This window comes from Perissodus microlepis, chromosome 12, assembly GCF_051167445.1.
Source record: "Perissodus microlepis isolate ML-2025 ecotype Zambia chromosome 12, ASM5116744v1, whole genome shotgun sequence".
Lineage (NCBI taxonomy): Eukaryota > Metazoa > Chordata > Actinopteri > Cichliformes > Cichlidae > Perissodus > Perissodus microlepis.
The window spans coordinates 31,043,485-31,187,663 of record NC_140472.1 but is presented as its reverse complement, the minus strand read 5'-3'; the positions used below and the strand labels follow the sequence as shown (position 1 = coordinate 31,187,663).

At 39.3% G+C, this 144,179-nt stretch overlaps 3 protein-coding genes across 5 annotated transcripts; 1 reads left to right on the top strand and 2 right to left on the bottom strand.

The window, feature by feature from the left end:
* Positions 1-42,772: 42,772 nt before the first annotated feature.
* LOC146376636 (transcriptional regulator protein Pur-beta) lies at positions 42,773-46,061 on the bottom strand. Its single transcript, XM_084946254.1, has one exon. It carries the CDS (start codon positions 46,002-46,004, stop codon positions 45,087-45,089), a length of 918 nt encoding a protein of 305 aa, XP_084802380.1. The 5' UTR covers positions 46,005-46,061; the 3' UTR covers positions 42,773-45,086.
* Positions 46,062-46,489: 428 nt separating this feature from the next.
* On the top strand, positions 46,490-49,427 carry h2az2a (H2A.Z variant histone 2a). Of its 3 annotated transcripts, none has more exons than XM_084946257.1 (5): positions 46,490-46,753; positions 47,710-47,787; positions 47,911-48,024; positions 48,155-48,284; positions 48,405-49,427. In XM_084946257.1, the coding sequence occupies exons 1-5, from the start codon at positions 46,646-46,648 to the stop codon at positions 48,464-48,466; spliced, it is 492 nt and encodes a 163-aa protein (XP_084802383.1). In that variant the 5' UTR covers positions 46,490-46,645; the 3' UTR covers positions 48,467-49,427. The 3 variants fall into 3 exon arrangements, with proteins under 3 accessions (XP_084802383.1, XP_084802382.1, XP_084802381.1); XM_084946256.1 differs by having other exon boundaries at positions 46,638-46,749; XM_084946255.1 differs by lacking the exon at positions 46,490-46,753 and having other exon boundaries at positions 47,704-47,787.
* A 3,310-nt stretch (positions 49,428-52,737) lies between these two features.
* hs3st1l2 (heparan sulfate (glucosamine) 3-O-sulfotransferase 1-like 2) lies at positions 52,738-89,113 on the bottom strand. The gene is made up of 3 exons (XM_084946407.1): positions 88,597-89,113; positions 60,125-60,510; positions 52,738-58,958 (listed from the first exon to the last, which is right to left on the bottom strand). Exons 2-3 carry the CDS (start codon positions 60,377-60,379, stop codon positions 58,293-58,295), a joined length of 921 nt encoding a protein of 306 aa, XP_084802533.1. The 5' UTR covers positions 60,380-60,510; positions 88,597-89,113; the 3' UTR covers positions 52,738-58,292.
* Between the last annotated feature and the right edge of the window lie 55,066 nt (positions 89,114-144,179).

Here is a 144,179-nt window from a genome sequence, read left to right as displayed (position 1 = left end):
TTCTGACGAAGTTGTATTCTTGTATTTTCCTACTCAGTTGTATATAGTATTTGTATTTCTATTTTATTCTATTGTATATATTATTCTATTCTATTTTATTCTATTGTATATAGTATTTTATTTTATTCTATTGTATTTTATTGCATTCCAGTGTTTTCTAATTTCTGCTACATAACTTTGCACTTTTGCTGTAACAAAACAAATTTCCCACCTGTGGGACTAATAAAGGTCATCTTATCTTATCTTATCTTATCTTATCTTATCTTATCTTATCTTATCTTATCTTATCTTATCTTATCTTAAATGTTATGAACCAAGTTGAGACTGTGGACCTGCTCCTCAGTTGGTCTAAGCCTGCAGGCAGTCAGGATATTACAAAAAATGCCAAAAATGAGTGCATCTGGATATCTGGGACTGGTGTGCACATGTTTTAAAACAGTCGAACTGAGATAAAACATTGAGTGAATTAATTATAGGAATTTGAATTTTTAGGTTCTAGGTATCTATCAACGTTTACATTGCTGTATTTAAGATTATTGAGGATTTTGACAGTTTTACTGTTGATCAAAATGTTATTCATGCATAGTATTTTCCATTCGTGTTGCTATATAAACATATTTTAAAGAAATTAGAAAAAAACAGAAATAAAGTACAAAACCACCAATCAATTATACAAAGCCAATAATAATTGATCAAGCTTTGCATGACGCAGGGCTATATAGTATGTCCAGAACAGGATCGTCATTATGCTGTTAGATCACATGTATCGGTGTCTTTTGTCACCGCAGTTTTAGATAAAGTGGCTATTCAGGATTATATTTTTTCTCACCTGCTTCACAGTTACTGTAAAGGGAGAAGCTTCTTGAAAGACTAATATGAATTATGAAATTATGATCAGTATTCAAGTACATTTGGCATGCCACCCAACACTAATAGGCTAGAAGATTAAAGGATTAAAGATTAAATGTAGAAAACATAGTTTTAGTGTGAGAAGAAGTGAGAGAATCATCTTCTGCTCTCAGGGTAGATCGTGACACAAGTTGCCCTTTTTTGAAAGTCTTAATTTGGGTGTCCAAGTACAACATTTTTGGGCCATATACGCAGACGCAGAGGGCAAGTTTGACATCCAACATGAAATCACAAAGTATTCGGTGCCAGAAATCAGCGTGAGACCCATCTGGAAGCTTTCCGGGCATGTCAGATCGTCAATGGCCCAGGCCCAGGCTCTTCCAGCAGCCACTAGGCCAAGGCTCTTCCAGCAGCCACTGGGCCCAAGACCCTCCTGCTCCACCAGGCCCAGGATCCTCCTGCTCCACCAGGCCCAGGATCCTCCAGCAGCCACCAGGCCCAGGCTCTTCCAGCAGCCACTAGGCCCAGAATCAGAATCAGAATCAGAATCAGAAAGGGTTTTATTGCCAAATGTTGAGCAGGTTTACAACATTAGGAAATTGCTGCGGTGCTTCAGTGCAAACATACTGTCATAAATAACGCTTAAATAGACATGAAAATAAAAATAAGAATAAGAATTAAAAGTGCTAAGTAGATAGATATATACATGAGTGCAGGTGGTGATCAGTGCCAAACATGGAATGATGCAGTGAACACAGCGTAGGGTCATGTGTTAGTGGTGGGAACAGTCATACGGTTATTGTTCACGTGTCCAACAGCAGAGGGGAAGAAACTGTTCTTATGGCGAGAGGTTCTGGTGCGAATGGACCGGAGCCTCCTGCCTGAGGGGAGCAGGTCAAACAGACTGTGTCCAGGGTGAGAAGGGTCAGCTGAGATCCGAGCTGCACGCCCCAGTGTCCTGGAGGTGTACAGGTCCTGCAGAGATGGGAGTCTGCAGCCAATCACCTTCTCAGCAGAGCGCACAACACGCTGCAGTCTCTGTTTGTTCCTGATAGTGGCTCCAGCGTACCAAACGGTGATGGAGGAGGTGAGGATGGACTCGATGATTGCAGTGTAGAATTGCATCATCGTCCGTGTTGGCAGGTTGAATTTCTTCAGCTGCCTCAGGAAGTACATCCTCTGCTGGGCTTTCTTAATGACGGAGGTGATGGTGGGCTCCCACTTCAGGTCCTGGGTGATGGTGGTACCCAGGAAGCGGAATGAGTCCACAGAGGTGATGGGGGTGTCAGTCAGGATGATGGGGGGGAGTGGAGCTGTGTGCTTCCTGAAGTCCACAATAATCTCCACTGTCTTCTGGGCATTCAGCACCAGGTTGTTGTGGCTGCACCAGGAAACCAGACGTTCAACCTCCCTCCTGTAGGCAGACTCATCCCCGTCCGAGATGAGTCCAATAACGGTGGTGCCATCTGCAAACTTGATTAGCTTGACAGACTGGTGGGTGGAGGTGCAGCAGTTGGTATACAGGGAGAAGAGCAGAGGAGAAAGAACACAGCCCTGAGGGGAACCGGTGCTGATGGTCCGGGAGTCCGAGACATTCTTTCCCAGCCTCACGTGCTGCTTCCTGTCCATCAGGAAGTCAGTGATCCACCGGCAGATGGGATCAGGCACATTCATCTGGGAAAGCTTGCCTTGGAGATGGTCTGGAAGGATGGTGTTGAAGGCAGAGCTGAAGTCCACAAACAGGATCCTGGCGTAGGTTCCTGGGGAGTCCAGATGCTGCAGGATGAAGTGTAGAGCCATGTTGATGGCGTCATCTACAGACCTGTTGGCTCTGTATGCAAACTGCAGGGGGTCCAGGAGGGGGGCCATGAGGGTCTTGAGATAGGAGAGAACTAGGCGCTCAAATGACTTCATGACCACAGATGTCAGAGCCACAGGTCTGTAGTCATTTAGTCCAGTGATCCTTGGTTTCTTGGGGACAGGGATTATGGTAGAGGACTTGAAGCAGGCAGGCACATGACATGCCTGCAATGAGGAGTTGAAAATGCCAGAAAACACTGGGGCCAGCTCGTTTGCACAGTGTCTGAGGGTGGCAGGAGACACACCGTCTGGGCCGGGAGCTTTTCGAGCATTCAGACTCTTAAACTGCTTCCTCACACCTGCTTCATGAATATGAAGAGTTGTGGTGGGAGGAGGTGGTGTGAAATCCTCTTTTGTGTGGGGTGAGGAGGGGGGTGTTGTAGGTGAAGTGTTTGAAGGTGGTGATGGCTCTATGGAGGGGGGAGAGGTGGGGGAATGAGTGTCCAAAGTGTCTCTATTGTTGGGGCCGTTGGAGGTGTGAAGGCTGCCTGATGGCTCGTCAAAACGGCAGTAAAAGTCGTTAAGGGTGTTGGCCAAGAGCAAGTCATCAGTGGAGTGGGGGGTTTTAGGCTTGTAGTTCGTGATATTCCTAAAACCTTTCCACACAGAGGCCGAGTCATTCTCTGAGATCTGCTGCTGCATCTTCTCAGAGTGCTGGTGTTTAGCAATGTCCACTTCTTTAGTGAACCTGTACTTGGCCTCTCTGTAGCAGTCCCTGTCTCCGCTTCTGAACGCCTTTCTCTTTTCCAGCCACAGCTTTTTGAGTTTAGGAGTAAACCAGGGTTTGTCATTGTTATAACTCACCCTGGTGCGTGATGGCACAATGCTGTCCTCACAGAAGTGGATATAGGAGGTGACAGTGTCCGTAAACTCGTCCAAGCTGTTAGAAGCAGCCTTCATTGTGTCCCAGTCTGTAGACTCCAAACACGTGCGAAGCTCCTCCACAGCCTCGTTGCTCCACAGTTTTTTGGTCCTCACGACAGGTTTGGAGAGCTTCAGCCTCTGTCTGTACGCGGGGATTAGGTGGATCATGACGTGGTCAGAAAGTCCGAGTGAAGCGCGGGGCACCGCACGATAGGCCCCGCTAATCGTGCTGTAACAGTGGTCTAATGTCCTCTCCTCTCTGGTCGGGCATTTAATATACTGCTTGTATTTGGGAAGCTCATGGCTCAGATTGGCTTTGTTAAAGTCCCCAAGAGCAATGATGAGAGAGTCCGGGAATGTCCGCTCCATGTGCAGTATCTGCTCCGTGAGTGCGCACTGAGCTGCCTGCGCATCCGCATCTGGCGGGATGTAAACAGCGGCCAGGATGAATGAAGCAAACTCCCGCGGAGAATAAAACGGTTTGCAGTGAATCCTCCAGCAGCCACTAGGCCCAGGCTCTTCCAGCAGCCACTAGGCCCAGGATCCTCCTGCTCCACCAGGCCCAGGATCCTCCAGCAGCCACTAGGCCCAGGCTCCTGCAGCAGCCACTAGGCCCAGGCTCTTCCAGCCTGGCCCAGGCTCCTGCAGCAGCCACTAGGCCCAGGCTCTTCCAGCAGCCACTAGGCCCAGGATCCTCCTGCTCCACCAGGCCCAGGATCCTCCAGCAGCCACTGGCCCAGGCTCCTCTAGCAAGGCACCAACAAGTAAATCGACAGTGACTTCAACGGGCCATCACAAGGAAATACCAATCTCATCATTTTCAAAATGCCGCCTAAAAAAGCAAACCCAGGAGTTGAAGAGGAGTTGGAGGAGATTAGGAAATCGCTTAATTTCATGTCTGATGAACTGAGCAAAGTGGCTAAACAACAAGGTATGCTACATGACCTAATGGATGAAATAAAACAACTAAAAAACCTCATAAAGGACAAGGACAAGAAAATAGATGACTTGGAACGGCGAATCGAGGACCTTGAACAATACACAAGAATGGATGATTTAGTCATAAGTGGACTGGAGACGCAACACCGAACCTACGCCAGAGTAACAGCTGGCGGAGGTAAAGACGGTGAAGATGCCCCGGTAGAGGAGCTGCAAATGCTTGAACAGCAAGTGATAAAATTCCTTCAAACGAAGAATGTAAGTATTCAGAGCCATCATATTGCAGCATGCCACACGCTCCCCAGAAAAGACAGTAAAACAAAGCCATCAATTATTCTTCGGTTTGTGAGTCGCAAAACAAAGATTGAGTTACTGAAACAGGGTAAGAAGCTAAAAGGGACTGGTGTGTATTTAAATGAACATTTAACGAAAAAGACTGCTGAAATTGCAAGACAGGCACGCAGCCTGAGAAAACAAAATAAGATACAAGCGACATGGACGAGGAACTGCAAATGATAAGACTAAATGGCAATCCCGAAGAAGCGAAAGTTGTGATGATAAGAGAACTCAAAGACTTAGAGCAATATAAATAATCAGGAATCTGCTATGGAATCTATTGGAAAAGTGACGACTGGATAATGAACAATGGGTATGGAAAGTGTTTCTGGCCTTACGGCTCAAAAACAATGGAAACAACAACAACAAAAACAAAAAACACATAAATGACAAGTTTGGACACAGATTATAGGTTTCCATTCAGAGATATTGAAGAGGAAGAATTTGATTATGAAAAGGACTGTCAAGGTGGTTATTTTGCCACACACACACTGAGAAAACGAACTTCAAAATGTTTAACTATGCAGAGCACAACATGCATGACCCTGAAAGTAACATTGACCCAGATACCCACTTCTACAATAACACCAATAATACTTGTGAGTACTATACAGATGACCAATTCAATATGAATATTAAAATGGCAAATGCATTGTCGGTCATACATTTCAATAGTAGAAGCCTGTATAAAATTTTTTCTAAAATTACAGAATGTTTAAGTAAGTTAAAAAAGTTTAATATAATTGCAATATCAGAAACATGGCTCGATAATGAGAAAGTTGGTGAAATGGGACTGGAAGGATACGAATTATTTACAATGAACAGGGTGAATAAAAAAGGAGGCGGTGTTGCTTTATATGTAGATAAAGTTTTGAAATGTAGTCTGATTGAATGTATGTCAAGCACCATAGATAACGTATTGGAATGTGTCACTATTGAAATCCATGTTGAAAAAGCTAACAATATAATTATAAGTTGCATCTATAGGACACCAGGTTCATGCCTTGAGACATTCAATGAAAAACTTGCTGCTATGTTTAGCAACCTAAATGATAAAAAAGTGCAAATAATTTGTGGTGATTTTAATATAGATTTGCTAAACCCAAATGGACATCAGAAAACAACAGATTTCATAAATACAATGTATAGTAACTCCCTTTTCCCTCTAATTATAAAACCAAGTAGAATAACAATTGATACAGCTACATTGATAGATAATATATTCACAAATAAAATTGACCATGAAATAGTAGGTGGACTTCTTATAACTGATATAAGCGATCATCTTCCTGTTTTTGCAATTTTTCAAAATTATTTTGGGATTAAAACTAAACAAAAGAATCAAATATTTGATATGATACGACATAGAACAACAAGAGCCATTGCTGCCCTCCAGGTGGACTTAAAGGAACACAATTGGAATGAGGTTTTTGCAAATGAAGATTCAAATAGTGCATATGATGCATTCTTATCAACTGTAATTTCACTATATGAAAAACATTGTCCTTTAATGAAAATCACTAGAAAGCATCACAGATCAAATAAGCCATGGATCACAAAGGGAATAGAAGAGGCATGTAAAAAGAAAAATAATCTATATAAGAGATTCATAAAACAGAGGACAAAAGATGCTGAAATAAAGTACAAGTTATATAAAAATAGATTAGTAAATATTATAAGAACAAGTAAGAAAGAATATTACCACAAATTATTGGAGCAAAGTAGAAGTAACACACAAGAAACATGGAGGATATTAAATAGTATAATCAAAAAGGGCTCAAAAAATAAGAATTATCCAGATTATTTTAAAAAAGATAAAGATATTGTGCTTGATAAAACTAAAGACATTGCAAATGAATTTAATGATTTCTTTGTAAATGTTGGCTTTAATTTAGCAAAAGAAATTCCAGAGTCACGAAATAATAACGACCTAAATAAACATATTACTCAGAATGTGTCCTCCATGTTTATTGGTGCTGTAACTCATAGAGAAATAATTAACATTGTGAAGACATTTAAAAATAAAAAGTCCACTGACTGTTTTGGTATTGACATGATATTAGTCAAAAGTATTATAGAATATATAGTGCAACCTTTCGCATACATTTGTAATCTGTCCTTTCAAACTGGTGTATTTCCCTCACAAATGAAAATAGCAAAAGTTATTCCAATCCATAAAAACGGAGAGAGATGTCAGTTTACCAATTATAGGCCAATATCACTACTCCCACAGTTCTCAAAAATTTTAGAAAAGTTATTTGTTAATAGACTTGATAAATATATTGAGAAGCATAATCTCCTAAGTGATAACCAATATGGCTTTAGAGTGAAAAGGTCCACTTCGATGGCAGTGATGGAACTTGTAGAAGGGATATCTAATGCTATAGATAATAAGGAATATACTGTTGGTGTTTTTATAGACTTAAAAAAGGCGTTTGATACAATTGATCATTCTATATTAATGAATAAACTAGAGAGATATGGCATAAGAAGGTTAGCATACAAGTGGATGAAAAGTTACCTGGATGACAGATATCAATATGTCAAATTCAATAATGTAAAATCTAAGCAGTTGAAGGTAACTTGTGGTGTTCCTCAGGGCTCTGTGCTGGGCCCTAAATTATTTATATTATATATAAATGACATATGTAGCATTTCCAAACTGTTAAAATGTGTATTGTTTGCTGATGATACCACTCTGTATTGCTCAGGTAAAAACCTAGAACAGTTTCTGACTACAGCGGAAAAGGAGTTAAATATATTAAAAAACTGGTTTGATGTAAATAAGTTATCATTAAATATAAAGAAAACAAAATTTATTATTTTTGGCACTAGACAAATGAAAAATGTATCTAAAATAAGGGTTAATGGAATTGAAATTGAAAGAGTGTACGAAAATAAATTTCTTGGAGTGATAATTGATGATAAGCTGAGTTGGAAGTTTCATATAAACCATGTGAAAACAAAAATGTCAAAAACCATTGCTATTCTCTATAAAACAAAGCATGTCCTGAACAAAATATCATTATACACACTTTATTGTACTCTGTTGCTTCCATATATGACTTACTGTCTGGAGATATGGGGTAATGCATATAAAACGAACACTCTTCCTATTTTCAAGTTACAAAAAAGAGCTATAAGAATTATAAACCAATCAAACTATATAGAACCAACTAACATTTTGTTTATTAATCTGAATACCCTGAAATTTTATGATTTAGTTGAATATAAAATGGCACAGATAATGTATAAAGCACAAAATAACTTCCTTTGCCCCTGTACTCAGAAGCTGTTCAAAGTCAGAGAGAGTCAATATGACTCAAGGGGAACAGATTTCTTTAAACAAAACAAGATAAGGACAAATATAAAGCAGAGATGTGTTTCTGTTAGAGGAGTTAACCTGTGGAATAGTTATGACAGTGATTTAAAAAGGTGTAGTTCATTTTCCTTGTTTAAAAATATGTTTAAAAATAGAGTATTAGAAAAATATATATATCAAGAATGAAAAGAGCAAAAAAAAAAAAAAAAAGCAAAAAAAAAACCCCCCAAAAAACTCTTGATTCTTTTGCTTTGATGTAGTTACTTATCTAAGGTGGAAAGTTTTTTTTTTCTTGTTTGTTTGTTTGTTTTGTTTTTGCTTTGTTTTATTATTTGCTTCGAGCCCTGTGTACAGGAGTTGCATGCAAAAAGATCTTTTGTTAAAAGGGTTGGCGTAATAAGCAAATGCTTCAGCCAATACCTTTTGATTAGCCTTGTCTCATGCTTTCTTGCTTTGTGGTAGATCTTTGTTCTGTCTTCACTGAGATATTTGAATGCTAATCAATAAAAATCAAATCAAATCAAATCAAATCAAACGTACTCCCTTACAAAACGATAAAACCAGTTTTCAGAATTGCCAATGTCACGAATCCAGATCCTTCAGTAGTTCCTCTGCATTCCTTCCATTCGTTGGTTTAGTTAAACAAATGTTGGTTTTTGCTGGTTTATTCCTGCTTTGTGAGGTTTGGCATCCAACTACTTGATCTGATTAGACAGAGTCATTCAATTTTTTAAATTCCTAATCTTACTAAAAGAAAGGCTTGGTGCTGTCTTTTTCTCTTTCCATGCAATCTTTCAGACAGAGCACATGTTGATGTGCGACTGATCTTTTGCTCACTGTTTTCTGAATGTATCGCGTGATCACAACCAACACAAAACTGAGTTATCTAGCTGGTCGATAACATTGTTATTGTTGCTTTATCCCTTTGCAAAGACAAATACAACTCATAAAGTCAATCTATGTGTGTGCACCTCGATTTATTTCTGATTTTCACAAGAATTTGTTGTTGGAAGTTTTGGGATCCCATGGCTGACTGTGGGGGAAGTCACGGACCATCTGGGAAAAATGCGCTTCCAACCACTACCTCTTGCATAGTTGAGAGGAAGAGGGCTTACCTTTAGGACCACAGACCATCTCCCCTATATAATCAAGAAGATCGGAAATATATTGCTATATTTTTTGGGTTTATAAAAAGGTTAAATAAATAAAGACAGAAATATTATTGTTCATATTCACAAAATCATGTTCACATCTGGTCTAGCAGTTAGTCCTTACAGGGCTAAGTAAACATAGTGGTCTAGGAAAACTGGAGTATTTTTCCCAGGAAGAAATTAAATTAAGTGCCAGGTCGTAAACATTTATTTCAACTGTAGTAAAAGACTATCTGGATTTGCAGTGACAATATTAGTTAGTGCTAGACATTTTTGAGTATTGGAAACAAATCTGGTAAATTAATCACAAAAGTAAGTCAGACTTTTGAAATATCTAACCTGAAAAGGCATGATTGGATCTGGGTTATGAGATAGGCAGTAACTGATTATCTCGTAACCCTGATCACATCAACCTTAAAGACTTGAGGGCCTTTTCACATATGGTCTATAGATTAGCCATTAGAAGGCCAAATAAACACAGTATTCCAGGAAGATTGCTCCAGGTTTTTCTAAAGAGGAAGTTGATTGGGTCTTCGTAAACATTTGCCAGACAGTTGTGAAAGACTGCAGTGATCTACCATGATACAATAGATGAGTTCACACATGACTGTGTTGCCAAGATAAGTCCAACACCAATATCAAGTTTGCGGAAGATAACATCATAGGCCTCATGACAAACAACTATGAGACGGTCTATAGAGAGGAGGTGAGAGCGCTGTATAATCCACATATAATCCGCTGCCCATCCATCTCAACGGTATAAAGGTCAAAAGGGTCAGCAACTTTAAATTCCTTGGAGTCAAGCTCACTGAGATTCTCTCCTGGACCCTTCACACAGACACTGCTATCAGGAAAGCACGCCAGCGACTCTACTTCCTGAGGAAGTTTGGCATGAATGCCAGCATCATGTCAAAGTTCTACAGGAGTGCGATCGAGAGCTTGCTGACAGGCTGCATTACAGTCTGGTATGGGAGCTGCTCTAAAGGCCACTACAGAGAGTGGCGAAGGCTGCAGAGCGCATAACAGGCATGAGGCTTCAGGACATTCAGGACATTTATTTCCAGCAGTGCCTCTGTAAAGCCCAAAGCATCATTAAGGACCACAGCCCCCCAGCACGCCAGCTGTTCTCCTTGTTACCGTCTGGCTGACGTTACAGGAGTCTGTCTGCTCGGACTACAAGACGACAGTTTTTACCACCAAGCCATTCGTCACCTCAACTACAACGCTTAAACACACACCACACTTCACAGGATGCACACAGAAGCTGTCCTACAGTTGCTCAAGTACATTCTACACTCTGCACTGTTCACTCACTTTATCAGTGTTAAAATAAAAAATAAAAACTTATACTCAATACTGCACTAATTGCCACTTTTTAGTCTTGTACTGCTCATATTTACTGCAGCTCACTCCTGACACGTATGTGCAATTACTTTGCACATATCTATCTATCTATCTATCTATCTATCTATCTATCTATCTATCTATCTATCTATCTAGATAGATAGATAGATAGATAGATAGATAGATAGATAGATAGATAGATATGGAGTGAGAGAGAGAGTCTGTTATACTGTTATACTGCTGAGAGACTTGTGTTCTGTTCATCAAAGACATTTCATTGCAATGTTGACCCTTTGCTAACTTGCATATGACACATAAGGCGGAAGCTGATAAAGCTGAAACTGAGATGTCTCTATAAATATTCTATGTTTACAATTCGCCCTCATCAGAAAACATGCAAACATTGACTTTACTGTTATTTGACTCATTTGCAAAGTGTGAGATTATTCTGCTATCATATGTTATCTTATATTTGTAGTTAAAGTAGTTGAATTAGGATACTGCTGTAGGTCATATAATATCCTTTAGTCTAGATTGTGTGCTGTGTATGTAGCTTAGTTTCCATCATACTTTTGGGTTAAAAGAACATAATCATTTTTGTAGTTCATTAGATAAGTGTGCATCACTCTGTATCCTTGATCTGCTGTGAATGTGTTACAGTGTTTTCTTGACATGCTTTATTGTTGAATCATAAAAAGAAGGTTGTAGGCAGGAGACTTGGTGTCTAGGGCAGAAGAGATAAACCACATTCCATACCCCCACCTTACAGAGAGCTGAGAAACAACTGCCGAGGTCATAACTTAGGCGCCGTAACAGAGAAAGAATGTGAATGTTTAGGCTTTTACGACTAGGTGGGGGCCGCTAGGAGCTATAAGAGGCTGTGTAACCCGTCACCATTTTGAGACTCGCTGTGACCCTCTGCAGGCAGGTCTCCCCATCATGATGGTTCTAATGCTCATAAGTGTTGAATTGTATGGAAATAAATGATTGTTGATTGAGCATTTATACACCGAGTATTGTCCTTCCTTCAGCCCAAAGATTAAAAGAACTGGGAGATTTCAACAACTTGGTGCCGTGCCCCGGATCTTTGGTGTGCTGAGGAGGTGCAGATTTGGCCTGTGGTGAGATCGTGGGGCAAGGCGAACAGAGGACGGTCCAAATATAAAAAGGTAAGCACAGCCTGTTGTATTATAAATACCAAATGTGCATATTGGGCTTTCCAAATTAATCTGTTCGCTGAGTTACACGTATTTTCACGTTAAATTTGTCGGTGTCTGGTTTTTGGCGCAAGATACTAACAACATAAGTTGAGGCTGAATTCCAGTGTGTTAGATAAACTGCTTCTACCGAGAAACTAATAATACACTACGTTGAGCTAGTTGCAGTTAAACTGCTTCTACCGAGAAACTACCGAGAGCTAGTTGCAGCCCACTTTACCTTCCACATTTAACTTTGTCTAAGACTGGCTTCTGTAGCAATAATACATTAGAATCTCTTGGAGACGCGGCTATAAGTCCAGTACACTGAATAGAGGTTTTGAAGTTGGTTTATGGTGTCGGTTAAGTCCTCGTTGATGCGGCTATAAAATTGAATATAGAAGTAAGGAAAGCAGATGCTGGCTTACGGTGCGGTTAAACACTGGCAACGCCAAAAGCGCAACACGTCCGTAGGTTTTGGTTTATGATACGGCAGTGTTCCGGTGGTGCGGCCGTAAGTGCAGTAGTGATTGGTGCTGATTTCAGTACATTGAATAGAGGTTTGACGGTGGTTTATGGTATCAGTTGAGCCTCGAGGGCTGCGGTCATAAAATATAAGTAAAATTTTACTTGCCATGAAATAAAGGTAAAGCAGAACCTGGTTTATGGTGTCGGTTTTGAGCTTCGGGGACACATGCATCACTTTTTACGATGCGATTTTGCCCCGTGGTGGCGGTCATAAGCGCAGAGAAAGGGGTATCTGTTCTATGGTGCAGTTGTGCTTTAAGGGGTTCTAACAGTTGAGCTCAGAGGTTTCTGTGTAAAGTTCCGCTGATGAGAAGTGTTGTGTGTGTGAGGCGCGCTCTGGGGGTTGTGTGTGTAAGGTGCGCTCTGGGTGTGTGGTCTGTGTGTGAAGCGTGAAACACAGTGACAGTGACGGTTGATGTGTTTGAATAGGAGGACATTAGTGCGAAGAAAATGCTTTAAGATCAAAGGTTGACGCCTAGTGTACCTGTGGAAACCAATTTTGTTCAAGGTGTGGCGACCCTCCTGTTCGTGGACGTGTGGGCAGGCCCAGCGGCGTCTGGATGCCGAGGTGGTGACTTGGGAACTGAGGACTCCCGCATAGCTACAGAATAACACTGGAACGGCCGTGTAATCACGGGTTCACATTTATTCTGGAATAGAACAAGAAAATGCTTTCACATCTAAGGTTGAGTTCTATCATAGGTGAAATATAAAAAGGTTGAATTCCTCGTTTAAGTGGTTGAAATTCTTGTGTGCCTGTCCCCTGACGAGTGTGAAATTAAATAAAGAGGGAATTTGGAGCCACAGAGATAGACGGGCATAATTGGGTGTATTACTCTGTGGTGTAATTAAAAAAAAATAATAATAAAAAAAGAGAGATAGTAAGAGGTGTGTAGTGGAGAATTATGGAGGAGTAGAGAGAGGAATGTGTTGGGAGACTGGCGTGCAGTTTACGCTGTCGAGGTAGACGTGTTGCCTGCTTATCTGTTTAACAGTGATGAAAATGAAATTAAATAAATCTCTTAGTGTGTTAACACAGGTGGCTACGGACCTGGACCAACTGCCCCCACAAGCACAGCGGCCGAAGCAAAATTATAAGTAATGGGAACCATACCCAGCACGAATCAGCAGCTGCGAAACAGACAGCAGCGAGGAGAGAATTAGAGGAGAAATGAAGGTTTTAAGAGCACAGGAAATTGGGTTGAATTTTGGGGCCAACGGACTTGTGGAGGTTGGGAAGGCGTCCGGAGCATCACAACAAAAGGTGAAACAAAAACATACACAAGCAGAGAAATGTGAGAGAAAGGCTCCTTTTAAGGTAACGCCTAGTTTGAGAAAAAATTAAAATTAACCTGCCTGCCTACAAATGCACACACATGCAATGAAAAAACAGCTTACACTCATGAACATGTGAAGATTTTCCAGCAAGGTTAAAGCAAAAAAAAAAAAAATTAACATACTTCTGTTGTTAAATGATGAAGTTTATCCATTACTGACAAAGAAACCCTCTGGGTTGCAGGACAACAATTTAACTTAAAAAAAAAAAAAAGACACTGGTCTGACCAACCAGTGAAGACACGACAAATTTAGTGGTTAAAAGATTCAAACTGTGACATGTTTTCTGCTGATTGATTGATGCAAGTGATTACTGAATGAAAGAAAATTCCTTTTTGGGCTTTTAAACATGATCTTAAGAATTTTAACATGTACCTGTGTTGTCCTGTCAGCTTGGTGGGTTATGAGTTGATTATAAGGTGAGAAAAAACAAAAAAAAGGGGGAGAGAAGGCTGACACACGGCCTGGCCCCGTTGTTTCTCCCCTCTCTGAATAACAGCCAACACAACATCATTTTCCTGTTCGTTTGTTTTTGTTTTGTTTTGTTTTTGTTTTTTCTCTTTATGCTTAATTACAGGCTGCTTTGCCGGCCCTGAAAGCCGAGGCTGACTTGGACTCCTGCTCTCCCCTCTACGTGACCCTGACCAAATGCTGCAACAGCTGGACCCACAACAAGTGCTGCAGGAATGCGATTTCATGCAGCAGAGACAGAGAGCGTTAAAACCAAGGCTCGTTTCACTACACGGGGGAAAATTCTCAGACAGCTTCAGCTGACAGAGCGGTGACGAGACGCCCGCCAAGCCCGAGTGAAAAGTAAGGCCGAGCAAAAGAATGCTGACCTTGATAACTCTGCATTCACACTGTGCAGGACAGTAATGGACCAACACGGCAGCGAAAAGGGCGTGACCGAGACAGGAGGAGTAACTGAGGTCAGAAGGCACCTCAGAATGGACAAAAAACACAGAAGAAGATGCAGGTTTCACCTGCGGTGAGCATGGACACTGGAGAAAGGACTGCCCCAATTGGGGTCAGAACCAGGATGGACAGAACTTTGGGCAGCAGCAGCAGCAATGGTCGCAAACAGACTGAAAAGGAGGAGGGCAGGACCCCAGGGCATGCCTCAGGCCGTGGTTTACCCAGAACACCAGAACAGGAAGGTGATGAACACACACACACACACACACACACACACACATTGGAATGCTGATTCACTGAGAAGTGATCCACATACATATACGTGCACACGCTTGTGCAATGAAGAGTGATGCGCACACACACACACGCTGATGCAATGAAGAATGCTTTGCTTATGCTGATATGCAAAATGCTGCACACAAACATCCCAATACATAATTTTTATGAGGAGCCATTGATTACCATTGATTACTTAGAATGTGTTATATGTCACTCAGAGAGCATTTATGTAGAGTTAAGGAATAAGGTCTAAAACGGTTTGGTTATGAAAACAATGTCTGTGCGTGATGTCTGTTTATGGGTCAAGGCCTTGACTGAATTCTTTGCTGTGCTTCACACAGCCCTGATGAGGAACAGTGGCACAGAGTGAAAATGATGAATTAATAGGGTAAGTTTTAGGCATTTTCTGTGATTGAGATTTAATCCAAGGAGGAACAAAAGGTGTTACGGCACCTGAGGTTCTCATTCCCACACAATATTGTCCCAGGAGAAGCAAAAATTTCCTGTGAATTTCTGGTTGATTTTTGGGTTTTGCTTAGCGCTAGCTTGATTTTATCAGTGAGCTTTGGGTTGTGTTCTTTCTCTAAGAGAGAGAGATGGTTTTTATGCTTGGACATGTCTGCAACGGGCCCTAGTTTGTGTTAATTTTAGTAGTATTTTGTTGGTTACGTCTGTTTTCGTTTTTGTTACAGTGCACTGAAGGAAAAAACAAACAAACATCTGAGAGGTGTGATACACCGGTGGTGATATTTTGTGAGTTCATGATTTAACAATCAGCTCTTTAAACCAGGCCTGAAAGATTGAGATTTAAAGCGCTATAAAATATTATTACTGTAAACAGTTGCAAAGTGTACTTCTCCATGATTGTAATTGGCTTGAGAGAAATTCACTTATAGGGGACACTGATCACATGAGAAGTCCTGAGTCTAAAAGGATTGCAGCGAGCCAATCCGGTCCAAAAAACCCCAAAAAAACAAGGAATTGTTTTCCTTTTAAAATGATGATGTCATCTTGCTGGTGATGGATGCTCGAATAGGTTGCGCGTGAGACTCCATTATCAGCAACATCTGGTATGAATGTGTGTGGATGAATGCATGTGACTGGACTGTGATGGACTGACGACTAAAAGTTTTAACTGACTTGAGACTGAGACAAAGACTGCACCAACTTTAGGATTAGTAAATGCCGACAAACAATTCACCCAGCCGGCAAGAGAAGGGTGGATGCTTCGCTTTGTTTTGTTTTTGCAGGAGCAGGAGGATAAGAGAGACTGGAGGAGGAGACTGTAGCTTCACATGAGTAATGGCAAGGCTGGAGCAACGGTACTCGAGAGAAGAATTTCTGACACTTTCTGAGATATGATGTCACTAACCTTCTCTTTTAATTTTCTAGCTCCGATGAATTGACACATGGGAGTGTGTCAAAAAGGGGGAAGTTGAGTCTGAACATCAAACAATGGTTTTATGAACATTTTATGACTTTATTTGTGTGTTTAATAATTTAGGTATGGCAAAACTTAAGCTTATAATGTGTTAGACTTAGAAATGGTTCATTAATTTTTGATTTCTTTCACACACACATAGATTATGATTAGAATAGGTCCTGAACATAATATTTTGAACCAAATTTGAATCATTAGAAGAATAATGGATAACAATATTAGATTATCAAGGCTAGGGAGAGAGGTGTTTTGGTTTTCTGCTTTGCAGAGAAAGGAACAGACACCAGACGAGGTCACGGAGAGATGAGGATCCTTCACAGCAGAGACAGATGTAGGGACTGCCGAGACAGCAACTGGGGTCAAGTGTCATGACGTCTGGGCTCCTTGAGAAGATGGATCCCATAAACACAGCAATAACCATGAAGGGGTTGGCGAAAACCAGGAACACCGGATCAACGAGGTTCGAGAGGCTCTTGGGCAAAAGAGGGACACGTTCCTGTTCCTTTTTCTGGGGAATACACGGGATACACAGGACCCGAGAATACACAGATCGTTGTTTGACATCGGGGCAGAATAATCCCCTGATCTGTGCAACGATTAAAGGGTGGTCTAACCTCGGAGGTCGAAGAAAGAAGCTGAGAATCACCCAACTCGAAGATACTGGTAGCTGCAGCAATAAAAATAAAGGTTAAAAGCTCCTTAGACAGAGGTTCTAGTCTAAGTACATTTGAAAGGTATAAGGGGGCATCAAAATGGGGGTGGGAAACTGGAGCACCAAAATAAAGCTGTGGGAGAACTGGGGAGTGATGGAAGTGTCATCTGTACTTTGTTGTTGTAATCATAGTTTTTCTTGAATCTGAACTGCACAAACACAGAGGTCATCCCACATATGGTCCACCCGTTAAAGGGGGACGGAGGGCCTGAGGACCAAGGAGACGTGGACATTGCAACACTAGAGTGTATGTTGTAAGTGATCTCTTTGAGAAAAGAGATCAAAGGGGGAATTGTGAGATTATTCTGCTATCATATGTTATCTTATATTTGTAGTTAAAGTAGTTGAATTAGGATACTGCTGTAGGTCATATAATATCCTTTAGTCTAGATTGTGTGCTGTGTATGTAGCTTAGTTTCCATCATACTTTTGGGTTAAAAGAACATAATCATTTTTGTAGTTCATTAGATAAGTGTGCATCACTCTGTATCCTTGATCTGCTGTGAATGTGTTACAGTGTTTTCTTGACATGCTTTATTGTTGAATCATAAAAAGAAGGTTGTAGGCAGGAGACTTGGTGTCTAGGGCAGAAGAGATAAACCACATTCCATACCCCCACCTTACAGAGAGCTGAGAAACAACTGCCGAGGTCATAACTTAGGCGCCGTAACAGAGAAAGAATGTGAATGTTTAGGCTTTTACGACTAGGTGGGCTGTGTAACCCATCACCATTTTGAGACTCGCTGTGACCCTCTGCAGGCAGGTCTCCCCATCATGATGGTTCTAATGCTCATAAGTGTTGAATTGTATGGAAATAAATGATTGTTGATTGAGCATTTATACACCGAGTATTGTCCTTCCTTCAGCCCAAAGATTAAAAGAACTGGGAGATTTCAACAAAAGGCAAATAAAACTCATAAAAAAACAACCTGCATTTGTGTACACTTTCAGTTATTTCATCCATCTATTTGGTTGGGTTTAGGCAAAGACGGTCAATTGGACTGAAACAGAGCCATGTCACTGTCAACTGAAAAAAAAAAATCCCCAACATCTTAAAGATACTTTACCACCAAGGAGTACTGAACAAGCATATGTGATGAGTGAAGAGTGAAACCAGTCTCACTTTGCGGTGCCAAATGTTTTGTGCCATATATTCCAAGGTTCCCTACTTATTTGTAGGGAATGAAGACTGGCTTAAACAAAATTCTGAATTAGCATTATCTCCTGGAATGTTCTTCAACTCTTATGTAAGCTATCAAGAAAGGCATTACTTTATAAATTATTACCCATCTGAAAACCCACTTTTATTCCTTGGCTTTTAAATCAGAATGAGTTTGTGCTACTTTTATTTGTCTTATTTCTTACTCAAATCTTCTCATTTTATGCTTCTTTTTCTTAAATTCTATCATGTCTTCCTCTGTTTTTATCTCTTCTGATTGACTTAAATGTACACCAGCTTGGTCAACAGTTGTTGTTTAAAATGTGCTAAAATGCATTTTCTATAGTGGTCTTTTCTAAATATTTTTCCCAGGTAGATGGACTTGATGCCAGAAACCACAATCAGATCACTTAAACTGGTAGATGCAATCCAACAAAAACACATTTCTCCAAACAGATCTAAGACTATCGATACATGTAGGGAGTTTTGGTTCGAATGGCTAAAGTTTGGATTATATTCAGGACATTAAATTTTCTTTCATTTCCTTGCCATAAAATGCCATAATTCTTTGCCTGAACAAGACAAAGAAACAGAATCAAGCTTTTATCAAGCACTATCTGGTCTTCTTGAAAATGTTACAAATGAGTTATGCAGACTGGATGGCTACTGGCAGCAACCTGAAATTCCCCAAAAATACAGCTAATGGAGAATTGCCAAAAAATAGCAGTTCCCAGAAAAGAGTCAATGCAGTCAGTTTTCCATTTGTAAAGCTGATCACAAACCAATGGAATGTGAAATTTAGAAAAACGAACTCATTCATCTGGATTCTGTTACAGAAACAGTGAACAAAACCCATTTATTACACCGGCTCATTCCCATAATGATTTGGAGAAAAGTTTGAAATTGTTACAGCTCATCTTTATGGGGGAATTTAGGTCCACTTTAAATTATATTTTAAAGACAAATAGCAGTCTTGGTCAGTTTGATTTCTTTTAAATTGTACAGTGTTGGTCTGCAGGGCCCACAGAACCCCTACACAGGAAGTCTATTTCAGCTCGCATTAAAAAGTCCTAAGCTCAGATCCTATGGATCTTACCCAGTAGACAGAGTTCTTCTGGAGCCGATGTGGGTGAGGGGACTCGCTCAGGCTGACTGCCTCGATGTCCAGGTGTCTTTCCTGCTTGCTCTGATACTAGAAAGTAACATTGCAGGTCAAATTGTATCAGTCACACCTTGTGGCGGAGGTGTGATCTTTGGCTCTGCTGCAGGGGAGGAGTGGTGCAGCAGGCTCGAGGGGCAGTGCCAGGGAGGCTGATGGGACACCTGTAGCTCATTTGTGGTAATCAGGTCTCCTTTTTAGTGACGCCGGATGCTGGTGTTGGGAGAGTGCACTTAGCTGGAAAGCTGAACAGTTAAACAGAACATTGGTGGCAAACCAAAAACATTGTGCAAGCGCAATAAAAAAACCCACAACAATAACACTGTGTGGTCACTGTTTAGATTAATACCTTTTTATTGTTTCAGTGGTTAAAAAGTGAATGTCCACAGTTTAGAATTTGTTATCAAAGCAGTTTAGCAGGAGCAAAGCAACAGGAAAATCAAATAGTAGAAATCACAAAACAACAAATATATGTATCTAACCTACTCTGAGCTGATTTTGTTCTTATCTTTGGTGAAGAGATGTTGGAGAAAGGACGAGCACAGCTGGATCCAAAGATGCACTCACCCCCGTATTCCGAGTTGATGATAATCAACCAACAGGAAAGCAGCTGGGCATTCAGTGGAAATATGACGTACATCAATATCCTTCTGAATGAACCATCCAACACGGCAAAAATGAGAAGACGAAAAGCCAAAAATGACTAAATCACTTCACAGGTTGGCAGGTTGGGCTGCGCTTTCCCCTCTCACATCCCTGCTGGAAACTTCAAGGGTGAACCTCTTGGATCCAATCTTCTGAACTGCTCAGCTCACAGGAGACAAAAGCAAAGAGCCCTGAATCTCTTTTATACCTGCTCATGCTTTCTCCACCTTCTCGAACTGGCCGTCACATCTTTACATTTTGGTGATCCAACTGAATCTACTCATCCAGTGTCCACCTTATCTGTCTATGTGACTTAGAAGATTTAACACATAGTTCAAACTTTTAAACTTTAAAATCCCTTTTTTTTTTAACATGGAGAATTCACATTCAGTCACATATGGATAAAATTCACTTCATGTTTCATTTTATGTAATTCTACTTCAATTAGAATTGTCTTTAGCACATTTTCACATTAACATTCATTGTTTTCAATTAGAGGAATACTTTCTTTTACTTTTTAAAACTCTGTGTTTGTCAATCACTTATTTATTTTTAGCCACTCTCTTTATTAAATCATACATTTTGTAAGGCAGACATTCACTAAGATTAGTCGCTCTAGTGTGTCGTTTTCACCCCCACATACTAGTTAACTTAAACATATCTATTTTAATTTATTTTATTTATATTCAATATGCCAGTATTGAGCAATTGAGCATAATTGACCCTCACTAAAACCACATATGAGTTATGTAACTGGTACATATTTATGTTTATTATGTTGGGGTATATAGTGATCATTGTTCAAATCAAGTCAAGTGACTTTTTATTGTCGTTTCAACCATGTACTGTGGTACAGTACATGGTTGAAACGAGACAACGTTCCTCTGAGACCCTGGTGCTACATATGACATATAACAGACAATCAAAAAAGGACTACGTGAAGTGCAATGTGCAAAAATTGCAAAAAAGAACAAAAAACAAGACAAGACAGTGCAATGGAAATGTGAAAAATACTGAGCGTTGTGCAAAAAGTAACTTGGTGTCTGAAGGTGTATGTGTGTGTGTGTGTGTGTGTGTGTGTGTGTGAGAGAGAGAGAGAGAGAGAGAGAGATTCTGCAGATAAGTGCTTGGTAGGGACATGTATGAAGGTGTGTGTGTGTGTCATTCCAGTCACTGAGTGTTCAGGAATCTGACAGCTTGGGGGAAGAAACTGTTCCGCAGTCTGGCAGTGAGGGCCCGAATGCTCCAGTACCTCTTTCCAGAAGGCAGCAGGGTGGAGAATGTGTGCGGGGAGTGTGTGGGGTCCTCCACAATGCTGGTGGCTTTGCGGATGGAGCAGGTGCTATAAGTGTATGTAATGGAGGGAAGAAGGGCTCCAATGATCTTATGAGCTGCTCTCACTATCCATTGTAGGGTATTGCAATCCAATATGGTGCAGTTACCATACCAGACAGCGCTGAGCAACAAACTGGGTTAACCAGCAATAAATAAATAAGTCATGGTTCCATTAACCATTAAAGCACTTAAAGTAATTTGTCTGATTCAGGACTACGTGTACAATGATTTGGTGACATAGTTCTTACCTTCCTGCATGCCTGGAGACACTCACAAAGCCCTCAAATAAAAAAAAACAAAAACAAAAAACCCTGCTGAGACCGAAACCAAATGAGCTCAAGGAGCAAGGAGATAACTAAATGGGGAGACAGACATAGAAATGTACTTTTTACAGGATAACTGAGAAGAATTTCTCTTCAAATAATCACTGAAGAGAAACCTGTGCACTAACAACATGTTCCTGATAAGATACAATCAACCTATGAATAGATAAACATGTACACTGGTCACAGCTGCCTTAACTTACCGACACAGAGGTGCAATGAGTCACTGACTTTATGTGGCAAGTCCCTTTGTCATTAACCAGTGGAGGAGAAGAAAGAAATGACAAGTGAATTTTTTCTACAAATTATTTTTGCCATGGTGACACTCCGAAAACAAAGCCAATAATATTCTAATTATTGCTTAATCGGAAAACTCAATTTGATTCTTTCTAGATTTAACAGGTTCTGTGTTTACGTGTATTTGACTTTCTTAAAACCACAGGAATTTGGGCTTTTTGAAATAGAAAAAAATTTCCCAGACTTAGGGTCTTTACACATCAAATCCTTTTCAGACACATATTCTTAGTGCAGCCATTCACATGGTTTTGCTGGAGGATTTTGCAGCATTTATTTTTAAATCAACCAAGCTCGATATTTCAACTGACCAATCAGACCAATGCATTTGGCAACAAGTATGCTTGTAACTTTATTGAATATAAAAGTAGTTTTTACCTCAGCGCACAGAGAGATGCTGCTCTCTGAAACCATGTTTCTGCCTCCCTGTGTTCCCAACTCTGCCAACAAGAGCTTAAACTGCCTCACTGACACCCTGAAGTATGTATGAAGGCGGCTGTGACATAGCTTCAGTCCCTGAATCAAACAGTAAAATGTGAGAATTGTATCAACCCAGAATCTCAATTTCTTCCTTTTCTTGTTCAGAAACATCAGAACCCGCTCGTCATGGCTCAATGTCGACTTTATTATTTTTTTCACAGTGCGTATTTTTGGAGACAATTTTTTTCCTCCAAAAACACAGTGTTCAGTGTGTATATATTTAACGCGACAAGTTCGGATCATGAAAATTCAAATTTTTATTTGTAACGAGTACAGATGCTAATGCTAATACTAGGTTGGCCCCTCGTTTGCCTTCAGCATGAATAGAAATTACTAGAAACTACGTAAAGTACATGACAAGAAAGTGCCTTACAGCAACTACAGAATATAAACAGAGATTCACAAGGGATAAACAAATAGCTAAATACAAGTGAAACCTGTCTTGGAAACTGTCCGTGTGAATCATATGTAGGTGTCGGGTGTGGACATGACATAAAATGGCTTTTTAAGAAGCTTTTCAGTCAGCCTGAAGGTATTTTCTGACAAACATTTCGACTGATGCTTCTTAAACGGATTTTATGTCAAGCCCACACCCAATTCCTGTGTATGACTCACACTCTTTATCAACTATCCAGAAATTTGTTTTGTTTTCATTTGCACACAAAAAGCAAAAGAACAAAATAGAATTCGACTTCCTTGTGCACTTGTCTATGACCTGTTTTACTTCTTAACTTTAAATGTTACTGTAAAAAATAGACTTTTAAATTGTTCTCTCATTTACCTGACAGAACAATTCTGCAACAATGCTCCCGTATACAAATGGATTACATTTATACCTCACTTTTCTGATCTCAACCTCACACAGCGCGTTACGCTACAAGGCGCATTTACTCCTTTGCACACATTCATACAACCCAACATTCATCCCTCAATTTCCCTAACCCTTTTATCTAATTCAAAATCAAATTCAAAATCAAATTATTTAGCGTGACTATAATTTTTTTAATCAGCAAAAAGATAAAAATTTTCCAAAATTTTACTTGTGGGTTATATTAATATGTTGTAACTAGTGCTGTCAATGTTAATCTCATTAAAATGATGTTAACGCCATAACTGCATTAAGCTCCATTAGCAAGTTAGCACGGATGGCCCAGTGCGTGGGGCTGCACGGTACTAATCTGTTAACGAGCTAACTGCGCTAACGCCTTGACGCTGTGCAGTCCCACGCACGGGGCGATCCGTGCTAACTCGCTAACGGAGATTTGCTGCGTTAATACGGTTATGACGTCAATGTCATTTTAACGAGATTAACGCTGACAGCAACAAACATGCAACTTCTGCTTTCTTGCTGCTAGGTAAACTCTAAGGTCAGTGTAGAAGTCAAAAGGCCAACTTTACATAAATCATGAAGTCCAATTTCATGAAAACCAGGTGAAACAGTTTAGGAAGAGAGGCCATAGCAAAGAAACTGAAACACATATCACCATTGGATCACTTTTGCCAAAGTTCAAAAGATATTTGAATTATTTCTGGATTTAGTTAAGAGGGTTAAGTCTTAGATCTTGCCTAGCAATATACAGCAATAACCCATTCATCCATTTTCTTCCTCTTGTTCTTATCAGAGTCATGGGGTGCTGGAACTTCTACCATAGGTCGAGAGGCAGGGTACACCCTGGACAGGTGGCCAGTCTGTCGCAGGTCTAGCACAAAGAGAAAGACGACCATTCACACTCACATTCATACCTGTGGGCAATTTAGAATCACCAGTCCAGTTGGCCAAACTAACTGCATGTCTTTGGACTGTGGGAGGAAGCCGGGGTACCTGGAGAGAAAACATGCAGACACCACACAGAAAGGCCGTGGCCACATGAAGGATTTGAACCCAGGACCTTCTTGCTGAGAGACAAAACTGCTGTACCCTGTTTGTCGCTGCTTAGCAACGAACATAAATAACATAATAAAAAATGCACATGGTACATGAGTACCTATGTTCTTCTATCCAGAAGCACTATTTTTGTGCACAATTTTCTTTTCAAATCCTTTAAATTGGTCAGTGTGTTTGTGTTGCTATTGACTACATGTAAATTCATCACACTTTCTTTAACTGACTGGCATAGAGGCACAGTGAGTCACTTTGCACTGTCAACGTCATTGACTGAAAGTGAATTTTGTCTACATGGTGTTTTGTTAATGGGCGTGTTTCCACAGCACGAAAACAATAATAACTTTATCTGTGTTATTTAACGTCACTCTGGTCATATGTATGAATACACTTTTGTAATTTTAATAGTTTCGGCAATGGTTTCGGTGAAACGACGTACGTGACTTGAGGCGTACATTTCAGTAAAGGAAGAAATGAATGGAATGCAATCCAATATTTTTCCTTCTGTAAATAGCGGTGTGACAGGAACAAAACTGGAAAATGAGATGATGTAGGATTTTCAAATTGATAGCATAGGCAAATCTACTAAAAATCTCAGAAAAGTTCAAATATAGTTTTCTGAAAATCTTGTGAGCACAATAGCTTGAGAAAGATGTCACCTAGGTTTAAATATTAGTGACCTTGAAGAATTCTCCTTAGATGTTCAAACTCACACCATACATCCATCTAGTCGGTGGGAAGCACTGCTAGCGTTTTTTTTTTTTTTATTAACTTATTGAATAGGTGTAACTAATGAAGTATTTGGTGATTGTATATGTGAGGAGGAAAACCAAACTTTAAACATCTCTATGCTAATCTGGTGGATATTAAGAGGTTTATTAATATGAAAAACATCATGTCAAATACAGAATAAGAAAAATGTAATCAAGCAAGGATATTTTCACCTATTTTCAACTGATGGCATATAAAAATGTGCACACACAGTTAAGCCTATAATGCCATTCGTATCATGTTTGCTACATGAGTTTCTAAGACCTCTATCTCATCAACATGATCAATACTTGCCATAATTTAAAAATGTTATGGACAAAACTCTATTTTGGTCTAAAATTAACATTGTTGTTAACAAAAGTTGCCAAAATTGTATCAAATGTGATACAAAAAATATACAATAAATTTATGATAAAACTACATCATAAACAACATGATATAGCAAAAACAAAATGTGTGGATTTTGTTGTAAGGGTTAGAACTAATTTACTGATCATCCAGCAACACGAACAGATATAGAGAAAGTGTTGAGAAGTGTGATGTTCCCTAGCTCTTTGAGTATAAGGTTACAGGTATGTGCTGCTTGATGAGAAAAGGCTGAGTAACATTTAATTTGGTTTATTTTATTTAAACTGAAGGGAGTTCACACCATGAAAAAACAGGTTTTAACAACTTACAAAATAAGTTTTTATTAAAAAGATGTTTTTCATCTTACACAGTTTCTGTTAAATGTCCCACTTTTCTTTTTACATCCACCAAAGTCTTCAAGGTCAACATAATTATTTATTTGTCAAAAGTTGATATAAAACTTTATAATTGCAAAACTTTGATTCTTAAAAGTGCGGGATGTATTGTCAACATATAGAAAGTACTATAACGGGATTTAAAATATCATGTTACATCTGACCAAAGTGCAAAGTACATTTAAAAAGAACAATTAATAAAAAATGAATGAAGACAAAATAAACTAGAAAAATTTGCATTTCCTGCGAAAATGCAGTGTGGATGCTTTAAAGCTGAAGCTGTATGCAAAACTAGCTGAAAAAGCTGAAAAGTTGCAGAAATTGTAAAAACTTTGCAGAAGCAAAGGAACTTTGCTAAAATGGAATAACTTAGCAGAACTGCAATATCTTAGAGGAAACATAATACTTGGCAGAAATGCAATAGCATAGCAGAACTTAGCAGAAATATTGTAACTTACCAGAAACATGATAACTTCTCAAAAATACAAGAATTTAGGAGAAATAGTATAAGATAACAGAAAGAATATATTTAGCCAAGAATACTTAAGCATTACAGAAACACTATGATTTAGAAAAATAGTACAACAGAGCAGAAATACTGTGATTTACCAGAGACACTGTGATGAACTATGAATATTGTAATTTTAAATCAATACTATGTTTTAGCACAAATACTATAATTTGACAGAAATACTATCATTTGGCAGAAATACTATGTTTCAGCACAAATACTCTGGTTTAGCACAAATATTATAACATAGCAGAAATACAATTATATAGCAGGAATGCTATATTTAGAAAGAAAAATATAATATAGTAGAAATAGTATGATTTAGCAGAAATACTACAATATAGCATAATAACAATGATTTAGAACAAATACTATGATTGAGCAGAATAGTAATAACTTAAGTGAAAATACTGGAAAAGTAAGATGACAAGCTGAAAAAAAAACGGAACATGGTTAAGTTCCCTCAAAACTAATTGTTGTTCACCTGTGAAAAAAAAATAAAGAAATAAAAATAAATTTAAAAAACAAGAAGGAACAGCAAAGAGATACACACGAAATCAAATATGTATACACAAATGCACAGAGAGAGAGACACACGGAGGGTCTATGCCAGTCAACCAGTCTGAATATATTATAATTTTTTCCAACAATGAGATGCTGCCCTAAAGAGGGTCTCTCTCTCTCTCTCTCTCTCATGCACACACACACACACACACACACACACACACACACACACACACACACACACACACAGGGAGAGAGAAGCAAGTTTTCAGTCAAGCAGCCTGGGAGCTGCTGAATTTGAATCCACCAATCAGAGAGTCTGTGCACTTTTTCCCGCCAAAACAGGTGCACGCAGCACAGAGAGACACAGGATTTTTGCAGTCTATTTCTCATAGTGACGACTCCCCTCAAACAAATGACCATAATTTCCTAACCGTAGGGGCTAGAACGGTCATTCTTACACTGTTTTGTTCAGAAGAGATGGAAGTAGTTAAGTGCCAAAAAAGTGTACGGAAGTCCCAAGAGGAACTCAATAGTGTGGATGCCTTAAAGCATCCACACAACAAGAAGCACTCCAGGAGGTCAATCCACCACCGAGCCAGCTCACTGTCCGCTGTACTTTTAAGGGACTCGTATTTGTGTGGATGCTTTAAGCTTAAGTTCCTCTTGGGACTTCCGTACACTTTTTGGCACTTAACTACTTCCACAATTTTCAGCCGATTTTCACCGTTCAAATTTTAAACTATTCTGCTATTTCTGCTAATGTGTGCTATGTCTTTTGGTATTTTTCACTATTATACTTTTTAAAATATTAAGCTTAATTTGTCCCATTGAAATGAATGGGAAACTTCTGCAATTCTGCTAAAATTTGCTTGTTTTTGAAACTTAACTACTTCCTCATATTTTCACGTAGAACAATCATTCAAACTTTAAAATGTTCTCAAATTATTGGGCTATTCAGGTATAAATCAGCTTTTTCAAATCTTTTACCGTTTTACTTTTATGCCTCTTAAAGTTTTCAGTTGCAAAATTGTGATTTTTCACAAAATACATGCGTTGTTATGGTTGCTATGCACTTGGCTTCCAGTGTGCCACTGAAGGTTTTGCAGTCTTCTCTTCATGTCTGAACAACTTCTTGCTACTTGCTCAATTTTCACTCAACTTCCACAAATTATACATCAAAACGTAGGTATTTTTGCTGGCTTTCCGAAAATGTCACTATCATTGTTGTGGGATTTATAGAATTTTGGCAAATCTCCTCAGACCAACACAAAGTCGCAAAACTCTCCATAGAAAGTCAATGGAGAGCTTGTTTAAAATCACCGCTTGATTTCTGTAATGAGAGGCATATTCGAATCGTCATATCTCCTTAACGAAGCAAAGTTAAGACATAAGGCTTGTCCCAGTATATCTTCAGACACTCCTGATGCTCACAATTCAAGAATTATTTTCTCACCTATTACCGTTCTGAGATGAGTTAGACTTGTTTGAGGGTAGGAAATTCGTCCTTCGCTCAGATTTCTTCAGATTTCAAACTCTGGAAATGAACCACTTTTTTCTCTCGTCATATCTTTTTTTTGGATTTCCACAGAGACCTGAAAATTTCCATGACTGTTCACCAAAGCCTGCTGTCTCTTACGGTGAAAGAATGATATCGATACTCCAAATAGATTTAGAGTTAGAAAGCGTTGTTTGAGGGCAGGTCAAGGCAGTTTTTGCTTCGCCTCTACTCAGTTATGGTGCATTACAAGTCAAATATCTTTAATAATTCATATTTTAATGATAAATTGTCAACACTTTAAGATTCCCCCATCTCTTCTGAACAAAACGGTGTAAGAATGACCGTTCTAGCCCCTACGGTTAGGAAATTATGGTCATTTGTTTGAGGGGAGTCGTCATTATGAGAAATAGACTGCAAAAATCCTGTCTCTCTGTGCTGCGTGCACCTGTTTTGGCGGGAAAAAGTGCACAGGCTCTCTGATTGGTGGATTCAAATTCAGCAGCTCCCAGGCTGCTTGACTGAGCTAGAAACTTACTTCTCTCTCCCTGTGTGTGTGTGTGTGTGTGTGTGTGACAGAGAGCGAGAGAGAGAGAGAGAGAGAGAGCCTTTTTATGGGATGATCTCATTGTAAGATTCAAATTCAATATATTTAGACTGGTTGACTGAATTGGATCTTGTGTGTGTCTCTCTGTGCATGTGTGTTTCCATATGTGTCCATTTTTTTGATGGACACATATGTTCAGCATTTTTTCAGCTGTCCATTTTGCTTTTCCAATTTTTCTGTTTAAGTTATTACTATTGTGCTAAATCATAGCATTTCTGCTGTTTTATAAGATTTGTGCTAAATATAGTATTTCTGATTAATTATAGTTTTTCTACCAAATCATAGTACAGTATTTTTGCTTTTTATAGGATTTTTATAGGATATTTATATTGCTTAATATAGTATTTCTGCTTTTTATAGGATTTGTGCTTAATATAGTATTTCTGCTAAATGTAGTATTTATGCTTAATCATAGTATTTCTATATATTTCTGCCAGGTCCCCAGGCAGCCAATCCTCTGTGAGGACTGAGGCATTCAAATTTACATATCAGGGCCTGCACGGCTTCCCAGCCAGCCAATCATATCTTAGGGATGAGACATTCAAATTTACAAATCAGGGCCTGGACGGCTTCCCAGCCAGCCAATCAAATATGTGGGCTGAGGCATTCAAATTTGCATATTGGGGCCTTCGTGGCTTCTAAGCCAACAAGTCATCGATGTCATATATCTCTAAAAATTCATATTTTAATGATAAATTGTCAACACTTGACGATTCCCCATCTCTTCTGAACAAAACGGTGTAAGAATGACCGTTCTAGCCCCTACGGTTAGGAAATTATGGTCATTTGTTTGAGGGGAATCCTCACTATGAGAAATAGACTACAAAAATCCTGTGTCTCTCTGTGCTGTGTGCACCTGTTTTGGCGGGAAAAAGTACACAGCCTCTGTGGATTCAAATTTAGCAGCTCCCAGGCTGCTTGACTGAAAACATGCTTCTCTCTCCCTGTGTGTGTGTGTGTGTGTGTGTGTGCATGAGAGAGAGAGAGAGAGAGAGAGAGAGAGAGAGAGAGAGACCCTCTTTAGGGCAGCATCTCATTGTTGGAAAAAAATATAATATATTCAGACTGGTTGACTGGCATAGACCCTCCGTGTGTCTCTCTCTCTGTGCATTTGTGTATACATATTTGATTTTGTGTGTATCTGTTGGCTGTTCCTTCTTGTTTTTTAAATTTATTTTTATTTCTTTATTTTTTTTTCACAGGTGAACAACAATTAGTTTTGAGGGAACTTAACCATGTTCCGTTTTTTTTTCAGCTTGTCATCTTACTTTTCCAGTATTTTCACTTAAGTTATTACTATTCTGCTCAATCATAGTATTTGTTCTAAATCATTGTTATTATGCTATATTGTAGTATTTCTGCTAAATCATACTATTTCTACTATATTATATTTTTCTTTCTAAATACAGCATTTCTGCTATATAATTGTATTTCTGCTATGTTATAATATTTGTGCTAAACCAGAGTATTTGTGCTGAAACATAGTATTTCTGCCAAATGATAGTATTTCTGTCAAATTATAGTATTTGTGCTAAAACATAGTATTAATTTAAAATGACAACATTCATAGTTCATCACAGTGTCTCTGGTAAATCACAGTATTTCTGCTCTGTTGTACTATTTTTCTAAATCATAGTGTTTCTGTAATGCTTAAGTATTTTTGGCTAAATATATTATTTCTGTTATCTTATACTATTTCTCCTAAATTCTTGTATTTTTGAGAAGTTATCATGTTTCTGGTAAGTTACAATATTTCTGCTAAGTTCTGCTATGCTATTGCATTTCTGCCAAGTATTATGTTTCCTCTAAGATATTGCAGTTCTGCTAAGTTATTCCATTTTAGCAAAGTTCCTTTGATTCTGCAAAGTTTTTACAATTTCTGCAACTTTTCAGCTTTTTCAGCTAGTTTTTGCATACAGCTTCAGCTTTAAAGCATCCACACTGCATTTTCGCACGAAATGCAAATTTTTCTAGTTTATATTGTGTTGCATCTGGAAACTGAGTTTTGAGGACTCAAGTTTTTTAATGCTCCTTCACAACTGATACATTTAACTAATAAATCCATTCATCCAGGCTAGGCCGGACGGCTCCCCGGTCAAAGTCGGGCGATGGCGGTATGTGGCGGAGTGTGGTTTGTGGCTCAGCTGCAGGGGAGGGGTGGAGCAGTGGTTTCAGGGTGTGTTGTCAGAGAGGCTGACTCACCTGAACTCCATCAGATCTTGTCTCCCCTACAAAAACCCCACATGTAATAACTTGCGAACTGTGTGTGCAGGTCCTCATTCATGTCACAATAATATTTTTTAAAAAAAAGAATGGGTCACTCTCAGGAGCTCAGTGAATTCCAGAAAAACACTATGATAGGATGCCACCTGTACAACAAGTCCAGTTGTGAAAATATTGCTCTACTATATATTCTGCAAGTAACTGTTAGTGGTACTACAACTCAGTGGAAGTGACTGAGAATGACAGAAACTCGGCCATGTAAAATCAAAGGGTCAGTGGATGCTGAGGAGCATAGTGCCCAGAACTGGCAAATTTTCGCCAGTCAATGCTGGAAACCAATGCTGGAAAAAGTGGTAAATATTTCCATAAACACGCTCCTAAACCTTATGAAAAGCCTTCCTAGAAGACGTCATGTCATTGCCAAATGGAAAAGGGTATCATATTACTATGTATTAAGATGTCACTCAAGTTCATGCGTGTGAAGACAGATGAGCAAATACTTTAAACAATACAGTGTACGTAAGAACACATTCTAGGAATTCTCCAACGACTTCTGTAAAAATTGTTGTTGTTGTTTTACCGGTCTGCAACAAGGTAGAAGCACTATTTGCATATGCCACAAATGTGCAGCTTACACTGAAAGTTCTGCTTTTGTAAAAACCAGCCTGCAGTCTTGCATATACAGCTTTATGCAGAGAAAAAGTTGTTTTCTCTGAGCAAAACTATTCTATCATCAAAATTATGTCAACATTAATATTATGGTAAATGGTAAATGGTCTGTATTTGTATAGCACTTTACTTGGTCCTAAGGACCCCAAAGCGCTTTACACTATACACAATCATCCAATTATTCACACACACATTCACACACTGGTGATGGCAAGCTACATTATTAATATAAAAGAGATTATATTATATTAATATAATATAATCTCACCCTATCCCCAATGTCCTCCTCTGTCATACGTCAGCCATCTGCCCTTGTGCCTGGCAGCTCAATCTTGAACATCCTTTGTCCAGATGTTAAATATGGAGCCTAGACATTTTGTGGTGTTATAACGGTGCTCCCTTTTACTGCTGATATCTGTCTTTGTTTGATGGAAATTGTCTCTAGAAAAACACACATGTGTAACCTCTGTTACCAGTTTATTTGTGAAGACCTGTTTGGAAGCTTCACTTCAGAATTTTTGCCATGTTTGTTTATTGAAGCCAGAAGTTTCCACATTTACACATTTATTGTTTGGATAAGCTTTAATCATAAATTGTATGTATATCATATATTATCTAATAAAAAATAGCATATAATATTTTGTCTGTCCCAATTATGTAACAATTTAAAAATCAGAAAAAGAACTATATAGAGAAGAGTTATGAAAAATGTTATTAGAAAGCGCAACAGGATTATTCCACTTCAGTTAAAGAAAATACAAATTTTACTGCATTTATTTATAGCCTAACCCACCAGGTGAAGATATTGATGTCTGGGTGGAATGTTGTGACAAGAAATATGTATTTTTTCAGTTACTCAGTATATTGTGACATAAATATGACAAAAAATGTTTAACAATTTTGGACTCAAATAGATGAGGTGCAAAGGTTATATGCATTTCACTGGTGCATCTTAACACCAAATTGTAAAAGAATATGTTGATATACTTAAAAAATGTAACTTTACAGCTTTGCAGATTTCATGATACTAGATCGGGATAGAAGTTTGACATTTGCATGTCATACTTGATAAAGTTTCAGTTCATACCAGTCCATGTTTATCAATATTGCGTGAGTAGTTTAGGAAACATGACCATTCAATTTGGACATGTTTGCAAAAAATTCAGGGGTTAAAAGAAGAGCGATACTGTAGTGTTGTGTTGTGGCACTGTCGCCTATAAGTTCTCTGTCGTACGTTTGAATCATTTTGTGCGCAGTTTCCATGTTCTCCCTGTATCTGCATGGGGTTTCTCCAGGTACTCCAGCTTCCTTCTGCAGAGCAAAGACATGTGTGGTTATGTGTTAAACCTGCAGCAGACTGGCAACTTGTCCAAGGTGTACTGTGCCTCTCACATCATGAAGTGAAGAAGTGAAAGAGGATGGACAGTTTGCAGCTCGAAGTCAATTTTGCTCAATAAACTGTTGAGGATCTTTTGTGGTTAAAATAGCCAAACACAGCCCTGTCTGCATAGCTGTTGCTGAACCACTGCATTTTACCAGTTTCAATTTTTAATCTCAGTTGACATATGATGTTGTAAAAACAATAATAATAATAAAAAAAAAGTCCTCACCTTAGTTCATCACTGCAGGGGAAATAATGCAGGCTGCAGGTTAGCAGCAGTTTGTTGATCTCTGCTGCTGTCATGTGGCGTTTTAGAGGTATTGCCATTACCTGTTACAGATAACTAAAATATTCCAGTATTATGGAGAAAGCATTATGTCCTGTCAGTCAGCACTGACAATATAAACAAGTCCTGATATTGAGATGGCATTTAATTAACCTGCAACTGATGTTCCTTTAAATAAAAAAAAAGCCTAGCATGACTACAGCAATCATAGAGCCATAATTTTGAAGGGTACTTTCCAGTCTTGATAGCCCCAGTCAAATTTGCAACACTGGCATCTTTTATTCCTGAACTTACATGTCAGTGAAGCATGCAAATAACGGCAGGAAGATGGAAAAGAGGAACTGCTTTATCTTCAGCTTGTTGTGCCAGTAAAACAACAGGAACAACAGAAAGGTTCAGACACAGGACGGATAAGAATAGACACAGAGGCACATAATAAATAATAAATAAACAATACTGATAATGAAGAGATATGTGTGTGCGCGCGCATCTCTCTGCAGTTTAGTTCAGTGGATTGGAGCTCATCGTCTCTACCATTTATGCATGGGATTAGGATGACGCTCTATCGTGTGCACAAAAAATGTACAGTTTGCCTGAGCGTGCAGCAGAGAGCATTCCTCACACATGGCAACATGGGCTAAAAATAGCCCCTCACTCACTATTATAGGATATTTGCTCAGCAGCTCAGGTCCACATTTGTTATATACATGCTCTCTTAAGTTGCAGTCATCCTTCATCACAGTCTTCTCACCATCAACTAAACCTGCTGCTGATGGATTTTATCAGACAGCAGGAGTGGAAACACTTGTATCATCAGAAACGCTACAAACACACAAACATTGCACACTCCATTGAATATATAAGCTGAATTATTTTGTGCATCTCAAAAAGGGTTATTTGAAATAAATTTTAAAATCACTGCTTACTTTTAATTTAGTTGATATAAAAGTTAATAATGCACATCTGGTTTTTAGCATATATAGTTAATATTAGTGAGTGATAAGGTCACAAATGTACCTTAAATGAATTCAGCTTAGCCTGGTCACACCGAGTAATGGCCATGATCAATCTGATTTAATGTTTTAATATATATATGGGAAAGAATTAGGGATTATTATAGCGCTATATATTCATTAAAATTGTTTAAAATAGTTTGAACAACCTTTTTCTCACTGGAGGAATAAATCATTTACTGGGTTGCAGGCACAGGACACAAATCAGTGTATTAAATAATTCTAAAAATAAATATATAAATAAATATATTTACATATTTCTAGTTACAGTAAATCTACAAGGTGCGTCCAACTCATAAGGCTGACAGAAACATGAAGAGACTTAATGAATAAATTAAGACAACATCTGTCTTTAGGGCTTAGTCTTACTATGTGCTAAAAGCGTAGCATTAATTCAGATAAGCCCTGAAGTTAAACACAGCTGATCACTCCCAACCTCCATCAGCTTGACCCGTAACATTCTACGTATCTACCAGCAATTTTGTTAAATATACTTGTTCAGCTGCTTGTTAATGCAAACCGCTAATCAGCCAAGTATTTCAGAAACTGCTTATCGACTGGGACTTTCCAGCACGATGGTCCCTGTGATTTACAGATGAACGGCACGACTGCTTCAAGCTGATTAGAAGGGAAAAGTAACTAAAATAACCACGTTACAATGAAGACATGCAGAAGAGCATACTTGAAGATGTTCGAAGACATCTAAGAAGACCCTTAAAATGCCAGAGCAGCAGAAGACCATACTGGGTGCCACTATTGTCAGCTAAGAACATGAAACTGAGGCTATTTTTCAAATTGACTCACTAAAATTGGAGAATAGAAGTCTTGTTTTCTGTTGTAGGATCAAAATTTGCTTCCATCCCTTCATGACCACAGTGAACCAATCTTCTGATCATAGTAAGGTAACATACTATGTCACAAAGCTGAAACTGTTTTCTCAAATATGACAATATTTGTATCAACCAATGTACTCAAATGGTTTTCACAGTCACCAGATCTCAGTCTGTTAAAGCACCTTTGGTGTGTGATGAGATTCAAATCTTTCACGCTAAGCTAACAAATCTGCAGCAACTGTGCAATGCCACTATGTCAATATGGACCAAAATCTCTGAGGTTTCCAGCAGCTTATTCTTTGTGCCATAAAGAATTAATGCTGTCCTGAAAGAAAAACGCTGGCCTAGCGAGGTGTGGCTAATAATGTACCCAGTGAGTGTAATTGTTGAATCTGGAATGTGCTATTCAAGCTGCTTTAGCCTGCTCACAGTTGATGCGCATCTGCTTTGTAACTCACATCCACTTGAGTTCCTCCTTTAACGCCATATCAGACTTAATTAGCATATCAGTTTCCATAGTTATCTGACAAGAAACAATTCAGGCTGCTTGCACGCACTGTAGGCGCTAACTTCAGTTGAAACCACTGTTGTTTTTAAAAAAGATTGTCATTTTTAAGCTTCATTGATTATGAGTTTGTAAGGCAAATGTCTAATTTATGATTTGAAACGATATAAATAAAGTTTATTTGAGTAAAAATATGGAAGTGGTATGCTGTACAGCTTCTCTTAATTCTAGCAAAAGCCATTTTAACTATGTTTATTCAATCTGTTGAACTATAGTTAAAACAGAAAAAGTCATTTAATGATACCTCATTAAGCAATTAATTAATCACTTTGTTACTTTTTTTTGTCACAGTTGGGAGTCAAGTCAATTTTATTTTATTTACATAATGCCAAATCACAACAACAGTTGCTTCAAGACGCTTTATAGTGTAAGGTAAGACCCTACAAAACTTCCTAGGTAGGGAAATAAACCTGTGTGTTGTTGGAGTCAAAATATGTAACATCTTGTTAGGGCTCTAAAGCCCATATTCAGGGTTGCTTCAACTGATTGTAATCACTAACTGTGGCTCATGGCTCTTTCCAAACAACCGCTATAGAACATCTGCTGGGACAGGGGTTTCTTCTGGGTGGAACACTCAGCAGCTGAGTCATGTCTGCAACATAATGCAACACACCCATTTTGAAATATACATGTGAAATGTCACACTTTTAGCTTCATTGTGATTCATGATGTTTAGTTGCAATATAGACCAAGAAGGCGAAAAATTGAAAAATTGTGTTTTATAAGGTTTCCAGAAAATCTGAGCTGAAAATGCTTTCAAAACTTAAATATATGTTACATCATATACTACAAAAAATATCATTTTTTCACCAACAAAGAGATTCCAAAAGTGCTCAGTTCAGCTGAAATTTTTTGCATATCACTGTATGTTATGCAATGTGTCCTTTAAAAATACGAGGATACTGAACATGTGAAGGACAGAAGACATGTCACGCCAAAAGAAAAATCTACAACAGATGCACAGTATTTTATCGTCATGTGCCAAAGAAATAAGAACATAACTCAGCAAAATCATAGCACAATAGCTGAGAAATGCATCCGGTGTTTCATTTGATCAATCTACTATTCACCCACAAATGATGAGTCAGGTCTTATGGAACGATGACTCCAAATTTGAGTTCAGAGGTCAGGAAAGATTTACACAATACAATGATTGTCTACAGTCATGTTTAAGACACGTAGAGGCTCTATCATAGTTTGGGGCTTTGTTTTCAATTAGTGGTATTTGGCATTTTGTCTAAACAAACTGCCAATGCAGTAAAAGACCTGCATAGAAAAACACAATGGAACGCTATCAGTCATGGATTGGCCTCCCCATAGCCAAACCTCGACATTACTGAAGCAGTGTGTAATCATTTTGTCAGAGAAAAGAACAAAAGACCAACATCCAAAGAAGAGCTTTGAATGTTCTTCCAGAAGCTTGAAGAACCATTCTTGAAGGCTATTTACAGGAATTATGAAAAAGTTTGCCTAAGAGGGTTCCGGTCGCGTTGAAGAAAAAAGATGGCCACACCAAATATTGACTTCCAAGCTCATTAGAACAAATTCTGTTTGCTTTACATGCTATATTTTGTGTATTTCCCCTTTTCTTGGCAAAATATAAAGAAATTGGGGTGGCTCAAGACTTTTGCACAGTATTGTAGATACAGATTTGTTCACATTTTGCATATACGAAATGTTAACATACTTGCATATATACATATCTAAGAACTGACTTAATTATACACATGTGCTGAATTTCTGTTACAACCTGATTTAGAAGTTTGATAAATGATTCATACTGATAATCATCTAAGTAACTTAAGTTGCGTGTAAATGGGAGAGTCTGAAAAGATTCCACTCTTTGAAATGTGAGGGTGTGGTTGTATTATATTTAACTATCTACTCATATAGCAGACACATTTGGGGCTAAACATGACAACTCAGAGCACTTTTGGCTCAGTTACAACACTGGTAAACGTCACATGTGGCCCAAAGCTGGACATTATGTCACATGCAGATGTGTGTGGTACAATCTAGGCAGATACACTTACCCTGAATAATTTGTGTCAGCCAAGGTCAAATTAGGATATAAGAGACCTGCACATGTAGGACATAGTTGGACTATTATTACTGCCTGGGTACTAACAGTATGAAGGTTTATTAATATATTCATCATGATTTAGGTTTAATAGTAATTTAATTCCATTGTTAAGAATTTGCAAATAGAGCAATAGTATTTTGAGCATTTTAGACAAGGACTCGTGACAAGTTAGAGCTGGTCATTGTAACTGTGAAGCTCAGTGGGTGATCTTTAGTCAATCCATTTTGATCTAGAATGAAACATTTCAGCAATGGTTCAATGAACATGTGACCAATAAATCATCTATCAATATAAAAGTGTTTTATATTTCTTTTTCTGACAGAAAGTACTTAAATCATGCTGTCCTTCACACTGTTTCCTGCACTGATACGAAACATTTTCTGGTTTCTGGACATCTCTGACTCTGCTATAGACAATGAGTTCAGACTGATTCTTGAAGTTTGCTTTAATCATCAGCTGAAATGCTGCTTACACAGCAGAGCTGTTAAAATAGTGATGCTGACGTTGTGTTAATGTGTGTAGACAAAATGCTCTATGACAGAGCTTCGTGTCACTCAGTGGTCAAAATACTGTAAGTCTGAACTGGTTTCATCAGGAATTGTCATGACCTTGTAGGAACCTTGTCTGTCTCTCTGTGCTTGGTATGCAACAGTCTCATGGCCAGGGTGTATCCTGCCTCTTAGTCTACAACAGCTGGGATAGACTCCAGCACTCCTGTTACCGTGAACTGGATATCAGAAGACGATGGACATACTTGACATACAGCCTCCTTCTGAAAATATCACTTCCTTTTCTCATCTACTCACATGCATCACCTGCAAGGTGGACTCCATACATGCATGGATACATTTCGCTGAGTGTGTCACGAGAGGCAGAGGTTTGGTGATGTCTTTAACCCCCACCACCTCAGAGATCCAATCCACTGTCTTCTTCATCACCTCTCACGCTTGTCTGCTTTGAATGATGGATGGGCAGCTTAGTGTGGCTTGTATTTCTGGAGCAGGCCATCAGGACACCAGCACCATGTGAAATAATCCCTTCTTCCACTGACACCCAGCTCAGCATGGTATTACATGCCCTTGAGCTGTACTCTCTCTCTCATTCTCTCCCATTACTGCTCCGTCCCTCTTCGTTTAGCCTCTCTGCACACTCTTCATCACTCTGACCTCAGGGAGATCATATAAACTGGCTAACCCATGGAGGAGGGGGTGGTGCTGTTTGTGTGAACTTAAATGTGTATGTGTGGATGTAAGGCCCATGATGTTCGGATGAACTGCAAGGTTAGAGACAGTGAAGTACAAAGCAGGATTTAGCATCACTGCTGTGAATCAGAGTGAACTGTGCTGCTGCTAAGCATCAAAGAGGCGTACCTCCTGAACAACTGCAACGATATTTGGGAAACAAAATGTGGTAGCAGACAGCCTGGAGATACAATGCATCATTACTACAAAGCTGGCACATTAAATCCGAGTCGTTCATGTTGTTCATGAATCACTGAGGCCATATTGAGGGCTTACTGAAAGTATGAGGTGCCTTTTTCAGGAAAACATGCAGTGTTTCTGATCATTTTATTTAGAAATTGTGAAACTGGAAACGTAATCACATCTCTAGTTTGATCCCACAGAGCTCTGGCTCTGCTCTGGCTCTTATCATTTCCTCAGCGGCAGTCCTGACAAATCCTGATGAAACCAGTCCAGACGAAGCAAAGCAGTGCATCGCATAGAAACGTCACTCTGAGCTCAATCAATTCGCTGACACGCCGCTGAACTGTTAGAAACCTCATGATTTCACCCGGCTCGGCTCCGTAAACACGACCTCAGCTGATGATTAATATAAACGTCATGAACTGAGTTTTTTGAACAGAGTAAGGTTTCCATTACCCAGAAACCACAAAAAAGCCAAGCAGCTTCCCATATACATGTTCACCACACTGCACTGTGCTTTAGAGTAATATAAAAAGGCTCACTTATATACTTGCATACGATATTAACACTAAATAACACAATACTGTGCAAAAGTCTTGAGCCATACCTTATTTCTTTTTATTTTGCTAGGAAAATGTGAACGGTAGTCTTCATGAACTGTTATCCAGGCTTCTCGAAGGAATTCAGAGCTTTTATTTGTATATTGAACTTTTATTCCTTCCTTCTATTTGCTCTCAAGATGATCCCATGCTGCTCAGTAACGTTGAGTCAGGTCTCTCACTGATAGGGTTCCATTGTGCATGTGTTTTCCCCCATATGCTTTTGCTGTATTGGCTGTGGGTTTGGGATCATTGTCATGCTAAAAAAAATGAAGCTGTTGCCAATCAGATGCGTTCCAGATGGTAGTGCATGGTGGATCATAATCTTTAGTTTTCTGCATACACTACTGGCTGAAAGGCATTCCTAAACCATGACAGAGTGTCCACCATGTTTTAAAATGGCTGTACTCACTAGTGAACCTGTCTCCGGACCTCCTCTGGACATACTGATGATAATTTCTCCATAACATATGTTTCCTTTGATTTTCTGACGGTGTAAGTGACTGGAAACGCAGAAGTCTGTTCCAGTTAACAGACGCTTTACTTTCTGAACCATGCTGGTGTGAAAGTGTGCTGTAAGGAGATTAGCTGGAAAACTAAATGAGCCCGAATATACCTCATATAGAGGGATAATACCTTGGTCGTATGACTTATTATTGGAGATTATGTATCAGAATTTCAGGAGCGGGACCACGCCTCCAAACACACTCTTTCCGGTTGTCATCTATATAGGTTCCCCCAGTTCTGCAAACTGTTCATTCTTGTTTACGTTCCCCACCCTCCCTCCCTCCTTGTTTTCAATTCTTTAACTTCTTCACTTCTATTTAGTACATGGGGATCTGCCAGTCCCCTTCAAGGCCCTCCCCAAACCAGAGCTCAATTCATTTAGTAGGTAAAGCATTCACCTTTACCTATTAAAATGCTGTCAAGCCTAAAATGAGAATGTGGGCCCAGCTAGTGAAATGCTTTTTCAACTCACTGGTTAGCGCAGTTTATCCCCCCCCCAAAAAACAAGAAAAAGATTTAAGTCAAATTGGGTATTGTAGGTGAAAAAGAGTAAACTAATTAAAAAAATTCATTTTATTTCAGAAGTCATTAGGCCTGTATGGATATCTATTTTTAGGAATGTTTTTTTTTTATAAGATAATAATAAACTACAATAAACTATCATGTTATTTAACATCACTTTTCTGCCTATGTGGGTTCTCTCCAAGTACACCAGCTTCCTCCCACAATCCAAAGACATTCATATTAGAATAACTGATGATTGGCAGTAGATCTGAATCTGAGGTTGTCCGTCTCTCTGTGTTAGCCCTGTGATATACTGGTCACCTCTTCAGAGCGTACCCTACCAAGCATCCGATAACAGCTGGGACTGGCTCCAGCCCTAAAATGGAAACTAGATAGATGGATGAATGTTGCTGCTTATCTTAATCTGCCTGTTGGAAGTTCATTATTATTATTTACTTCTTCCTGTCAACAAGGTGTTTAAGACATTCCTCAGAGATTTGCATCCAGCTTTACATGACAGCATCACACAGGTTTTTTTTTTTTTTGATGACCGCACATCACTGACATGGTGACATGGTGTGCTATCCTGCTGGAATAAGACATCTGAAGATGAATATGCTGTAGTCATAATGAGATGGAAATGGTCAGCAATAATGCTCAGATATGTTGTTAAACGACGATCAGCTGATGCCAAGGGGCCCAAATTAATATATAAGGCATGATGGATCCATGCTTTTATGTTGTTTGCAGCCAATTCTGACCCTCCCACCCGAATGTGGCAGCAGAAATCAAGACTCATAAGAGCAGGCAACATTTTTTTAAGCTTCTATTGTCCAATTGTAGTGAGCAAAATAGGTTCAGTTTACTGTTCTGTAGCAGTTTCAATGTTCAGCATATTGCGCATTTATATATGCTTGTCTACATACCTCGGTTGTAACAGTTGATTATTTGAGTTGCTGTTGCCGTCCTATCACCTTGAAACAGTCTGGCCATTCTCCTCTGACAGCAACAAGGCATTTTCACACAGAGAACTGGATGTTTTCTGTCAAATTTCCTATCAAATGCATTATCACTGCAGTTGATACTTTAGTGTAAAATTTATTTCATTTTTATAAAAGATAGACGTCTTAAATACAGATGTTTTATTGTCCCATCCTCACGACTCGTGACGAAGGGCTAGAAACCATTGTACTAAACTGAACTGTGCACAAAACGCACTCAGCCTTGACTTGTTACAAGAGAATAAGCTGCAGTCATACCTATATACCGGTACGTAAATTAAATAATAGAATACTTCTTCTACTGCTGATAAAGGGCTTCAAGGACTGATGTGTCATACCACGTCTTATCATGTAACTCCACAAATTTTAAATGAAAAATTGTTAAATCATCTTGAAGCTACAGCGGGTAACTGTATCAGATTAATAAAGGTATTTCTAAGTAAATTCTCTCCTCACAGCTTCTTAAAAATCTGAATATTTGATGGTTTTCTTATTATATTAAACTGAATATCAAGTTTTAGACTCCTGTTCAATCACACCCAGCATTACAAGGACATATTATTGAAGTCTGGATAGTAATGAAAGCATTTTTGATTATATTGCTGAGACTTTATGGGTTTAGATAGCAAGTATGTTATTTGCTGTCTGTCTTTTGTTTTGGGAAATAAAAAAAACAAACAAACAAAAAAAACACCACACCTCTCCTGAGCAAAAAATCTTTTTTTTTTTTATTTCTCGTTGAAAGGAACTTGGTAGAATACAGCAGAACACACATGACTGAAACAGCTGCCATTTCACGTAACACAGTACAGGAAGAAGGATGTAGTTCAATCGCATGTGTAATATCATATATAGTATACTCATATCAATAGAAAAGAAAAAAAAAACTATTGCTCCCAGGTGTTTATTTTTTTCATATGGCATTTCTCTGCTGTGTTGAAGTGGGTAAAGTAAAATTCAACGAGAGGTTTTGCACACCAAAGGAAATGGGACAATGAGAGTGACATTTCCCAAAATATGTGGGAAAGTTGTGGCTTTTTTTTTTAATTAGGCTGTGAAGTAAACTTTCTTTTGTCTATTGCAATGCAGAAATAAAACTTTAAACCGCTCTCAAAAAATATGGATAAATACCATTATACAGCAATCAGAATATGCAAAAGAAAAGAACACAAGGCAGCTCCGCGTAAGAGCAGGCATGCAAAAATGATCATATTTTAAAAAGGAGCACTAAAGACGAAATGTCGATGACTTCAGGTGTTTATGTTTGCGCCATTTGGCAACTGATGGAAAGCCAATTCATGACAAAACATGGGTTAAAAGGTGTGGACTGAAACGAGGGGACAACTCGATGCTCTGTAAAGTGAACTGGAGTGCTGAGTGTTTGCTGACAAACTACTTCAGTGAAGTTGTTTCTATAAATTGCTATAACATACTCTGTTATCAATTTGTTGTACTCTCTTTAATTTCCTCTAAGGAAAAAAAAAAGACATGTTAGGAAAAAAGCAGGTATGAAATATCACCCTGGACATTTGCATCCAAGTTTAGTGTTTTAAATAAGCCACTTTAGGCAGCATTATCTATTAAATGTCTCGTATTTCTAAGACATATTTTAATATATCTCTTTTGAAAAATAATTCTATCTATACTTGATCTTTTTTAGTAAGTAAATCTCTTCCAGTATATATATTTTTCTTTATGTTCCTTTAGGTACAGCACCCCATTATGGGTTTTAGTTTTCCAAAAGCACCTAATTTATGTTACAATCAGACTGAATAGTACTTCAGTCATTAATGGTCTGAGTTCAAGATTAGAGGATCCAAATGGTGAACCCTAAGTGAGTCAACAAGATCAATACCCTTGAGACTGTAGCTCAAGCCCAGCAATATTAAGCTTTTTTAAATTCGTGACCAGTGCTACAGGCCTGAGCTCACTGCGTCCCCCTTTGAGAAAAAGGTCACAGGGGTCAGACGTGGCCATGCATCTTAGGAGACATCATCAGTTGCCACAGATGGCTCAGCTGCAGCAACTGGCTGACCAGATCTGCACCCAGAACCTCTTGAGGATGATGCACAGGCACAGGTAGTGCTGATATATATAGATATATACCCCAAAATACAGATGGGACTTGCCAGCCCTGAGACACAACGAGCCACGTGTGAGCAGGCCACACCGCAATTCAGCTATCGGAGCAAGAAGTCAGCACCTGAGGAATGCCCAGGAGGGAAAGTGGAAGGGTGCAAAACAAGGAGAGAAGAAGGGTGGGAGGTCATTTGAACTCATTTGGATTGTCTGTAGAATCCAAATGAGTCGTGTGCTTGTAACAGATCACCTTACAGGGAACCTCACTGGGCTGAGAGGATGTCCGGCGATGCCAAGGGTGCCACCCCACTCCCATGTAGCTGAAACTGTGGCTCTGAGCGTTGTGGGTCTGTCTGGGCAAGCTGTTCATTACAGGTCACTTTAGACAAGAAACACACACAGCCATGGTGAACGGTGCAGGTGCTCTGGCTCACTGGCACACTGCACCTGCTGGTTTGGGTATGTCACATGTTTCACACTTCCTTATTATCATCACACAGACTACAGGTCAGCGCCAGGTGAGCTCTTACCATTTGATGTCAACTAGAAAGTGGTACCGGTAATCTACTGCTGTGTCTCTGCCAAACTTAATTTGCTGGGCTACATGTGAGGTCATATGGACAATCAATATATTTATATTTATATATATATATATATTCATATATATTTTTTTAAATCAAAGGGGAAATCTCATACAGGAGCTGACTACTGCAGTCTGCACTCAATTAGCTATAACATCCACCTAAACTTTATAACATTATTCTCTTATATAGACAGTAATTTCTCAGTCAAATATACTTTTTTTTTAATTATTTAACTCCGGATTCATTTCATCATGCACAGAATAGTCGTTCCTCTCTCTCCGTTTCTCTGTTTATATCCAGGCTTTGCATCATGTTGTCAGCTCCATCACAAATAGCCACCACTCCTCTCTGCATCAATCGTCGTCCACATCGTCTCCCTCCGACTCCTCTCCGGCTCTCCTCTCGTACATCTTATCCCGGTGCCTCTCCTGGATCTCTTTCATTTCCTCGGCGTAGCGGCTGAACGCTCCCCCGAACTTGCTCCACGCCTTGAAGGGGATTGTTATAGAGTTTCTGTAACTGGGCTTTACTTCGCTCACCCGCAAGAAAACTCCATACTTGTTGGATCCAACGTCAAAGAAGAACCGCTTGGAGTCCACCATGATTGAGGTGCCCTCCGGAAGCTCGCTGTAGCCCCCGGCCCCTCCGCCACCGGCAAGCTCTTCCTCATCTCCCCCGTAGTCGTCTATCAACTTGGCCAAGGCGTCACGGAACTCTATTAAGCCTTGGGCCGGGAGTGCGATGGTTTGTCCAGCCTGCAGGCCAGCACCGGGAATGCCACCCACTCCGACTCCGAAACCAGGGCCTCTATTGACGGTCTGTCGGATCCGGAGAAACCGACCCCGCTGGTTCTCCTTTAGGTCGAGGTAGTATTTTCGGTTCTCACGCACCAGGAACTCGCTCTTCAAGGCCCGTCTAGGCCCGGTGTCATCCCCACCGGAGGACTGAGCAATCTGCTCCGGAGTACTAGGCCCAAGTTGGGCGTAGTGCTCTATGAAATCCCCCAGGTAGTCACGGAACTCCGCCGCAACTGACATAGAGAGGGTCAGCCGACTTTTGGAGCCGCCAGCTCCGACCTCGGCGATTTTGATGAACCGGCCTTTGGCGTTCTGCTTTACGTCAAGGTAGAAACGTTTATTCTGAATGTCCAGCCGCTTCGACGCCAGTTCCTGGGTCTCCGGTTCCCGCTGGTAATGCTGAAACCCGCCGCCTCCACCCCCTCCGCCACCGCTGCTGCCACCGCGCTCACTACCACTATCCCCATCCGCCATCTTCGCCACCAGCAGCCCGTTTTCTCTGCGTATCTTTGACCCCCACCCCCCTTGTTACCGAGCTCACGGAGGCAACCGGACGCTGACTGGTGAGCTCCGGTTGGCTGTTGTGCCTGTCAGTTAAAACATCAGACGAAGAGCCCAAGTTTTCATTCGCTATTTCTCCTGCCTGTCAAGACAACGTAACGGCTTTCCAGATGACATTCGAGGAGATACTGTATTTGCAATCCATAACTGCTTATTGATTATTTGTAGCATATGTTCAGTGGAGTACATGTCATTTAGAGATCATTTTACAGCCATAACTAATTCATGTATGACGCCAGTTCAATAATATACATGTTTGAAGACGTTATTCGTGTCCTTGCACTGAATTTCATGAATTTCACTGAATTAATCCCAGCTATAGCCCGCGTTGTTATGTATTTTGTACGGTTTTAGGATGGATGTCCCTGGAAGGACACTACACACAAACACACAGTCCCGCCTACTTCGTGGTTTCGTGCGCAAAGACAGGCACGACGAGCTTAGGGTGGGGGATGGGTGGAATTTCTGCAAAGGGCAAGGCTATTGGTTTAGACTGAGATTCGAAGTAACAACGCACTCTCCTATTGGCTCTCTCGTCTCCCACGAGGGGTTGCATGCAAACGATTTGCGAAAAGGTTTATTGTTTCTTTGCTTTCGGGAGCCGAAACTGTTTGGAATCTACTCAGCGCTACAATAAAATAACGCGTCGGGAAAAATGGTATGTGAACTCGGGCTAATGCTCAACGTGTTATAGGAGATATTGCCGTTTTTTTTGCTTGAATAACTGTGCAGTTGTAGAAAGTCCTGCTTTGAATTTGAACTGGGGAAATCCGCGCAGAATGTGTGTGGTTAACAAGCTTGCTAAGAAGCTAACTGACAGCTAAACCATTAGCATTATCGTTACCGTAAGAAGTTCGATTCGTGTGGATTTTCGGCTAAAAGTAAACTGCTTTTAAGCTTTGAGTGTTTGTTGCGAGTTGTTTTGGGTATATTTGCAAATTTTTGGAGGTGGGTCGCTCATTTAGGAGAATAAACTGCTCTTTGAGTCGGTGTAGCCTGTGGATGGTGCTTTAGCAGTAACTGCAAGCTAACTTTAGCTAGTTCGTTGGCTTAACGGCTGGTTAACTGTTAGCTGCTGAATAATTCCTTTAAAATAAGTCTGCGGGTGATGCAAATTTGTAAATACGACTTTGTGTTTTATTTGAGTCCAGGTGACTTTGTAAGTCCAACTTTCTTTGTCAAAATCTCTGAATGAAAACTTGACCGCTGACGGTCTTAAGGCGGCGCGTCTGTTTTGTTTGTCGCGGGGTCACTGCCAGCAACCTGCTGACAGGTTCTCGTATTTTTTAAGGAACGGAGTCGTTATTGTCTCTATTAAATCGGTTATTTTATCTTTAGGGTGTATACTTGCTGTTTCCGGGGCCGGTTAACGTTGCTACTTTTCATTTCTGTTTTATTTTTGATTGGCGGGAAAGCGACAACTGTTGAACCGGGCGTAACGTAAACTACTAGAACAATAACACGAAGAGCTCAGCGGTGACTCTAATTTATTCAGATTCGATTTTGCTATGTCACTTTAAGTCTTTTATTTTCATTTAATACAAGTCAGGTGTATTCGTTTCACATTTGCTTCCACTTTTTGATTTCATCTTCTTTTCCGTTTAATCACTCAATGCAGGCTGGTGGCAAAGCAGGAAAAGACAGTGGCAAAGCCAAGGCGAAAGCAGTGTCGCGCTCCCAGAGAGCTGGTCTGCAGGTAAATGTCAATCATTTGTCGTGGTGCAGTTTGTGGCTTTGCTGCAGGTGTTAAAAGCCACAGGACGTTTGCTTTAAAAAAAAAAAAAAATTGGACCACTATCTTACTTCTGTTTCCTGACAGTTCCCAGTGGGTCGTATCCACAGGCACTTGAAGACTCGCACAACCAGCCACGGTCGTGTAGGAGCCACAGCAGCTGTTTACAGTGCTGCCATCCTTGAGTACCTCACCGCTGAAGTAAGACTTCCCATTCCCTCCATTTTTAACTTTGTTTTGATTAACAGTGTTACTTAATGTCAGCTTTGGTTGTTTTCACTGTAGCTAATTTTTCTGTTGATATGAATCCTTGTTTCTTTGTTTTTTCCAGGTACTAGAGTTGGCGGGTAACGCCTCCAAAGACTTGAAAGTGAAGCGTATCACTCCTCGCCACTTGCAGCTGGCCATTCGTGGTGACGAGGAGTTGGACTCCCTTATCAAGGCAACCATTGCTGGAGGAGGTGAGCTGGCAGTTTTCTGGACTGATTAATTGATATCTTATATAAACCATTTGTATACAGATTGTATTCTATTTGCAGATTATATATGTAAATCTCATGTACATTTCCTTTTGCTTTCAGGTGTCATTCCCCACATTCACAAATCCCTCATTGGGAAGAAGGGCCAGCAGAAGACTGCATAGATGCCATGTTGACCAGAAATTTGGGGGCTTGGGCTTTGAACGGACCAGGAGTTCACCTTTGTTCTTTTTTATTATTAATATTATAGCAAACGAAGAGTGATTGTTAGCCTTTGTGTTTGTTATATTTACCAATAACTAGATAAAAAGTACAGAAAACCCCTTAAAGACAGTAAACCCTTTGTATGTTAATGTAGAGCGTTTGACTGGGGAGTTAATGATTATTTGAAATGGTGGCAGTGAATTTGTTTGATTGGCCTGGCTCTGTGTAATGTTTTATACTGAAAAAACAAATTGTTAAACTGTTTTTTATATAAAAGATCTTGTTTTGTGGTTATTTTCTCTGAAGTTATGATATTTACTATGACACATTTTTAAGGAGAATTTCTTTTTTGAAAGTAAATTGGATAACAGCTAAATAGTAAGATGGTGCTTTTTTCCTTTTGACTTACTGTAAAAAAAAAAAAAATTGAACTGCACAAGAATAGTGATGTATTAAAAGTTACTTTTTTTTTTTCTTACATCAAAATGAAATAACATGTTGTAACCGCCTGCTACAGTGTTTTGTCTTAATGTTTACAGCAGTTGAAAAAATGTGTTAAACTTGAAACTACGAATTAACAGTGTAATCCTCAGCTAATTGGGAAACACTGATTGTAAACTTGTTGCCTCACTGTGGAACACAAGTCCTGCCATTTGTCAGCTACATATCACCACTGGGTACATTCAGTAATCTGATACTTTGGGGAAATAAGTAGAGGATAAGTAATCAGCGCTGAAAACATTTGTCTACACTACCAAAATATATAGGCATACTAAAAATATATTTATATTCCCCTTCTAAAAGTCCATTTCATTTTTAACGTTCAGATTTTGGAGCCTTTTTTTCTTTTCTTTTTTTAAGCTGTATTCAGGGAAATGACTTTGCCTATTTTATCTTTGAATAAACACCATTGGCATGTTATCTCTGACTTGGTTTGAAACATAAACTCATTTATAGAGACTGGAACATTACGTGTGATGCTGCAAATCATGAGCATAACTCCAAATATGCTTTCACATTGACTTATAGTAGTATTTTGGAAACTCCAGAATGGTTAAAAACAAGACTTTGTGCTCTAATGACTCAAAACAGCAGCACCAGATAAAAGCTTTCTGCATAAAAATAATTTCAGAAAATTAATGTTAATATAAAATCCAATCAAAACTAAACTATAAAGTAGCTTATGTTTCTGAGATCTTAGTCAAGTTAGAAATTTCAAGTGGTCTTAACACAGGTTCAGGCTTTTATGTCAGGAGGGTGATCCCCTACTATTGTCAGTTACTCCGTACACTAAATAAGCCTGTTCTTTTTTTACATTGACAATAATAATTTATCCTACAGCTAAATATATCTCCACATTGAAAATACCCCGAGCGGAAAACATGGGAAAGTTTTCTAAAAACTACAAATCGTCTATTTCAATTTATATACCATCAGTTCTCTTAACATTCTTGTAAAATTTACTGACAGTTGTTTTAATTGCATGATTGTTATGCATCACTAAAATAGAGGGTTTTACGACATGTGATCAGATATTTAAACCTGCCTTAAGTTCCATTTAAAAAAAAGTGGGCAGTGATTGCATTTAATAGTGATGCAATCACTGCCCACTTTGATAGGAACCCCTGTTCCACTGTTTGTTATCTCAAATATATAATCACACATCAGCAACTTGATGTATTTAAGCATACAGACATGGAGAAGATAACCTGCTTAACTGAGCATCAGAATGGAGAAGAAAGCTAATTCAACTTTGAACGTTGTTGCTGGTTCCAGATTGGCTCATTTCAATATTTAAGAAATTTCTGATCTGCTGGAATTTTCCTGCACAACCATCTCTAGGGTTTACAGGAAATGGTTAAAAAAACCCGAGAAAAGTGGCAGTTTTCTTTGTCCCACTGACAAAGTGGACAATAGAAGAAAGGAAAAATGTTGCCTGGTCTGATGATCAGAATAATGCTTCTGCAAGCATCATGTAAACGCTACGTCACGAGTATTGATGCCGACCACGTTCTTTAAGATCGCAGCATGCCCATCTTCATATGGCTCCTTCCAACAGGTTAATGAACCATCTCATGATGTAGAATATAATTGTAAATGAACTATTTATTCTCAAGAACAATACTATATTAGATAACATCCCGCTTCCCCATATCATTTAACTGTAATGGTCTCAGTTTGGCTCATGATGTGATCAGCTTTCAACAAAGTTTGCAGTTACTTGCAAATTTGTAAATGCAAGTTCTGTATAAGTTGTCTTTGGTGATATCTCCTATTTATTTATTTCAAGTTACTCTGCATCTTAGTTTTAACTAGTTTAGTTTAGTTCTACTAAAGTGGAATTTCTGAATAAAAATAAAAATGTAGTCATGTATTAATTACAGAAGAAGTGAGAGTTTCAAAAGGGATCCAGTTGTTAAGTAAACCTCATACAATGATTGGCAGTTTTCAGCTCAGCTGGGGAGAGCACACACCTCTCATGAGAGCAAAAACTTTCCTAGAGAATATAAAAAGAAAATATCTAATATTTGTTTGTGACACAAGGTCAACTATGGCATCTTTTTGGTCTTTTGCTTACAGTTACTCTGATCCGCCGCGCTCCTGCTTCCTGTCATACCCCATTCATCCACTAGATGTCCTCAGACTTCTGTTCCAAGTCCTCTATCCACCATAAACCATCTTACCTTTCCCTAATTTTCCCAATCACTATCTAAATATTTGCCATTTTTCTTTCTCCCATACTAGAGTATTAGTTGAGTTCTCAGTCACTACTCTGATTCCTGATCAAGCCTATATTTTGTGACAGTCTGAGGGCAAACCTCTATCTAAGAATACAGAATAGAATAGAACTGAATAGCCCTTTGTTGTCATTGTACATCTACAACAAAATTATGGGTGCTCAACAATTAAGAGGGATACATGCAAAATAGGAGAAATATATTCCGAAATAAGAAAAAGGCACACAATAGAGAACAAGATGTACAGTGCTTAGAAGTAGTGAAAAGAAAAAAAACTTGGTCTGAGGTGTTACTCATGAGTCTGGAGGTTTGGGACCTGATTGGCCTAAGCTTGAGTTATGCATTTTTCGCATGTTCCTCGCTGCATGTGGGGTTCATGTTCACCTGGGAACGCCTCCCTGCACAAACCATGACAAATACACTACCAGTTTATTGAAATCACTCAACACTCTGGAGAACATGCTTTTTGTTTTCTTGGTGAGAGTTGGACTGGTAAACTGGAAATACTCGGCCATTCTGACTGATGACTGTGACCATAACCCCGTAGTTTTTCATAGGGCTGCTTAAGGATAGCTGTTTCCATATACTTAGATGAACTTAACCCAGCTTAGGTCTCAATGGGAAGCCTTGAGTTATCGCTGTCTTGATGTCATCCTGGTGTGTTTATGCCAGACATGAAGATCAAGGGGTGGATCTAACTGCACAATCATATGATTTTGCTACTTTATTCTTCTTTTTGACAATAATAGGTACCATAATGTACAAAATAAACAATATGCATTACACTCAGAAGTAATGCCTATTGTCCATTTTTTAATGTCTATTCTAGCCTTATGTTTCCAAATAAACAGAGAAAGCTAAGTATTTACCCAGTCATTAAAAACCTCATTTTTTTGCAGTGCTTTTTTATTTTTCTATAATCCCTTATGACAAGCTAGTTTTTATGTTTTGTATCACCACAACACCTCATTGTTGTGCTCATCTCATTATTTCTTTTGCAGTTCCCGCAGGCTGAAGCGTCAGATAATATCTTTTGAACTGCAAATTACATGGAAGAGACGAGTGATGAGACGGCAGAAGATCAATCACCTCTCTGGGTGACAGGAACAGAAAGCCAGTTTATTAAAAAAAGAAAAAAAAAAATCACAGATACTTCTGAACTTTTGTTTACTTATGTCTGACTCAGAGGTGTAATGACTCTGAAATGATGAAACACGTTGCTTCGGATGTGTGGTGGCTCACAGGATCTTATTACATTGCTAACAGGGCTGACCTTTGCGGACAGTTCTCGAATACACCGAGACACTTTTTCTTTTCTCTTTACACGACAAACCTAAACTGAGTCACGGCGTTTCATTATTTTTTTGCCCATTATCAGGTCCAAATGAAAGTGAAACAAAACATCTTTCAAAACAGTGTCAGGCAGTGGATGCTTCTCGAAATACATGCGTTACCCTTTTTTTTAACCAAAAGATTGAAGGCAGATGCTCTGAAAAGGTTACAGATTTTAATGAGGAAATTGCAAACAGAACAAGTGAGAATGATGCAAAAACAAACTCTCGGGGGTCTGGCTCAATCTCTTCCACAGGATAAATCTGCAAGGATCCACACTCAGATTATTCATTTAGAAGTAAAAGAATCAAATCACTCGAGAAGCGAGATCCCCAAAGTAGTTCAGCCAGACCTTCAAATCAGACTCTGCTCCTCTCCCAGGTTAATTAGCCTGGAGCTCAACACAAAAGTCCAAATCTCCATAAAACTTGACTCTCAGGTTCAATGCTAAATATCTCCCCAGGCTCCACTCTCCAAATTTTCCCACTATTCACCAATAGTTCTTGTAGATGGGCTTAGAGCCAGCCTTCTCCCCAAGCAATCAGCTGGCCCTCCAGGAATAAATCTAAGCTACAAGCAAAGGTAAGTAAGACTGGAAATGGGAGCCCAAGTGATACTACCAACAGCATAGTACAACAAACTGGGAGTGAACGACAAGGAGAGCCGGGTTTAAATACTGCAGCTGATAGTGATGAGAGACAGCTGGAGTTCAGGTGACCACACCTACTCCTGGGAGGAGGTAAGCAGGTCAGAGAGAAAGTCAGATCAGCACCTCGAGCACAAGAAGGGTCGTAATGTCCTGTGGTGCTGTATTTAAGTACAGTTATGAATTTTCAGAATTTCTTTATATTTTCCACAACATTCTATGGACTTCCATTTTCACTTTTTTCAGACCGTGATACCTAGATCATTAAAATCTACATCCACATTATCCCTGCATTTTTGAAAAGGTCTCCAATGAACAAATATCCTTCTGAATCTTTTGGATCCTATTTTGTTTGTTTATTTCATATCGCATATAAAAGTGCAAATTTGTTCTTCTTTTGGCCTGATGCTCATTGCTGTCTGATTTCATCATTGTTCAAGTTTTTTCCTCTAACCTTGCCTTCACAGTGTTTTATTTTTTGGTATAATGTTTGTTGTCTTTTAATAATTTCTCTGTATTATTGTTGGCTCTGAACTGAGCTGAATAATAACAAATTAAACTTAACATTTTTGACACATTTTGTAACACTTTCCCCAGCAAGGACAGGCATGAAAAGTCTGTAAATAAATGTAAATAAAAATCTTCTTTCTAAGAAATGTCACTACTTTCCTGAAGTGGAAACAAAATGTTCTGGACAAAACAAGCCAGTGATAATCAACCATCTCTAGGACCTGGTATCATTAGTCACATATTGAGTGATTGAGCTCATGGGTGGATTAATTTAACACTAATATCTTTATTAGGTGAGAATGATCAGAAAGCCCATGAAACCTGTGAAAAATGTTTTTTATTGTGGTTTTTTTTTTTTGCTTTGTTTTGTTTTTTGCAGTGCATTTGTAGCTTTGTAGCAACTTCACACAATTCTTCTTCTTATTGTGTGAAGTTGTAGTTCCCAAATGGTGCAGAGGCACACTGTTGTACCTAGAGATTTTGTGTCAGTCTTAAGTACTGCAAGTGCACAACAAGTAATGAATTACATTTGAATTTGCCATATTTGTACACATCAAAGGGTGTGACTGATAGCAAGGAGGATCACACCATGTGCGCGGGTGTGAAATGCATCACTTTCATGTGCACAGTGAGCCACAGTTTACTCGAAATTCTCAGTGTTATGAAAGGTTCCAGCACTGCAAATATGCTATCAAAGGTGCCTTTATCTAACATTATAATCAGAACAAGAACTGATTATATTTCAGAGGACAAAGTATATATTTTTTTGCAAAACTGAAGACAGCTGTGACTTGAAATGTCGCACACTTTCTTATTTTAGAGATACCCAGAAGCTCAGCCTCTGGGTCTAGATTTGGTCATACCCATTGCTGACCCTTTACTATGGCCTTACCAGGAGAAAAGTTGTGGACTAATGAAAATTTTCATCCTTACAGCTAATCATGTGGCCACAAGGAGCAGAATTATTGTAAAATATCTGCAAAGGAACTCTTTGATTACCATCAAATATGATGGCAGATTACTCCTTCACCTTGTCCATCAAATCCTCTAAAATAAACCTGATGTTCAAACTTTCAGGTAAAAAAAAAGTTGCTTATGAAGCAGCTGCAAACTCAGGAACTCCAGCACATGAAGTAAAGATTTCTGTGATTGAGAGTGACATCAGATGTATTGTCCACATGAGTGTGGGCCTCTGTGGGAACACATGAAAGCCAGCGCTGCCTCACATCTTCAAAGAGTAAGAATCATTTGTTTATTCTTACATCTCCCTTTGTCTCCTTCTTTACAGTTTTCTCCCGAGGATGGTGGGAGTGTGACAGCCAGAGGTCAGCCTTCAGCTCCCATTATATTCTGCAGTGCCTGAAATGCACCACACAAAACGGGGACAGCTTACATGGTAAGAATTCAGAAATTCTTTTTCAACTTGTTTCTATAGTTTTCAAACCTGTAAATTCCTGAAGTTATTTAATGTAAAAAAAACTTCACGCATTCTAACAAAGCATGAAGGATTCCACATTACTTTTTCCTTGAAGAAAGTAAAATACGGACTAGACTGTTAGTATCAGTGGGGAACAAAAAGCAGCTCCTCAAGATATTTTCAAGTAAAAAATTTGTCACAGTATCATTCTGTGTTGTTATGTGATTGTGTGCAGAAGGTGCAGTATCAAGAGAAGAGAGAGACACAATACTGGGAAAAAAAGGAAATGCAGGGATGGTTGATTTAAAGCTACACTAAGCTACAGTGTAAATTAACCAGGCACTAAATAAGATGCTTTAAACTCCTCTTGGAATTTTTTCTTGGTGTTTTGAAATAAAAAGTAGTCTGTTTCAGCTCATGTTTTGGTTCAGAAGAATGAGTTCAGTGTCACTCACAATGTGTTGAGCTGCAGAAAGCAGCCGTTTATGGTGTAAAACAACAGCTAAGAAATCATTTTTTTCATGTGGTGACTAGTTTATCTGAATTAGCTTTTTCCATGTTTTGACTGTATTATTCATTTAATTAACCTCCCAGGACCTGGCGTCCACAATGTGGACATCATATTTTGGGATGTCTTGACCAAAATACAAAATTTTACTCTACAAGGGCCTGATAACCACTTACGAGGACATTATACTGCAAATGTTTGATTGAAATTGAAAACAAATGTCCTCGTATGTCAATCTTATTTTTGTCAGAGATAAAATCAGGTAAAAAAAATCTGGAAATTCTTTGTTTTTATATTCATCAGGTCCCAAACAGCCCAAATAGCAAAGAGAATTTAAAAATGCATGCCATGAAAGAGTTTGTGTCTTAGGAGGTTAAGCACACACAACCATTCATCTGGTACAGCAGAGGGGCCGTCTCAGCTCACAGCGGAGAAAGGATATCTTCAGTATACACAGGAGTGTACAGTGCAGTCAGCCAAACACAGTGAGTCCTAAAATATTCACACAGTCCCTTTCTAGAAACTATTTAATAAAATATTTAAATAAAAAATAAATATAAATATAAATAAATATTTAATAGCAGAATAATTATCATACTTAATTTAAAAGAGGTATTAAATCTGCTGGTGGCAAGTTGTTAGGATATGTTATATTGGATATATAGCATATCCTATTGTCCTGACAAAATATCTGAAGAGACCCTCGTCACCTTTACACTCTCAAAAGATAAGGTAAGCCCACCAAAACACTGACCTCTAAGGTACCCTTTACACAGGGAATTTATCTGTATCACACAGAACACTAACCCTCTTAGAGAAGCATATTACTGCCAAATTATGATCAGCGACTCACATAACTTACATTGCATCCTAATATTGCAAACATACGTGTATCTTTTTGGCACTCAAAATTAGGATATTCTGATGCTGGCCGACACCCCAAACACTGCCCGTTTATCTATAATGTACCTACCTGCCCTACTATCTTTGTACTTGTTTCTGTGTCCCATCCTTCCTTCTTCTTTCTCTGTTTGTCATCCTCTCTCCAGTGGGTACCAGAGAGATCTTCCATTTATGGGAGCTGCGATTGATCCACAGTCAGGGCTCTAAGAAACCACAGCCTCCAGTCTACTTCTACGTCTACGTCTTTTTTCTGCCATCTTCATTATTAGTAAACCTTTCAGTACCTGCTTTTGAGGGTACAAATAGCTACCTTGAAGGCCAGTAATTAGCTCTAGGAGGAGTTTTGTGTAAACTGGAACTGTAGAGACAGGTACAATAGAATACTGCTTTGATCTGAAATGCTGTGCAGCTACTACACAGTTGTTATTAGTTGTTATCCAACGAAACACTTACAGATTTATACCTTTTACTTCTAAATTATTGAACAATTTAACTTAATTAAATTAAATTAAATTTAACTCTGCCTTGTGGAATGTACTTTGAAAGTGCATCAAACTAACATCAAACTAAAGACATGTCTGGGTTAAAAGCACCCTGGATATCCTTTAATCACAAGGCTTTTATTTTATGTACTGATGCTATGACTTGTCAGCCTTTTTAAGCCCTTCCAGATGAACTGGATTAAGGTAAGAAAACCATTTGAATACTGTCTGGAACTGAACAGCCCTTCTGGTGACCTACAGGTGTCGTTCGTTGCGGTGTGGTGGTGAAACTGAAGGTAACACCTACACAGGAATAACTTAATAATGATAAGAGACGTACGCTTGCTTTGATCTTTGATGTAAAGAACATGTTCAATAGACACTGACAGGGAACATCTTCATCCACTTCGAGGGAGAGGTGTTTCCAGAGAGGCCTGTCAGTGAGCCTATATCACCGTGTCTTTATGTTTGACATTTTAAATCCCTTTAAACCTCGTAGCTGGAGTTCAGGGAACAGACTTTACCACTGAAGACATTTATTAGAAGGACATCTTAAAAAATAACACAAACTAGCAATAGCACTATGCTGGCCTTGAGCGTAAAAAAAAAGCAAAAACAGGTTTTCAGTGAGCCTCTTCCAAAAGAACTCGTGAGCATCTATTCAGTAAAATAGCCCAAAATAGCCATGAGGAAAAAATTAAAATGTTTTGCTAACACAAAAAGTTTTACAGTTGTTCAGAAAAATCAAAGCAAGGACTTGTTATCTCTTTAAAATCGTTTGCATTGAACCTTGATTGACTTTTTATGCAACTGGAGTTCATAGTGCAACAATAACGCAACCATCTTTTGACCATTCATCTATTTCTACATCACATCAAAGTCGTCACATATTCTTTTAACGGCCCACACACGAGAACTAACAGGGAGTTAGTTGTACTTTCAGTTTCACACTTGTGTATGGTACGGCTGTTTTAGCTTCAGCAAGTGAGGTTTTCCCTGGAGGCACCAACATGGTGTTGGTAAAGGTTTATGTTGGCTACGGGTTCAACATCAGCAGTTTGTTTTCTTCACATGTGCTGCACATGTTGGCCACATTCATACCTGAGTAGGTATCAACAAAAACAGATTTTTTTTAAATGTTCCCACTCATCTAGCTAGAAAAACACAGTTTTATCTCTCCCTCTGCGTTCCTGAATGTGTCGGCACTGTTCAGGAGGCGTTTCATCGTCACTGTTGCTCTGCTCAGTGGATCAGCACCAGGCAAATGACCTCCCCACCATTTCAAAGAATAACTTGTTTGGCTTTCTGAAGTACCGACAAAGCTTCTTCAAGGCTTGGGTACTCAGTGGAGCATGTGGCCTGCCTTTAGACTCGTCCAGGCACTTGTCGTGTCCAGCCGACAGGAGGCAGTAGAAGCCCTTGGTGGTGTTGTAGTAGAAATTGCTTGGGTTGATCCTGGGCGGCAGGTCCAGAAACCTCTCTGCCTTCCTCAGCTCAGGGAAGGGATCCCGAATAAGCGCATCTCCGTCCACCACGTGGATCTGCTCCCTGGGGAAGACCTCCAACCAGCGGGCAAGGTGCTGGTGATAGAGGCTCCTCTGCAGTGCCTTGTATCCAGGATCAATATGGCCCTTGTGGAGTAGGAGCTCCTCAAGGGGCTTGTAGGGCTTGTGTCGTGTTAGGCGGTTGTGCAGAACCTGGGTGTAGTCAGAGATCAGCCTCTCAGCTGGGTCCCGGACAATGAGTAGCAAGCGGACAGCAGGGTTCATGTTCGAAACTCGTGCAGGAACCTGAGGAGCTGCGAAGTAACCTGGGGTCTTTTCCACTGTCAGTTGACCTGGGACGGTGAAGGGCATCTGGGCTCGGTACCAGGCCAGACCTCTGCGGTAGTGCTCCTCCACATTGAAATAATGCACCTGTCAGAGGATGCAGAAGGTATTTAGTGATGTAGATGGGGGAAAAAGCAGGTCTTCATTCATTTTTATACCACTTGTTGACACTGTTGTTTTGAAATTTTAGTTTAAAAGGAAATTTTAGGGACATCTAATAATTTCTAAACCTTTTTACCATCTAAAACCCTTTCAGCTTTTTTCTTCATTTAGTCCCAATCTTGTCTAAACCAATCTATTCTTTGGCACCAGCTTTCTAACTTCATAGTCCTCATTTTAAACTATCCTGATTAGGATTTCTGTCAGTGCAGCTTTTCAGGACAGGCTCACCATTCATCATACTTACAAATGTACATAACAAACTACACAGAAACTCAACTCTCTTTGCTCTGGTTTCTTTACTGCACTGAAGAAGATGCAGTACGTGTTTGGCCTGAACTAAACTTTCAGAAAATCCTCACGCATTTGATAATTAGACCGTCTCTGTGCCCTCTTGGTCTTGCCTGAGTTGCATCTCCAACTCCCCGAGTGCAGAGTTTTATACTTTTACAGTATGCATTTTGTTAGCTCCATTACCTTGAGATTGAATTTTTTGCTTCAGTGCAGCTCTATATTGTTAGAGCTGAGTCTGTTAATACATATTTTCAGACACAGAAGGTCTATCCACAGTTACAATCATTATTACTTACTGAATTTTCAACTAATTTTCAAGTACTATGTTATTTTCTTTGCTTGGAGTTTTCAGATTTTCCATGGCCAACCAATGTCTGGTTCTTGGCCTGGATTTTGCCACTCTAAATACAAAATCATGCGAGCTTCTGGAGGTTGACCTTGCTATTCTTTGAATACCATCAGGTGGTTTTGAGGCACACTGATGAAATTTGTACAATTCAATAAAAGCAGATTTTTTTTAAAGGATATACAAGTGAAAAGAAAAAAAATGTTGATGTGAGATTTCACATAAGGGTTTCAACAAAAACTACAAATGAATTTTTGACACGTATAAAAATAGATTTTGATGTCCATCATATATTTAAGAAGAAAACAGACATTTTTCTGAATGGGAACATTTTATCCCAGTTTGACGTTAGAGTAGAGAAGATGAAACTACCTAACATCACTTAAGTGCTTAAGTGCAAACTGAGTAATTATTGTCCACAGCTGGTGATAGTGAAAAGTGTTTTGTTTATTACCTCAGCCTTTGCCACTTCCACATCTGGGTGCAGATTGAGCATCTCGAGCAGGGCTCTGGTGCCACCTTTCCGCACGCCAATGATAATAGCTCCGGGCAGCTGCTGCTGGGTAGCATTGTAAAAGGAGGAAGAGGATGATGGAGGGGAGTAGACGGAAGAACTGGAACCCCCAGAGCGCAATTCCCTTAAGCACACAGACAGCTGAGTCTGCAGCAGCAGAAGCACCAGCAGCGCTAGTAGCACTGTCCACAGCATGGTGCCACACGCACACACACAGAGGTGGAGTGATGGTTATGAGCACACTCTCATGAAGCTCCCGGACCAGTACGTTGTGCTTGTTATGAGTCAGCGGGGGGTCTCGGGAGGGAGCCCTTCAATTGGACAACCTATGAAGCAGGAAAAAAATAAAGGTTATCATCCACTTTTACTGTCTCACTCTGCCACTTTCTTCTTTAATAGCACCAGTGTAGCAGAAAGCTCGAAAAGTGATACACTTGTCAAGAAAGTTGATGATAAATAAGCAAAAATTAATTCCGTCTGAATATAAATTACTGTGAGCAATCGTTATTAAAATTCAACAGCATGAAAACTGAAGGCTGAACTAAGACCTTTAATGTTTTTTTTTTCACTTTTATTGCAACCTCATAACACATTTTAGGCTGTTATTTACTGTAACTCAAGGAAGCTGCAGTCAGATCAAAACAAGGAAAAAATGTTTTAGCCTCAAGCATGAAAAAAACATTTTGAAAAATCGAATGTATTATTAATAAGTGGTTTATAAGAGTTTAAATAGAACAATAGGTGCAATGAGGCAACTATTTTTGATCATATGTAGGTTAACTTTAAATGTGGTACATTTTTCTGTCTGTTGCATGTACTGCACATATAACTGCATGCTTTAGGAATTCCAAGTTAGCTTGAAGATGGACACTTTTGAATGTGTGTGTGTGTTGAATCTGCACCAAAAGAATAAAAATCTTTAAGAAAGGATGTTGAGTCGGCAACACTCAGATTATGACCTCAGTCACCGTGCAGTTTCTTTTCATCCCACATAGCTAAAGCTCATTGCTACATGGTGCTTGCTCGACTGTTTCGTGATCCCATACAGTATGTCTGAGACAGCTCTGCACACTAATGCGTCAAGTCCAGACCAAAGTAGTGCAGGTTTGGAGCCTCAGATATAGGGCTGCAATATGAATGTAGACAGAAAATATTAAAATATTAATCTATATCTAAAGCAGATGGAGGAAATGCATTGAAAATTTATGCTGTTATGGGGTTTACAGTATCCCTAAGGAGCACTTACACCCATCTGAGTTCAGTGGAACCATTTTTACAGTGGAGGAGACGAGCCGCAGTGATCCTGAAATCCCAAATGTGGAATTTTGTCTCATTGGGTTGTTTGAGTTTAATCTGTTGGTGAAGTTTTAAAGTAGCATAAAATTTTGAATGCTCATGTTAAAAACAGACAAGGTTTCAAAGATGAGTTCAGAGTCTGTACGAGGAGTCCCCGTCGGGGGAGAGATCAGACCTCAGACGACCTTAAACACTCAAGTTCAGTTTTTTCAACTCTTGACTCTTTATGCGGACAAAGAGAGCAGATATACCTCATATAGTCATGTAAAACAAAGCCTATTATCAGATAAAAATCAGATTTTGTGCTACTATAGTCCAAGAATAAAAATATGGAGTTGCTAAACTTGCAATGAACATTTTAGGTCCCCTCTAAGTGTAAGAAAACATTTTTTCCACTACTGTATCTAAAGGAGTCCAGAGATCTTCCATCCAAAAATATATATTTGCAGGTGCCCCACCACCACCACCACCTTTTTTGTCTTTACATAAATAAATAATATGTATCCAGGCACAGTATACAGGAAAACTCTTCTTAAAGAAAAGACAAAGGAGAAACTAAAGAGCAGTTTAACTTCAGTTCTTTGTGGTGAATTTGTTTTGAAGATGTCAGTTTAATAGTTACTGTTTCAGATTCACAGCAGGATTTTTACAGAACTCCTGAGTCCTGACCACAGTGATCAATAACCTATGAAGGGTGCCAAACAAATACATGAATAAAACATACTCAGATGGGGGAATAATGATCGTTTTGTTCGAAGCATGCTTATGGGCTTTAGTTTTAAAATAAAATGATTGAAATATCTCTCATATTACTGGGGTAAGAATAAAGTGAGGAAGTGAAAAAAAAATTAAACGTAAAAACAATAATGCACGGTCTGTAGAGCAAAAAAAAGAGGCAACTCTACTTCTTTAAGTCTTTGAAGATTTCAGCTTTCATCCAAGAATATCTTCAGTTTAAAACCAAGCGGTGGAAAGTCCCAGGTATTTATACCCGAGTGAGGGTTGTTCCCTTGGGCACGAACCTGAAGGTCATTGACCCACTACTGATAATACGAGTCATCACGTGGTCACGTGAATAAAAAGGTGCAGGCCATTACCAACACTGGGGGTTAAAGGTGAAGCCACTGCGAAACCTTACCTCGCCCTGGATTCACAGTCTATGTCTGCTGTGAAAGACCGTCATTGAACAAAAGTGGAAGCTTACAACAGCAGCTATCAGCCACTTGCAGTGAAGTCTTCAGGTCCCTTCCCAGGAGCTTCAACACTAACACCTTTGTCCAGGTGAACTCAATAGGTCACATGATAGTGTGAGGCAAGGTGTCACAGGGGTTTCACTCTGAACCCTGGTGAAGAAAATGACCCACGCTATTTTTTCACACCTTGGCTATTGATCAGTTAGTCAATGACCCTCAGGACAGTATCCGAGGGATAACTCCCATCAGCTTTTAAATAACTTTTTGTTCATTGCCTTTTTCAAGCTCCCTAGGATGATTGAAAACCTACACAGAGAACAAACTGCAAGATCTGAAAATTAGTATTATACATGTAGCTGTAGAGGTTGGACACCAATGTTCAATTCCAGATTTAATCTTCCACTTTATCACAGTCATTAAGCTGAAAAGGTCATTCCACACCTCCCAGTTTGATGTGACAAATGAGTGCAGATTACCTGCATATATGGCATTTAAGGAGACTTATGTGAGAAATTCATGTTTAACTGGTTTCTATTTTATTTTTTATAAATGTTTTGACATGAGCCATGTAATAACCTGCTTTCTGGGTGTTGTTTTTACTTGTTGCTGGATGTTGTGTGGACATGTATGCAAATAAGAATCCAGAGAACTCAAATGCTGTGATTTGCATTTCTGTGCACAAACTTTCCTTCAGTTTTTATCTGTTTTGACTTCAGAAATTTGATTTCAGGAGCTTTTTCCCAGTAAACGTGTTGCTTTCTGCTCGTCAAACCAGCACGATGTCAACACAAAAACATCAGATGTTTAACAACTCAAGCCAACGGCCTCTTGCGGTTTAATAAATGCAAGTAAATTCACTACTGTTGATGCTACAATCAGTCCATTTGATAATTCCAAAGAAGTTTGTTGCACATGAGAAAAGACTCCCATCAGCGCTTTGTTCCAGAACAACATGTGGTGAACACTGTGAAAGAGTCTTGTTTTGTGAATAAACAAAATAAAGTAGTTTAGATGCTTTAACCTAACAAAACAGCAAGTGAACATGAAGACAGAAAAATATAAAAACAGCGAACAAAGGGTAAAAACAGCGTTCCCACATACTAAGCTTCTTTGTTTGGCAAAAGGATCACAAACTTCTGGAAAAGGAGACTATATATCGTTGTATCGCCAAACAATTTATCATTATAATTTGAGCAGCGATACTGATCCAATCACCCTGATTATACTCCACTGGGTGGTCCAAAGTGCTGGTAAATTTGCACCAGTATGCTTTGACATGTCAACTCCAACTGTAGAGTGAAATATTCCAGTCAGGAGAAGGTAAGAATTTTATTGAAGCCATGTCAAAGCTCTCACACTGTAGTTAAAAGCACCCGCACATTTGATTTCCAGTGCCCAATTACATTATTATTATATCATCATATAGTCTACAAATTTTAAAAGATTTTTATTTGTATGGTACCAAATTCTGTGCATGTGAGACTGTGACAGTTGTTTTACAAACTGAAATAATTGGTCCATTTACATAAAATGATTGCTTACTTATACATAATAAGTTATATCATAAGATTATAAATAATATTTATAATTTATCTGATTTTTGCTGAAAATGATTTGACTTTGACACGTAATATTTAAATTTTGATGCCTCACTCTTGGCACAAGGCGGCTGTGTAATTTTTTAATACTTCCACAAGATTTTTTCTCGCATTCAGCACTTTCATGCTTGACGCTTTGACCACATTTTGTCGATTCAGCTTTTATTTATGTGATATTTTGAATGCAGCTCTTGCTGCAGAGTGCTTTTACACTGAAATATTAATCCTTCAACTAATGTAAAAGAAGGCCAACAACAAAAACTAGCAATGTTTTTTTCTTTAAAGAAAATCCAGTAAAGAAAAACAGCTTTATCACTTATAAAGAACTTTGTTTCTTGCTTTGGCAAAACTGTGTTGATATATGTAGACTCAGGCATGACATGACATGACCACAGTCACATGACGGGTGGATTGCATTATGGCGGTTTAACCAGAGACACTCACTTTTATTTTTTGGCGTTTGTGGGAAGCTAAATTAAAGGTCATGTTTGTGTAGGAAACTTTTAGCGATTACTTGTTTTAATTAAAACACAGCTTCTTCCTGTTCCTGCTCTTGTTGTTGTTGTCATTGTTGAGCTGAAGTTGCAGTGACGCGACTGAGTTATTAATTAGTGTAACAATGTTCTGGTTCAGAGGAGGAACCCTGTCTAGCATTGTTCCTGTAGCGACTCACTAATTGCACCTTCAGGGAGCGTAACTGCACCCCGACCTTCTGTGCTATCCTCTGGCTTAGTGACGCTGGCGTCAGACGTCCCTTGCTGGCTGTGGATGGGACTCCCAATGTACATCAGCAACGTGTGGATGTTGTCGGCTGAAGTAGGTGTTGCGGGTGACGTCATCGCTCATTATTATGTTTCAGAAGTGAGAGTAAACAGGTTAATTTTAGAAAATGTTCAAATGAACATTTCTGCAGTTTTAGATGACTTTTTTGTAAAGAATCACTGGGATTGGATAAAATTAAGTACAGTCTGTTGGGTCTGTGTTTCCACAAGCCCCGCTAATTCTAGAGACTTATTCATCATGAAGAAAACAAGACAGTCGATCGATCGATTATTTGCGCAAGGGAGGCCTCGTCTGTGTCCACCACGAGAATGACCCCCAGATCTGACCTCCTCCTGCTACCTTTTATTGAGAGACAGTTCACACAAAACACGTCAGAACAGAGTCACGCCCCCTTGGTTCTAAGATAAAGCATTGTATGTATATGTGTGAACTTCTGTAAGAATGTGTGTGTGTGTGGATGTGTGTGTGTGTGTGTGTGTGTGTGTGTGTGTGTTACCTCCTGCTGACCAAAGGGTCGTAAACGCAGGAAGCTTACATCAAAAGAAGCAGATCTTCCAGATAGGATGTATCTGCAATAAAACATTACAGCCCCCCCAGAACCTCGAGAATCTGGGGGGAAGGACAGTGGAATTTCTTTCATCAGAGTTGGCAAGCATAGAAATGACAACATTTAACAATTCACTCTAATACAGTCATGTAAATTTAAACAAAAAAGAAACATCTTAGACCTGTGCAATGCATATTCAATGTACATTTTTATGACGGTTATGTCAGCACTGACATAGAAAGAAAGCTGAATCAATCTGCCCACTTTGTCAAAAAAGTCCAAATTCTACTCATTCAACTTCAGTCAAACTACAGCTAACAAACCACATTTATTAGCCCTAAGCTACTCATTTGATTCCAAACTATTTCTAGATAATGCCACAATGATCTCTCTGTTATCACTCATTATTATATGCAGCTCTGAGCTGAATGAATGTTGTTTTGTTGTTTTATCGCAAATTCTGACTGGTTCCAGCTTTTGACTGAAAAATATATTCTCCGTTTTTGCAAGCTCAGATAGATGAACAAGATTTTCAAGAATTACACAGGGATTAAAAAGTTGCATCTGCAGTGATTATTATTATTCCTGTGGTGTCTTATCGCTTTGTACAAAACTAGAACATTCGAGTCGACTATTACCTCCAGCCTCACACTGTTCAGTGATTACAGCCCCTTAATAATTCAGGCAATAGCAACTAAAATCCCCGGCTCCTATACATTAGCTGCTTTAAGCAAGTAGCAAGATTTCCTGATTCAGATTCCCTACAGTCATGATTTTGATGTAAAGTGGCAAACTGCGTGCTGACGCCAATCAATCACAGTGTAGGGCATGTGCAATTTATGTGAGTATGTGAGCAACCGAGACAAAGAAAGTAATCCTCAGTGAGGTTTATGTGTGTGCGCGCTGCACAGAGACACGCATGCCTTGCATTAAGTGGTTGCACGAGTCCCTTGTGACTTCTCTGTAAGCTGGAATATTCCCCTGCTGTCAAGTCGCTTCGCTTCCACTTCACCTCGTGACCTTCCTCTCCCTCTTCCACCTCCTTATTACCCTCCTTCTCACCTACACTCATCATCTTTCACCCTCACCTCTGCTCTTTGTTTCCTCAGCCTGTTCCTGACTCTGTCTTCCTGAGTTGTTTGAATCCTTGCGTGTTTATGTGGATCAGCAGCACATGCAGCACCATGCTAATGGGGATGCCCTGCAGCAGCCTCTTAGCGGCTCATAAATAAAACACAAACGCACCTTTCCGCCCAGAAATATTTTTGAGTCAATGAACTTTTAATCTTGATGAACAAGAAATGACACAGGATTGCAGTTGGAAATGGGAAATAGTTCCACGGATGTAAAAACCCGGCACTGATTAAAAGTTATTTCAAGGTTTAAATAAGGTTATTGCTGTTTGGCTCAATGTCGTGATGGAGCACACTTTGAAAAGTAAACCAAAGAAAACACTGTAAAAGTACAAAAAGGGCAAATCAGCAATCCATTTTTCATATTGCTCATGTATTTCTTGGTTCTAAATTATTTGTTTGAGTCTTTTACTTGCAGACAGATTTGAAAACTTGCAATCGGATTTCCTTTAAAAGACAGAAATCTTTGGGATAAATGGTATGTCTGCTGAGTTTTACTGAGAAAAGTTTTTGCTTCCACCTAAACCTTCATGGAGATAAACATCAAACACACAATAGCTCAACGTGGCCGCAAAGTCAAGCTCAGCCACAGTCCCAGCCAATCAGCTGATTTCAGTGACAGCCCACATCGGCTGACACCTTCTACACTCATAGTAGGTTATTTCAGCCAGTCTACAGTTGCACCACATCTGCAAGCCACTTTGAAACCCACCTCCCCTCTAGCTCCATCATTATGCAGTTCTGACTTTCAGCATTATGTAATATTACTGATTCTTGCTTTATTGAGACGGGGTCTTGGTGATGCACTTTGGCTTTTCATCTCTGGTGGGGATTTCCCAGAATGGACCTACACCAAATGCAAAAATGAATGCAGATAGAACTCACAATTTTCTGTTTATCTTTTGACTACAGTGGTTCTGATTGAAATTACTTTTTTCAGTTTGCACTTTGCTGAAAATTGACTAAAAACTAACATGGACGTTCTCTTCATTCAGTGCTTATTAAAATGCATGCACAAGTCCACGGTTAATGATAAAAATGAGCAAATTAGTTTAGGATTAAAAAAACTGAGAGATTTCTGTTTAGCAACTGGCTGGACTGTTTTCTTTTTTTATTGGCACCATATGAGCAGCCTCTCAGCTCTGCTCAATGAGCCTCACATGAATCATTGCAAGTCCTTGTCTTTCCCCGCTCATCGCTTCTTGTGATTCACATTAGCCAGCATGCAAAGGGAGAACAAACAACAACAACAACAATGCCAAGATTGCCAATGACGCATGAATTCTCCATACTGACAAACACACGTTATCTAGCCAAGCTGCAGACGTTAGAGATGGAGGGGAAAGGAGAGAAAAGGGGGAAGGGTGGAGTGTAATTATCTGTGAAAGGCAGATGCTTCCATCTGCATTTGGGGAGAGTACCAGTGTCTTATAAGTTCTGGTGTGAGTGTGTTTGTGTGTGTCTTGTGTCATCTGCATGTGTGCAGAGCCTTAGCCTTTTGTGCAGACACCCAGCATGTGACTGCTAGTGATCCAGGCCCCTGGAAATATCTTTTTACAGAGCGATGGTATTTGGGGGTGGGGGAGGGATTATCCTGTACAGAGAGTCAGAGGGTGGCAGGGAGGGAGGAGATGGGTGGTAGGGGGGAAGGATGAGACTGAGGTACAGTTGTTGTGTGTGTGAGGCAGCAGGAAGATTGTCTCTGGTAGGGGGTGGCATGGTGAAACGCTTTGGATTGCCAAGCCTGTCATATCACCAAGGCTGTGAAAGTCTGATAAAACTCTCTCTGTCCTCCTTCCTTTTCTTTCTTCTTTCATTTGCCCCCCTCCCCATCCATCTCTTTTTCAGACTCTACTCGCCATCCTTTCCTTTTTTCACCTTGGGTTTTACCTTCATTTACCCCAAACTTCCCACACATTTTCTTAGTTTTCTGTCTCTTTCTATACCTTCTTTAATCCAGCTCCTGCTCAGCCAATCACGCTTGCTGATTACAGCGAACATACGCCGAGCTGATTGCCTTTCAGAACAACAAAGGAAATGCAACAAGGCTGTTCCTATTCCCCATCCCTTCCCCATTACCCGCCTGGAGAGGAGATGGCCAACACTCAGAGGGGGGTCTGTAATCAAAATAGATGGAGCTGAGACTGCAATCGGTCATACTTCCAGATCACGCCGACCGCCAGTTTTCCTCGAAGCCTCAGACAATAAACAGTAAGACTGAATGCTTCAAGTCCATCTTTTTGCTTTTCCCAAAAATCCTTTTAACCCCATAGAAGCTGATCTGCTGCCAGATCTTTCAAAGTTTATGCATAAGATGAAAGAAACATCAGATGTGAACAAAAAAGTGAAAAGTCCTCTTCCGTATCTATTGAAGTTCAGGAGTTTCACCTCTTCCAGGCATTCTGTTTTTCTGTGCGAGTAGTTTGAGGCACCCTGCACCAGGTACTCAGCCAGAGGAAAAAATGCTGAACTCGGAAGATTTGATCTATTTCTGAGAGAACATGGGAAGATGAAGCAGAGGGTGAAAAAGAAGTGTCTGAGAGGTTCTTGACAGGATCCTTTTTCTCCCTTGTTATCTCTTCCTCGTGGGTCTGTTTCTGCTGTAAAACTTCATATGAGAGTTATTTAAAATATCCCAAGATGATATAATCTCCAAATTCATCACATATGATCACAACTATTTTGCTTTACATTTGCATGCAGTAGATATCCTTTAGCATGACTTTTGAACAAGGTTACTGTTGTATTATTGTTGTTTGTTTTTTTTAGCTCAAACTATAATCTAAACCCCAAGAAGCAGACAGTTGCCTAAACTTAACTAAAGAAGTTAATGCGTGCATTGTACAGAACAATTGTTTTGCTCAACCAGTGCATATCAGCTTAAAACTAACTAAATAAAATAAAGTAAAATAAAGCTCCACAGTCAAATGAGTGTGGAAGTCCTGAGTTCGACTCCACCACCTGGTTGGAGCCTTTCTGTGTGGTGTCTGCATTTTCTCCCCATGCTTGCATGGGTTCTGGCTTCTTCCCACAATGTGAGTGAATGGCGACCTGTCTAGGGTGTACTTTGTCTCTCACCCTATAGGTGATAGGGATAGCCCCTGTGCTACCCTGACAAGCAGAATAGGAGCTATATATGCTTTACAGTATGAGAGTGCCCAGGAGATTTAGTAAGAAGCTCATGCCTTGGTTTGCACTCACTTAAGAGCTATTATGTTTCTTATTTTCTATCCCCTGAATATATACTGTTACTGTGGTAGATGCTCATTTAAACGTGGCCCAAAATAATGAGCAGCTTATGTACAAGTAATCCCTGTGAGCCAAAAGATCAGGATTTATACTGCTCTAAATTATGTCAGTGAGAGTGAAAATCCTTAACATGCCCATACACAGAACTAGCTGTGAGAGCAGAAGCCCCTCCCACCTTGTGTTGTTTGCAAAAGGCAGCCAATCAGAGAAAAGTTCTGCCTGACAGTGGGTGATGAGAGAAGCTGCATGAATATCCAGTTTAAGATAAACAATGGTTATTTATGAATCATGCAAAGTAGTTGGAAAGAGGGGAAAACTTAAAAAGGAATAATGCACTGAATTAAGTTTACTACATGCCACCAAACTGGTGCTTAACAAATGGGTATAATAAGGGGAACCAGTGCTTTCTGTAGGAAATAAATTTCATCGAATATAAGTGTTTACTTCAATTACACAACAGAAATGACACAATTATGAACACAATGTGTCAAAAAGTGTCAAACGTGGTCTAAAAGTAGCCTGGACAGCAAACAAACATAAATTTGATTGTATTTATTAATACAGTGTGAGTTACAGCCCAGATGTTTTCAGAACACACAATAAAGTGTGTCATGCACGCTGACCTTCGCTGATGTCTGTCCATCTTTTACTCATCTACCCCCAGCTGCTTTTCAAATTAGACTAAAAAAAGGGGTCCGGCAGCCGGCAGTCACTTACCTTTCACCCGCTTATCATCTTATTCATTCACACATGCACTACACCCATGTAAGCCCCCTCCTCTACCAACCCCACCCCCTCCTCCTTTATCCTCCCTCCTCCTCACATCCTTAGCCATGCACGCGCCAAAATCTGGGTCAGCCATATCAAACACTAAAGTGTGCGTCTCTGATGTGTGTTTACTGTGTGTGTGGATGTGTATGCGTGGCATATGAATATTGAGTTTTAATATTGAGTCTGGAGGGGAAGAATTTGGGATTCTACTGTTGTTATTTTATCAGGCGCTGCACTGGGGGGAATGTGATTAGGAAATGCAGTTTTATCAAAGGGATCTTTGTGTGTGTGCATGCATAAAAAAGCAAGATGTTTCTGTAATAATGTGTGTGGTGTATGTTTTAGAGAGAGAGAGAGAGAGGCAAACTGAAAAGCAAAGCTTGGAGGGGCTGTGTAAATTTGCTCTAATTAAAAGGTTTTTTGGCCAGAGCGTCTGGGCATTGCCACTGGCATACATTCAACACTCATGTTTGTGTGTCTGTGTGTGTGTTTTGGGCCACTTGGCACAAAGCCTGGTACAAGCCATTTGGATTTAGAGATGAGAGAGAGAAGGAGAGCTGGTGTTTTCCTGACCCAGGTACAGTTGGGGTATGAAGTTTACACACAGTCATCATGGGCATGAATGTCATGGTAATTTGGGGTATTTAATGATTTCCTTGAATCATTCTTTTAAAATGGTGGAATGATTATAAGATACACATCTTTAACAAGTTTGAATTTATTGTTGAATATTGGATTTTCCCTAATCTGTACCGTCAAAGTCAAAGTACACATCCAGGTTCTGGTATAATTCTGTCTGGATATTTGACTGCTCCTCTTGACAGAATTGGCAGAGTTCATTGAAATTTGTTAGTTTCCTGGCACTTATATTGGTTTAAAGCAAAGTCTACAAATTTTTAGTTCGGATGAGGCTTTTGGTTTTGGAAAAGTCATTCCAGAAGTCTAATACACTAAAGCTAGCCTGCTTTATCCATTCCAAAACCATTTTTGATGCATGATTGGGATCTTTTTCCTGTTGGAACACCCAATCCTGTCTAAGTTCCAACCATCTAGCTGCTGATTTGAGGTGACATTGAGGGATTTGGAGGTAGTTCTTCATTATTCCAGTTGCTTGTGCAATGTACTGCTACCAATTACTCCAAAACAACACAAAACCATGATCTTGCCACCACCATGCTTGACAGCTATTACACTGTTGAAAGATTCACCTTTACTCCTTCAAACATGTAAAACTTGATGCTGGTGTTCCAGCAGTTTTAGGTTGCTGTTCTGGAAAATCCCAATAAATTTACTCTCAACTTGGTAACAGTTTGGATCTTCATCCAGATCTTGGAAAAGTGGTGACATAATTGAAAAACTTGTATTCAGTACAGTTGTTTGAGCTGATGATCTTGGAATTCGGATTTGTTTTGAAATGACTCCAAGAGATCTTCCTAACTCGTATAAATGTACAATTCTCCTTCTTAGATCTACACTGAGTTCCTTGGACTTGGACCTTTGTTCTCAATAGTGGTCAGTCGAATGAGTGATGCCAAAAAAACAAAACGCTTTTTATGATGGGGAAGAGATGATGACTAAAAAAATGTTAGTAAGCCTTGTAAAGTTAAAATACATCACTTAAAAGATTTAAGTGAATAGACCAAATCCAAAATTAAAACGTACGCATCCAATTACTATGTTTATCTTTTAAAGTATTCAAATTTCTGCTGTATATGCTGATTTATGCTGTATAATCATTCCACCAAAGAAATCATTAAAAGCCCCAAATTACGATGACATTCATGCCGATGCATGCAAACTTCTGACCACAGCTGTACATGATAAGAGACATGTGACCCTTCCTGTTTCACTCTCTTGCACACAGGTCTTCTATAGTGGACTTACTGCTTGTCTTTTGTCATATTATGCTGGCAGTATCATGCACACTCAATGTGACTCTAAAGGGATACGTGATGGAAATTTTATGAGAAAAGAGTCCTGACGGATCTGCGACAAGAATGTTTTTGTTGCAAATATTAAAAATTGAAAAAAAAACAACCCTTCAGATAGGAAGAATGGCAGAAAGTCCTGCATCAGAACCTTTGACTGTTATGTCTCAGCAAAAATGCCTAACAGATTGCCTCATAATGTAATTTAAGTTGAAATGAAATTAAGGTATTCATAACAAACATAAACACAGAAAATTAACAAATGAAAAACAGCAGAGCCACCGCAGATATTTCACTTATGGCTATTTGAGGTAAATTGGATTAAAATGGTGGTTGAGCTCGCTGACCACACACATCCTCCTTAATTCACACCCCTGTCCCCACCCTGCTGCCAGAATCCTTGTTTACACACTGATACGCCCACATTATCAGACATAACATATGTGGGCTTTCTCACAGGCAGCTTGGTCTGACAGTAAGAGGAGTCTGACCTGTCAGAGTGGATTTAACCCAACTGTCACTGAAGGAAAGCGGGACAGTCACGGGGTGCAGGATGTGTAAAATAGCAGGGTGATGGGGGGATTATGGGTGTGTCCCCCCTTCACAAGGTCAGAAGCTCCAGGGCAACAAATAAATCAAATAGTTTTCTGGGTGAATTCAGTGTCATTTGCTGTACATGTGAGTGTTAAACTTGTGTACATAAGGGCGTCTGGAACAAGGGCAAGCTGACAGATGGGGCGAGCAAGTTGTGTCTGGTCAATATCATCATGGTCCAATGAGCCCAAATATTAACTGGGTCCTGAACTGTGGTTTTTCTGGGTTACAAACTGTACAGAAAAAAAAAAACAGATGGTGTTTTTGTAAATGAAGAGGATTTAATGGATGGAGGTAGGGGAGAGGAAAGTGAGTGACTGATAAAAAGGGATACCATAGGAGAAAAAAATGATTTTCCAGCATCGTCAGGTGTGTTTGGGCTCCTGCTGGCAGTTTACCACAGCAATGATTGTTAAGTCTGATGTCACCTGGGCAGTAGACTCCAGGGACGCCAGTTTGTTAAAGCGCAGAGGTGAGGGAGGAGGGGAAGATAAAATGAGAGGCTGTGGAGGTGCGGAGGGGAATCAGGGGATGGAGACAGGGTGGTGGTGGGTACAGATGATGCCACAGTTGGTGTGGTGTTGCAGCCAAACGGTGCCCTACGGCGACAGTAATAAACCATCCCGGCTGTTGGTGGCTTTGTTGTCCAAAATGGACGATTAGTCTGATTTGTGTCTAAAGTGTCAAACCCTAAAGACAACACGGAGAGAAGGATACCCAGTTTAGCAGCACAAATCACAAAGTCCCTCACTTCATAAAATAATCTCCGCTTTTCTTTTAGTTTGAATTCAACAGACAGTAATTCACCTGTGAGACAAACAGAAATGAGTAAGATGTGTCAGAGGAGCGAGAGTGCTCAGCTTGTCGCCTCCAAGCAGCAACCTCTGGGGCTGAAAAATGAAGCCAGCGTGGAAGTGCCAAAAAATGCACTTGATGCAGACCGCTCGAGGCTTCAAAAGTAATTCAGGCCCTCATATTAAAATGCCCAACTTCAGAGAGTAAACAAAAAGGTACGGACACGACTTTGGGATCTGTAGTTAATTTTCTCTCTTTGTACAGGTGGTCAGGTTCTTTAAAATGCTTCACTTGACTAAACATTTCAAGGCTGAAAGCTTGCGTGATAATTGTAGGGGCTATATTCTCTGACAGGTAGATGCCAACACAGATGTGACTAACCACTAGCTGCCTGCTAAGCTTTACCTCAGCTAATCTGAGACACATGAATATCTCTCTGTGCTTGTTCTGTTGGTGCCTTTTGAAGCAATTTAATACAAAAATTTGGCAAATAATGTGATTTTTTTTTACTGTTAACACTACAACCTTTGGTAAGTGGAATTCTCGTATTTAATTTCTATGCTACTTAGCGCTAACTAGCATGTATCTTCACCTATACAATCAATGCCATCTGCTAACCAGACTGCAGCTAAAAGCATAGAACTCACCCAGCTCCTCTATATGGTTGCTTCAGTATGCAAGTCCATAAATCTTGTATATACAGTCTGTGTTTAAAATATAATGACCAGGCAAGTGAAGAGTCTGCAGTAACTCAGTTCAAGCTGCAGTTTATGTGGAACTTGTCAATTAATAATGAGCTTCCTGGTAGGTACTTGCACCTGCATTAATCAATATTTTACTCTGTTTAATGTGCTAGTATTGTTGACAGAGTTTTCTAGTCTCTTTCGGCAGTTCTTCTTTGTTATCTCTATCGAGTATCACGACTTTCAGGTAGCTGTATTTCAGTAATGTTGAAAAACAAGCAGCCAGAGTTATTGTTCCCAGCCTATCCAGTGTGAAGCTGCAGATAGAGAAATTGAATGCGTGAACACAATAGAGCTCTGGAGTGATGCACTTTTTATCCTGTTAGATTTAGAAACAACACAAATGTTGCACAAATGCTGGGTGCGCACAATGTGATGATGCAGTGTTCTTATTCAGCCATTTGATCATATTCCCATCTCTTTTTTAATAATTGGCATGTTTCCTGTTCCTCTGTGGGTTTTGTTTCTGCACATTTGTGCTTGGCAAAACAGACGTATTTACAAATGACACCATTAAAGTGAGCTAATGAGTCAACAAACCAGGGAAGAAAAGTTTCTGGCTCACAGGGTATTGTCTGAGCTGGATGAAACTGTAGAATTGTCTCTTTCCTGTGGAAGAATCCAAATCAGTCTGTAAAACAATTTGGCAATTTAAGCAGTAAAAAAAACGACTATCTGCAAGCAGAACAAGAAATACATAATGGACATGGAGTCCTGCAGAGGCTTCAAATTAGGCTGAAAATCTGGCTGAGGCATAGAAATAGGTGCAAATGCATGCACATGTATTTGCACGCACAAACACGCAAACACATTGTGATGTATCCAGACAAATTGCACTCTAATCACTGCATCTGCTGTGTTGCTATTTTCACACAAATCCAATGGTGATGCATCCTTTCTTTTTGCCTGCCTTTCTTTCTCTCTTTGAGCCCAGCATCCCACTGCCTCTCCAGACTGGCTCGTTCACCCCTTTGGCGCACACACACAAAGACACACATTAAAAAATATAAGCACACATGGATGCACAGGCTCATTTCCCCAGATACACAGAAACCCATCAGTGCATTTTGTAACTCCTCTTCTTACATCCACACACACATACATATCCACACACACACAGTATCATATTTACACATACATGCACATACACAAAATCAGAGGCAGACATGAGGTACCTAGCAGGGGGTGGTTTTGATTGACCAAGCACTTTATGACTCTTAAATGGCTTTATTGCCTTCCTACTTAACCCACACACCCCTCCTCCTTCCTCTCTGTCACAGCACAACAGCACAGACACACACTCATGCACGCACCATCCACAGGGGGTCTCTGCGACTGGAAATTAATGAGAGCCATCACTAACTGTGCGCACACACGTGTGCTGCCACCCAGATTGCAAACTCCCTCCTACTGTCTGGAATCTATCAAGGTCACTCCACAAAACTAAAGCATGGTTCCTCCCTCTGGATTCTTTATCTCTGCCCCCTATGACCTTGCTTTGGTACGTTTTTCTTTAAATTTTGGGAGCGAGCCAGGATTCAATCCTAACGACTTTGTTACTATACATAGCAGGTCGATGCATGGGAGATTGGGTTGATTGATTATAACTGGCAGGACACCAGGAGGCGTGGGGGGGACGCTGGAGTCCTGTCAGTACAATGGAATGAAAACTTCCCTGTTGGGATATTTTGAAGGCTCCTGCTGATCATGTTGTTATCGTTTGACCTCTGTCATGAGTAGCATGACGAATATTAGAAATATTTTGTTTCAGCGATAATTCACCATCTTTTTGTCATTTCCAGGGTCAAATATGGCTATTCTTAAAGCCAAAGTATGCACAACACGTTGTGTTGTGTCTGTGCTTGATCCACAAGGTTTAGGCAACAGTAAGAGACTGCAGGATTACTTGTGGTTCCTAACGTATTTAAAAGTAGAATGGGAGGCAGAGCCTTCAGTTTTCAGGCCCGTCTTCTGGAACCAGCTTCCAGTTTGGATTCCAGAGACTGACACTGTCTCTACTTTTAAGATTAAGCTTAAAACCTTCTTCTTGCTAAAAAAATGTAGTTAGGGCTGGATCAGGTGACTCCGAATCCTGCCTTAGTTACACTGCAGTAGGTGTAGGCTGCTGAGGGATTCCCATGATGCACCTTTTCCACTCACTATGTGTTGATACACCTCTCTTCCACAGCATATCTTTTGTCCTGTCTTCCTCACCTTAACTGGTCATGGCAGATGAGCCTGGTTCTGCTGGAGGTTTCTTCATATTAAAAGGGAGTTTTTCCTTCCCACTATTGGGGTTTCTGTCTGTTGTTGTATTGTAGGGTCTACCTCAAAATATAAAGCACCTTGAGGCGACCGTAATAGTGATTTGGCGCTGTTTAAATAAAATTGAATTGAATTGTTTTTAAACCTGGTCTGTGTAGTGCGTTCTAGTAGTTCAGTCTTCACTGCTATTTAAGTGAGACATCAGCAGCTCCCAGATTACAGAGAGCAAGGTGCAGCAACAGCTTGAAAAGAAAGAAACCTTTGAAACTGGAGAAACACTCTTTACTGTAAAACATCTGATTTACTGTACAGCCATCAATCCAGCCTCCTAATATGGACTTTGAAGCTCTTTAAAAGAGGACAGATGGCTCGTGCAAGGTGTCAAGACACTTGCTCCAAAAGACACAAAGTGTTTGTATTTGACACTTTGGGGTGAGAGCACATCCGATTCGTTTACCACGCAACTGTTCATATTGGCTCAAACATGCAGAGTTAAACACTGCATCATGTCATAAGTAGACAACACTTTACACTTGATTGCTGTAACTATTTGCTGGAAAACTTTCTGAGATTTTCTAGTACACTAATCGCATCAGTATTCCTCTCAGGGAAAGTGAAGAAAGATGTTCCTGTTATGGTGAGTGGGAAGATCATCTTTCAGCCTGAAAACTTTGGCTCGAGCCCAGTGTGTTGACAGACATCTCATCCTGCTGATGTGCCCTTTAGCTACTCACTGAAAACTTGCCAGCCAGAATGACTGCTCTGTAGCTGACCTCCCAGTTCTGTGTGCAGAAGGGCAAGTGAAAGGAAAAAATCCCTCCAGTGATCAATGCAGTATTAATTAACAGAGCTGAAATACAGTGTGTGGGCCAGAGTATGAGTCTGAATATGTAGCCCTGGAATCTGTACGAAACTTTGGCTGTTTAGTTAAAAAACACAGCCTTGTTTACAGTTTAATTCAGCACAGTAGCTGTTCCTGGATGTATCACACAGTCATTGTCAGGAAATACAGCTGGTGACCAGTCGTGGTATAAGAGCTAAACTACTACAGTAACTTTACCAAAGTCTTTTTTTTGCCACAAAATTTCAGTTCTTTCATTTCGATTTCTTGCAACTCTAAAACATTTCTTACTGATAGGAACGTCGAGTCCATAAGTCATAACAAAGAGGAGTTTTCATTTCAGCCATTAGCTTTGAGGTAAGATCATGTATCACGTCAATGTCTGCAGGACGGTAAACTCTGCGTGGCCCTTTTATTACTCATGTTGCCGGGATGCGACTCTGTTTGCAGACATAGTTTTGTGACCTGTTTTGTTTCCAGGGACAAAATGCAAGAACCCGTAATATAATCATTAAAGTTTAAAGGGACAGTTCACCCTAAAATCTAATATGGATGATTTAAAAAAAATCCTCTAGTACCAGTATAACATTTCTCAGTTTTGGACGTATCAGCTGTAGACATGTCACTCACCTGATGGTTCTTAAAATATATTTGGAAACTCAGCCGCAATGTCTCTTTTCAGAAATCAGGACTCACTGACTTAAATAATCTAAAAAACTTGGTGTAAGCAGTTTCATATAGGAACTATTTTCCTTCCGCTGAACAACATCCCAGCACTGTGAAGTAAGAAGCACGCACTGACCCATGAAAACATGCACATGCTAGTGACTGTGACAGGATGTGAACAATATTTTTAAAAACATTTCCAACATGGACCTGATGACACAGCCAAAGAGAATATGAATATATTTCTGGCAGAGTGACCTCTACTTTCAAAATATTTAAGAGAACAATTGTTTCTATGGGAGATATCTCAAAAACTGTGCAAATCTGACTAAAACAATCTAGTTTGGGCCTGGGCTGCTGTGGAGGGCTGCACCAATAAGCTGAACTGGACTGTGCTCACTATTAATGCTATCTTTTTATAAGCTAATTGGTGCGACCCTCCACAACAGTCCCAGTTTCTCATGGTGCGACTCTCAACAGCAGCCCCATCTCATGTGGCCCTTTGGGAAAATTATTTGCCCATCCCTGGTCTAGATGGATAAATATCACTGCAGGCCAGATAAAAAAAACAACAACTTGACTTTCTAGACTAGACTTTCAGGTAAACTTTCCCTTTAAGGTGAAGGAACGTATTAACCTTATTTTAGGGTGCGCTAATGCTAGAGTAGTATTAAATATATGAGCTTAAGTAGCACTACAGATATCTCTGTTGGTTCACTCAGAAGTCAATTGCTTTTAGTTGTTGTCAAGTTTCTCTTAGATGAACATGATTAAATAAATTGCACTTCATTCATAAACCCTTCGGCTAGATTCTAGTTTAGGGATTGAGGTGGGAACTTTACTTTACTCTTATACTTCAGCATAGCAATGCTTGTCAATAATATATTAATTCAGGAGGAAAGAGTGTTCCAGATGGCACAGGGGGAAACAGAAAAGAGTGTATCTGTGTCCATCTGCCTGCCACCAGGAGTTCTTGTCACCTCAGAGGCGCTCAGAGGTGTAACAACCACTTTTTGTGTGTATTTTCCTGCTCAGCTAGAGTCGCTGTGAACCTTCACCCTGACAGAGCGGCCGGCTGCCAGGCTGATGACCTCCTACCCCAAGGTTTTGCAAATACAGTTAACACTGACCCCCTAGGTGCATGGCCTCCCTCCAGCTGTAGCTCTTTAACCCTCTCAAGGCAGGCGTTGCAGATTTGCAACAGTTAAAAGCTAACAACCTGATTACCCCACATACATATTTTATGAGTTTTTTTTACTCAGAAGTACCACTGCAGGTATTCCTTTGTGCATTAGCAACAAAAACTTAATTTGAGCCTGAGAGGGTTAAAAACCACTCACCATATCCCGAAATAAGACAGCCAATAAAGACATTAAAGGAACACAGTGGTTTGCATGCTTTTAGCTAATTAACAACATGTTTCTAGCTAACCGCTTCAGTTTAGAAGGTGCATTAAGAAAATTATCCTGCATATAATATTCAATTAAATAAATAAAATACAGAATAACTGTAGCAGTTACAATAATCAATGATTATAATGCAATAAAACTTAAAGGGCTCATTCTTGTTGTTGCTGTGTGAGCAATGCAATAAAAAATGTAACACCAGTCAAGATGAAAGAGACATATTAGCCTTCATGCTTCCAGCTGTCTTTATAATCTAAAATATCAAAATGGACTACAGAGAAATCATATTGTCAAGGCCGTATTGCTTTATTATGTTTACTGAAGGACAGTTATTCAAATAATGTTCAACATTTAGCTTTTTTTAAACTGCTGAACTACCTCTTTCCATCCTATTAAGGCAATTGTTAGATTAGCCTTTTTGTATTTAAGATTCAAGAATTCTAACTTTTTAAAACATCAGTAGTGACTAAATCCAAAATATGCTTTTCATGTCAGTGTTTCATCATGCTTATTTAACTTGGAGGGCTGATTTCACAATATTGTATGTATACTTTCTGGCAACCTCACAAGTTTCAAGTTGAAATCATAAACTTCTCTGATTCAGCAACAAATAAAATTTTGGTACTCTTTCCTTCAAGGTCGTCTCCTTGGGCACCTCTGGACTGTTTCCAGTGCTGCTGCTCTATTTATCTCCCTGGAGGTCCTGTTCTGAACACTTGCTGTAATGCATTTGTGATGTGCACTGGATCTCCTTCAGCGTGTCCAAACGCCAACCTTTCTTTTCTTTCTTTCTTTTTGGTGAACAGGGTGCAGGGTGATTAGCTAGACTGCATACATCACAGTTCAGGTGGTTTTACCAAATGTTCTTCCTCAGCACCTCGGGACATAACAGTAAGAACTTGGCATTGACGGTTTTGCCCTGCAGGATGAATTTCATGATGCATAACCCACTGAATGTCCAAAAAAAAAAAAAAAAAAGAGATGAATACCTACAATAAGCATGCGACTCATACTCTGACTTCAGGCATACGGCGTCTTCTATTGAAGACTTCTTTGTAAAATGTGATTATGAATATGTATTTCGGGTCATTTTGACATAGAAGTTGTTGTTCGATATCCATACTGGTTTGATTTATGATAAAATCAAAAAGCACACATGCAAGTGGCCAGAAGGAGATTTAAAAGTAGCAGTTTCTCTGTAGGATGTCCAGATGTACACAAAGATGGCTTGAAATTGAAATTTTAAATCTGGTTATGTTTTTCTTTTCTTTTTTAGTGGGTAGAGTTCTGAAATTTATGACAAACCTCCTATTACCAAGAAAAAGCTTTTCAAAGTCCATCTGTTCATGATTATTCTAGTTCATTATTCTCTTCACTAACTACATGATGTAAAATTCATAAGAATCCATATTAAACATTGCAGCGGATTACCTAGTTACAGAAAATGGGTTATTTGTTATATGTTATTGTGGATAATTGCCTACAACTAATGAAGCTTGACCTTGATAATATGGGTTTAATTATGTCAAAAAAAAAAAACATTATCCAATCCACCCCCAGTAAACCACAGATCACCAATTTGATATGAACACACTCATGCTGAGCTCATATGACTGTGTTCCCTGCAGTCATGTCTGAGATTTGTCAAGTCATATCTCGTCTCCGGAATAGAATTAGTATGTAAGAGAGGAGGAAATTCACTTGAAGAGATAAAACTCTGAGAAGAGGCGATCATGAAAATGTCACTTAAAAGTTTTGATTATGAGTGTGTAAGTTTGTAAATGTGTCTGAGGGAGTGTGTGAGCTATAAATGGGCTCATTGGCTTCCCTATTACTCCTAAGGATTGTTCAGTGGAGTGCACTGATTGTCCGATGTCACCTTTTTGTGTCGACCTGCACAAATGTTGGCACGAAACTTGTACACGCACACACGCACACACACACAGATGTATCACCTTTTTGTTCAAGCACTCAAAATCACATAATTTTGCAAATTGTTTTTCCATATAGGCACATTACTCGTGCTGACAGTACATAAATCCATTTTTATTTTGTGAGGAGAGACTCACTGTGACAAAATAATTAAATATCACGGCTTGGTTAGGATAAGGTTAGGTTTTGGATAAAGAGAAGGCTTGCCTGGTATCAGTTACGATTAGCTTCATGTTAAGTCTCTAGAAAATTAATGAAAGCCAAAGCAATGTCCTCTGAAGTGACAGAAGCATGACTGCATGTGTGTAGCCTGGTTTAGGGTGCTTCAGAGGACATTTGCACTCTGCTCATAAATAAAAGCCATGTATTATTCAGGGCTGCTCCTCCAGTTAATGCCCCTTAATGTGCCCAAACAGCCATAATGTACTCTGCTAGCAAAGGTGGCAGAGACCCCCTCACTCACACAAACACACCAGCATGAGCAATCGTCAGTGTTACTCTCAACCTCTTATCTCACTCTCAAAAAATCCTAATTTTCTAAAAGATCCATTTTACTTTTCAAACAAATTGCTCCTGCTCACACAGTCTCGCCATGTTTCCATCAAACTTTGCTTGATTCATCCCTAATTCTCACCCCTCCTCCCCTCCTAGCTACCCCTCGCTGTTTCTTTCTGTCTGTCTCTTTGTTTTATAAAAGCACAAATACAGAATACAGTTATGAAAACTCTACCTTTCTTCACAGTTGGGAGGTGCCAGCTTTCCGACAAATTTTGTCTAAGCAAACTGAGAAGCTCCAGCAGTGAAGCTTCCTAAGTACATAATCTTAATCAGATTTTAGAGGAAATTACACCAGTGTAATTTCCTCCAAACTGTTCCCTGTTTACACAGAGGTAAACAGAAAACAGTGAGAAGTAAAATTAAAAAAGCCTAAAAATCCATAAAATCAGTTTAAGGTGCAGAATTTATCGCTGCTGCTTTGCTCGTCCGCATTTTTATGGACAGTGTTTTATGTTCTAATCACTCTGTAATTGATTTGCCTCTTTACCATCTGTGCTTTTAATTGTTTCGGTGGTTTGTGATCCCGTTTTGTTTTGGTCTCTCTGAAGCACTGTGTGTAAAATCACTTGGGCTTTAAATTTGTCATTTGTTATTATTACTTACTAAATTTTCTGTCCCTTTTGGGGGGAGCTGTCTTGAATTTGGTGTCTTTCATGTTGATATTGCACTGTTTCCTGAGCAGTTCTGAACAGAATCAGTGGTTTTGTTTGGTCAAAGTGTTGCATGACATTCACTTTGAGCAGCAGAAAGTTAACGTGGTAGTCCTTGACGTTGGTTTTTTATTCATTAATTGCTGTAGTTTGTCATGTACGTTAAAGCTTCTCTAAGCCATGCAGCTGTATTGACAAACCCACAGAGAACCTACAGCCTCCTTCAGGTCTGTGGAGCTTTGTAGCAACTTTACTTCACTGCTTTTGCTTTCTGGCCCAAAACTTTGCTGTTTTGATTCATTCTTGCTGTTCTCAAAACAGTGTTATCATTCACAGCAGGCAGCTGTTTTAAACAGAAACACTCCAAGCACCAAACAGTAGGCAAAATTGGTTTCAAGCAACTAGTTTGAGAAAAAAATGGAAGACTTCAAATAAATGACAGTGCTACTTTGTAACTGTTTAGGAGCGAGGCTGTGATTCCCTCAGGTCAGGATCAGTGGTTTGTTTTAAATATTAAATATTAAAGCAGTTTCTATTTGTTTTAGACATCCGGGGGATGATTAATGGCTTAGCGAGCTATGTCAAGCTTAAAGTCAGAGTTTTTTCTGTGTCACGAAAGTAGCACTCATGTTACTGAGCTAAATGAACATGCTAACTTATGCTAAACATATAACCTGAATGGGAGCAGGTTATGTTTGAGGTTTTGTTTTAAAATCAGCTGACAGCGCCATGTTTTCACTGATTCTTTCATTTACAGCAAGTTTGAAGTTCATTATACATTCTCTGCTGTGAAATACTTTTGTTGGTAAGCCATACCTTAAATATCGCTATACTTGAATTTAATGTGCTGCTAAGTTTCTTTTAGTCTGCTGGAAATGCTGCTACTATAGAACACACATTAAGAATACTTTACCAGTCATTATAATTATTTCCCTTTGAACTGCCAACAAACTGATGCGATGCTGGGATATGTGCACTTTTTGATGTTTGTAAGTTATATGTATTATTTTGGATGAACTGTAAACTAAGCTAGCGTATTAGGCTTCAGACTACAATGGTTTTTCTATTTTTAAAAATCTTCTTCAGCACCATGTTGTACCATGGCTGTGAAGGCACAATGCTTATATATTTAGCCAGTTTCATTTAGGCTGTTTTGGAAAAAGAGAAGCTGCTCATTTTGTGTGTGAAATAAAGCTCTTCCTACAAAAACATTATATGGCTCTCCTTCAGTAAAAGTACAACAGTGGCTTCTTCTCTGGGCCCTGCAACAGCTAGTGCACTTGTTTGTTTACACAGGAAGTAATCCGCTTGTTGCACATCGCTTTATTGCTCATAGCTGGTTAGGGATGGGTATCGAAAACCGGTTCTTGTTGAGAACCGGTTCCCACTGTTTCAATTCCTTGGAATTGTTTGCCATTTTTGCAAACGATTCCCTTATCGATTCCAGTCGCCCCGAATGACGTCACCACGTTGTGGAGCGTCATTTACCTGGCAGAAAACACGACGCCTAAGCGGCTTAAACGCTCAAAAGTTTGGTTATACTTTACGAGAACGGATGACAACAGGGCAACTTGCAATACTTGCAAAGTAGATATTTCATTTAAGGGAGGAAACACTACGAATATGCAAAAGCATTTGCTCACAAAACACGCGATAACCTTAAATGGATGTCGTGATTTTAATTCTGCTCCGGACTCGTGAATCTCAACCCAGCAGCAGCAGTAACGTTTGCACGTCCTCTCCCGTTAATGCGGCAGGTAAATAATCAACTAACAGTGCATATTATGTTAGCGCGATCTGCCTTATTACAAAACCTGCCATTACTGTGCATTTAGGTGACCATGATGAGAGAGACAGACAGTCTGGCTGGCGCTCGCTGGCAGTTGTCGCTGCAGTCTACAGGTAGCGTCTCCTTTCAGGCCAGGATATACGAATGTCACCGAGCAGTGACTAAGTTTGTGGTAAAAGGCTTGAACCCATTTGCTACAGCAGATGCCCCGATTTTCGGTAAGTGAATGTGTTTAATTGTAGGCAGGGACATTACTGGATATTCTTGTGTAATTGCTACAGAATAATTTATGTTATACTTTGTTATTGCTACAGAAGAATATTTATTTTATTGTTTTACATTTACAATTTTTTCCCCGGGGACCCTGTGACACCCCATTGAAGAGCCATAGGCTGGATCTCTTAAGATCTCATTGTTGGGTTTGTAAGGCCATGTTACTGCTAAATTTCTATCTTGTTCAAAGAGAAGATATAAAACAAAGTTCTAAGCTAATCGACCTTAGTGTTCTCCTTTTTTTAAAAAAAGAATCGATAAGAGAATCGATAAAGAATCGAATCGTTAAACAGAATCGAAAATGGAATCGGAATCGTGAAAATCTTATCAATACCCATCCCTATAGCTGGTGCTACCGGATATACCAAGCACTGGTCGCCTAGGTAACCTTCTAATGTATTTACCACACAGTGATATGTTACTCAAAGGTATCCTTAGTGGTTATTTTGCCTGACTTGAAGTTGCTAACTGTCACTGACTATCTGTGGTCTCTGGTTGCCACACTTCCTTTGTCGATGCCCCTTAAAGAGGACAGAAGTTAGAAGAACAACACAGAAAAACTCATAGAACAACAGTATAGATACTTAGTAGTTATAGATTTATAGATTATGAAGCAGCTTTTTATTTTGGTGGTGGGTCAACAGGTGGAAAAGATATTGAGATGTCTGCAGTGTGTGCATCAATGCAGGAATTTTGTTTTGAGAATATAAAATGATGCTGTTAAGTTGATCTATAGTTTGTTTTGTTTTTTACGCCTACATCAGCAGCAGCAGAAGTTTGGGTTCTGTTTAACATCTTAGTGATAAGTGTGTTCCATATTTATCCTTACGCTACTTGTTTATTTGTACTTTGGAATCATTTGTCACAGATTTCTAGGTTTCTGTTAGTCTGACCTTTAATGTTGGCTAAAGTTCACTCGGTGCTCAGACAATCCAGTGCATAAAATCACTCTGACTATGAACAGATGAAGTCCAGAAGTCTTTGTTTACAGTGTTCAACACTGTTACCAGAGCAGCCTTTGCTAATGTGAATGTTTCTGCGAATATTGTTATTGTTACCGAGTCGTTTAATGCGATTTTTTTGATTACAAGACGGGACACATTTTGGTGTAACATTAACCTCTCACATGTCACCGATTGCTCAGTTTGTTTTGTGACATGCAAAACACACCCCCTCACTAAGCACACACACACACATAGAGACACACACACGGACACACTAGACAATGGGTTCATTCATTCATTTTCCCACTTTGTTCCTTCTTTCTTTCTCTTTTTTTTGTCTTATCTTCTTATAAACACAGTGAAGCTCAACAAACCAACACACACACACTAACTCAATCTTTTCACAGACTCTGTGACCTGGATTCACTCCAGTTTGTCTTTTTACAGTCTGTTTGACAGTTCAGATGCACCAGAGCAGACACTATATTTCCTGGTACCACTTAAACAAATTATTTGGGAGTGGCATGCTCCTGAACAAAAATGACTCCCTTGTTTTAGGCAGTCATGTGTTCACAGTATGCTACAGACATGCAAATAAAATGTGTTAATTGAGCACAGAAAAACACCACTAAGTGGAGGACAAAGGATATTGCACATGTCAATAAAGGTGGCTATTACTAATCAAGTGTTTCATTTTATACGCCATAAATAAAAAGGTTTTCACATTACATTAAGCACGGTACTACAGGAGTTAGCTGTGGCTAAAACTGTCTTATATTTGGGTACAGTTTGGTTGGAGAGCACCACAGATTAAAAGCTCACATGCAGTCATTTTTTTTCTTCAGCCTTTGTCTTTGATGTGAAATAACAACAAGTATAAGGAGAAGAAGCTGTTAACTACATACAAGCCAGGAGGTGGCTTAAGGGCTGACAAATGAAGCTATCGCGGCCTTTACCAAATCCTTCACTTCCTTAAATGCTCAGCTACTGTGAAAGCTAATTAAACCTGCATTCTTTCAGGTGGCCAGCAGGGGGCACCTACTGTAACTACAAAAAGAAATCTGAGTACAAAAAAGTGTATGAGAAAACAACCCTTCAGCTCACTCCACTATTTAAACATAATATACAATTTGTAAATAATTGTAACCAATAATGGTAAAACAGGGTATAATTGGGGGTGGGCCTATCTTGTGGTTGATAAATAATTGTCGCTGTTAGCTTTCAGGGATTTGAGTGAGCATCACCCAGCATTTTGTCAGTTTGAACCACCCATCCCTCAAAATATTCAAGTTAAAAACATTAAGATGCAGACAGTCATCAATATAAGACTTCAAGATGAGATTTTTACATTTATCATTTGCTAATGATAGTGCTGAAAATTGCCAGTTTACAGGTGGTGCAAAAGTGATATTGGCCTCATTTATTTGACTCATCAATTTAAATTCGATTAAAGCTGAAATATTCCTTTCCCTTTCGTTATTACAGGCATGGCTACTCCTGACTGACAGACACCAACACATGCCACTCAGACTATTTCATAGGCATCCGTTTGGGTAACTCAATGGACATCGTGGTCATGTTTGTGATGTTGGTCGCTTTCTGGAGCATTTTAAAGGAATTATCTGATAAATAATTTGGTCTGAACTTTGATTATTTGTACTAACAGCCTGCCCTAGAAGTATGTATTCTGGTACTGGTGAGTGAAATTCAAAAATATATCATTTGTATCACATTTTGCACAAATTAGGGAACAACTCTGTAACCATGCTTGCTGCTGTTAGCTGATAAACATTTAAATATGGTCTTAAAAAAGACATAGTAAAATTAGAGGCTTCAAAACTGGACTGCACAAACTTTTAACTTCTTTAACTTAAAGATATGACACTGTGTCCTGGCACTGCAGAACTTAAGGTACTTGAGGCTAGTTTCCGTGTTAATCTGTAACCTTAGTAAGCGCAAGTTATAAAGAGACGTTCTTCTCTGTGACACACGACTGCTGTCAAACTCTATGGAAATGATCTTTGAGATACTATTTTATTAGATTTTTAAACTTCCTCCTTTTACTTCCTCTGAAGTTTATTCTTACTCTAAATTAGTACAGACAACATGTTTCAAACACAAACAATTATACCCTTGAGATCATTTATGCAGCTGTTTTTCTATAAATGCACAACATAAAAGTTCATTGCAGTTTAATTCTGCAGTTTTACCGCACTTTCCCGCAGGTAAAGAACAAATAAAAAGTCTTTCATAAAAAGATCATAAACTTAAAAACGAGACATGAGGTCACGTGAGCCTGCTGGTACAGAGTCAGGTGCACAGTGTGTATTTTTATTCACACTATGTGCATGTTACACTCAACATTTTCTGTGCTGTGTATGTGAGTCAGTTTTTCAGTTTCAATATGAAAACTAGTTCTACGTAAAAAGGGAAAGATTTTTTAAAAAAGTGGTCTTACCTGAGTGAAGTTTTATCTAAATTTGTTCCTGTTTTTCTCTCAGGATATTTTCTCTTCTTCTTTTACTTCTTGTCTTCCTTTCTCTGGTGTTGTTTTCTTCTTTCCTTTTTCCTTCAGCTCCGTCACTGAGAAGGTGTGCGTGGAGGCGTCTGAGCTTGTGTGTGCGTGCCGCAGCAAAGTGTGTCGGTGTGTGTGTTTCTGGAGGCTGGTAAGAGAGCGACTCTGCTTTGTGCTGCCGATCTCGGTGAGTGTGTTGCTGCAACTGACTGAGTGACTGCGAGAGTGAGAGAGAGAGGGAGGGAGTGTGTGTCTGTGAGTGTGTGAGAGAGAGAGAGAGAGAGGGAGAGAGGGAGATTAGTTCATACACAAGCACATCTCCGCCTTTGGGGAAACACCCCTCTCCTTCTCTTTCTTGCTTCGCTTTTCTTCTTTCTTTATTGCTTTCACATCAGGTCTGCTCTTTCATCTGATTACGCTGAAGGGCTCATGATGGAGCAAAACATTTCCAGTCCTCCTCTTCCATCTCCCTCCTTTCAGCACCCATTCGACCGGAGCAGATCCTCCTGCTTGATTCTGGGTTTTTAACCTTCTCTTTTGTTGTCCTCCCTCCTCATATCCCCCCCCTTTCAGTTTGCTGTTGCGAGTCCCCCGAATCATAAATAAGTTACAGAGCAGACACGAAACAGCACAAAAGCAACAAAACAACTCAAATATCTCTGACTGGCTTCTCTTTGTGAGCTTCTGTATTTTGTTTGACTTCATATCAGTGAAAATATCTAATGGTTTAGCATTTGCCATCTATTTTCTGCCTTTGAATATACAAAGACATTTAATTGAATAGCGAAGCAGTAGGTGGAAAGAGAAAGGAAGCTTTTCGCTTTTCAAATCATTTCAGGGACATGCTGCTTATTAGTTGCTGTGGAGAGCAAATCTAAAGTTTTTTGGTTAATGGTGTGATGTTGAGTCAGAGAATCAGCCGTTAAACAATAACACAGTTGCAAACAGTTAAATATTAATACAAAAAAATCATTCCTTTTAAACCTTATTTCCATAAAACAAGTGCAAAAATCCATTATTGTATTAAAATATGTCTGGCTGCTATCAAAAGGAAATAACTTGTTTTTGTATCCTTTTTTTTGGAGAAGATGATGTTCAGCTTTGTTCCCTTGAAAAATCACTCAATTACAGAGAAAATGGACTTCATGAAAAGTAGATTTTCTTTAAACATGTTGTCCAAATCAATACCTGAACGAACATGTTGCAATAACACAGAGGAAATGTCTGAATGAACACTGACAGGTAATTGAAAGGGACAGGCATCACTTTAACCTTGAGAAGACCCCCACTCAGTTTTGCCTAAGCCCATCACAGCGATTACAGAATTTAGTTCTAGCCTCCTAATCTGCAGATCCACATTAAACTGCTCCTCAGGAGGTTGAACAGAGGGGGGTGTTTTTGTAGCTGAGTATTAATACGAAGCTCTATCGCCTGAGATTTCCTAGTCGGCTCATTTCAACACTTTTATTTTGGTTAGAATTAAACAATGATCATAAGGTGAAGACGTGGATTTTTTGATTTAATTTGAGGGCGTTCACATTTGCTTATTGGGAATGTAGCCGGTTTTGTGCACTAAAGATACAAACAGCCGTGAGCCTTACTGTTCACGAAATATGGATGTAAACAAAGTCAAATATGCTGAAAGCTAAAAAACAAAGAGTACTTTAAAATCTTTTTCAAGATTTTAAAGTACTCTGTGCCCTAACGAATTATTCCATGTGGTATAAGCAATTGCCAACACATTCATTCTCAGCCCGGGCTGCCAAATGCTGCAGTTCATTCAGATCAAACTGGCATCTCAGAGATACGGACAGGGTGCCCTTCAGTGTTGCTGCCTTGAGGGTGCTGCATTATTGGACAAGGAGAAACACCAGTCTTCTGTTGAGGAGAGAGACACGGACAACATGAGGAGGTTGATTGAGTGCTGATGGAATAATTCTTTGTTCACACCAAATATGTAGCAAAGTTTTAGCACAGAGTGATTACATGCAAGGTTTTTGAAAAAAGACAATATAACAGGGGCAAATCTGCAGCCGTGCATGTTAAACACACTTCAGCATAAGTGAACCAACCTGAGATTCTCCCGGAGACTAGATTATCCTGATGCTACTGACAGAAATTCATCAGAAACAGATGATGAACTTATTGATAAGGGCAGCTAGAGCTGTTAGTTCAACTTCACTGTTAAAGACAGAAAAGCAAAAAAGAGGTGTACTTGAAGAAAAATGGGCAAAAACTTTGAGCACTGTTCTAAAAAAATGTAGGTACACTTTTGAATCAAAGTATTCCAGGATACGGGCAGTTTCTTTAGGAGAGCCGGATAATGCTGTAGGGGGTCTTCAACCCATCAGCAGTGCTGGTATCTGCTTCTTTGTGCAAGCAGGAAAAGGATGAGCACTGCCAGAGCCCTACAAAATGACCTACAGCAGGCCACTGGTGTGAATGTGTCTGACCAAACAATTAGAAACAGACTTCATGAAAATACCCTGAAGACCTAGTGTCCTGTAGTTGGCCCTGTGCTCACTTTGCAGCACTACGGAGCCCGACTGGCATTAAACATATAATAATACCAGTATTGGCAGGTCCACCAAGTTGACCCTGAGAACATGTTACAGACATGAAAGTGTCTGCAGAATCCATGAAGGACGCTGTGCTGCCTTTAACATCATTCAGCACGACCGGTTTGTTGGTGGGTTAGTGATGGTTTGGTGATGCATATCTATGGAGGGACACACAGATGCTGACTGCCACTGGGTATCAGGATGAAATCCTTGGACCCACTGTGAGACCTCACACTGGTGCAGTGGGTCCTGAGCTCCTCCTGTGCTTGACAATGTCCAGAGTCATGTGGTGAGATTAATCAAGGAGTTCCTGGAGGATTGACTGCCCCCCACACTTGCCTGACTTAAATCCAATAGAACACATCTGGGACATTGTGTTTTTGTCCAGCTGCAAGGTTGCACCTCAGGCTGTCCAGGAGCTCAGTGATGGCCTGATCCTGATCTAGGAGACCCCCGTGGACACAACTCGTTGTCTCATTAGGAGCATGTTGTCAGCATACATACAAGCACTCGGGAGCCAAACAAACCATCAAACACTACGCTGAATTGCTGCAGTGAAATTTTGATTAAATATCCTGCCGTGTCATTTTTCTTTTGATCCTCTTTTGAAAGCTTTGTCTCTTTGCTTTGTTTCCTTTTTCGTTTACTTGTTGATTTGCTTTTTTTGTTCAGTTTTTAGCTCACCTGACCAAAGTTCTGATGAGCTCGTGAGATTCACTACTCCTTTTAAAGCGATGATCAGCTTTGAGTAAAACCCTGACACAGTAATAACTTAAGAAGTCTTCACCCAAACTGTGCTCAAGGTCAAGGTCACTTTTCCATTTTAACACCACAACCTGCAGAGGTTTTGCAAATTTACATGCAAAAACTAATAAAGAAGGTACAAAAAAAGTGATCCCCCTTTCTGTACTTTACATGCACATCAAACAATTTATTGTGACAGACCAAGAGCCAGATGAGCAACTGATTTGATTTAAGCACCCAAAGGAAATAATTTTCACTTGAGTTAAAATACGCCAGTTCATAAAATCAAAATTATGCTCACACATCAGCTTTAATCGTGACACCGGAGAGTCTTTTTCAGTCTCCTATATGTGACGAGTCCAGATTGACATACCTGTCTCACTTGGCAAATTGTTGAGAGACGCCCGCAGCTAAGCAGTTATAGCAAAACAACAGAATGTGATGCACTGGGAATGGAACACAACACAATTAATGTTCATACTACATTTTTTTACATCAACATAACAAAGAAACATTCATATCAGACAAATCTGTTACTGTGTGATCCCACAATATCTGCTTTAGATTCTAAAGAATTCTTAACTTTTAAATGGTTAAGTGTGTTGTGATTATCTATATGTTTTTCTTCAGTCTTCCAATCCATTATTCAATACTTCAAGACTTCCTAACTGTGTTTATGGCGCTTAGTCCCAACCCCCTTGGTTCCAATAAATATTTAAAAAATAGGTCACAAATACTGAGTTGTCTTTTCTTCCAACAGGCTAAATAATTCCCTGCATTTTTTATCAAAAGCTTTTCAAAGAAGAAGAAATGATACATTTTAAAGGAATGTTTTCAGCAGTGGATCTATGGGCACTTGGTTCTCCAGTGACTGCTGTGTAAAATGAGGGAAAAAGTTAAATAAAAAAATGTGTGTATCTTTTATGATGAAGGAGAGTGTCACCAGTACAACAGGCTAGTTCACTGAGAAATATGAAGATATATGAAGCTTTTTGTATTTATTCTAAATAACAACATATAGTATTGTGCAAATATCTTGAGACCCTGTTATTTCTTTAAATTCTGCCAGGAAATTGGCAAACAGGTGCGGCAATATAATAAAATATGTGTACACATGCATGGAAATACAGTATATGAGGCAAACAGAATTTGTACATTTCGAACAATAGTTGGTGTGACCACCTTTCTTCAACACAGCCCAAACTTTCTTAGTGTTATATTGTCTTTAAATAGTCTTCAGGGACAGTTCTCCAGTCTTCATGAAGAACATTAGAAGTTCTTGTTTGGATGTTGGCTGCCTTTTGTCCATTCTCTGTCAAAATGATCCAAGACTGCTTCAATAATGTTGAGCTCTGGGGAGGCCAATCCATGACTAATAGCTTCCCATTGCATTTTTTTGTATCCAGCTATGCTTTTGCTAGCAGTGTGTTTGAGATCATTGTTACACTGAAAATGAAGCTGTTGCCAATCAGATGCTTTCCAGATGGTGTTTCATGGTGGATCAAAATCAAATGGTACTTTTTTCTGTGTTCATAATTGCATCAATTTTAACAAATCTCCTACCCAACCCAAAACACGACAGAGCCTCTACCATAACTTACAGATGGCTGTAGACATTCACACTTGACCTTATCTATACATAATGACAATGATTTGAACCACAATTTTACATTTTAGAGCAGGGGTGTCGAATTCCAGGCCGGTGTCCTGCAGGTTTACATATCACCCTGGGTCAATACACCTGAATCAAATGATTAGTTCATTACCAGGCCTCTGGAGAACTTCAAGACATATTGAGGAGGTAATTTAGCCATTTGTGTTGGATTAAGGACACATCTAAAACCCCCATGACACCGGCCCTTAAGGCCTGGAGTTGGACACCCCTGCCATAAGACCTATTACCACTGATTTTCAGTCTGGTTCTTGTCTAATTTGGCGTACTTTAACCGTTTCTCCACATTTTTCTTACTGAAGAATGGCTTCTTGACAGGCATCCTTTCACAGAGCCCAGTGAAAGGTTGGCGTATTTTAAATGTATATCAAACATAACACAGTAATGTGTTATGATTTAACTTTTTAATAGATTCAACTAAAGAAATGGGGGTAAAAATTGAAATTGTCCCTATAAAGATACATTTTTAAAATGGTTCTTTGCAAAGCCATCTGGTATGTACAATCACAACACTGGTTGATTGCCTTTTTTATGCTTGACGGATTCATAGGTCAGTGGCCAAAACAAACAAACAAACAAACAAAAAAAACCCCACCAATCATCTGAAAATGGTTAGGTACAAAAACTGGACAGAAAATGAGTGAAAAATTGGACAACGTCTGAAGGAAAACTTTGAAAGATGTTCAGAAAGCCAAGACAACAAAAAATATTGGGAAATAATTCAGGGTGACTCAAGACCTTTGCACAGAACTGTACCATTTCTGGATTTATCTATGAAGAATGCAATCTTTTTAAACTGATGTTTTAAACATCGCAGTGTGAACTGAGGTAAGAGATACGAAATGTTCCTTTTCAATATTTAACCAATACCGTGATCTTTTCCTGATCTTAGCCAAGATTTTTCTCTAAAGTTGTCCCAGATGTCAGGTCTCTCTCTTTCTGCAGTGTAACAAGGTTACTCTATGATTTATTTAGCAAAGCAAATATATAAATGTGTTTTGTTGCTCTTGCAGATACTTTTGGCAGAGTTAGAAACATTTGCTCCAAATTTAAAGCAAATACTTACCTAGAGGACGGTTTTAAAAATGCATTTCTCGTGCGTTTCTAAACCACAGATGTTATTTGTTCATAGTGTGTTTGAGTTTGAAAATTTCAGAAACTCTTCGGGAAACTTGATGGAAATTGTAATGCAGCCTCCTTTCTCCACTCCCACTCCGTGCTTTACCTCGACTCATGCCAAGAGAAAGATGCGTATTCCTCACTGTCATCCAATCAATGTTAAATGAACTGAGAACCTCTGTTTAAGATAAAGTAAGCAAATCGATATTTATTGATAGAACATTCACTAAGTGCATTAAAGCAAATACACAGTATGCAAAATGAGAGTTAAAGGCAAAAGAGTAAAAGGAAGAAAGTGAAATTAAAACTAAAAATAATCTCCATGAAAAATATTTAAATTTGTAACATTTTTGTGCAGTTTTTTGTGCATAAATCTTTATCTTTAGAGAGTATAAATTTTCTGACTCTTTGAAGAAGAAGTGAGCGTTAGAGGGGTGACTGGTATCAGGTAAAAGGGGGATTAACTGTAGGTGACAACAGTCACTGGGCACAAAAGCAAAAGGGTGTTTTGCCCCCTCCTGAAAAATGGAAGAGGGTGTTTGTCTACAGTGAACGGATCCTAAATGATAAACCAAATGCAGTAGAGGAGGTTTCCTGTTTGTGTGCATGTGGGTGTGGTCGACCTGAATACATTTTGGTGGTCCCTCTTTCACACTTTCCTCCTCGAGCACAACAGAAACGCAGCATTCATGTCGATAAGTTTGCAGTCTTCTCCGTCCTTTCACATCAACCTGCCATCTCACGTGACTTTATTTTCCATTTCAGTCTCGTACTTCACAAACTACATCATGATTTATTCAACAAATCTGTTACCTTCTCGTGTTTTCCCTTTATGAAACTTTTCAAACTGAGGTATAAGGTTTCAAATCAGACGTCTTGGGGTACAGATCCAAAACAATGGGAAGCATGTCACCAGTACTTACGGGCTGTGTATTTACATGTGTGTCAATGTGTGTACAATATGTTGGCAGCATGTGGGGGTGGGAGATGACTGAATTAGAAGGAGCCTCTCGGAACAAAGCTGCTTCACCAGCTGAAATGTGGAGCGTATGGGCGTCTCTGATCACCACGTTACTGTCGAGGGCGCTGAAGAGGGTTTTCTAAACAAAAAGCTGACCCCCTGTTGAGCTTCTCTGCGGGCGCGCACTTGCGAGCCATCTTCCTCTCCCTCCGAGACCCCTGGGAGACACTCAACCAGCCCTCCTCCTGCTTTGCCTCCTCCCTTGTTAGTTCCATCACCCCCACCCTCTCCCCAGTCTCTCCTCATATTTCCCTCCCTCCAAGGCTTGATTTAACTATCGCTCTGATCGTTTTCTTCTACACTATTTCCCCGTCTTTTATGTCTTCCCTTTGTGCTCACTTCTTCGTTTCTTTCCAGTCCCTTGTTGTCGCTCGACCTCCCCGCCGACCCCAACCTGTAATCTCCCTCCACTTATCTGTCACCACAAATGTCTTCTTTTTACAACTTCTCGGAAAACGCTACCTTTTCTTTCCAATTTTCCCCTTTTTATTCCATCTTTTTTTCCTCTCCTACCAAGCAGCAAAGTGATTTGGCACTCACTCCGGCCTGTGAGAAGACCCAGGGGGTTTGTTGCTCTATGAGGCGACATCTCTGAATAAATAAGCATGGGTAATTTGCACCAAACCTGTAGCCCCTTATTTTTTTTACTCCTTCTTTTCACCCTACCAGTTTAGAGCGAGGAGATAAAGACACAATAAAATAGTGGGAGATACTCACAGAGACTCATTATATGGTTGTCAGCAAAGTTTTCTCACAGGGCTTTGTGACGCCCCACTCCGCTCCGTCTGTTTCTTTTCAGGTCAAATTATCTATATTACATTCCAATTTCCAAAGGCTGAGTATTTGGATAAAACCGTTCTCATTTAAGGAAGTAATGAACTGCCAGTTTTAGCTGAACTGAGGCAGATTATCAAGAAGAAATAGCAAATATTGTCTTACAGAACTAACTGCTATTAGCGCTGTACCACCTCAAACACTCAGCCAATGAGACACTGATGAGGATTAAGGAGTTTATGAGCAATTTGCCTCCAAGAAGCGAGGCTTTATGCAATTAATGGTTATAATGTGTCAGTCCTGGAGCTTGTAGCACTAATCTATTTTCACTCTGCAACACACGCACCCAAACACACACATGCACGCTTGAATTCACAGCTCGGTGAACGAAGTATGTAAGGGGCAGGTCAACTGTGAACATCAGGTATTAATAATGCAGGACAGGAAGCTGCCCCTCCAACAACAAAGCTATGCACTCTGACTCTGTGTCTCTGCTCCCCATCCCACCCCTGCCAGCTACATAACCCAACACAGACAGAAAGGCAGGAGAGAAAGATCTGCCAAATGGTGAAACTATGAAAAACTGTTTGGCAGATTTTGGCTCATCTGCTCTCACAGCGTTTGGAGACTTTCAGTGAAATTTATGGCAACTTTTGTAAAATTTGGGAAACAAAACAGTGGTGAGGTGTAAAAAATAGGGGGAAAAAATCATCAGTGATGGAAAGTGTGTAACAAATTACACATTTTCTTAAAAGTTCAACTCTTAAGATCTCTAGAATGTCTTGTTTGTGAAAATTTAATCGCAGCCAGAACTACAATAACTTTTCCCTCAATTAAAACATAACAAAATAAGATCAAAGCCTCTTTTTAAACCCATTCATTTCTTGGTTTTGGTTTTCTGGTCGTCAGCTTTGCAGTTTCGTGTCGCTCTCACTGCATTCCTTGTGTTGTTTTTGGCTGCATACTTTAGTGTTCAGCAGGCGGATCAACAAACCAGGATAAACAAAGGAAGCCTCAGAAATATTTCACAGTTCAAGGAACTGTTGGACATAGTACGCCCTTTTGTCTTTGTCTGAGCTTGAGGAATGGTAGATCTTTATGTTTTGTAGGGGTGTTTTTTGGCTTCCACTATGGACTACTTGTGGTGCTTGACAGGTTTTGTAATAAACTATTTCAAAATTTTAAAAATTATTTTTAGTTATTTATTTATTTAAATAATGAAAAAAACGAAACAACAGTGAATTCCGGGCTTTACTGAATTAACCCCTCTGCTACATGATGTAATACAGTACTTTCGAGGCATCAGAGTAAAAAAAATGAAACTTTGCAGTAAGTCATCAACTTGCTAATAGACACCACATCATGCAGAAAAAGAGGTTTGTACAGGATTGCTAAAGTCATGTGTAAACATTAGTACATCCCATGATTCAGTAGCTATTCACTTTCTGACTTCATCAGCTTCTCCCGTTGCTGTGGAGCCCAATTTACAAGTTAGCTGCAGTTCATTGAGATTTGCAGGCATTTGTTTATGCGCAGCTCATGTCACAGTATTTCAATTGAGTTTCAATGAGGCTGAAGCCTGGATTTTCTTTTTTTTTAAAGACCGCTTCTCTGCCTTGATTGGTTCCTTCTTCAGCCTTTCTGTTGTAGATTTGCTGCTACTGCACTTGGGATAATAGTCCTAATGCATCACCCAGTTACAGCTAAGATTTAGATGAATTCATGTTTCACTTAACTTTTTATACATGTGTTGATGATTGACTCAATGACTTTGGGTCAAGTGGCTGCAAAACATTTTCTGTATATTCTTTATTTCCGTATTGCATGGTCTGACTTAAAATTGGTCTGACTTAAAGTTGGTGGGACATCCACTCCTGGGAAGAATGTGGCATTTTGTTAACACTCATTTAAATGTTCCAGATGGGAAACTTCTGCTTTTACAGGTGTTTGTACTTGCTGACTACCAATTAATCAGGTACATTTGAATAGCATTACCTGGCTACTTTTCCCCATAACTGTAGAACTATAGAGAGAAGACTGCATTAGCATCCAATAACCAGCTTTTAAATCGCCTCAGAATTTCTTAAATATTCAAGTGGAAATCTACTGATGCTGGATGTGAAACTTTCTTCTAAAACTTAAGCAGCCAAAAAAACTCTGATTTATATTTGAATTGGGTGAGAAACTAGATGGTTACCTTTAGCAAATTAGAAATGGTTGAAATTTGGAAACTTTTGGCATAAAAAGTTTGTGCAGAGTAACACATAGCCTGAGGGCTTGTACTGCTTGACCAGGCAAGTTACAGGGAAGCAAGTATTCCCAGTGCAGAATGACAAATTTATTTTTGGAGAATAAGTCTTTATTTTTATTTTACTTTGGCTCAAGAATTAGTTCTGGAGTACGATAATAAATTACACTCGAAAAAGGTGAAATTGGATGTTAACTTGTAATTGGAACAGAATAATTTTATGTTCCTGTGGTGAATGTAATTAAATCATATGCGATCTGCATGAAATTCAACAAGTTAACACTTCATGTTAAATTTATTTTTGTTGAGGTGACGTGAAGCAATCTAGCAAGAGTCACAAGATTACACAAGACTTCAAACCACAGGAAAATCACTGGGGCTACAGGAGGCAGGAAAGCATACACACACCACATGTATGTTATTTATTAACCCGTCAAGGACAAAAATGTGGAGAAAATTTACTATCAAGGTTTGTAATCATGGCTTTCCTACTTTTTTTTTAAGCATGTTGTGACAGCTCGGTGGTGCGGTGATTTGCAGTGTTGCCTCAAGAGCAAGAAGATCCGGAGTTCAAATCCACCAACTCAACTTTCTGTGTGGAGTTTGCAGGTTATGTTTGTGTTGGTTCTTTCTGAGTACTCTGGCTTCCTTCCACAGTCCGAAGACATGCAGTTAGTGGGGTTAAATGGTGATTCTAAACTCCCCATAAGTGGGAATGGTTGTCTGTTAGCCTTGCAATAGACCGGTGACCTGTCCAGTGCTTCCCCTGCCCCATGACAGCTGGGTAGGCTATAGCAACCCTGAAATTGAAATGAGCTTTATGTTCATAAGAGGATGGATGGAGTGACAGTTATGTGAAGTTTATTATAAATCCACTAATTTGGAGTAATAAAAGATGCACATCACAACTCTTATGTTAACTAGACTCTAAAGCAGCCAGACTTACACTCAAAAAATAACTTTTTAAATGAACAGAAATTAATCATGGAAAAGATTTCCACACTAATGAAAGACTTTCTATTAGCATAAGCATTAATTCATTTTGTTGGACTAAAGTAATTTGCATGGGTTTAATTAAATTAAGTTGAACTAAACTGCAGTAAATAAGTTGATTCATCATTAGTTAGTCAAGTTGCTCCAACTCAAGTACATTAAGTTGGAATAACAGAAGTACATTATGCTAAAATAGAGCAATTGAATCAAGTGGAATTCTTTTCAATTTTTTTTATGTTCATTCAAACATTTATTTTTTAGGTGTCAAATCTGATTCTATATTCTAATGAGCATTATTGTCTTTACTTTCTACAGATTAAATTTTTAATGCTTCCACTCTGCCACCCTATATCACGCTTTAAAGCAAAGCCATGAATGATAGTGTTTTTAAAACAAATAAATAGAGTTCAGCACAGAATTTTATGCCTGGTCTTTTTATCGGTGGCTCCAGGTTTCCAAAGATTGTGTATGTTGGATTGCTGAAAAGAGACTCCAGTCTATTACAGTAACAGTGTTTAGAAATAAATCCATATTGCTATGTTAATTGAATTTAAATGTCTTTGTTCTGCTGTGTAAACACAGCCTTTCTTTATTGTGCTTATTTACAAATATTGATTTGGCAGTTTTACTCTACAGCATTTCTTTCCTTTTTTGTCATTTGATAAGAAAACACAAATCTTACTCCTCTGCTTACTGATTGAACAAAGTGCTGAAACTGATTTTTAAATAAATGCCAAGGCTTGCAAGGACAACAGAAATTACTACAGTCATACCATCACATTTACCAGCCTGGTATCTTAAAATGGTCAACAAACAAAGTGGCAAGTCATTACATATGTTGTTTAATGCTGTGCAATGACACAAAAGAGCTTGAAATACATTAAGCTGACAGTGTGTCTAAAGTGGCATGCTATTTATACAAAAGTTCCACTTTAAATACTTATTAATTCCAACTTTGTGCTTAATTCTCCATGTGCTCAGGACAGACCTTGGGTAAAATATCATCAGCAGAAGAAGCAGTTGGAGCTGGCAGCAGATAACAGATGTTTCTCAACTAAGTTTCATTTTTCACTCTTATCTTTTTATTTTATTGTGAGCAAAAATTCAATTCAGTGTTAGAACTGTTTTGGATTCCTGGGTGCCCTCTGCCAGTTTTCCCATCTGTTCTTATACCCATATGTCAGCTGTTGACTCATCTTTTAAAATAAATTGACCTTTTGTGATGAACTAAAGGACCTGCTGAATGGAGAAAAATACAAAGCACTGCTAAACACATTTTATGCACTGAAAAGATCTGGAAAATAAACTAAAAGGGTTCTTTAGCCTTCTGAAAGGTCCTTCTTACTTCTCTGCTACATTAGAAGTGCCCAAAAAATAAATAGGCTGCTCTTCATCCATTGGTCAGCCATAATAAAGGCGTGTTTCAGGCATCAGTTTTAATCAATAGGAGCTCTAATGATTTAAAACCAAAGCCTATTTTTACACCTTAAAAATTTGTCCTTTTTTACTGCTTGGATTCTGTTTTGGGTTTTGAGTCACCTGAACACCTGAACCAGCCTAGAGTCTGTCAGAGACCATCAGCTGCTGCTGCTGCTCGACTCCCTTCACTAAACAGCTGGTATAGGAAAAGCGCAGGCCCAACGCCAGGCTTTCTCTCACAGTTGTTGCACCGTCTTGAGAAATATATATATAAGATGCCCATTGAATGCCTCTTGAAAAGTAACAATCATAAAACAGTTGATTGTACTGAATGTATTTTACCTAGATCAAGAGCCAACCACCAGGACTGAAAAATAAAGGCTGCAAAGAACTGCCAGCAACAGCAGTTGGCTTGGATCACCATTTGAGGCTGGAAATAAAAGTGAAGCAGTCCCTAGAGACTCCCGTGTTAAGATGCCCAACCTACCAGGACCAAACAAACAAATAAAAAAATGAACAAAGTATTTAGCTACAGCTTGGTGAACTAGTTCTCTCGTCCTCTCTGCAATTAATTATCTCTGGCTGTCTTTGTCCCTTCTTCCTCCTGTAACCTAAACTGGTCGTGGCAGATGCCCCCTCCCCCCTTCTCTGAGTCTTGCTCTGCTAGGTTTCTTCCTTTTAAAAGATTGTTTTTTCTTCCCACTGTCACCAAAAAGCTTGCTAATAGAGGGTCATGTGATTGTAAGGGTTCTCTCTGTTTTCTTTGTATTATTGTAAGGTCTTCACTTTACAATATCAAGCATCTTGAGCCAAGTGTTGTTGTGATTTCATGCTATATAAATAAAAATATATTGAATTGACTGATGTTGTTTTTTTTTAGCTTGTTCATTTAGATCTCCAAAGGTTGATTCTGTTTATCTGGACGAAGCGTTTTCAGTGGGAGAAACGTTTCGTCACTCATCCAAGTGACCTGCAGTCAGCTGAGACTGAAGAAGTCACTTAGATGAGTGACGAAACGTTTCGTCCAGATGAACAGAATCAACCTTTGGAGATTTACTTACCTGGATGATTGAGAATGCATCAAGACATTGTTCATTTAGATGATATATTATTTAGATTATACTGCATTATCAGAGGAATCGCTGCTATTCACTGTATGACAGGTGAATGCTGGCAAAACCGCTATTAGCTGTGTGCTGGATTCACCTAATTCATCTTATTAACCTGGATTTGTGGTGTTGGTGCCCTTTGGAGCATTTGTAGTGCAATATTCTAAAATTATGGTCTAATGTGAATGTACAGCTAGTTAACTTTCTTAGACTTTCCAGCAGCAGAAAGTTTGTGTTCAAGAATTTTTCATGACCAATTTTATTTCATGACCAATGTTTTATTTAGTTCATGCCAATAAGAACTAAATAAAACACAAAATATTTTCAACAGAGAGAAGAGTGAGAACATCAACAAAGGCTTACGGTGCAAGTCGCTACTCAAACTCTGCACCTCCAAATCTGGGTCCACATCCTTATTTCACTGAGCCACCTGACTTGAATCCCAGGTTTATAATGCTGATTGATGTCAGCACGAATATGGCAGGTGTCCTGCTACTATAGATTAAACAGGAAGCTAGCTGACATGTAATTATATGTAACCTCAGCTTCTCGGTGAGACACCTGTCACCTTGTAGTCTCATGATACATCACTACCTAATTAACCCTTTCTTTTTCTGACCTTCACCAACTTTTTAAAAAAGGCTAACCTACCGTTTCAGCTAATATCTTTCTGTTGTTTTCCAAGAGGGCAAAACTCACCTCAGTGAGATGCAAGAACTAGATTAAAGAACTGAACTGACTGAGTGTTTATAGCGATTTGAAAACTAAAATTATGAACACAATGCAAACGTTGATATGAAACATTACTGAGTAAAAGGAAGTTTCACAGAGTAATCTACGAGTTGTTAACAGGAACCGAGCACCGCTGAGTCACGTGATGTTAAATTAATTTGTATCAACATGATTTACATTTCAGACACATCTTTTTGTGGAACCGAGATAAACAGCTGTTAGAAAACCCACTCTGTGAACAGTTGGTCTCTGCTGGAGTCACTGCAGTCTCCTTCTGGTGCCCACCATGACTCCCAGCTCGCTTTAGAAGCTGCTGAACAACAAACTGTGTTCATTAAGCGCTGATGAGGCGTATAGCTGCAACAAACCAAACTGCAGGCTAATTGGCTGCCATTTGCCAGCGTGGACATCAAGCCACTGTGCTCTTGATGTGTGCAGTCTTTGTGTGGGTTAAGAAAGTAGGAGAGAAGTAACTGTAGAAAAAAACATCCCCAGAACCATCACATTCAGATTTTCTAAATATTCAAGAAGGTTAAGATAAATTTGGTGCTAAGGCTTTTTGCTTTTATGTTGCATATTTCTTCTGACAGTCGGGTTTGCCACCAAACTGGGCCCTCAATGCACCATCACTTTACGTGAACAACTGCAAAGCTGCGCAGAGGATGGGAATACATGCACTGTTTTAAGTTGCCGCCTCTGTTCCAGTGAAAAATGATCACTATGTGTGTGTAAAAATAATATACTGGCACAGCTGTTTATGAAAGTTAAATTTATATCGGATCCAAACCAGTCAGTGTTTTTTTTTTTCTTGGTTTACTGCTATTTCCTTACTGTTTATGTAGTGGTTGAACAAGCGCACACTCACCTTCCCATAAGGGACCAACACAAGGGAAGAAATGACTCGAACCAATGCAGTTTCAATAAGCAGCCACCATAATATTATATAACATATTCGTGAAGCCAGTCAGGTATTGTGATTGGTTCTTCACAAGCAGAAGTGTAAATAGCAGTTGGGTGTCCTTTAGCTCAGCGGTCCCCAACCTTTTTTGTGCCACGGACCGGTTTATGCCCGACAATATTTTCATGGACCGTCCTTTAAGGTGTCGTGGATAAATACAACAAAATAAAACTAGCACCGGTACCGAAAAAAGAAGATTTATTCATAACACACATGAAAAGACCCAGGAAAACAGAGTTAACGATAAAAACGATAACAAAATAACACTGAAAACCAATAAAAACCCTGAAAACCACACATTTCACACCTGAGCCTCAACTCTCGCGGCCCGGTACCAAACGACTCACGGACCGGTACCGGTCCGAGGCCCGGGGGTTGGGGACCGCTGCTTTAGCTGAGATAACTGTGTTAATCCCATCTTACAGAGTCAGGAATTGGAAAAAGCTGTGTGAAGCTGAGCGTTTACTCATAGAGATTACTTTAACTTGACTTATTTAATTTGTAACTTATTGAAGAAACCTGTCTGGTGATCCAATGTCAGGAGAATTTGCACCTGCAGAAGTATTAATGAATCATTGGTTTCTATAGTCTGCAAACAGTGACGCAATCTATTTCTACTGTTTGCTAAACTTGAGCTGTTTTATAAATATTAGAAGTGTGTGGGTGGAAATGTGATATCTGAGTTGTCTGTAATGCATTCAAGCCCATTGATTGTCCAACTATCCAAGTGCACAGCTGATATATTATATATAATATGCATAGACCCTAAGGTAACCCCTAGTTGTTGTTATTATAAGCAGTATTGTGGTTGTTGAACTCATCTTATTTATCACAGTCTGACAGTTTCAGCCTTTTTGTGTCGCATATTTATTTATTTTAAATCTTGTCTGATAACTGATTTATATTTTTTTGCATTTTAGCCACTTTTTATCGACACATTCTTGTTTTGGACAAACATTCATCCAGGTATATTTAGCATCTCTGTAAACTTAAAGACATGCAGTAAATCCAAACTTTATCTCATTATTTTGGTATCTCTTAAAGATGATGCTGGAAGCTTGCTGGTGAAGGATACTTGGACCTTGTGCAGTACAACTGCATTAAGCCGCATTAAAAAGAAACGTTGTGATTTGTGACCAGACCTTCAGGAAAATATTTTTTAAATCAGCCATTTCTCCACTTAGTCTCTGTGGCTTCAAGTGCCTGTGATTTCTAACCACCCTGCTGACGTGATGCATTTTAAATAAAACCTCAGCAGCAGGGTGACTGCAAGTGTGTGAGCGCACATGTACTGAAGTCTCAGAGTCTCAGACTAATTACCTGCCATGTGAGCTGCATGTAAGCGGCTCCTCTGGAGAGTAAAACAGACATTTTTGGCAGAAAAAGAGTTCTCACATGTTCAGCTCAGGTGTGTTCAAGTGGCCTGGGACACCGGAGCAGTTAACACAGCCAGCCGCTCCCACTGTCACTCGACACAGGCGAGAGCAAAATTACTGGTTATAAATTACTGCATCAGGAAAGTGTTCGTACTCTTCATGTAAAGATCTGGAAAGCAAGAGTTTACATGCACGTGTTGTCTGGGACTGTGCTTTTGCCAATGTGGATCTGGATTTTATAAAAGGCATGACTTCAGTAAAAACTGTGAAATAAATTTTGTTCCTTGCTATAAATATGTAGAAAAACAACTGTGCACATGCAAGTGTTGTCTTGACATTGCTGTCAGTGCATGTTAGTGGGGGATATGTGCCAGATCCTAGAATAGATATGACCTGTCATACCCCCCACAACAAAAGAAGAACAGAAAAAATAACAGAAACAAGCAGCAATTTAAAAGTAAGCACGACGGCCTGCATTGTGAAATACTTGCAGACACACACACACTAATAATATATATATGTATATATTCTTGTAGAAACACATCACAGGCCAGGTTTTGGAGGCCTGTCAGTGAGTGTGAGTATAAGGTAGGAGGACCAAAATAATGGCAAGAGAGATAAAAAGGATAGCACACTTCGCGGGGAAAAAAACCTCACAATAAAATAGGAAGTTGATAATAATTCACAATGCAACCCATGACTTGTAGGATTAGATTTACCAACACATTGCGTAAACACATTTCCGACTTGCAACTTATTCAGGAACCACATAATGTGGGAACGCCGAGACTTTTGCAGCTGACCCTGCAGTATATGCATTTATGGAATTTCTTAAGATGCAAAAGATCAGGAGGTGAATATTGAAATCAGACGCATTAACTGATTTACCAGTGTTTGCAACACACACTTTACTGCTAATTGTGTTGATATTTAATGCCGAAAAAGCATTTCTTTGTGCTATTTGGGATTCCACCTCATGTGATATTTTGTCACACTTTGTAAATCTGGCTGATTGTTTTTTATACCCACATTTACCAGAGTTCGAAAATTAAGATTTAATATATATAAGTGAGCTTCGCTTTTACACTCAGCTCCCCTCTTCACCAATATCTCATTTTACCGGTCGAGCTACGTCCCTACCTTCACCTATGGCCACGAGCTTTGGGTAGTGACCGAAAGAACGAGATCGCAGATATAAGCGGCGGAAATGAGCTTCCTCTGAAGGGTGGCTGGCCTCTCCCTTAGAGATAGGGTGAGAAGTTCGGCCATCCGGGAGGGGCTCAGAGTTGAGCCGCTGCTCCTCCACATCGAAAGGAGCTAGCTGAGGTGGTTCAGGCATCTGACAAGGATGCCTCCTGAGCGCCTCCAGGGTGAGGTGTTCCGGGCATGTCCCACCGGGAGGAGGCCGGGGGCAGACCCAGGACACGCTGGAGAGATTATATCTCTCGGCTGGCCTGGGAACGCCTTGGTGTTCCTCCGGATAAGCTGGAGGAGGTGGCTGGGGAGAGGGAGGTTTGGGCTTCTCTGCTTAGGCTTCTGCCCCCGCGACCCGGCCCTGGATAAAGCGGATGAAGATGGATGGATGGATATATGTAAGTGTTTCCCCTATAGAAAAGTTATTAAGCCCAGTGGCTTTTTTGTTCGTGTTAAACACACACTAGGTAAAACAGTTGTAGGAGACTATGGCATGATTAATTGTGTCACTTGCTGTATACAAATTGATATTGATGCATCAAGATGAAATTAAAACACCATTAAGATTAAGTATTTGTCTACAAATAGTGACATAATTGCTCTAGAACAGTATTTAACAACAAAATGGCACAGGCCATCAGCAACCTCGCTTTTATATAAGAATCCAAGCAGAATCTTGCACAGTGGCACTATGACTGTTTGAAGGAAGGATGCCTCTCAGTACCCACATAGCATGCAGGTCTGGCCCGGATCTGGTATCAAAAAGCCGGCACTGCAAGCTGACTTCTGTGGTATGTCATCCAGATATGGGCCAGGCCTGGCATAGATGGCACTGTTTATGTGATGGCAATCTATATCTGGCTCGACTGTGGTTTGTTTTATGGCATCAAGTTGGCACTTCTGACTGACTGGTGTCATGGCAGGGTGTATGTCAACCAGATGTGGGCCAGGTCTGGCAATGATGGCACTATTTATGTTCCTATTTTCCTATTTTAGTTACAAGATCCACATGCCATGTTGCAATACTTTACTGCTATGGTAGCCAGTGTGTCAAATGCAGGTTTGACAGGTTTGTGATGACAGGTTACACTTTATCTAAAACCTAGTGGGGGGTTACTCATCTTTACCACTGGGTGGCTGTAGCTCAGGAAGTAGAGCAGGTTATCTATTGATACTGGAAGGTTAGTGGTTCGATCCTTGGCTCCTCCAGTTTGCATGCCAAGAGTATGAATGTGTATGAATGTAGTTAGGAAGCACTCAGTTTAGAGAAAGTGTGTGATTGGGTGAATGTAGCATGTTGTACAGAGCACTCTGGGAGAGTAGAAAAGTGCTATATAAGAATCAGTCCATTCACTGTTTGAACAGAGTTACGTCATGTTACTTTTGCACTATTATGTTCCGGCACATGTTGTTGTTACATGGCTTGATTAAAGTACACATTAGGCTGACATCTGGGGCCAGAGCTGAAACTGTTCTGGGCCAGCACAGGGCCAGCAGTGTGTCTACAACTGGCTATGTGCTGGCCCATGTGTGGGCCACCTCTGGCAAACCTGATCTGGGCCACCGAAGGGCCGCCATTCTTTGCGGTATGTGGGGCGTGTGTAAGCACATTTTGTGGGCCTGATCTGGGCCATACCAATTAGCTATGGGGGTGGGAGGCGATCAAAAGTGTTCACCCAGAGGTTGAAGTTGTTGCTTGCTAAACCTCTAGGCAACCAGTTGGTCACCACACTAACCTGCTATCTGTCACCAAAAGAAATTCAATCCAATCACTGGGCAACCACCGACTTTTTTTTCTAGTCACAAGGAGGTTGGCACCAAACTTTAACTCCAGTGTGACTGAGTGGTTACAGCTTATACCAGTGAGAGAGAACCAATCACAGTTAATACCGTCCACATACAGCATGTAATCCAGTGCAGGTTTAGATGACAAAATAATTTTAAATCATTTCAGTTTTCTGGTTCTGTATTCTATTTTAAAAACTTCTTTACAATTTTTCTTTAGTTGTATTTTTATGATGGCAACATTAAGCTAATGAGCTAAAAGTCCCCAATCCTTAGGCCCCATGGGGGCAAATTAAGGTTTTTCATACACTGGCAAAACTCTTGCTGGTTCTTAATGACACTTAAAAAGTAGAAAAAGGAAGTATAATTCGCAGTTTTAAAGGAGAGGATATACAAAGTATGTTTAAACAAGAACAACTGACCTCAGTAATTTAGAGGCTGTATTATGATCTTCTTCCTGCTCCTGTGTGAGCTGATAATATTTTGCATCTTATTATATCCTGAATAATGTTATCTGGACTCATTGTCCTCACCTGTTTGTTTCCCCTCTATTCATCTGTTTCCCATTATTAATAGTTTATAAAAAAGACTCCTCAGCATGTGCTTGACCTTTGCCCTGTTTGGATTTTTTTAAGTACCATCTTTATACAAACTCTTCAGTTTAAAAGGAAAAAAAAGTGTAATTATGAGATCTTTCCACACAGGGCGTTTGCAGATGGTTAGGATGAAAATGATGCCACCATTAACGCTTGATAACATTTAGGTTAAGCACTTGTGATGCCACATGCTCCATTCAGAACCTGACTGCATTAAAAAGTAAGATAATTATAGCAGAATAAGAGCATGGTTGCTGTAACACTGTGCTGCACTGGTGAATCCAGATGGGGAGGTTTGTGCCTGACTCCCCTGTCTCAATTACCAACAGCTGATAACAATAAAATCTGCAGTCAGGAACCATAAATACATTTATTAAAATGTAGAATATGAGAACAAACGCAGCTATAAAATGCCGGCATGTATGAGAATATCTTAGTTTAAAAGGGACAGTACACTGATATTTGAATGTTAAATTATTAACTTAAAAATCTCTAAAAAATTTTTACCAGAAAACGTTTTTGCCTTTTTTGTTTTTGCTTTTTCCAAGTCTGAATCCCAAGAGTTTTATGTTGAAGAGAAAAATAAGTTATTGAACATCAACAATATGCAAAGTGACTATTTAAAGATCACTAAAACAAATCTTCCACTTACCGAGTAATGTTGCCCATTAGTACTTCACCACAGGGGGTTTTACTTTTTTACTCTGACATTTCAAATCTTATGCTTTTAGCATGAAGGATCAGTTTTTTGACACTGTCCTGCCACCTGGGGGCATAAAATAAATGCTTTAGTCCGTAATTAAAAAGCTAGTTGAAAAGTCAACTTAAACCCACATTGTGTGTTTTTTTTCTTTCCTGTCTAATTTTGTTATGTTTCAGAAACATTACAAAGAGCAGAAAAGGCAATTTACACTGTGGCACACATACAACTGTTAAACCAGAAAACATTTCATAAAAGTTTAATTATTTTCTTTGTGCTTTATTTATTTATTGTGTGCTGTTGTCATGGTCACTCTGACCTCCTGTGCCGATCCGCCAGTTTTTGTATTTCTCTCTCTCCGTGGCTGCTCCTCTCCTCTCACCTTGCCTTGTGTTTCAGGGCCGGGCTCATGTCGGGACCCACCTTGTGCTCCATATATCAGCACAATCAACTCACCTGTTCCTCATCAACTTGTCCTGAGTTGAACTAATAAAAGTTAGTTGTTCCTAGCTCATTGTTGGCTCTTTGTTGGCGCTGGGTTTTCCTGGGACTGTACTTACATTGTTTTCTGTGCAGGTCATCTGAGGACTGATGAGCTGTGCTTGCGTCTAGTAAGGAATCTTTCTATGGAAAGCTGGAACTGTGATTTGCCTGCTTTTTGGAACCCCGAACTTCTGAGAGCGAACCTTGAATCAGTGTGTCCTTGAATATTTTGTAAATAAAGTTTTGAACTTTTAGCGGTGACTCCTGTGTCCGTCAGTCTCCATGGGAGGTTATGGCAGCTATAGCAAGCAACAGGAATGATTCATTAACTTTGCCGATGAAATCTTCCAAAGGTTGAGAGAAATAATCATTTAATTAATTTTCTACATTACATAACACCCTAATACAGAAGCTGTTGCACTTAAATTTGCCAGAGCCGTCCTGAGTGTACATCCATACTATTGCTCTTTTGTTTTAAACCTGTCATTTTAGTTAAGTTTCCATAACAGCTACAATACTGCCCCAGTGTAGGACGTCTAAAACGCAGACCTTTGGAGAAGCTCTTCTGAACATGTTCAGCCAGAAATCAGCAGGGTGTCTGACAAAAACAAATATGATGTATATCTGCATTTACCGTGACAGCACCAGCAGCAGTACTTAAACCTAACACTGGTCAGTATGTGACTGCCATCTGTAACAATGCATAATACTTTCCATCAGCAGATGCTGAACAAAGATATCTCTCCAGACTTCACAAAGCCTGGAGAAACTACATAATCAATTTTCTGGTCCAATAGAAAAAACAAAAACAAAAAAAGTCAGGTGTTGGATACCAAGATTACAGATACAGATGATCCTCTTTGTTCCCAGTGTGAGAAATACTTTTACACAGATATAATTATGTCTAGATGATTGCCTATATTTTGATATCAGATTAAAGAATAATTTGGCTTTTTAACAGTGTTTAAATGATGATGTGGGATTACAAATGCTGGACAAAACAAGGTTACTTACAAAGGCATATCTTAACCCATTCATACTGTATGCACTTCGAGGGCCTGTAACTCAGACAATTTCAGTAGCATGAAGGTAAAATTTTGCATGATTTCATTGGACTTGATGAGGAAAGATGTGACAAATCTCAGGATGTCAGGTACAAGGAACTTGCAGGTTTTCATCGCCAAAAACACCTCATAGTTATATGTTAGCTTCCAATCAAAATCTGTGACTCTATTGTTTTTCTTATTTCTGTTCATCCTTTGTACACCAGCAAAGGATGTCTTGTAAGTGGTCAGTGCTATACTTATTTAAAGCAGGTTAGTATAGATGGAGAGTATTTCTGAAATGTGGTGCAGAATGTTTATTGAGCACCATCAAAGCAGCCAAACTAAATGTTTTCTTTGGAGATTCAACTGTTTTCCTGCTGTGTCAGGAGGCCAATTAGCTTTAGGCTCCATTCAGAGAAATTCATTGTTGCAGAAATCCTCAGAAGCAGCATTGCTCTCCGCATGGAAGCATGACTTGAACACAGCCACCTCAAGTTCAAAATAACACAGTGGAGCAGCAAATTCTCAGTTTTTACTTTGACAATCATTTAAAAGTTTCACAAAGAAAAAACAGCAACACATACAACTGAACAATTTCACTTTTACACTTTAGGTGAACCTTTCACCCCAAAAATCCAAACACTTCAAGGCTCACCACAACAGAAGAGTGACAAATATGCCAGACAGACATGGCGGTTACAGCAAACACATGCTTTGTTTCAGATGTGGTCCCATTTGTTCTTTTCAGATCTTTTATGTGATGAGATTGGTTCAGTTTTATAATCAGTGATAAATGGTTTTAAATTACAAACCTGCCTTTCATAGTGAAAAACAGGAAGCAACATCTGGGTGACAGCAAAAGGGAAGCCACAGCAAGATTTGGAACAAAGAGCCGCATGTAAGAGGCTGATTGAAAACACCAAGGGCTGCTTGCTTCTTGGTGAACACATGGGTTCAGCCACACATATTTTGCACACAGGAAATTATTTATAAGGGACTGTGTGTGAAGCTTTTCCATGAAAGTGAAAATTCTCATTGAAAGCAACGTCCAATGTCTTTCAGGGCCTTCTCTCTGATTTTTACATTTAAAGGTTTGGACTTGAAAGAGAACATTTGTACAAGTGCAAAAGTCCAGAGAGAATGTTTAGGGAAGAAAGGGTTTTCCAAAGATTAGGCATCACAGGTTCAAACCTTGGATGCACCTCGATTTAAAGCAAGTGTGGAACAGCCCAGATCAAAAGGACACATCAACTGTGGTGAAAATATCTGTGCACATTTGGAGGGGGGAGGTATCCAGATCTTTGAATGTAATTAATAGAAGGATTTAACATGAATCCTGAAAATCAAGGAAGCCAATGAAGGGAACCACAAACAGGGATGATGAGTGAGCACCTGTAAGTTTTTGTTGGAGCAAAAGCTGCTGCATTCTGAATCAATTTAGAGTTGGCTGAGGAAGAATGAAAAGTGAGTTACAGTGTCAAGTTACAGTCTAGAGAGGAGAATATAAACATGTGTGTGGTACTAAGAGTCAAAACAGTTGTTCACTGACCACAGAGAGTTTTTGTTCTTGTATTTCGCTCAAGTTTCAAATTTCGAAAACTTTGTTTCCACCGAGGCAAACGTGTCCAAAAAAGCAGTTTTTTCTCTTTTTATTGATTCCACTAAAATTTTCTGATCCTAATGTTTTTCTTCCTACAGAGACATCTAAACAACATTCATGGGACTTTTTTGTAGGGAAGGTGCTGCAGGTGTAGCCGTCAACATCCTGAAATTTCAAATCAAATCTGTCTCAGTGAATCAGTTCACACCCATAAGCAGCCACTGCTCCACAAATAACCACATGAAAAGGTTCTCTTTCTCCTCGTCCTCGTCCTTGTATACGAGGTACCATCTGGGCATAAATTTGTGCTCGTGTCTGCTGAACCTTTGACAAAACGTTGTCTGTATCTTTTGAAGTGTTTTTCACTTGTGCCAAAACTGTTTTTACAAACAGATTGTGTGTGTCTGTTTTTCACCTGACAAACAGCAGCCAAATAACACATCTAGACCAACACAGCCATTCGGCACTGACGGTCACTTTTTTTTTTTTGTCAGCTGAATAAAAAACAAGGACAGCCAGCTTGCTAAAACATCTTTGGTACAAATGAAACATTAAAATTCATGTCAAAGTTTTTTCACATATTGGAAATGACACAGACAGTAATCACACACATCATCTGCTCAAAAATTCACCGATTTCCATTTTCACATTAGTCTATAGATAAAATAATGAACGCTGAGCTCTACATCCTGACGCTCAGCAGGATGTAGTGATCTATTGAACATTATATACAAAGCCAATAGAAACCACACATGCAAACATTGCCCAGATTATTTTCATGGCTGAAAAATGTCAAATGCTTCGCCAAAAATAGCAACAAGGTGATGATAAGATCTCTCCAACAGCTTTGTGACAGAGCACATTCTTTGATCTCAGGAAAAGGGGTGCACTGAGCGCATGCTGTAAAAAACACTATAAGAATAAAACCGGTGGTACAGTTTTAATTTTTATGTCAACAAGAAGCAGGAGCAACGACCAGTTTGTTGTCCAAAACAAACATTACCATTTCAGTTGCATCACCAGTAAGTGCGAACTGCTGCATCTGCCATGTGAAGAAACAGGATATGACTGGATACTGATATGTAAATCACAGAATAAATGCTCACTCTCATAGTTTTGCTTTCAGGAAATATGCAACATGGTGGTGAAGGCAGTGAGATGTGGTTAAAAGCACAAAGTGCATGCAACAACTCGTGTTTAACACGAACCACAAACAAATGAGGTCAAAAAGTGTTTGCATGTGAGCACCACAGAGCGTGTTGGAAACGACCTGCAGAGAGATCTTCAGCTTTTAAAGTCTCGCTCTAATTTTAGCTGAGAGTAAACTTCACTTTGTGCATACAATATCCTGCATTTTCAGCACCGACGTGTTTTAATATCCCACCACAATGAATTTTTTTTTAAACTAGAGATATTGAAGTTAAAGTTTTTGTTTCCATGTGCACAAAGATTTTTGCATTCCTGCAATATTTTCTTTGAAGTAAGCTCAGAAGACCCAAGGACTCTTTTTCATGAACAAAAACCCTCCAAGCTCTCTTCACATGTACTCTTTAAACAAGCCCTTTTCTGTATCGGCTTCTCCCACGAGGGAATGCAGCCTCTCCACAACCCAAACTTGACTGAAAGATGAGCCTCAGATTCGCATCCACCACAGATGTTCGGTATTTTGAAAGAAAACGGTTAAGTTCAATCGATACTTGTGAACAAGATTCAGTCAGTCCTCAAGCTCCAGATGAGACAGATGAGAGGATGCTCTGTGACATCCTTGAGGGATAAAAACTGGAGCTGATCCACTGGCAGTCAACCAGATTGGCTAAGTTTAAGGACTGAACAGCTGTTTGCAGCTTCTTTTTCACAGCAAGGCTCCTCTTTACCTGCATATAATCAATACTGCAGGCCTGTGTGACTGCACTAAAGAGGTTAATGAGCAAACTGCTTCTTCCAGCCCTATTTTTTTGTTCTTCTGATGCATGTATCTGAATTTTATTTTGATTAGATTTGATTTCATTAGAAGTTAACACTGAAGAAATGCAGGAAAGATCCAAAGTCAGGCACTTTTCTGTTAATGATCAGCATCCAAAACTACCCAAAACTAGTTTTCACATTTGCATTTTTCTGATTTTCATATCATAAGCACAGAAAAAGAAGTTCCTACATATAATTAAATGTCTGAACTTTTTATTTACATATGAATTTACCAATTAAAAACATTCCAGTTTGTTAGTTTGCAGAGTTTGTATGACTTTCTTTGCAAACTTTGTGCATCTTTATCACAGATTGCGGTGAAATGATGGATGTAGCCACATTAAGTCGTCCATTACTTTGTTTGCCATCATTTTGAAACCCCTCGGCTTTTTGGCAAGCACCATCTTTGTCTTGGAAGTGATTATAATTAGTCAAGAGGATCATGCTAATCAGCTAATTTAGCTCTAGCTACTTAGCAGGACTTGCCAAACCAAGGGGTGACATCACTGCGGCTGTGAGCTCTTACACGCAGTGCATGCATGGTTACTGACACTGGCAATAGCTACAATGTTATTTTAGGCTGGATAAATATCCAGCGTTCAAACAATTGAATGCTCAGCAAATTAGGACATCTTAAAATCTGAGTTTTACTTTAAATCAAGTAATAATTGACAAAATAAAGCCTGAAAGTAATACTAAGGTAAATTAAGCAGTTGGGACAGTTTCCCAAAAATACACCTCAACATTTCCTTAACTTTCTAAACCACAAGGCTTCATATATCTTTTTAGCCTTTATAATCTGTCCTCCTCTTATGAATCTTATATGAGACACACTTTTAGCCATTATATGTAAAAGAAATCCAGCATTTCTGACTTCAGTGCCTTCAATTACTTACATTAAAAAAAATCTTCCTACCAAATAATTATATTTACTGTAATTTACAGACATAGGATTTAAATGTGGCACTTTAGTCAAATCTTTTTTCAAGTAGAGCTCTTGGAAACAACCACAACTCCTCTTAGAGAATACATGAGGAAACTCTGTGATGTGTTCTGCTCTTATTACAGTTTTTCTCAAATGTTAAAACACAAAAGCCAATCCTGTAACCCAAATGACCAGTAGTCTAAACACATTTACTAAATGTAGCCACCATATTCCAGTACCATAAACACATGTCACATGAAGACACAATTCACAAAACACAACCCTCTGTACTCATAAATCTAAACACATTTTTCCTTGCTAAAACACATGTTGCAAAACAACTCTGCTCATATTCTCAAATGAAAGCCCATGTGATGCAAAATGCTTGCCATAGTCACCAATCTTTGAACACAGGGAACACACCTGGCGTCAGTCACTACACACAACGACTCAAAATTGAAGACACCCATTGCTAATGATGTGACCCCACCTATAAAAGCATAGTTTGGTGAAGATGCCAAACAATCACAATGGATGAAGGCATTCGAGCGTGCGGAAGGAGAAGAGCTGCAGGCCAAAGAGGAAGAGGGGTTGAGATCAGAGGAGGAAGAGGTGAAGGCCTAAGAAGAAGAGGAGTTCGGAGTAGAGGAGGAAGAGAAGGAGGCCAACAAGAGAGAGGAGAAGGTCCAGGTGGGAGAAGAAGACAACCTCGCACCATCATAACAGATGATATGCGAGCAACAGTAATTGATCATGTCATTGGCCATGGCATGACAATGGCTGAAGCGGGACGAAGAGTACATCCAAACCTGAGTAGGTTCACCGTGGCCACCATTATCAAGGCATTTAGACAACACAACAGGTATAGTACGCTATTGCTTTCTTTGTCACACTACAGTTTTACAGGCCTGTGAAAGTGGTCTGTTACTTTACATGTAGTTTTACATATAAATCAGTCAATTGACAACACATGTTTCTTTCTTTAGAGCTGAAAGGATGCCACATAGAGGTGGGAGGGTTGCCATATTCACAGCGGCACAAGAAACCCTCATTACAGATATGGTCCGTGAGAACAACTGCATTAGACTCCGAGAGATCAGAGACAAAGTCATTGCAGATAATGTAAACTTTGAGAACATTGATGCTGTCAGCGTGTCCACAATAGACCGAGTTCTCCGGCGCCAACAGATGAGGATGAAACAGGTCTACAGGGTTCCCTTTGAGCGCAACTCTGCGCGACACATAGAACAACGTTACGAGTATGTGCAAGTACGTATACATCCATGTCCACAGTACAGTTAGTGGACATACTGTGTTGCTTAGTGGCCTACATTACTTCTGGACAATACTGTGCTACCTGATTGACCATTCTGAACACCTGTACGCTTTTCCATGTTCACAGAGGATAATGCAGTTGGACGCGATGGCCAGACCCCATGAGTACCTCTTCCTGGATGAGGCTGGCTTCAACCTCCAGAAACGAAGGCGAAGAGGCCGTAACATCATTGGCCAAAGAGCCATCACTGAGGTTCCTGGCCAACGGGGGGGTAATATTACTCTTTGTGCAGCTATGGGTACGGAGGGGCTTGTCCACCGGCATGCTGTCCTTGGGTCTTACAACACCCAACGTCTCCTCACCTTCCTAGAGGAGCTAAAAGACATCCTCCTGGACCGTCAACAACACCATCCTAGGCTAGCACATCACATGTATGTGATCATTTGGGACAACGTCCGCTTCCACAAAACGCACCAAATCAGAGTGGTTCACCACCAACAGTGACCACTTTTTAAACGTCTGTCTGCCACCCTACTCCCCTTTCCTGAACCCTATAGAGGAGTTCTTCTCATCATGGAGATGGAAGGTGTATGACAGACAGCCATACACAAGAGAGAACCTCGTACGGGCAATGGAGCTGGCCTGTGCTGACATCCCAGTGGAGGCCTTCCAGGGATGGATTCGCCATTCCAGGGCGTTTTTCCCGCGGTGCCTAGCAAGGGACAATATAGCCTGTGATGTGGATGAGGTGATGTGGCCCAATGCAGCTCGGCGACATGATGCCGCACAGTGACTGTGTGTAATACTGTAAAAAGACCGTGTAGACAATAAAAAAGACTTCACACCCTGATCATGTTTCCGAGAGTACTGTTGTGTGCGATAGATTCTGTTTTTGCATTGAGTTGTGTTACAGTAGTGTACGTCCATGCAGGATGTTTTTATACATTTATAGTCTTCATGTGAAACTCACAAATCTAAATGCCTAATCCTCTGCAGGGTTCTATGACGATCCGTTACTGTACAGTTTATAAAAATATGCATTGGCAGTTATGAACCAAAGAACCTTCTCACAAATTGAGCATTGTGTTTTCAATTGTTTTGCTGTAGTGTGTAATGCTGTGTATAGTGTTTACAGTTTTGACAGCTTCGAGCTGCTCTCTTGGTGTGGGAGTTTGAGTTTTGCAGTGGGAAGGTGTGGTTGTGTTTATGTAGCTTTAGAGAAGGGTGTTGTGTTTGGACATTGGGGGACCTGGTGGTAACGTTTGTGACATGTGTTTTAGCATTTGAGAAAAACTGTAATGTTGTTCAATGTTAATTCACCCAATGCTCTCTCTGTCCCAGCAGAGAGCATTGGGTGTGTTGTGTCTGGAGCCCTGAGCTTGGAGATGCTCCACAATGACGCTCCTCTGAGCCTTTGGTGGCTGAGTGAGAAGGGTGGAAAAAGGAAAGGAAAAAAGGAGAGGAAGGAGGAAATGGGGACAGAAGAGAGGAAATGAAAAGACTGGAAAGGATTTTAGGAGAAGAGAGAGAAGGAAATTACATATGAGGATAGGTAAAATTATAAAGATCAGCATAAATAGCTAAGGAAAAGAAATGAAATATACACAGAGGAGGAAACTAAAGCAGAAGATAAGGCAAGAAAGGGAAATCAAGGACATAAGACAAGTGAAAAAGCAATTAAGAGAGGAAATAAAGAGTGGACAGAAAAATAAAATGCAACAAAAAGAGGATAGAAGTGAAAATGAAGCATGGGGCGGAGATGAGGCTTTTACTTTGACCTGACGTCATCTGTGAATTTATATGAGTCACACTGGAACAGATACAGCACCTTAGCCTTGGCTTTGAGTGCGTGAGCCACAAATCGACTGTCAACTTGTTGCTCCAAGCAGAATAAATTGTTCAAGTTATTTATTGAGCTACACCCAGGTGAAGGCTGCAGCTGGAGAGGCCTCAGTCATTTGGAAACATCGCTCCACGGTCACAGATAAGGCGGGTTTCACAGAGGTGAGATAGTCCAGCTGGTTTGGGACTTCTGTGGATTTGTGTTTCCTGTCATCACAGGATGAATCCCAGACATTTTGAGTGTTTTGCTTGATATGTGCATCTGATAATTCAGCACTAATGAAATAAACACAAAGTGTTAAGTATTTCCATAAGACTTAGAGTGAAATTGACATTTGATATTGTTACAAGGCCGTGATCTTCACAGAGGCTTTAAAATATGTAAATCCAGAGGAGTACAGTGATGCTGTATGTAGCTCCCTATGGGCACATGCCAAGAATCATTGGTTTATGCACGTCAAAGCATGGTAAACACTCATTAGCAACTTTGACTTTTAAACAAGTCTGAAGTGTTCATAATAGTTCCCAACTCTTACTAAATGTTATTTAGGAACCACCAATTAGTAAAGGTTCAGTTGCGTGTCAGATAATGTTTTTCACATGTGGTTAGATATGTGAAGAACAACGTTAGTGTGCTGACTCCCTCATGTTGCTTGATGCTGCATCTCCTGCAGCACCTTGGCTCTTACCTCAGCCTGCGATTCCCATGCACCTCCTGCCATCTCTGGAGCGGCTGTTGCCTACACCCAAGGTCTTCTTTGGTGAGTTGGACAAATGTGGAGTTTTTTTTTTTTTTAACTCAGTGTCTGCTTATTATTTTTTTTTTTTACCTGTGCTTCAGATGCTTCTAAGATCATTTTTATGCTGGCACTACTGTGCACCTGACACACCCCTTGTTTTAGGGCAGCTTGAGTAAACACAATCCACACATTGACTGGACCCAGAATACCATTGCAGGATGGAGCCTCTCCTCCCATCAGGACTGCCTATGATCAGCTTCGCCAGTGGGGCCAGTCCTTCACCAGATCACCCATCTGTCCTCCATGCCATCCATCTATCATGACCTAGCCAACATTTTCCATAAGAGTCTTGATCCTTCTCCCTCCTCACTGTGCATAGACTGTAAAGTTTGTCCAAGCCAGAACAGGAGGTCATGGAGAAGTACATCACAGACTCATTGGCCCTTGGTATCTTTTGCCCATTCTCATCTCTGCTTTGTGCAGTGCAATCCTGAGGACACTCCTTCAGTCAGCGCTTGTCTGTTAAACCAGTCACTGTAGATGCTCACCTCTGTCCTGGAGTCTGCCCTGTTTTCCTTAAGGACGATTTATGCATATGAATTGGAGAGGGAAGTCTCTTTTATTGCAGAGTCTGAAGACAGAGTAAATCTATTGGACCACTGGCTTGGATACTAAACATAGAGACTGTGGATGTTTTTATTTTCCCTTTTTGAAATACACTGTAAATAGTTTTTTCACATCACTGTAAATTCATTAAACTGCATTCTGTGTCTGTGTTTGAGTCCTTCCTGCTCTTGGAGTATGATAGTACCATACTGTACCTCTGTCTCTGTACCTTTTTGAGGTTACTCACCTCATCTAAAATAAAAACCAATGCCTAAAATGAGAATATAAAGCTTTGGGGAAAATTATTGTTAAATGAGTGAAGGCTTTAAAATAGAATAGAACAGAACAATCTGTCATCTTTTTAGCATTTAGTAAACACTAAAATATGTACACAAATGGGAGATGTTTCAACCCCTCAAACATCTACTTTCCTGTTTGCTGGAGTTTTTGGGTTCTTTGGATTCCTCCCACACTACAAAGTCGTGTTTTTTAGGTTAACTAGTGATTCTAAAATAGCGCTGGTTAGCATCGCTCAGGGCCTCATGACCCTGGATAAGTGGTTAATTAATGAATGGATAGATACCCACATTGTCTTTGTAGAATGTAACAGATAATTTCTCTGCACCCACTTTGAGGTCAACTTCCAGTGAATCTATTTGAACTCACAGGTCTTAAGTTGCTTTGAGCTGTTTTCACACATTATTACAGTTGCCCTTTCTCAAATGTGGCAATCAGCTGGATTTTCACATGCTTCAGACGCATTCTCACTACTGGAAATTGTGTTTGGTTTAGGCGTGGGAGCTGCTTGGGAAGGACGTGCAGGATGCATGACTCCCACTGACTGTCTGTGGATTCATTGAACCTGCAATATTCCCACATCACATAAACTTTGTACTTGAAAGTAAAAACTTGGCGGATTAAAGATCATTTAGTATATAATCCAGCTGCACTGCACATTTGTGTTGTTCCATGCAATGAAAACTTCAGTGTTGCAGTGCACGCGTGGGCTAACAGCTTTAAAGTCTCCTAAGTCTCGCTTGTGTTTGTAAGTATATACTTGCAGACATGCATTTGCCCCATAAGTGTTTTTATTCAGTCTGAGCCCAAAGAGGATTTGGTAACCAGCAAGTATATCCCCCTATGTCAATTAGCTAACATGTTGATGTCAGCATGGTCAGTATAATCCCCCTCTTAATGTACTATAATGACACCCCCCCTCCTTTCCCAGCTCCCCTTCAGTGAGCACACACACAACAATTTCTAAGGGACAACAACATGACAGGATGCTGCATTAGCTCAGCGGTCATAACAACATTAACAGGGGCTCAATGAAACCCTCCAGGGTTTTGACAGAGACAACTTTCTGACCCTGCAAACAGCTCTGACATGCAAGCATTAAATTTAAAGTTCATCTTGATCTCTCTCATACCGCATTCATACTATGCTTCCTCTTAGCGTTGCATTTTAATTTGATTTAACTTTATGAGCAGGATCAGATGCTGGGATCCATAAACTTTTAGTTTTTCTTTTTTTCTTCAGGAAAATTATCACCATTCAGGAAAATCTAAAGTTGCATGAAATCTAATAAAAGAGCAAAGGGAGGCTTTCTAAAACGATCTAATAGAATCAAATTCTACAGTCAGGCTTGTGGCTTGGAAATTGAACAAAGCTGATGCGAGCTGAAGGCTACCGTGCAAATATTCAACAGGTATAATGTTTGCCATTGTAATGCACACCATGTTTGCTGAAATATATGAAAGTGATGACTGATGTGGCTTATGTTCATCATCCTTTGAAGCTAATAAAATATACCCCTATCAGGTTTCAGTTTCTCTAACATCTGCAATCAGGCTAATATGCAGCCACATGACAGTGTATATGCACAAATAAGCAATCGCGTGCCACTTAATTAGGTAAAGCCTGCTAGTACCAGGTTGGACACATTTTTTCTTCACAAGTAACTTAATTCTTAGTGGCAATAAGATTTAACAAGATGCTGGAAAAAATCCTGTTTAAATGATGCTTAACTGGTACAAAGGGACTCAAAGTGAGCCAAGAAAATATTCCCTACACCATGACATCAGCACCTAAATCCATGACCCATCAACATAAGGCCAGCTATTTGCATCTGGCATCAAGAAGGTATTTTTGCCCAGAGAACTCCTGCTCACTGGATATTTTCTCTTTTTTGGATAATTCTTCATGAACTCTAGATTGTTGTGTGGGGAGATTCCAGGAGATCAGCAGTTTCTTATATACTCAGACCAGCCTGTCTGTACCAACAACCATGCGAGGCATATTAGTATCATTAACCAGTCATTAAGGCATGTGTAGGTCTGATTATAATGGCACCTATGTACTAAATTAAGTTAATGACTTGCAAGATGTATTATTATGGTATTTAAGACAGTTTGAACCCTTTGGTTTCAGCTACAAAGTGGGCCCACTTGCAGGTTTCCAGTAAAAAAGGAAAAAAGAATTTGTGTTTGAGAATGTCGAGCAGGACAAAATGAAGCAGGATTAAAATTTGCTGTGCTGATAATCTGTATCTCACTGAGGTTCATCAGGGAAAAACAGAGGATTTAGATGGCCTCTAAAAATGAGTCTTTTAGTATCTACACAAGTCCATCAGATCTTCAAGAAATGGGGAGGAATTGTCCAAGGAATTAACTGGTCCCCTTCTATGGCATGATGGCGATAAATGAAATTTTTGGTGATTACGCTGTCCCTTAAATTTGTATTTTTTTTAATGTATGTATGTATTTATTTATTTATTTAATGACACAAAATGCATCATTGTTCAGTGAAATGAGTTTAGAGAAGGGTTTGACTTTTGAGCTGGGGGTAGAGCTATCCTTTCTGGACACAGTGCCAGCTACTGCTAAGACTAATGCCTTTTTAAAACATGTTTAAATTTAAATAGACTAAAAAAGGGGACTTTTTTTTGGTTCATTGTTAAAGAGAATCATGGTAAAGCAGTGCGTCTCAATTGTGGTCCTGTTATCAGGCAGTTGCAACTCATAATACCCTGTTGGTCATTTGAATTGAGTGGGTTAGAGCAGGGATTGGGATCAGCTATTGAGAGCATTGAGTGATGATATGTGTAAGCAACCTGCAATGTCAAAAGCAATGTGTAACCATGCACTAATATTAATTTGCAGGAAATGAGCATGAGGGCTTTTCATGGGAGGAAAGAATGTGATTGGACAGTTAGGGTCATAGTGTCACTCCACTGGTGAGGGCAGTGAACTTGACGAGAGTGACAGGGGGTAAGAGCCGACCCCAGAATCAGGTCAGAGGAAGCGTCAGGAGATCAGGGGTCACTTAAGCAATAGTGTGCGCATGTAAATGGTGATGTGTGTACACGTGTGTGTGGATGTTGGAAGCTTGGACAGCACGTGATGAAGGGAGCCAGAATGTAATAGTGCTCCAAAACTCAAATGACAGAAATGGGATATCCACATCTGATTCATTAGTTCAATGCAGAGTAGATCATCTCAGACACATACAGACACACACAAACACACATACAGTGTAACCCATGCATGCATGAACACAGACAGAAACACACACACTTATTTGTTATTTGTTACTTGGGGGTGGCTGTGGTTCAGGAGGTCAAATCATCAACTGATTGTAAGGTTGGTGGTTTGATTCATGGCTGCTCCAATCTGCATTACAAAGATCCTGAACCTCAAGTTGCTCCTGCTGTGTTCACTGGAGTTTGAAAGTGTGTGTGATACAATTACTATGAGTATATACAGAAACCTGTGATATTTTGGTACCCTATAGCACATTGTTGCTCAGTGAACGAACCAGTAGAAAGGTTTTATGTGTTTAACACTTATCTTCGAGTGTGACAGGTCATTAGCAGGTGTCACCGTGGCGATATACCCTAGTAACATGTGAACCACTATCAACCATCCAGTGCAGACTTCAGTTCTGCTTCTGTTTATTCCAAACTACCAGTCGTCTTGAACTTAAAACACAGTGAAAGACTTTGTTTGCTTATTGTGTTTACTGATAAACATTCATCAGGTTTGTAGGATTACTGTATTTCATTTCATTTTGACCTTCACAACTAAACCAACAATAATGATGTCCAGCAACACAACCACAATGAAACGTTATCCCCTCACGTCAACATTAATTGGCCTCCTTCTTGCTCTACAGGACTCAGCAAGCGTCTGGGCCAAGATGGCGGCTAATGATGCCTAGCTTGCCAAGGGACTCAGACAAGGCTGCCATTTCAGCCAGGGTAACGGTCCAGTCAGAGTAGCACACGCATCCAAGACAGCTGGTCGCACAAACCCAGCTGTCCAGAGGATCTGATAGTCCAGACATCCCGCTGGACAATCAGCAATGAGAGTCAAGGCTGGTCCTGGAGGTTAATGTGTGGCTATGTTTACCATTAAAGTCAAACTCGTTTTTGTTTATGAGCCACATACAGCTCTATTTGATCTCATGTGACTCAGATCAGTAAAACTAATCCATAGTAAGCTCTAAAACATAATGTCTCTAAATGTTTCCATTCCTTTTCAGTCTAAAGAAGAAAAAGCACACTCTGAAAATGTTCACATTTAATGATGATCACGTATAAACAGATAAAGATCAGCCTGCAATAGTTTTAACAACAATAAGTGCAGTAAGCAACAATATGTCTCTTCTTCCACATTCGCTCTCCTGTCAAGAAAAGAAATGCTACAGCCATAAATCAAAGAAGGAAAGCAAGAAGTCGACATGGCTCATTAGCTTAACCACCTAAGTTCTATACTATTGCAGGAATAATGTCTTTGCCAGTTAGGAGGCAGTAATGATTAACACATTTAATAATAAATAACTAGTGGTGCAAAATACAGCATAAAGCCATCCTTCTGTACAAGATATCATTATCTATAGCGACGGTTTCATTTCAGAAGTTATTAGGGAGTCCTGCTATGCTTACTTTTTGCCAAGCACTTTTTTCTGGCTTTATATAAAAAGAAGCTTGAAGGACGTACGGTAAATGTTCTTATATAGCACTTATACAACATGCCTCATTCACCTATATTCATACAAGCTCTATTTATTTAATATTCACTCTGATTAAAGCACTGGAGAGCAATGTGGTATTCAGTACCTTGCACAAGGATACTTTGGGATACAGACAGGAATCAAACCCCCAACCTTTCTATTACTAGATGCCTTGCTCTACCTCCTCAGCTACATCCACCCTGGTTTTTCGTGGGAGAATCTCAGCAGATATTCTTTCACAGCCCATTATTGTAAATAATTTGGGTAATATTTACAACTTGCATAGATGTTTGTTTACTATGGTATTTGCATCTGTGTGCATCTTTGCTGCAGTCATGTTTGCCTCATAAATGTATGACTCTCCAATGAGCAGAGAGACAGTGTGGATTTGTGAAATCTGAGCTATCAGCTCATACAGTGAAGGGGTCGTGTGTATGCATGACAAAAAAAGGTGGGCAGTTGGTGACTTTGAAGTAGGCTATAGGTTGCCTAGTGTACGATGTAATACAATCATATTCTGTCTTTTGTTTTTTACATTTGCTGAACTCAAAGATTTTTTTCTTAACGTTTTACTGCATGAACAAGACACATGTTTGGGCGGGCTCAGACCACGCCTGCTCACAGCTATCTCCGGCCCGGGTCTCCAGTGAGCTCCATGGTGAGGGCAGGATATGAATATTAACATCAAGCCCTGAGGAGGCTTTCCATGCGTGTGCAAGTAGGAGAATGCAAGTTGTGCAAAACGGTGCCCAATACACAGCACGTATTAGCTGACGGTTGGTACTGTAAGTGATTAATAAAGCAAAAACTTCAAGCAAACAACAGGATGAATTAAGTGTCTCACCTGGCATCAATGACAATCGTGTGTATGTGTATGTGTATGTGTGTGTGTGTGTGTGTATGTGTGTGTGTAAGACAGGTTGCTTTGTTTCATACACATGAGAGTCCTCCAGGGGTTGAAGTATCTTTTCCACCTCATGTCTCCATGGTGAAACAAATTAGCTTTCTTCCCTGAGAGATCATTGATGAGCTGTGTGTGTGTGTGTGTGTGTGTGTGTGTGTGTGTGTGTGTGTGTGTGAGAGAGAGAGAGGTGGTTCAAGGTGTCTTTTGCAGATCGCAGTGGTCGGGTAGCGACGCCCGTCTCATCCCTGCTGTCTGAACGCACACTTGTTTGTTATTACACATCTGTCTGCTGAGCTGCACGCCTGCTGTAACTGAATAATGATCATAAACATACACACACACACAAACAGACACACACACACAAATTATCTTTAATTGGGAGAACAAACTCGGCTCATTTGTTCAGATGAAAGTATGCATTTTGTTATTAGATGTTGTTCTTAGATACTCCTCAGGGTGGTTTGTTTGATAAGCCTAGTATGTTTATGTGATCCTTCTCCTGGCTTACTTGTGTGCCAGTGTGTGTGTGTGTGTGTGTGTGTGTGTGTGTGTGTGTGTGTGTGTGTGTGTGTGTGAAGGCATTGTTTGCATGAGTGTGTTTTTGTCTGTACTAGCTAAACTAAACCTGTGAGAGTTTCACTTGTGGCCTTGATTTACGTCTCCCAGCGCTACTCTGAGAAAGAGAAAAAACTGTTGAATAATTCAGCTGTGTTTAAAAAGAATAAACCGTGATCCTCCATGAATATGACCTGCTACTCCCTAAAGATGCCTGGTCTTTCTCGTTCTCTAGTTTTATTTTCATCTTCTCTTTTCCTTGACTTCAGCCCACTCCACTGTCAGTGATTGAAAGCTCTTCTCTTGGCTCTTTTCTCAGTCACCACCAATGTTTTCACTTAAAAAAAAAAAGAACAAAATCAGGTCATTTGCTAGTTTAAACCTTTTTCTTACATGATTTCTCAACATTATAATAAATATACTATCCTGTAGTCACTGATTATTTTTTTTAATTAGCAATACATCTATAATTTTAAATCCATTCTGTTTGTACTCACCCATATCCACCACCATGTGACTTATTAGCAACTGAAGTCTGATGATGAAGCCTAAATGGGAGTATTTTGGCAAGCTCTAAGGTATGATCCACTTTAATGTCCTTTTTGATTCTAATAGAGACCTGATTTAAAAACCCAACATCATGTTGTGTCAAATAAGAATTAAAAAATAGAGACTGACACCATAAACATGCTAGGAAAGTGTTTACTGATGTCATAATTTAAGTGAGAAGCAGGTTTTTTCTCTCATAGGCTTCTGTGTAAGCAGACTTTGTTTTAATATCAGAGGGGTCGCCCCCTGCTGGGCATTGGAAAGTTAATATCCTGTTTCTATGCTGGCTTCACTCGTTTTGTTTTTCTCTGGTGTATCAATAACATGTCTTATCTACAACATATTTTACTTTAAAAGTGATTCATAGCAGAGAACATTTTCACTTTTGATTTCAGGCAACAGTGAAAGGTATTTTCACATAATTCAATTCAAAAGTAAAAGTGAAATGAGTCTTAATGTGAGTAGTGTTTTCAGATAATATGGTCACTGTTGGTCTTTACCCATGATTAATGTGAGCTTTTAGCTTATTTCTGCCTCAGAGAGTTTACAACCCTCAGGCTGAGCCTTCGCTCTATGTCTACTCATTAAAGAGATATTAAGAGAGGAATACGTTGAACTTAAAATTGCAAGAATGCATCATTAGAGAAATCATACTTACTCCAAAGAGAAATATCAGCTAAAGCCTATAAACTATCACGTCACGTCCAAGGTGCAGATAGATACATCAAACATTAATGCTGATGGTAAGATGATTTATACCTTGATATCATTTATGCAGCAGAGCCTTAATATAACAGAGTGGAATGAAATGTAATGCAAAGCTGAACAAGGCTGAGCAGCAGGATATTGTGCAGCAGCAGAGAAATAAAAGGCTTCCCCCTGCTGGAAGTTCACTTCAATCACAAGTAAATGGAAAAAGTCTGCCGTTCAACTCAGAATTAATGTGTGATCTTTAAGTCAAACTTTGCTGCTTAACTTTGCTGAATAGTGACAATTCTAGGACAATGATAGTGTCCTGAGGCAACTGTTGTTGTGATTTGGTGTTATATAAATAAAAGTGAATTAAACTGAAGAGAAATAATAGAATTTAAAGAAAAGATTGAACAGTTTTTAAAGTGCCACTTAGTCTAGACAAACTGCTGTATTATAGATGAAGCTACTGAGAAATATATAAGTAATTAAAATAATCAATATCTGCAAAATTAAAGAGATATACAGCTGAAAAAAATCTATAATTGTGTTCCAATAATATGAAGTGAAAAGTGGTATTCATATCAGATTTTTGTTAGTACTTGTGCATCACAGTGTTTCAAATAAAAACAAACATGTTTTCCACACTGATCATCCTCAGCAGTAACAAATCTCTCAACTCTTGTTGTTAATTGTTACTTTTCATTGGTAATCATATGATCTGATTTACTACTCCTACATTATATCTTTTCTTGTTCTAAAATACGAGTGCAAATGATTTTGTACCTCCTCAAAGAGCACGAAGACAATATCATTGATTTTTGGATTAAAGAGTTTTAAATTGTGTGTTTTTCCAGGTGTGGGCAGAAGAACCAGTGTTCAAGGTTTTCAGTTAACTCTAGATGGTAATGAGACCTGGTGGTATCACAGTGGTGGTAATAAATCATGAACACTGGAGCTGAAAGACGAGCCTTCCTTGGTTTTCACTTCCATTTCACTGCAGTAACAGGCAGTACTCATTCTGATATCATCGTCCCCTCTCACTCTACATGAACAAACACTTGCTGTAACTATCACTGTCATGGTCCCAGGGTTTGGTACTTTTGTGCTTTGGGGTTTTGTGGATTGATTTAGAGCTTTTTTTTTAATCATTTTTTTTTTTTTTATTATTGTCATGTTTTTAGTTTTGCAGTTCAGTCTTCACCAGTGTTTCCTTTTCTGTAAAGTTGCTGCGTGTGTCTTCCAACTCTGTATATTTGTTACTTCCTGTTTTAATTTGACACAATTGTTTTTGGTCTGGTGTCTAGATCTACTTCCCTCTCCTATCATTAGGTTAATTGTCTTCAGCCGCGTTTTCACCTGTTCCACATTTCCCTCATTATCTGGTGTTTATACTGTCTGAGTCTTCCTCTGCTCATTGTTACATCATTGCTGTAGGCTGTGTGCACCCTTGTTCAGTGTTCTAGTTTTGGCTGTCTCGCTCCGACTCTCCCTTTTTTCTTTGTATTATTTGAAGGTATTCAGTGATACCTATCAAAATAACATTAAGCTTTCTGAGTTTAAGAACTGCATTTGGGTCCATAACCTGTCTGCCACACAATGCTTTTTTTTTTTTTTCCCAGTGTCAGATTTACTGCAAATTGCTGTAAATTACAGATTTTAGCCACTGCACAGAGAGCTAACATTTTCAGAGTTTTTCTAATGACTCTGTGCTGGTTGGATGCATCATCGTGGGTGATGAGACAGAGTACCTGGCTGTGGTGGACTCCTTTGTCACGTGGTGCGAGCAGAATCATCTGCAGCTCAACGTGACAAAGACCAAGAAAATGAATGCGGACTTTAATAGGACCAGGACATCTGACTCCTGTTTCAATCCAGGGTGACGAGGACTATAAATAACTCGGCGTTCAGACTGACAGTAAACTGGATTGGGATAAAGACACCACTGCACTCGACAGGAAAGGCCAGAGTTGTCTCCATTTTCTGATGCGGCTAGGTCTTTTTGTCACAGTCTGGCTGCAGCAGACCATATGGAGTGACGAGGTGGGCCCAAACGCAGATACGCCAAGAGATAAAGCTTGACGTAACAGACGTTGAGCTGTTTATTTAAGGCTGGCAAAAAACTACAAACAAAGGGCAAAACTGAAACCAAAACCAGGTGAACTAAAATACAACATGAACACAGAAAATTCTGGGCATGAACACCTGAGACATGGAAAATGGAAAACAACAGACAACCTGACAACAAATGATTGGAAACTCACAGACTAAATGCACACAGGAGGTGATCTGGGGAAGTGGAAACACATGGGGAAACAGCTGACACAAACGCACATAACGACATCACAGGGGAAGAGTAAAACTAAACACACTGACCATAGAACACAAGACCTCTTCAAAATAAAACAGGAAACATAATGAGACGCAGACATGACAACATGCACTTGACAACATGAGACACACAGACATGAAACACATAAAGGGCAAAGGAGACTTAAACAGAGGAGAAGACACAAGGGAAGTCTAAGAAACAATGAACTATAGCAACAATCTTGGCATGACAGGAAAGAACTTAGATAACCTAAACAACTTAAATATAAGCCATAAACATCAAAATATACTAACACTCAAAACGCTGAGCCAAATGACCCAGGATCGAGACACTTTTGCAGTAAAGCTGATCCTATATATGGATTTTTTAAATAATTCATTTATTTTCTTCTGGTGTATATAACCCGCCAAAACAACACTTTGTAGTGAGGTAAGATGGACTTTACCACAATAGCTGATCGTGTAGTTAATCCTCTGCACACTGGTCTTTCATCACCACATTGTTAAGGGGACTCTAGTGGAAGGTCATTCAGATTCTCAGCACACACCTCTTCTCTTTTCCTAAGTTATTATAAATGATTCTACTCATTTTTTCTCAACCTTGATGAAAACATCAAAGTTGAGGAAAAGTGGTTAGGAAAAGAAAATTGCTCATGGTATGCCTAAGCTTTATAAACAGACTTAATTTTTTAGTCAGTATGAACCAAAGTGGGTGTTTGATGCTACAAACTCAGCAGGAAAGTGTGTACACCTTTCCATACCCTTTTATAATACCAGATATTTTTTGCAATCACATCTATCATCACGTGTTAGCATGTGCCTTCAAATGAAATGCAGGTTTTTCAGCACTTCCACATTGGATTCATTATTCTGACCCAGGAGCTGCATCCATGTTAATCCCTGGCACACGCCAACGACACACAAGCAACTGAATTGTTTAACATATTTTCAGTGTTGGGGAGTAACGGAATACATGTACCGCCGTTACGTATTTAAAATACAAAATATGAGTAACTGTATTCCGTTACAGTTACCGTTTAAAAAGGTGGTATTTAGAATACAGTTACTTTGTTGAAATAAATGGATTACACGGCGCTACTTTCCTGTTTCATATTGTCGCGGGTCAGGACTGTTTGGGTTTTGTTTGACAGCTACGTTCTGTAGTTCCAGGCGGTAGCGTTGCGGTTGCCATGGTTACAGGGTGCCGCTCTCGCTCTGCGTGTTTCCTGGGTGAGAGAGCGCCTTTTTGTTGTTGTTGTTGTGCTAAGCTAATAGGCAGAATGCTACAGGCTCTAAAGAATGTAGCCTCATGGGCAGTGTAGTCCGTGCTGCAGGGAGAATGGACCGCCATACTCGTTATGTGTCTGTGAGCGCGAGGAGGGAGAAAAAGGAGAGTCGAAAACTACGAGTTGTCATCGAGCAAAAACGGGAGCTGGAAGCATATAAATATAATAATAACCACTGCAGCCAAGAAGAGTGCCTGACAAGCCCAGTTGTAAGTAAGCTATTAAAACTCGACTGTATGCTTTGTTCGTGTTTTCCTCCGAAACAATAAGTTCCATTGGAGCAGCCTTTCAACACCTCTGTCTGTCTCTCGCAAGCAGAGTTGACCCACACAACAAAGTAAAGCTATTTTTCGGCTACGAGCCCGACACGGAACCCGTATTAGTCAGAGGTCCCTTTACTACGGTTCGGAGCCGCGGACCTTCAGTAATAGTAATAAATCACAGCAATAGTACATTCATGTAGTTGTAAAATGCATGATAATATGTTAAGTAATCCAAAGTATTCAGAATACGTTACTCTCATTGAGTAACGTAACGGAATACGTTACAGAATACATTTTGGGGCATGTATTCTGTATTCTGTAACGGAATACATTTTAAAAGCAACCTTCCCAACACTGCATATTTTGTTATTTGTACTACTAAATAAATTCATAACATAAACAAAAGGAAAGTTTGTGAGTTTTACAATTCACCACGAAGGGAGTTGTTAAACTAAAAGTTGGATGAAATGCAAACAAAAGATTGTTTGCAAAGTCCAAAGGTACATGATTATGTTTCAGTATGTGACTTACTGGAAGAATGGCCAAAAAATTGCCATAAACACACTCCTAAATGTTGAAGAAACCTTTCCCTGAAGAGACGAAAGAGTGGGCTGAATCTGACTCAAGTTCATAAGTGTGTGAAGACAGACGAGTGAATAGTTTTGGCAGTACAGTGCATGTTTGATAATCTCACGTTTGATCAGTTTGCTTCTTGACCTTAAAAAAGTTTTATCAATATAATATAATTTATCCACCTCAGGGCCACAAAAGGGCTTGAGTCTATCATAGGTGTCACACAGTGAGCGGTTGGGTGCACCGTGGACAGGTCATCAGTCCATCAAACAGCTAAACAGAGAACCACACTTTTACATTTACACCTCCTCTAATTTAGAATTCAGTGATGACCAATCTTGTAGGTAATAAAAGTGTTTTCCACCGAAGATGCAGGACAAACATACTATCATTAATGTGTCACAGTGTCTTCACTGTGTTTCTTCTTATTCCACTCACTGGTCAGCTCGTCCCATTTTATTCCGTGATAAACTTGAAAGTTGGAGTACAAAGGTAGTCTTATGCAGGTTTATGCAGTAGCCTAAGTAATAAAAGCTGATAGTATTGTTTTTTTACAATTATGAATTAACCAGGACGTCTTACAAAGGGTGAGATTTCTAAAAGGACTGAACTTTCTCAGACGACAATAAGGGATGACGTGAAGAGAACTCACATTTATTGAGTGTTTTTAGTAAAAGAGTTGAAAAAGGAAATGATGGCTTACAAATTTGCACTTGCAGAAATTTTCCTGAACAGCCATGTTCAGACTTTCAGAGATTCACTTTCTCTGAAAGTTGAGAAAAAGTTAAGCAACTACACGAGTAATTTTCAGAAGGGGAGCTTTTTTTTTTTTTTTTTTTAAACCAAACCAGCAATCAAAATCGGCCAATACAACGCTCCAAACATGATATCATAATACTGTATGAAAACTTTCAGCTGTTGTGAAACATGATAAAGTGGCAGACTTTCTTTATTCAATGCCATTGGGTCGCAGAAGCATCGTTTTGTTTTTGTTTTAACCTTTTCCCATCTTATCCTGTGTTAAACAAGAAGAGGTGAAAAGAAACTGCCAGCAGTGAAAACGCAACTGGTCAGTTAGCATTGTCTAACTTAAGGCATAAATAGTTTTTCTTTAAAAACGTGTATCTTCTATTTCATCAAAGTGTGTAGCAGTGGGGTACTGAGGGTGAGCGCACGGAGCCACAGGTGAACAGGTAATGAGGTTGAAGTTGCTGCAATGCACTAAAACCTGATAAAAGCCTTTCTCTGCTTTTACGTTCACTGAATCATCCTCTCCATTTCAACTAGATGCAATAAATAGTCACACTAACATGTTTGCAGGATATGTTACTTCTGAGAAATAAAACTTCTAAAGCTAAATAAAAGATTAAAACACCACAAGCCTCACTTTTGTTGTGTCATTTTTGTGTTTTATTTGGTTGAGCAAAACAACGTTTTAAACATTTTTTCTTGTCTTTAAACACAAATTTGAAAGCCAGAGGTGAATAACTGGATGACCACCTGATGTGACTTGGAGGCAGTTATTATACCAGCATTTCCTGCTTGTAACATTTTAACTCGTGACAGCGACTCAGCAACATTAAACTGAAATTTGACCCTCCTAAACTACACCGAGAAGCCGTTACAGGGTGTCTGATCTCTGCTGAAAAACAGGCATTGGGAGGATTCAAGAGACACTAATTTGGTAAAAATACTTCAAGATCAAATGGCTGACAAACTTGCACTTTTCGAAGAAGCAGTCAGTGACCTGAAGGAGCAGCTGAAATCTGACTTAAAGTCTCTGCAGGACAAGAGGAACAAATACAAACAAGTGGATGATGAAGACAATTAAACAACAAAGATATTATTACTAAATTATTATTTCAGTGTTTGTGTGTGACTGTGCCTTTGTAGTCATGTTTGCGAAACGTTCACCTTCTGTAGGTTATCAAGTAGAGGGTCTACTGAATGAGGGACTTTCTACTGAATGAAAATGCAATACAAATACTTGAAACTGACAACACAGAAGAATTTACTGTCACATGTCATGAGTCAGATTTTGGTGGGAAAAAAAAATCACAAGTCCATACATCCAACCTACAGCAGGACCTAAAACTAGCAGCTCAGTAACTGGGTGTTGGTCCTGTCTTTAGTCCAGGGGTGGGGAACTCCAGGCCTCGAGCACTGGTGTCTTGCAGGTTTTAGATGTGTCCTTGATCCAACACAGCTGATTTTGAAGTTACCTCCTCAGCATGTCTTGAAGTTGTACCGAGGCCTGGTAATGAACTAATCATTTGATTCAGGTGTGTTGATCAATGGTGATATCTAAAACCTGCAGGACACTGGCCCTCAAGGCCTGGACTTCGCCCCCCTTGCATTTAGTCAGTTAATAATTGTCGCAGTTTACTGTTCACACTCAAAAACTTCGAAAAGCAAAGAAATCATTCAGATTTTGACCTGATCAAATATTTACATGAGAAACACGAGAAATATTCAGAAATATGTATTTAAAAGAAACAAGAATATAAAAAGCCGCCCATCACATACACAGTTAAAATAAAGAATCACTTTAAAGTTTAGCAGATTTTGATATCAGATGTTTTCGCATCTCCTGCCTCTCCAATACTGAAATATGGGAAGAGTTTCTCAGTGAAAGTGTCTCTGTGAGTGCAGATGTGAGTCATGTCTTCAGGGTCATAGAAGGACACCTCCCCCCTGTCATAGTCCAGCTGGACTCTGATCCTCTGGAGACTCTTCTTTACTGTCACTGTCAGGGTTGGTTGAAGGAGGACCCAGATGCGGAACGTTCTGAATGGAAAAAGTGTGTTTATTTACAAAATGCTATGAAACAGTGCCAACAGTCCACAGTGTGTTCCCATTTCCCAGGCTGTGATTCCTCTCCTTGATATGTGGTGAAGTTTTGTCCTCCTTGGTGCCATGTACACAGTGTACTGCTCCCTCCACATGTTTCCGCATTTGACCTAGAAACGAGAGATATCACAGTGAGTACAGTCTTATTCACCAGCTGACAAAAACACTTAAACCAGTCCACAGGAGAAAACAGAAACAACAATCATATGAGCTGGCCAACTAACTGTGTTCCTAGTATAACAATCCCACGCCAACTGCCGCTCCACTGCTCTCTTAAGTAGGGCTCATTGACAGGCAGATCGGCAACAGGTGAGTTTTTAATCCCAGGTGTGGCAACAAAAACCAACATACCACAGCACACACACTCCCTCCAACTTGAACGCAGGGAAGCGAGGGAACGGGAGCAGATCACACCAACAAACAACCAGAAGCATTCCAGAAGACAAATGAAACTAATAAATATTCATCAAACGGCCATGCAGATCTTTAAGTAATTTTAACTCACCAAATTAGTGTCTCTTCAACTTTCTGATTAAAATCCTCCAAATGTGTGTTTTTCAGCAAAGATCTGACTCCCTCTCAGTTCACCTCAAGCATCGGTTTGATTTGATCATAAAGAGACAATTTTCTTGTTCAAAGCAGGACTCTGGATTTGAGCTGATCAGACTGACCTGAATGTAAGTGTGATTATTCCGACTTTAATAATATTGAGTGATGTTATTTTCTTGTTTTGAGCCAAACTGGATTTCTCTACAGGAACTCTGCATTAAAGGCTCAACACACCAAAAAGTGTTTTGATCACATTTGATTGCTCATGCAAGACAGAAACTAGTCAGAGTGACTAATAATGAGCACAAGTTAAATGAGCACATAACACTAAATTGGCTTCATTAGTCCTGCACAGAACAGACTGCTCTTTAATTCTCTTAAAGTCTTTTAAAGAAGTAAATTCTGAGACTGAAGGTTTCTGATTCTTAAATCAAAAACTACAGTTTAAAGAAACAACCGAGGTGTGGGATTTGGAACAAATGGAAGTGTGACCTACTTAACATCGACTGATTGTGTTGATGTGTTCCTGTTTTATTAAAGATGGCTGCTTTTATTTCAAGGTTTCTTCACTGTGCTTTGCTCCATCACTCCTGTGACCCCAGAACAGGTCCATTATCTTATAAATCTGTTTTACATGACATCAGTGCAACAACTGATTCAAGAAAACAGTTTCAGCACAACAAGAGTATTGAAGAAAACGCAAGAATCAAATGTTCTTTTATTCCAAGAAAATCAATTTAATTTAAAAACAACAATAAAGGTAGAAATTTCTGTGATGAATGTGTTTAAACTCACATTGAACTACAAATGAACTCGGCTCAGTCTTAATGTTCTGTTTTACCTGTTAAGTGAAGTTATTTCTAACATTTGTGATTTATATTTAAAAATATGAGAAACTGGAAATAAAATGTTTAAAAGACATTTTTCCATAAACAAAAATATGACCTTTGTCTCCATCTTATGAGTAAATATAATATATGAATAAAGCACCAATATTATAATTTCTGTGATGAATGTGTTTGAAATAAATAAAACTAAGTGCTTGTTAAATGTCTGAAAGCTGATTTTCAGGAAAAACAACTATAACAATAAAACAAAAAAACTTCACTGCTGGTGCTGATGAGTAAAATATTAATCAGCCATAGACAATATGTTTGCCAATAATAAGAAAGTTGAAAAAAATAAAAGTTTTACGATAAAGCTTTGCAACTGCAACTTTCCCTCATAAACAAATGTTCAATTTGTTTATGTTGTGTTCAATGAAATGTTCAATGAATGTTCAGTTGGCAAAAAGAATAGATAAAGTTTTATTGGCTTTTAATTAATCACTCATCATCTTTCTCTGACAATTATAGTAACTCAACATTTCTTAATAACTCCTGACAAATTATTTATTTAGATCCAGAGTTTATGGAAATACAAGAAAAAGATGTTTTATTTGTCTATTTAAAATATTTACAGATGAACTCGGTTCAGTCTTAATGTTCTGTTTTACCTGTTAAGTAATTCCTAACATTTAATGATTTACATTTAAAAATGTGAGAAACTGGAAATAAAATGTTTAAAAAACTTTTGATTATATGAACTTTGTCTCCATCTTGTGAGTAAATATAATATACAAAAACCCCCCCAATATTATAAAGTTGGACCTTCATCTGACATCTCTGCAGCTTTGTTCATACAACTCCAAAAGTTGATTCTGTTCATCTGGACTAAACGTTTTCAGTGGGAGAAACGTTTTGTCACTCATCCAGGTGACTTCTTCAGTCTCAGCTGACTGCAGGTTTCCCCAATCTTATAAACAGTACATTTGCATAATGACTGAAACCAGCACCACTTTACGTGAAAAGGGAAAGACCGTCTCTGAATCGAAGAAGGGGCCTAAGTAGGGATGGGTATCGAAAACCGGTTCTTGTTGAGAACCGGTTCCCACTGTTTCAAGACCAGTCTCGCTGGAATATGGGTTTAGTTAAAGAGTCAGTTAAGAGGAGGGGGAAATGTCATGATTCACCAAAAAATGGAATCTGGTGTTTAAGACATCACAGTGGAACATACTCTAATGGTGATGGTCAGACTGTGACAGTGAAGAAGAGTCTCCAGAGGATCAGAGTCCAGCTGGACTATGACAGGGGGGAGGTGTCCTTCTATGACCCTGAAGACATGACTCACATCTACACTCACAGAGACACTTTCACTGAGAAAATCTTCCCATATTTTTACATTGGAAAGTCAGAAGATGCCAAAACCTCTGATATCAAAATCTGTCAAACTAAAGTGTGTGTGTTTCTTCAGTCTAACATAAGATTTTAGCTTGCATGAAATGATGGCAGCAGAGTTGATTTGTTGTAAAGGGTCAGAGAAATTATCAACCTGTCTGATTTAATAATGAGGTTTTATTTTGTTTTGTTGCTTTATTGGAACTTTATTTAATGGAATTGATGCAAAAACTTTGATCATGTCAATATCTGAATGATGCTGATTTCTTTGGTTTTCCATTTCTTTTAGTGTGAACAGTAAAGTGTGACATGTCTTAAAAGAAGAATTAGTGATTAAACTTGTGTCACATCAGCAAGAGTGAACTTTACAACTAAAATATCTTGATTATCAACATCTTGTTTTCAATTAAACAGCATTTTATAGTATCATATTATGTATCACATCCACAGGTTAAAAATGTTTAAACAGATAAAATTATAACATCTTTACTTCAGCATCATCTATATTTCAGTCAGATATCACTTTAACTACAATTGATTGATTTGATTTGAAACTCTTTATTTGTGGTTTTCTAACTTCTATCCGCAGCAGTTTTCTCTTATACTTATATTTGTGGATCTTCTGATGTTTTATAATGAGGTTTAAATTTTTATTTAAAGACTTCAGTCTCAGTGTTTCAGTGAATCAAAAAAGATTCTACCTCTGATTGTTATTTTAGTGTTATTGAATACTTTGTTTATTGAGCATAACAAAATGTCTCTGTGAAGTGACGTAAATCAAATGAGGGGATTCTTTTGTTGTAGTGTTTGACTGTAAATCAGCTTTTCAGACACATGCAGTTATTAGTTCATATTTATTCAATACAGAAACTCACTTTCATTGTTCCTTTTACTTTTAACTGAATGCTTAGGGTAAAAGATGATTTGCTTCTGTTGGTTTGCAACAACTTGTGTGGTGTTGAAACCGTTAGATTTCATAAAAAACATAATTTATTTCAAGCAACTACTTCTAAAATGTTTTATTTTTACTTACTGATTCTCACATTCATCTGCTCATCAAGTTGTAATATTACCAGGCAAAAATCACAAGTAACTATTGATAAAATTTGCACACTCACATCTAATCTGTATGTTTATGAACTCTAGCTGCAGAGATGTCAGATGAAGGTCCATTTAGTCTAAGCAGGACTGCCAAACACATTTTACTTACAAGATGGAAGTTCACCTTCTCTTCTCTGGTAATTTTTTTTAAACATTTCATTTCCACTTACTCACATCTTTAAAATCTAAAATATTAAAATGACAAGTTAAACAGAACATTAAAACTCAGCTGAGTTCATCTGCAAATATTCAAATAAAATAAATAAAACTACAAAATTTGTCAGGAGTTACTCAGAAATATTAGTTTGCTCAATTATTAGGAAAAACATTAGTGATTAATTAAAAGCCAATTGTTACGGTTTGCGAGGCAACTCGTGTGGAATTTAATAAAGGACCCAAGATGCAGGCACTGCTGATGTGAGTGAGCTTTATTTATGGAGAGGGACATACAAACAAAGGCGAGGGTGGTGAGAAACAGAACTAAACTGGGAAAAATACTCTACTGGGAAAACAAAGACTAAACAACTTGAACACGAGGGGACGGAGAGCAGAGGTAACACGAAAAATGACGAGCAGGGAGAACAGCATGGAGGAACACACATGCAAAGACACAGACTAAGAAACACAGGCTTTACACAGAGGGAACACACGAGTAGGGAATGACAAGCCACTGAACTGAGGGAGTACAGAACCCAAACCCAAAAAACTAATCATGAAATCAAAGATAAATAATACAAAACAGAAAAACACTGGGTCACCGACCCAGGACAATGACACCAATCAATCTTTATTTATTCTTTTAGTCAATTAATTTTTTTTACCCTGCTAGCATGTGATAGGTTTGTAGCTTGAACCTATTCGCTGGAACATTGAAGACAATGTAATTACACAGCAAGCAAGACACGAAGTAGGCAAAGTTCTTCATGTTTCTCGTGCACGGGAGAGAACCGGACAAACGCCGTTCCTTCGCTTGACCCCAGTCGCTCTCTCAACTTACTCAGCGTTGCTTAGCCTGTAATATAGCCTCGAATCCCGCCAATCGTCATTCATCAAGGAGAAAAAACAGACAGCTAATCCACCTGCCCGATGACAAATTCTCACGTCTCGGGACTTTACTACAGGAACTTCCTGGCTGACGTCAGTCTTTCAGCGTGTCTCTTCTCCCCTCGGTGAATGTCGACTCCAGGGCTCCGGCTCTCGAAGGACCAATTAATGATAGGTTTGTAGCTTGAACCTATTCGCTGGAACATTGAAGACAATGTAATTACACAGCAAGCAAGACACGAAGTAGGCAAAGTTCTTCATGTTTCTCGTGCACGGGAGAGAACCGGACAAACGCCGTTCCTTCGCTTGACCCCAGTCGCTCTCGTCCGCTCCCCCGTAACACTGCTCTTTTATTGAGGTTACATGAATATACATAGGTTCATTAACATATGACGTCTACATACAAACAAAGAGTACCTTGCCTGTGTGTGTGTGTGTGTGTGTGTGTGTGTATGTGTGTGGGGTCAGAGTGTGACCCCATAAAGACTTCCCTAAACCTGCTGGTCTGGAAGTCCAGCAGTTCATCTAAACAAAAGGCACTTAGACTAAAACAGATATAGCTACGTTTATCCTACCATAAAACAATAAGAGAAGGTACGACCTCTCCCATGCTCCTAGAGTGCTCTGGAATGCACACAACGTCTCTGCAGACTATTAAGGATCAAACCTCTACCAATCTAAAACTAATTATAAAACTCTAAGCATATATAAGTAGATATTTCTAAGCATAAATGATAATCAACAATACAAATCCAACAGCATGCCAAAACCAGTGATATCAGATCAGATTCCACACAGTCCTCGTTTATAAAGTGCTTTATAAACTCAGACATTACAGCTACCAAGCTGAATTGTCTCTTTCAGTGCAGCTAGCCAAATAACGGAGATCCAAATACTGCTAAAGACATGCTTTTATCTTAACATTAAACTCATTGTTGTAGTCAGGGGCAGACCAAAAGTGATTCCCTTACACTGATTTTTAGTTTTAATGTCTTTATTTTCCTCTGAGCTATCAATTCTGTCACTAGTTAGCAAATATATACTAATGTCATTCTATCACCCACAACCAACCAACCAAACCGGTGACCCGATGGTCCTCCTAAACAGGTCTTAAAAACTTTAAGCACTCATTTGTTAAATCTAGCTTCATAGACAGTTTTAACTTCTCCTGAGGCCTTTTCAGTCTATCTTAATGTAAAATTTCAGATTTGCTCAATGTATTAAATTGATGTTATTCATTTAGACAGTGGTCATTTTTACATTACTGTTTCTCATGAGTTCATTCAGACATTCTCATAACCTTGATCAAGAATGAGCAGAATCATGTAGCATGCATTTCTATTTGCTAAATTTGTAAATACATGAAGTGGTCCATGATGTCTCTGGTTTCATTTAGTTAACTTGGCAGCTATATTTTGATAGTTCATGTGATAATTAGATGTATCACTCAACTTTTAAAGTGTGCCAAATAAATTAGTCTGTAGTGAGCTGTCACTGTCATTTGCTGTTAAGCCATCCATAGTTCTGTTTCTATTTTGCAAATAATTTATTAGAAGTAATGAAGGAGTTTGCTGCTGTTTGTTTGTGCTTAAATGTATTCATCTTCCTGGCATTGAAGCTTATGGAAAGATCTTGATACTGTTATGTAATAAGATCAAAAAGTGTTTCTAAAAGACACAAGCAAACCGTTGGATCGTGGTACCATTTAGTATGCATTCAGTGCTTTCTCTTCTAAAACAATGGTTAAACTCGTGTAGAAGGCATATAAAACACTAGCAACTGGGGAACGCTGTACATGAACACTGCCTTGTCTTTTTGTGTGCTCACAGAGCCAATCCCAACTTAGAAATTTTCCCAGTAGAGAAACTGGGGACAGAGAGAACCAGAAAAGTTGGTATGCCAACACTCAGTAACCTTAAGTCTCCTAATGCTAATGCAAATTAACACAGTTTTCTTACAGTCCACTACACAAGGTACCCATTAGCATCAGCCTAATGAAAGGTCTAATCAAGTACATGTAGCCTGTTTGTGTGTGTTAAGCCTGTTGATGTGTTGTGTTCTGGCATTTAAGTGAGAGACAGGAGACAGCACTGGATCTCTGGGCTCTTTACTGTCAATTACTTTAATATAAAGAAGTGCAGAAAAACATAAACTGTGTTTATTGTGCGCCTGCCAAACCAGTTCTCCTCTGGCGATGCTGGAAGGAGCTGTGACCAGGGCACACATGCACGCACCTATGTCATCACACAGTGCACAACCCCTTTTTCTTTATGGGTTAATGTTTCTCTCAGATTTTCAGTTCCTTTAACTCCTCACATGTAAAGCTCTTCAAATTAACTTTGTAGTCGTCCCCTTTAAGTATGCTTGTGTTGCCTTCCCCACTGGTAACTTAATAGTTGGATTTATTTGATAATAAAAAGTAATTCTATGTTAATCTATTTTGCACAGGGACTGACACAGGGCCGTTATGGGGAAGTCATCCTTGCAGTTGCTGTATGAATCACGACACTGTTTGGATTGCTTCATCAGCTGATGCAGAGCTCATCCAAATAACTGGCTGTGATGAATTGCTGTAGATAATGGACCCAGACCATCCTCTCCATCTCTTACTAGACCTCCAAATAAACACTTCCATCAACAACTGTTTCAGCTTCATTGACACAAGGACAGATACAGAAGATCTACACCTCACACCACAAACCCTGTAATTTAGTTTAGTTGTAAGCTTTTTATTGTGTCATATTAGGTTTTGATTTATTGAGTTTTTCACTTTTTTGTATTTTCTGTTTCATTGGCAGTTCTAACACAGTAATTTCCTGACTTCTCAGACAATTTCTTCTTGTCTTTTCTTCTTCTTCTGTATTTAAGTCATTTTTATAAAAAGGGGGATCTGATTGACAACTTTAAAGCAGTAGTACTTTAAACATGATATCTTATTACAGGTTTTCAGATGACAGCATAATATATTTGAATATATAATTTGTTTGCTGAATTTGCTGTTGTAACTCAGAAAGATTAAAGGAAACTGATGCGTCAGGGTTTTTTTGTTAAGCTTAAACATTTGTTTTTCGAGTCTAAGCTACATTTGTTGAGTGTGGAAACCTTCCCGGAGCAGCAGAAGTCTCTGCAGTACAAGAAGAATAAATACAAACAAGTGGAGAAAACATGCAAGTGAACACTCCAAGAAGCAGCTGTTGTCCAAACTTGAATGATTCTGATTACATGACTTTTGAAACATCTTGAATGTGAACAGTAAGCTGTGGCATGTCTTAAAAGGATTCATGATTAAACTCGTGTCACATCAGGAAAAGAAAACTTTAGCTACACCAAACCAACTTTGGTCTACTGTACTTTTTGAAAAAGTACAGAAAAGGCTCATTTGTATAAAAATAAATTAAAATCAACTCTCATACTGTAGCCAATGAAAAGAGGTGGGTTTACGAATCAGAGATGTTAATTATCCTGTTCATCAGCATCTTCTTGATTTTTAGTATGTGTATTTAAAAAAGAATTTCAGTCAGATACCGGTGTAACTAGACTTGATTGAGTGGATTACATACCTTCTTCTAGCTGTGTTATTCTTAACTTTAATCAACAAATGTGTCTTATAGTTTCTGCTCATTAAACAACCCAATTTAGTGAAGTTGGATGAAATAAACAGTCATGCTGACATATTGGAAGATTGTTTCCTATAACACTGGTTCATATAAAACTTGTAAAACTGGTTTAACATCATTCAGTGTGTTGAAATGCTCCCTACCAGAGTGAAACACCACAAGTCTTACTTGCTGTGAGTCATTTTTACATATTATTTAGTTGAAATAACACATACGAGGTCATTACCTTAGATATGTTCCCTTTTGTTTTGGTGTGTTTATTGAACAGATATCTACTTGGAAACAGGAAAATGGATATCTTAACAATACCCTGTCACCGGTGTTTTGTGGAGACAAATGTTATGACAGCATTTCCTGCTGGTAAGAATTTACCCTTTGACTCTGATGAATGAAAATGAAAGTAAATTTCAACACTGCTGAACAAGCTGAGAGACTTATGAGATGTCAGATCTCTGGTGAAAAACAGACATTTGGAGGGTGTTAATCAGACAGTTCAAAAGG

What these genes read in the sequence shown, in the direction of transcription:
- LOC146376636 (XM_084946254.1), bottom strand. Translation starts at nt 46,004, where the DNA reads ATGGCGGATGGGGATAGTGGTAGTGAGCGCGGTGGCAGCAGCGGTGGC.
- h2az2a (XM_084946257.1), top strand. Translation starts at nt 46,646, where the DNA reads ATGCAAACGATTTGCGAAAAGGTTTATTGTTTCTTTGCTTTCGGGAGC. An exon ending in TTGAGTACCTCACCGCTGAA is followed by an intron (nt 48,025 to 48,154) that starts GTAAGACTTCCC and finishes TGTTTTTTCCAG; the next exon opens with GTACTAGAGTTGGCGGGTAA. An exon ending in GGCAACCATTGCTGGAGGAG is followed by an intron (nt 48,285 to 48,404) that starts GTGAGCTGGCAG and finishes TTTTGCTTTCAG; the next exon opens with GTGTCATTCCCCACATTCAC.
- hs3st1l2 (XM_084946407.1), bottom strand. Translation starts at nt 60,379, where the DNA reads ATGCTGTGGACAGTGCTACTAGCGCTGCTGGTGCTTCTGCTGCTGCAG. An exon ending in TGGAAGTGGCAAAGGCTGAG is followed by an intron (nt 58,959 to 60,124) that starts GTAATAAACAAA and finishes ATCCTCTGACAG; the next exon opens with GTGCATTATTTCAATGTGGA.